The sequence below is a fragment of the Cynocephalus volans genome, chromosome 5 (genome assembly GCF_027409185.1).
Source record: "Cynocephalus volans isolate mCynVol1 chromosome 5, mCynVol1.pri, whole genome shotgun sequence".
NCBI lineage: Eukaryota > Metazoa > Chordata > Mammalia > Dermoptera > Cynocephalidae > Cynocephalus > Cynocephalus volans.
In genome coordinates this window covers 47,896,604-48,038,171 of record NC_084464.1, presented here as the reverse complement: position 1 = coordinate 48,038,171, position 141,568 = coordinate 47,896,604, and the positions used below count along the sequence as shown (strand labels likewise).

The window sequence follows — 141,568 nt, the reverse complement described above, 5'->3', positions numbered from 1 at the left end:
GTCTCTCTACCTGTCTTTCTGTTCTGCCCATGCTGCTTTCAACCAGAGCACAGCGTTCTCTTGGTCCCCTCTATATTTGCTCATGTTCTCCTTGCTCCTTGGCCATCTTCTTCCCCACCTTCTTGTATGGCAAAATTCTACTTCAGGACTCAACCTGTAATTTCTGGACTCCCCTGTTAGTATATTTTTAAGCTACAAAATAAATTGAAATTTAGATCCAAGCAATGTAGAGGTGTATAGAGTAAAAAAGTAAGAGCCACCCCTTTCCTGAAAACACTATCAATAGTTTGTTGGCTGACCATCCATTTCTTTTCTATGTACATATAAACATCTTTGTTTTATATTTAACAAAAATAGGATCATATGATCATACTGTATTTGTTTTTTTCTGTAATTTACTTTTCGTTCACTAATGTGAGAGAACTTCAAAAAGTTCATGGAAAAATGGAATTAAAAGATAAAACTGAAAGATACAAACTTTTTCTCAACATAAGTTCTGTCAAGTTCAAGACACTTGTAAGCAATAATACCAGCCATTTAATCCATCCCTAAAGAACTGAGGGTCCTGAGAATTTAACCATGCCAATGCAGTCTTTTTTACATTATTAACTGAAAAATGGGTGCCCTTTGAAGATTTAAGGCTAAGAAACAAAAAGTCAGAAGAAGCCAAATCAGGACTGTAAAGTGGACGCCTAATGATTTGCCATCAAAACTCTCACGAAATTGCCCTTGTTTGATGAGAGGAATGAGCAGGAACGTTGTCCTGGTGGAGTTGAACTCTCTGGTGAAGCTTTGCTGGGTGTTTTTCTGTTAAAGCTTTGGTTAACTTTCTCAAAACACTGTCACAATAAACAGATGTTATCGTTCTTTGGCCCTCCAGAAAGTAACCAGGAAAATGCCTCAACATCCCAAAACACTACTTGTAAAGCTAGGGCTCACAGACCCCTTGAGCCCGTTGTCCAGACTGGGTCATAAAACCCTCCACATGCAGGTCTACGAGCTAGGTAATAGGAAAAGGTCCTGGGAGCCATAGGTGAAAAATTGATAGGCTTTATTCAGAGCTAGGAGCAGCCACCCTAATGGCTTCCCGGAATGTCTCAAGATGGCCATCTAGCAGAGCCGTTAGTCCTTTATACTTAAGTCCATAACCCAAAACACTTGGGTTCACATGCGCAATCACATTAGACAATAACAAGGAACACCTGGGCACACGTGCATATTTACATCAGATGTTGGGCAAGATTCTGAACATCTGTGGGGCCCTGATCATTTTTTTATATTTTCCCAACTCTACTGCCATGACCTCTGACTCGTTTGCTTTTGCTTTGATTCGGCGACTTCTACTTGGTAGTGTGGGCCAAAATTAAGGCTGAGGCAGAAATAATTTCATGAAGGTTTATTGAGAACCAAATGTAAGGATTGACCTGGGAAACACAAACCAACAAAGTTGAGAAGTGCTCCAAAGTCTATTACAAGCTGAAAGATTTTATGGGAAAATTTCGAAAAGGGAGGGGGACTCCCCACACCAGAGTTGTCCCATATTCATTGGTGGGTAAAATACAGAATTACAACCATTAGTTACAGATTACAGCACATTAAGCAAAATGTGTCTATGTGCAGGATGATGCTTCAGCTAATCTTAAAGATAACTTTGCTGTTTACTCAGAATTAGCATACTATACATTCATTGGTACATCAACAATTGTAAGAACTTACATGAACTCTTTAAGAACAATGTCTCACCCAAGTCATGAGGCCCCCTTCAAGGCAATTGATATTGTTTTGAGAACTGCTAGTGTAGCTGAGTCAGCTGCAAGTCATCAGTAGCCACTGCCTCGATTGTGCTTTGTCTTCAGGATCGTACTGGTAAAGCCATGTTTCATCTCCTGTTACAGTTATTTGGAGAAATGCTTCAGGATCTTAACTTCACTTGTTTAAAATTTCCATGGAAAGTTCTGCTTTTGTCTGCAGCTGATCTGGGTGCAACAGTCTTGGCACCCTTTGAGCAGAAATTTTGTTCAACTTTAATTTTTTAGTCAGGAATGTGTAAGCTGAACCAATTGAGGAGTCTATAGTGTTGGCTATTGTTTCTGCTGTTAACCGTCCATCCTCTTCAATTAGGGCACAAACAGGAGTAATTTTTTCCTTGCAAATTGATATGGATGATCTGCTGCTGCAGGCTTCATCTCCAACATCATCTCGTCCCTTCTTAAAACAAGTTATCCATGTGTAAACTGCTGATTTCTTTGGGGCATTGTCCCCACAAACTTTTCATAAAGCATCAGTGATTTCACCATTCTTCCACCCAAGCTTCACCAGCAATTTGATGTTTGTTCTTGCTTCAGTTTTATCAGAATTCATGTTGCTCTGATAGGGGCTCTTTTCAAACTGATGTGTTAACCTTCTTAGTGCCTCAAACTAGACCCTGTTCAGACAAGTTGTAACAAGTTACTGAGAGTTTATTTTGATGCAAAAAAATGTTTGCAATCCATGCATAGTTTTTTCCTGTACTAATCTTCCGTGAACTTTTTGAAGACTTGTCGTAGGTATTGCTCATAGTATGTATGGATGGTTCAAATTTTAGTCATTTCCTCTTTCAAGGACATGTAAATTACTTTTTTGCTGTGAAAAATACTGGAATGAACATCCTTGCACCTTGTATCCTTTGGCACTTTTTAAAAATTCCCTAGAGAATAGATACGTAGAAGTTGAAATTGATGAGGTATGCACATTTCATACTTGTGTAAGTACTTCCTGATTGTCATTCCAAGAAGTTATTTCCTGTATTTTAAAAATATACACCAGAATGTAAGCTCCATGAGGGAAAAAGCACCTAGAATAGCACCTTGCCCAGAGTAACTAACTGTTAATCTGTATTGAATGGTAGCAGTGTAAGGATGAATTGCAGGCAGAAAGGCTGTTAGAAAGCTATTTTCTAGCACATTCCACATGTAGTTATAGAGTGTTTGTTCATACTGTGCAAGGCACTGGGCTAGGCACTGAATATCCAGGTTTGTTGGGAAGATGGAATGGTTTGGTCAGGGCCCTCACCTCAGATCCAGTTGGGTGTGGTTCAGCATCCTTTGTAAGCAAATTATGTGTGTGTGTGTGTGTGTGTGTGTGTGTGTGTGTGTGTGTGTGTGTGTGTGTGTGTGTGTGTGTGTGTGTGTGTGTGTGTGTGTGTGTGTGTGTGTGTGTGTGTGTGTGTGTGTGTGTGTGTGTGTGTGTGGAGTTAGTGCGCATGTGCGCCAATGTATCTTTTTAGTTTTATTGCTATTCTTGTGTTCTTCAGAGAGAGGAGTTTTAGTGAAGTAGCCTGCCCGGTGCAGCCATGCTTTCCAACCTATGGCTCCAAGGACCTTTTGGCCTGTTACCTAGCTCATAGACCTGCGTGAAGGGGTCTGGTGACCCAGCCTGGCGTGTGAGGGCTCTGGGGACCCAGCCCGGCTTGTGAAGGGTTTGTGGCCCAGTCTGTGAACGGGCTTGAGGGGTCTGTGGGCTCCAGACCCAGCCCTAGTGCAACAATTGGCCCAGTCAGTACAGGATTACCGGCAGGTAAAAGAGCCCGACAACTAGCGTGGTCGCCTAGCTTTACAATTGTCATGAACAGGATAAGAGCTAGACAATTGGCGCTGTGAGCAGGATGCAGACATTAGCCTACGGCTCACAAGGTTATACAGAGTCGACTCAGTTTTCACATTCATTGAGCTTAAAGTCCAGGTGGGTAGTAGAATAGAGGGGAAGGCACCTGTCCTGTTTCATGCTTCTTCCTTATCCTTTAGTGGTATGAGGAGAAGAAAGCATTCATCATATTGGGTAGGTGCAAAGGTTTGAAGTAATCAGGTTTTGCCTTTTTGTACTTCCTCCCTAACACATAAACTGTACCTTTTTTAATATTAATTTTTTTTTGAATAGGTAATATATTTACAAGGATCAAAAATACAAAAGCTTAAAAAAGGTATTCATTGGACATCTTCCTGTCTCCCCTCTACCCGGTCCCTACCCCTTTGCCAGAAACTTACGTATGTGTAAATAAATATGAACTCCTGATGTTTTAATGTCTTTTTGTTTTTTAATATACAAATTAAGTGTAAGAATTTTTTTCCCATAATTTAGTGGTTGTTTATATTGGTTTCAGATGATCAGTGATTTATTTTTATATATAAGGTATTAGAATTCTGAGTTGTCCACAGTTGTTATTTAGCTTAAAAGAAATACCAGAATCCCCTGTGTGTTTTACTCAAAAGAGATAATCTGTTTATATTACTTGCATTGTGTTGTTTTCCTTTGCTGAAGATGAAATCCAGTGGTTGTCACAATTTCGTTAGTTGTAAGCTTGAAAATCAAGAGTCCTGGAGCGTTCCCATAATACTCCTGTCTGCCATGATCTTGTTCTTGACTGGAGCTGTGCTGTCCTCTTCCCCTGCAGCATGGGAATCATTGTGTTGGAGCTGTACTGGAAGCATGCTCCAAAGACCTGTAAGAACTTTGCTGAGCTGGCTCGTCGTGGTTACTACAATGGCACCAAATTCCATAGAATCATCAAAGATTTCATGATCCAGGGCGGTGACCCAACAGGGACAGGTACAGTTAAGCCAACATTGGTTTTTGAAATCTTACTCTGTCATAACTGGGTGATAAGGCAGCCAGAGCTCACTTTTTTGGTGGCTGATTGGTACAGGGATCTAAACCCATGACCCTGGTGTTTACAAGTCTGCAGTTTAATCAACTGAGCTAACCAGCCAGCAGAGCTCTTTTCCACTTACCAGGCATTGGTTGATTCTGGTGACAGCTCCTGTCTTCCCCAGACACACGTGCAAAATTGACTAGAAACCAACCTTGACTCCTGGGCTTGGTAGAGTTACTCATAACTTCCATGTATAACTCACTAAGAGTAAATAATATTTGCCTAAATTGTAGTGATGCATAGAGTAGTCTCATCAATCAGAAGTAAAGAAAAATATCATCTGCAATGTTTTGAGAAAAATAAAATACTGAGTTCTTTCACTGATTTATTCATTTAACAAATACTGAGCATCTGCTTTGTGTTGGATACTTTTCTAAGCTGTAGGGATATAACTGTAAGCAACTGCTCTCACTAAAGCAGGAAAAGGGTGTGGGGATGCAATTTTAGATGAAAGTTAGGGAAGTTATCTCTGAACACATGTTATTGGAGCAGAGGTCTGAATGAAGAGAATAAACCTTGTGACTGGTGGGACAGCATTCTAGATGGCACAGAGGCACTGAGGCAGGAGCCTGTGTTGGAGATCATGTAGTACTTAGTAGGGTATGGTAGAGACTTTGGGTTTTATTCTGAGTCAGATAGGAGCCATTGGAGAGTTTTAAGCAAAAGAGTGATGTGATCTGACCTATGCTTTAAAAAGATCACTCTAGCTGCTATTTGGAGAATAGATGTAGGGGCAAGAATGGGAGCTGGAGACCACTTAGCAGTCTGCTGTAGTCATCCAGTTGAGAAATGTGGTTGGGCCAGGCCGATAATAGAAAAGATAAGAGGTGACTGGATTCAGGTTACATTTTGATAGAGAGCCAATGGGATTTGCTGACAGATAGGATGGGTGGTATTAGAGAAAGAGATGGTCAAGGATGACTTCAAGGTTTCTGGCCTGAATTTACTGAAATGGGGAATGCTGATGGGAGAGGAGGAGGTTTGGAGGGGGAAGATCATGAATTTGGTGTTGGGCATAACATTTGAAACACTTAAAGATTTTCAAGTAGACATGTTGAATAAGTAGTTGGATATAAATGGAAGTCAAGAAAAGGTTTCACATGAAGTATTAATTTGGGAATTATTGACATTTAGATGGGATTTGCTAGTGAAACTGGTGGAACGCTTACTCGATCAAAGGTTCTTGCATCTCAGTCTGCTTTTTCTCTGCTGATTCCTGCTCTTTTGCCTTTAAACAAGCTTGGTTCTCTCTGTGGCAGTCTTTTTTCAGGTTTACTCTTTGTCATTATCCTTTATGGACAGAGCATCCAATTTTTTCAATGTATATGGACACATTTCAAAATGCAGAATATACAGAAAAGTAAAAAAAAGGGGGGGGGAATCACTCATAAGCATAGTTCCTAAAGATTTCTAACCACCATTATCTAATCTCACACTATCCCACCTCTCAGAAATGAGCAATGTTAACCTTTGGTGATGGTGACCATCACTCTAGACATCTTTCTTTTCAGATTTGTTGTTTAAAGGATGGCTGGATGGATAACTAAATAGCTAGGTGGAAGTAATTTCAGAAGGGGATATGTTATGCCTGCTATTTTTAAAACAAACGGTATTACATTTAATTTTGTATATACTTACAAAATTTGACTTCCTGCTGTGAAAGATGAGGAAATTAGTACTTAAATTTCTGCCCATTCTCATCCCCCCTCCTACTTTTTGTTGTTAGTTTTATTATTTTCTGTTTCACCCATAATTCCTTCAGCTACAGTGTGGGTTCTACATTTCAGTGGATTTAGTGCTCACCACTCTGCTTTTATCTTCACAAGTACTAGAGGGCAGATTTCTTGTCCAGTGGTTTTTATGGCAGAGGCTGGAGGGTGTTATATTTTTTAATTCATTCATGTTTGTTGGGCTTGGGCTCACACCCTTCAATCCTGTTGTACAGACTGTGTCACGGACCCCTCACGTGCCAGGCTGGGTCACAGACCCCTCACATGCAGGTCGCGAGCTAGGTAATCCTGGAAGCTGTTGGCAGAGTTGACAGGTTCATTTCAATGTGAGCTCGGTCCTCAGCTTCTTCAGCAGCAGCAGCAGCTTACAGCAGCCTCCAGCAGCAGTAGCAGTGGCATTCTGGGGGCCCTGGCAGCAACAGCCTCCAGCTGCAGTAGTGGCCCCCTCGTTCCCCAAGTAGGGGGCACCCTGGGGGCAGGGGACACTGTGGATCAGAGCCATTTGTCCATTATACTTAAGTCAGATAACCCAGGAACACCTGGGTGCATGTCAGACAACTAAAGAACACCTGAGCGCACGTGCACAATTACAGACAATAACCAAGGAATACCTGGGCACACGTGCGTAGTTATTTACATCAAACTCAGCAGGATTCCAAACAGCCGAGGGATCCTGACCATTTACCTTCACTTTCCCTACTGTGTTTAAGAATTTCTGTCCATTGCCTTTATACTTGAAAAAGACCATGATTGGGTATACTGTTCTTGGGCCATATTCATTCCCTCAGATCTTTTTACACATTCTGATTTATCACCTCCTGGTTTTAACATGGTTTTAGAGAATGCTAAGGCCAGGTTTACCCCTTCCTTCAGTTCGGGGAAAACTTTCTGATTTCCATTTCTGAATATTTTCTCTGTTATACTTACTGGATTTTCTATTTCAGCAAACTAGTCATTCTTTGTTTTATCACCTTTGCCTTTGATATCTATCACATTTCTTTTGATTGTTTGAGATGATTTTTTTTCCCTTATTTCCCTGCATTCACTGAAATAATCTCAGACCTTTACTCTGTGCATTATTCAATTTTCAGTCATGTCTATTCTGTTCTTTACTGTTCTAATTTATTTATTAGCTCTTTATTGGTGTCATTTGGGTCTCAGTTTGTTTTCTTCACTCTGCAACCCTTTCACCTTATTCTGTGATTTGTTATGTTGTCTTTGAGTTTTGTTTTATTAGAGTCTTCTTTCTGTTTTTTATTGGTGGCTGGCTGATACAGGGATTTAAACCTTTAACCTTGGTGTGTTATCAGCACCATGCTCTAACCAGCTGAGCTAACCAACCCGCCTTAGATTCTTATTTCTGTTGAATAATCTGTAGATTGAGACAGCATTGGAAAAGCCACTTCTTGGGCTTTGTTTTCTCCCAGACTGAGTTCCTGAGGTATTTTTCCTTCCTTCCCCCTCTCTTTCTGTCCTTCCATTTGTTGTGGGATGTAGTTTCTGTGCCATTTCTTTTCATCTTATCCATGCTTGATGTCAGCACCTATGTAGTCCCTACCTTTTATTTGCTCAGATATGGTGTAAGTGGATTCTCCTTGTCATTCTCCCCACCTGTGTGGAATCAGTTGCTGTCCCACTCCCAGTGCTAGGTTCCTTTCTCTCTGTTTTCTTTTAGCCTTGGGGAGGTGTGAGAGAAAACTGGAGCTCAACTGGAGCCCCTTGTGTGAGGGCTAGCTTCTGTTCTGTCTTCCTAGACACCATTCAAGCCCTGTCCCAGGGCCCCCTCTACCAGCCAGTGGTGTCCCTATACACTTCCACCCTCATTTCTGAGTAGTTCCCCACGTATGGCCCAATGCCTCCAAAGGTGTCGAGCCCTGGTTGTCTGCCTGCACTCCTGAGCCCCTGTGGTGTGTGTGGGCTTCTGCTCTCAAGGGCTTCTCCCTAAATTTTTCAGGGCTGCTCACCCCCTCCCTCTGTTGGTTTCTCAAAATTGGAGGGTATTTGTCAGTGATGACCACACTGCTGGAAACCTCCCAGGCTCCCAAGCCAGGAAGTGGGGAGGTGCCAAGGGCCTCAGCCACGCCCTGTGACGTCCACATTCAGCCCTGTGACAACTGAACCACTACCATCAGAAAGTCCCCAGGCTCCCCAGCAGGGGTTGGGATAGCCTTAGCCATGCTTCCCGCCAGCCCCTCCACAACCAGGCCAGTGAAGGAGCCAGCCCTGCCCCCCAGCTCCACCTCCATCCCCCTCCCCCCTCCCACTGCTCTGCAACATCTTTGAATGTAAAAAAATAATAATAATAAATAAATTTTAAAAAATTAATTATGAGACTGTTAGGCTGAGACAGCTCAAGTGCCTTGGGCTCCTATGTAAATAAACAAATCAGAATTAAGTAACTTCTGACTAGCGACTTTCCACTTTAACCAATCAAATATTCAGAGAATAGCTTACAAAAGTTTTCCCTACCTTCCCCTCAGGGGAGCCCAAATTGCTTGTAGTTTGGTGCTGCCCAGTTCGTAAATCACAGTCAGCTCAAATAAACCCCTTAAAATTAAAAAAAAGAAAAAGAAAAGAAAAATTGTAGAGTATTTGTGAGAATTCTCAGCATGACGCTCCTTTCCTGACTACTACCTTCAGGGATTGCAGGCAGGAGAATCTTCTACTTCTTTCCTTGACCAATTCTTTTTGGAATTTTTAGAAAGCTTGTTTTCTTTTCTTATTTGGTTGATGCTGGTGAATTTTTGGCTTTTTCAATTTTAATTTTTTTGTGTTCACTTCATTGGGTATTGGGGTGAAGCCGAATCTAATCCTGCTTCATTCCACTTTCTTTATCTGAAAATGTTCTGCAAATACTTTGATGTAATTCGTTCAGGTCTTCTTCCTCTTATTGTCGTTATGAAATAAATTTTAATTCATAACACGAGTGAATTGAGAGAGTCCATGATTAGTGTGAAAGAATTGGAAGTGACTCAGATGTGAGTAGCTCATTCTAGAACTTCCTTATAGGAAGGTTCACAATCCTTTATAATGTCACATTTCCATGATATAATTTTCATGAGGTTGAATCACTCAATAGATTTTTCAAATAGCTGCATCTAGCCTCAAGTATAATGAATGATTGAGCAGCCTGCTAGCAGGTCTGTGGTGGAAGGCAAACAGGAGTTGTGGTGGGTTGCTAGTTCACGTCTGCTAGCTGATTAGATAACGATGTTTTTTGCCAAACATCTCAGGTGGGCAGCATGTGATGTCCTGGGCTCTTCAGCAAGTTGATGTGCAGTTCCATTCCCAACTGTCCCTCAGTCTAATTACTCTGGAACAACTCTTTCCGTGGCCTTCCCTTGATATGTCTTTGCCAGATGCTTTCTTAATTCAAATACCCTTTGACTTCCTGCTTCTTTTCATTTTTTTAAACCATTTTTCTACCTTCAAATTTCCCATGTTATGATAACTCTATGCTATTTCTTTCTTTAGCCTTCTGGATGTTTTTAAAATCTGTTTGTACTGCCCTCATCCCCTCCTCCCTATAAGACACGACATCCTATCGAGTTCTTCCTTTGGCTCTTGCTGCTCTGCACTTGGCCTCACAGTTCTCAGCAGCTGCCCTGATTGCTGTGATTAATTATATGCTGATTAGCCTATGCAGCACCCTCACTCTGATTTCATCTCTCTTCTTGGTAGCCCCAGGAACATCTGAAATTTAACATGTTGAACAGCAAGCTCATTGTTAATTTTATTCATTTGATGAATATTTGCTAAGAGTCTGCTGCGTATCCTGCGCTATTCTAAGGCCTGTGAGGAGTACTTAAGCATTGGAAGCCAGGGCACTTTTCTTCCTTGCAGCTCCCAGCCCTGCCAGGAAACAAGTTATTCATTATAAGAAACAACTAGAAAGTAATAATATAAATATGCAAATGTATATTGATATGATTTGGATTATGTATATAATATAGGTTGGAATAATTCATAATAAAGGAAAAAGTACAGTGGAGTGGGATTAGAATGGGAAGAGGGCGTATTGTGAAGTGGGTCTTGAAGGAAATGTAGAATTTTAATTCTTGGGAAGTAGAGGGAAGGGCATTTTGGATTTAAGAAGAGTGAGTACAGAGCAGAGGCAGGAGTGATGGATGTGAACCCACCTTACACACTGGACTGGTTCTGTGGCATAACCCAGGGGGACAGCCACCTCTCCATGCCTAGGACAATGCATAATATGACATTCTAAGCCCCCTATAAAATTTGTGAATCTCTGAACTGCATGTTTAGGGGACAGTAAAGGAGCTGTTTGGGCAGAGTGCACAGAGTTGTAGGAGATAACATGGAGGGGGTAAGATGGGGCCAGTTAATGGAGGACCCCTCACCACCACCACCACTAACAGAAGAGTTCAGATTTGATCTGGCATGATTCGGGGACCATTTGGGATTCTTGAGTCTGGAATAAGAAAAATGCGTGAGGAAATTTCATCCCACTGTGGTATACGGCAAGGTAGTGTGGTGTGGGAGTGAAGAACAGTGATGTGGAGCCCGGTAGACTTGGGCTTGAGTCCTGGCTTTACGTGAACATATATTACACTAGACAAGTTATGTAACCGTGTTGAGCCTTTTTATCTATAAATGGGAGTGTGGTTATACACACTTCCTAGGGCTGTGAGTAGTAAATGGGCTGATGTTTGTAAAATGGTTAGCACAGGCTTGAAACGAAATAGGAGCTCAGAAAAGTGTGGTTATTCATTTTGGTTGTTAATTCATTTAGCGAGTGTCTGTTGGAGTCTTTCTGTAGGCCAGGGCGTTCTGAGAACTGGAGGTGCAACAGTGAATAAGAAAGCCTTCATAGTGCTCTCATTCTAGTGGGAGAGACAGAAAATGAACAAATGAGTGCATAATATACTGTCAGGTCATGACAAATGATATGAAATATGTACTGTCAGGAGATACAGCAGGGTTTCTCAACCTTGGCAACTATTGGCATTTGGGGCTGGATAATTCTTTGTTGTGGGGGCTGTCCTGTGCATTGTAGGATGTTTAGCTGCATGTCTGGCCTCTACCCACTAGAGGCCAATAGAACCTCTCAGCTGTGACAATCAAAATTGTCTCTAGACATTGCCCAATGTCCCCAGGGGTCAAAATCACCCCTGGTTGAGAACCACTGGCCTAGAGGGTGAAAGAACTGCTGTTTTGGATAGTGTGATGGGGAAGGCCTGTTTGACAAGGCAGCATTTAAGCAGAGCTCTGAATAAATGAAGTAGTGAGCCAAGAGACTTGGGGACAAGGACAGTCCAAAGAGAACAGCAATCAGAGGCCCTAGGCCAGAGTGTGTTTGGCAAGAAACCACGTAGCCAGCGTGGCTGGAGCAGGTGAGTGCAGGGAGAGTAGCAGAGCATCTAATCATGGAGAGTCCTGTAAGCCGTGGGGATGACTGTGGATTTTGTTCTGTGTGATGAAATGTTGATGGAGGATTTCAAGCAGGGGGTTGCCATGATCAGACTTGTTTTAAAAGGATCCCCCTGGCTGCCATGTGAAGAATAGACCGGTGGAGAAAGGCAGAGGCAAGGCTGGAAGCAGGGAGACCCGTGGGAGACTTTTGTTATTGTCAAAAGTAGAGATTGTTGTAGTTTGGACTAGGGTGATAGTGGCTGTGTTAATTCTGGTCCTCTGGGAAGCAGACACCAAGGCAGAGTTAGAGGTTTGAGAAATTTATTGGGGAAAGATAAAGGGGCAACGGAGCCAGAGTTGGAAGGGGAAGTCTCTACTCATACAGGCCTGACACCTGTGAAAGGAAAGGGGAAGAGGAAAAGAGGCCAGCAGAGGAAAAGGAGGAGCTGCCATGACAACACCATGGTAGGAGGAACACCATGACGATGCAGAGTCGTGGAGACCTAGTGAAGACAGTGTTTCAAGAAGAGTGACATCAACTGTCAATGCTGCTGTGAATCAAGTAGGGTGAGGCCTGAGGATTGACCACTGGATTTAACAACATGGTGCTTGCTGGAGACCTTCATAAGAGCAGTTTCAGTGGAATGGTGAGGTAGAAGTCTGAATGGAGAGTGTTTAAGAGAGAATAGGAGGAGGGGAAGTGGAGACAATGGGTGTTAACACCTTTTTAAGGAGTTTTTCTGTGAAGGGATGCAGAGAAATGGGATACTTGGAGACAGAGTTTTTGTTGTTTTGTTTTAAGGTAGGAAATATTAATAACATGTTTAAATGCTGATAGGAATGACCCATTATAAAGAGAAGAATTGATACAGGAGAGGGGGAAATTGTAGTTGCAAAGTTCTTTAAAGGTGAATGGGATTAGGTACGTGGTGGTGGGATAGTCATGTGAACAATTTATTCGTACAGTGTATTAATAACAGAGGAAGGAAGGAAGGTCAGCCGGGATGTACGGAGGGAAGTGGATTTGGTAGTGAGAGCATGTGAAAGTTTTCTTGTGAATAGTTCCTTTTTCTTAGTACAGTAAGAAGCATGGAGAAGCGAGGGAGTGGTGGAGGTTTGAGGACAGAGGAACTAGAATAAACCCAGGCAGACTGTCTCCCAAGCTAGCACTGTTAATCATGACCTACAGCTGCCTGTCATGGAAAATGCCCAGGTTACCTCAGTTGGAGGTGCCTCATCATAACTGATACTACTGTGCGCTTACTTCATGTTATATGTTATATGGTTTCCATGCATTATCTCACTTAATTCTTATAACAAGCCTATGACATAGATACTACTGTTATTACCGTTTTGTAGATGAGGAAACTGAGGCTTAGAGACATTTAGTATCTTGCTTTACAGTTAAACAGATAGTAAGTGGTGGAGTCAGAGCTGGAATCCAGATGTCTCTGACTCCAAAGGCAAGTGAGGAAGAGAAGACTCCATGTTAAGAACTGTAAAGCCTCTTGGAGAACTGTGGTATTGTTTCCCATGGTAGATCTGGTATCTGGCATTTGCCTTGATGATCCAGCAACAGCTCCAGTAGTCAGTTCCCCCTTCCTACTCTGTTGCTAACAAAGTTATTGTCTCAGTTAGCAGTGCTTTCGCCTACCGGTAATCGAAAACTCAACCATAATGGCTGTTTTGTTTTTCTCACATAAGGAAACATCTGGAAGTACACAGTTATCATCGACTCAGCTGCCCAGCAGAGTTGTCAGGGAGCCAGGTTTGCTGTGTCTTTCCACTCCACCGTTCTTAGTGTGTTGGTCTTTGGTCTCAAACTTGTCATCTTATTGTTGCAAGATGGTTGATGCTGCTCCTGACATCACCCTGTTTTCTTTTTTCGTTGTTTTCGTTGTTGTTTTTCCTTGTTACCCTGCTTTCAAAGAAGGAAGATGGGGAAGGAGCTATGAATGAAAGATAGAAGAGTGTGTTTGTTCTCTTTTTTACCAGGAAAGCTTTCTCAGAAGCTCTACTCAGCAGACTGTTTATATCAGTAAGTCAGAACTGGGTCATCTGGCATTCCTGGCTGCAAAAAAGACTGGTTGCTACCTGCCTTCCTTGCTCTGAAATTGAGGCAGGCCATGAAGAAGGAGTTTGGGAAGCTCAGGGACAACTGCCCTACAGTGCCTGTTGGAGGTACTCTTGCCAAAAGAGAGGCTTTGATTGCCCTCTCTCACATGGGTCTCCTAATGGTCATTACTCACCTGTCGCTGCTTTGGGGCTGGACATTAATCCATGGTTCCATCAGCTGTTGCATGGGATGTTGCTTTGCCTCCCACGGATTTGTCACCTCTTTCCCCCTGGGTGACAGAACCACCAAAGATCACTCAAAGCCCATCTCTTTTGAGCAGTGGGAAGCCCCAGAAAGGGGTTAATATCCCAGGACTTCCTCAAGCACGAGGCATTTCATCCATTTGGGAAATTAACCGCAAATTGGGGTTCTCTTCCTGCATTTATTCTCCAGACCAAGAAGTTACAGGAAGAGACATAGGTGGGGTTTTGCTAAGTAGAGTTTAAAAAGTTTTTACAATAGAAGCTGGTAACATTCAGTAAAAACAAGTCAGATGACATTCTGTTAGGCAATTAAGTGATCCACTAACAAAGGCTTGATTTATTTTATTTATTTTTTTTTTTTTAAATTTTCTAAACAGCTTTATTGAGGTATAATTGACATATAATAAACTATGTGTTTAAAGTGTACAAATTAACGTTTTGATGTTTGTATACACCCATGAAACATCACTATAATCAACATAGTGAACAAACTCCTTACGTCCAAAAGTTTCCCTTTTGTTCTTTTCAAAAATTATGATTAAATTTACATAACATAAAATTTACCATCTTAACCATTTAAGTTTATAGTTCAGTGACATTAAGTACATTCCCATTGTTTTGCAACCACTTCCACCATGTATCTCGAAAACTTTTTCATCTTCCAAAACTGAATCTGTACCCATTAAACAATAACTCCTCATTCCCCCTCCCCCAGTCCCTGGCAAACACCATTCTACTTTCTATGAATTTGATTAGTTTAGGTTCCTTATATACATGGAATCATACAGTATCTGTCCTTTTGTGACTAGCTTATTTCACTTAACATAATGTCCTCAAGATTTATTCATGTTGTAGCATGTGTTAAAATTCCCTTTGCAAGACTGAATAACATTCCATTGTATGTATATGTCACATTTTGTTTATTCATTCACTTGTCGATGGACACATGGGCTTCTTCAACCTTTTGGCTACGGTGAATTATGCTGCTCTGAACATGGGTGTACAAATATCTGAGTCCCTGCTTTCAGTTCTTTGGGGTGTATGAGTATACCCAGACATGGAATTGCTGGATCAGATGATAATTTAATTCTTTGAGGAACTCTTTCTTTGTCCTTTCAAAATCCCAGCCTTCAGCTCCTCACTTCCATTCCCAGGCAACCACTGATCAAAGGCTTGATTTAGCCAACATTCCTTTTCCCTCCAGCAGCTTTTTAGTAACTTTACATATCAGTTAGTAACTTGTCTGTCTTTGAGCCAGCAACCTTGCTGTGTTACAATTCTGATCTTGCAACAGAGACTCAATAGCCTGGGGAAATTTTCCTGTCCTTTGCAAGGTCAGTATTTGAAACTACAAGGCTTTGGAAAACCAGGCCCTATGAAGTACATTTGCTTTATGAATCCTCTACAATGGAAGGGGTAGAGACAAGTAGCACTAAGTATGGTCATCTTTGTGTGAGAGACCACTCTGCATGTCTTATGTCTTAGACATCTCTCCAGTTCATCTTGGGAGGGTTCCTCAGTCGGTGACTGAGAGAAGGAACAAGAGACATCAGAAGAGTCTTGGGGATAAGAAAAGGTTTTTTTGTTTTTAAGAAACAGCACAGATCATAAAGAAAAAGATTAAGGAATTTCAGCTGCAAAAACTGCATCAGAAAATCCCATTAAGGGCCAGCCTGTGGCTCACTTGGGAGAATGTGGTGCTGATAACACCAAGGCCACAGGTTCGGATCCTATATAGGGATGGCCGGTTCACTCACTGGCTGAGCGTGGTGCTAACAACACCAAGCCAAGGGTTAAGATCCCCTCACCGGTTATCAAAGGAAGAAAATCCCATTAAAAGGGAAAAAAGTCAAGCGGGAGAAGATATTTGCAAAACATTAACTGACAAAGGATTCGTATCCATTATTTATATATCTATATATATAATTTAAAATGTTAAACCACTCAGTAGAAAAGTGGTATTTTGCAGAGGAGGAAAGCTAAATAGCCAGTAAACGTGAAATTTTGCCCAACTTCAGGGCAACACAAATTAAAACACCACAAGAGATCTCACACCTCTCAGACTAACAGATGTTAAAAAGTCTGACAAAAGGACCTCAAGCAGTAAGAGAGAGAGCACAGTGGGTAGGGTGTGTGTTAGTTCTTCCTCTTTGACAACACATTTAGGAAAATGTGAGAGCTCTTGCAGTTGTGTTTGGGCGACAATATAAGGATGATTATTAACAGTGTGGTTGACAATAGCAAAAACATTGGAAAGATCCTCAGTATCCATCAACATGTTAACCACAAGGTCCGGGGTTCAATCCCTATACTGCCCAGCTGCCAAAAAATAAATAGAAAATCCATCAACACAAGAAAAGATAAGACATAGTGTTATAATCATACAGTGGGATGAATACTACAGAAAACTACACAGAACAGAATGGATGAATCTCACAAACGAACGAAAAAGCTAATTGCAGAAAAATACATAGAGTATCATACATAAATGATATATAATATCATTTATATAAACTTAAAGACATGCAAAACAGCAATACTATTTTTTTAGGGATATGTACAAGGGTACTTCAAACAGTTCATGGAAAAAATAGAATTAAAACATAATATGAATCTTTCCATGAACTGTTTGAAGTACCCTTGTATATGTGCAGTAAAAAAGATATGTGACACAGAGTCACATATCCATGTTTGTCATGGAAATGACAAACTCCTGGTCAGAATGCTGGTTACCTGAGAGGAAAATGTGATTATCTGAGGCAGTCGTTAGCTCTTGGGAGAGTGAGGGGTAGAGAGGGATGCACCATGTGTACATGGGCTCTTAGCTGGATTTGCTATACTTTATTCTTGGGGGAGGCGGGTATGTGTGGCCAGGTCATAGTTTGTCATATTATTCTTTGTATTTTGTATATCTGAAATACATACATTGGATAAATGTTTAAAAGAGAGGACAGAAGAGGCACAGAACCTTGAAGTACAGAGCTTAGAAAACAGGTCTATGCCTGTCTCCGTAGTGTCTTTGCTAGACCAGACTCAGCCTGCAAAGCTTCTAAATTGTTCGCTTTCCAGCTGATCATTGATATCTGTGTAGCAAGCTCTGCACCAGAGAACTCTTTAATCACTCCCTGTCCCTCACCACCTTGCCTCTATTCCACATGCCGAAAGGAATGTTTAGATTAGACTTATTTGTCTTTCTGACATTTTGCTGCAAACACTACTGAGTTGAAATAGGTTATGAAAAGATAACATATTATGAGTAGATGGTGCTGTAGAGGTCCAAACTAGTTGCAGTTGGTCAAACTATGCCTAGTGAGTGAAAAGGGGCCTCCATACTCTTCTTATCTCCTTCTGATTGCTTAAAACCACCCGCTTCGTCTGTGACTCTTGACTGGCCTGTCCCTTAATCCTCTTCTTGTTTTGGTGATGTTTCTATGATGGTTTTCAGTTCCAAGAGGGCAAAGGCCTGGAGGCTTTGTTCTGGCAGCCGTTTGCTTGTAGGGATCACACTTTCAAGGCTCAGCCTGCAGATAGTACAGTACCGAACAGAGTCCTCAGCTAGCTCACTCAAGCCCTGCACGCAATGCCTGGCCTCAGTTTGGCCCCACAGCCCTTTCCCTCTTCTCTCATCAGCCCAAGCCCTGCCAGTAACCCCAGGCAGGAACTCTAACTTAACTCTGGTGGTTGCCAAAGGCAGAATAAAGGGAAGGATCAAGTCAGAGGGAATATATTGGTTACATAATTGCTGTTTGGAAGTATGCCTGCAGGTTGGAACTTTTTAAATGAATTTTTACATAGTTTGGTATACTTCATTAATTTTCCAGAAGCATAGGTAGCCTCAGTCAGGTGAGAGGTTTCCCTTAGTCTGTTAGGATTCACCCCATTCTTCTTTGCATGAGAGCAGTGTTTTCTTCCAGAAATGGAAGCTGTGACAGGCTCCCTGTGGTGGAGCAGTCTAAAAATTAAAGCAAAAGATTTTACCATGGAAACACCTTAGCCATGCCCGGGGCCTTGAGGTAGACATGGTGCTTTACACGCTACTTTTATAACAGGCTGTAGACAGAGGTGAGCTCCCTAGTCTGGGCTGTTTTCTAGCTGTCAGTTAAGCAAATTATGCTGATAAATTCAGTGTTCACTTTGTTCCAGGCGGTTTCATCTTGGATGGTCAACTTGGAAAGACTAATGTAGTTCAACAAAGTGTATTGTTGACAATATAATTGATTAATATTGTTTGGGAAAGTTGATTCCTATTATGACATGTTTTCCTATGGGAAAGCCATATTTAACTTATACCCTTTTGCTCTAAGAACAAAACCTACCTGAACTTAGGGTATCCAGCACAGCACCATGCTTTTATGGAAGCCAGTTCTTTGTGACCCTCACCCCTACCCAGTGGCTTAATGGCAAACACACCATATTAATATAAATAACATTTGGTGGTGATGTTGCTAGCAAATCATTCCCAGTCCCATGTGTCTTCGTTTTCTCTTTGCGATATACTACCTCTCCCTCAGTGGACTCTGCCTGCTGTAATGTTATTCCTTTCTGCCACATTGCCACTTACCCACTGTCCCTGTTTCTCCTTAAGCTGGATAGCTTTGACTTAAATGAATTTTGTTTCCCATCACCTAGGTTAAGGGTGGCAAATAGGTTTCAATTCTTGTGCCATCTCTGATCCATTAATAATGGCTGCCTGGAGTTCTGAGTTGGTAAAGATTCAGAGGTAAATCTGAGCTCAGCAAGGAAGAATGCTGATTGATTAGCAGTGTCTGTGATGGGCACAGGGTTAGGGCTTGGAGAATTCCTATCTAAAATACTCATAAAAATATTAAAAATAAAAAAACCTGATAACACATCAGATTATGAATGGTGATTGTGTATAGATTGTTATAGATTACAGGGGACTTTAATGTTCTTTTCATAATGTTCTATGTTTTCTACATTTTTGACAGTGAACATGTATTACTTTAATAAGCAGGAATAAACACTCAGTGTTATTTTGAAAAGAAATGTCTTACCTGAATGAAACCAGTGATTTGAATATGCTGTGTTGGTGCTTGATTCTGTAGTTACAACATACCTAGCAGGGGGCTAGGAGCACTCACTGTCTTTTCCTTTGATGTATTCTGAAAAATTCTTTGACGCTGGGCCATTGCTTTTGCTGTGAGGTAGAATGTGGGACTGGCTCGTTCATGTCTCGTCTATTAATTGGGCAGGTCGAGGTGGCGCTTCCATCTATGGCAAACAGTTTGAAGATGAACTTCATCCAGACTTGAAATTCACTGGTAAGTTTGTAATCTGGCTGGACTGGGTACGAAGGGGGAGTGGATTTTAAAAGCTTGCTCTTTTGGCTGTGATTCAAGGTGAATGCCTGACACCCTGGCATGGTGCCAGATAGCTGCCCGGCCATGGCGCCACAAAGAGCCCTGGCAGATTAGAGAAAGTGGCACCTCTCACAGAGTCCTGAGCGATTCAGTGTACTTGTTGAATTTCATAAACTTTAGAGTATCAAAAGCTTCCCCCAAAGAAACAGGAGACTTTGCTTGGTTTTTTGAGGGGAGTCAGGAAGATGGTCCAGCAGATAGCAGGGATCATCAGCGGTTGAGGCTAGGGAGCAGATGAGGACAGGAAAGATGAGGTCATCAGGGCATTGCAGTGATGGCCTTTGTGAAGAGCAGAGAGACTGCCCTGAGGGGGAGGTTGTCTGGGTCTGGGCACTTAGTGACAAAGGACAGAACAAAGTCCTGGCTTCTTTTCATCCCTAGGAAGGGTAGCAACTCTACACTGGAGCTGCGGGGGTTATTCATGCTCTCTCTTCTCTTCCTTTTTTCCACCAGGGGCTGGAATTCTCGCAATGGCCAATGCAGGGCCAGACACCAATGGAAGCCAGTTCTTTATGACCCTTGCCCCTACCCAGTGGCTCGATGGCAAACACACCATTTTTGGCCGAGTGTGCCAGGGTATAGGAATGGTGAACCGCGTGGGAATGGTGGAAACAAACTCCCAGGACCGCCCGGTAGACGATGTGAAGATCATTAAGGCATACCCTTCTGGGTAGACTTGCTGCCCTCTTGGACACACCCAGGTCTTCTGAGATGGTCCCAATGAACCAGCTTCCAGGTGACCTAGAACTTCATTCTAGGTCAACATAACTCTAAACTTCATTTTGGCCTTGTAAATCATGGAGCTAATAGGGAAACCTGGGGTCTTGGGTGAGTTAGAGATGGAAGTATATTTGAGTAGTATGCTTCTTTGCTCTTCCCCCAGTGCCTAGGTTGACAGCATTTGCAGAAATGCTTATGCATGTTTATTCACAGGCTACTGTTCACTGCACATGACCCATACTGCTCCTTCTTGTGTGTGTCAGCTCTGATACACTTAGAACAAAATGAAGACTGTCATTTCACAGTGCCTAACCAAACTTCTTCCTGGGGAGATTTATATTTTGGCCTATTCTGCAGTCTAGGTTGGGTGACGTCAACAGAATTCAAAACCAAGTGGTGTCTATCAGCCTTCTTAACTCTATACACACTCTATTTCAGTCTCCTACATTTGTTCTTCCAGGGAATGTATGCATCTCTCTCTAATTTTCCTTCTCAAAACCAGAGAACATCAACACCGCTGTTTCTGACACTTAGACATCCCACGCAAAGCCACATTGAATTTTTGCCAAATGAAAAATGCATCCAACAATCAAGTTTCTAAGAAGGTGTCAAGTGGGGAATGATAATGTGTAATGATTGAGAAATGAATTTATTAAAAGGAAGCAGAAGCATTGACCACTTTTTTTCCCCAGGAAGGAGTAAGTAGAAATCTGCAGCGAGCACAAGGACATACCGAATTCTGCTTTAAAAGCTGTATTATCGTAAAGGAGAAGCACCACTTAAGTTTTTTTAACCTAAGACTTTAGAGAAATTAGTAAGAGATTTTTATAAAGTTTTTTTTTAATCTTTCTAAATTTTGGGAAGAGGGGGAGGGGTTAGAGGAAGGAAGTTGATACCTGTGTAATACATAGAAACTTACAAAATAAAATGCCATTGATGGTTGAAATCACTGCAGTGGTCTGATTTTAAATATTGCATGAGGTTCTAACAGCCATTTTAATCTCAACCATCTCACGTAGTATTGCAGAGCTCATACCTTCAAGATTTCACATCATTTTAGGTTTATGAATCTCAAGTGGACTTCAATTCAAGAGCAGTTCTTTTGAGGGGGGAGCAGCTGGCCAGTACGGGGATCCAAACCCTTGACCTTGGTGTTATCAATACTGTGCCAACCAACTGAGCTAACTGGCCAGCCCTCAGGAACAGTTCTGATTTTAAAAAGGCAGAACCAAAAAAAGAAGTTAAGTGATATCAATTGGCATTTTTGAGTGAGGGGAACTACCTGTAGGTAAACCAGGTCAATGTGCTGAGAGACCTGAACCAGCCCTCAAACTTGCAAGAGAACTACCTGCTCATTGTTATGGGACCATAGGCAGTATGTATTGTGGTTGCTTTCTTAAACTGGTAGCTCCTTGAAAAGGGAATTATAACTCCAATGTTTCTTTTCACTCTATAAATTTTGGAAAAGGTGATTTACTTTATGCAATGGCCAAACAAGGTTCTGCTCCCCAAGCCTTCCCCACCTTCAGCCTCTTTCTCCATCTTTCCATCTCCTATTTCTCAAGAACAAAAAAGCAAAACCTAACAACAAACTATGTAATTGACTTTGTGACTTCTCAGAGATGGTTTTGGTGTACAAAGTCATGTTCTACACTCTGGGAAAATAGAAACATTTTTTTTTCAGCCTGGACTGGGTGAATAAAATTGGATCTGCCTCTAAGAGAAAGGAATAAAACACCTGTCCACTACTCTCCCAGAATTATAATCCTGCAAATTCCCACTTCCTCCGGGGCATGGGGGTGATAGAAACATACCGTCACTACTTTGAAGTAAAGAAGGTTCTGTGTATACTTAGGAAGAGAGCAGTACAGCACAGTTCCCTGTTTCTGGAAAGGTACACCAAATATATGCTGCAGTGATCACACATGAGGGCATGTGCCAGTTTTGATAAAGGATGTGACCTCAAAGAGTGCAACTTGAATTGTTTCACAATTTTTGGTAATTCTGACAGCCAGCGATGTAGAAGTTCCTGTTTCTGTGTAAAGGGAGCTTGTTTGAGAAGAATCCTGCTTAATTCTTCTGTTGTATGAGTGTCCATGCCCTCTCAGTATAAGTACTGTTAGGACAAGTCTCATAAAAGTGGGGTGTGCTAGTAGTGCACAGATAGCTCATTTCAGTCATATCTGAAATAGATTGAGGTGAGGGTAGCTTATCAGGAAAGGCAAGGATGAGTTTATAACTTAGATGGAGACTAATGAAGATAGGTGTGAGACTGCTGGAGGCTAATCAAGGGGCAGGAGAGATGCAGCTTTGGTGGGAAGGAAAGGAGATTCTAGACCTTTTGGAGAAGGGTTGATGTTGGGAGCAGAAAAGCCATTGAAAAAGGCCTTCAAACAAGTGCCCCTGGGATGGCTGAGAGAAGTTTGGCACCCAGACTATTAAGTGTATGGTCCCCAAGGGCCCTCGCCCAGGGCTTCTCGCACTTTACCATGCATAGGAGTCACTAAGAGAATCTATTAGAAGGCCACTTCTTTTTTTTTTTTTTTTTTTTTTTAAAAGATGACCGGTAAGGGGATCTTAACCCTTGACTTGGTGTGGTCAGCACCACGCTCACCCAGTGAGTGAACCGGCCATCCGTATATGGGATCCGAACCCGGGGCCTTGGTGTTATTAGCACCGCACTCTCCCGAGTGAGCCACGGGCCGGCCCAGAAGGCCACTTCTGATTCAGCATTCAGCCAGAGACTCTGTATTTCTAACCAGTTCCCAGGAGATGGTGACTGCTGGTCCAAGACAATACACTGAGTGGTAGGTCCCAGAGGTCACATTCATTTGTCCAACATGAAACTGAGTAAAGGGATTTTCCTAGGAGCAAGGGGCAGTGAGGACCATAACCTGATCTTCTGCCTCTTAGACCAGTGTTCTCTGCTTCATCCTGGTGGCCTTCGACGAGTGAAGAGATTCAAAGCACAGGATAAGCTTTAGTGTCTCCTGGCTTTGACTGCTATGACTGAGCTTTATGAGCCATTGTCCTTCTGTTCCCACTTCAGTGCACTGTGGACATCAGATGGTGTGTGGCACTGATATCCCCTGTGTGGGCACTAGAATGAGTAAGATGGTATGGTCAGTAGACATCACAGAAAGTGAAGGGAAAATGGCATCAGCAATTATGACATTGAAGGAAAAGGGCTCTGGGACCAGACTGTTGGGATTCATATCCCAGCTCCACCACTTATCACCAGTGTGCACTTGAGCAAGTTTCTTAATTGCTCTGTGCTTTAGTTTGCTCAGCTATAAAATGGGGGTAATGGTCCTAGCCTCCCGGGGCTATTGTGAAGATTAAATGAGCTAGAACAAGTATTAACAGCAGGAACTGGCATTTAGAAAACACTTTGAATATGCCAGCTATTATTATTACTGGTGGTCCTGAAGCTGCCAGACACCTCTCCTGCCTCTTCATCCCAAAGTGTCAGTACCACGACCTTGCACAGCCTCTTCCTCCTGCTGAGCTGATCTCTGAGAGCAAAGACTTTGTCTTATTCCCCTCTGTGAGTCTTCTCAGCACTTGTGCAATGCTTTGAGGTTATTGCTGAATGGATCAAATAAAAAAAAGTTCTCCATCACAGAAAGATTGATATCCATTTGCAGAAATAGCGGTACTCCAAGTCTCCAAATCTAGGCTTCAGCTGGTATGGCAGCAAAGCTTTTCCACTAAGCCCTCTGGAACTCCTCAGCTTGATTTATTTTGGGATTGTGTCTCCAGAATATGTCAAAATAGCTTTCCTGGCACAAGGCAAATGATTCCTACCCCCAGATCCTTGAGCCAATCTGAGCCGTCACTGGGGCTCCTCTTGGCACCACATTCTTGCAATGTGTGGAGGAGGAAGCATTGAAAAGCACATTTGTTAAAGTGGTGGAGTTTACTGCCTACAAAGCACTTTATGGCCTCAGAGCCTTGTTGTCTGTGGAGTGGGTTGCTACTGTTTAGGATAGGGGATCTTACAGATGAGAGAGAAGCAAAGTGCAGGGGAGAAAAGCATGTTAGGGTCTCGCTCTAAGGATGACTTGGTCTGATTTAGAAACTGGGTTCCTGTTTGTTCTTCCAAAGGGGTAATTCAAGATCCCTAACTGCATCTGAAACCACAGGTGATCAGTTGTAGACAAGGTTTGTGGGATGTGAGGCCTTTGTGTGACCTTGGGCGAGTCACTTTACCTCTAGAACTTAGTGTTCTCATTCATCAAAGATTTGAACTAGGCCCCTTTTTGCCCCTAAGTTTCTGAATCTAGGTCATTCTGAGAAAATTCCTTCAGCTACCAAGTTTCCATTTAGTATGCTATTTTGGAAGTTTGCCACTAGAGGCCACTGTGAGTGCAGTTTAGCCTTGCAGCAGCTTTAAAAGGTAGAAACCTGCCAACGCCTTTCATGATTTTACTAAGCCATGCCTGCCACCCCTTGGATGTGGAAAACCAGCAACTGCTCAGATTGTGAGAGGCTAGAATTACGATGTCATCCTGGCACAGAATGAGCCTATGAAGGTGCTCTGTTGGCACAGGCTGATCAGCCCTCTTTTCTGTCTACTGGGCTGGATGAAGGAGAAGCGCTTGATGCGTGGTAAGGTTGGACTGGATGAGTCCTTGTGACCAAGGCCTGGTTCCATAGCGTGCCTTATGAAGAGCCAGTTGCCTCTTGGCTGCTTAATATTCCACTTTACGGTTGAATTCATTCGTTCAACAAGTAATTCGGGGGTCCCCCTCTTTTATGCCCAGCTCCAGCAAATATTGTCATAGAATCAGAGAAAGTCAGCCAGAAGGAACCTTAGAAGAGAACAAAGTTATTGTTGCCTCTTCTGTGTTTCATAGTCTGTGGATCGCTCTTGTATATATTTTTCTCTTAAATTCCCAAAACCATCCTCTGAGGTTAGCATTATTATGCCCATTTCTGGATGAGTAAACTCAGAACCAAAGGGAAGTAGCACAAAGTCTTGTACAGAGCGAATGAATGGATAGAATAAAGGGCCCCAGGTTGCATGGCTAGTAAAAAGCAGGGCTAGGACTTGAACTTGACTCATGATCCCAAGTGCAGCTCTTTCCCTGTTATTTTCACCTTTGGCAAACAGAAGAGGAAGATGAAGTTTCATAGAAAAAGAATAATCTGGCAGCAGGCCAGGGTTAGAAGCTGAATCTTCTGCCTTACAGGCTGAGATGTCCAATCTGACTGCTCCATCCTAGAGCATCCCCAGACCAAGCTGGCTGGGAGGCCCCAGCCTCTGCTGTCTCCAAGCTCCTTCCAAGCAGAGGCTGAACCAGGCTTGCAGAGGCACAGCAGGAGGGAGAGTGCAAGTGACCCTAATCAGTGTGTTTATTGGATCACACTGTATTAGCCTCACCAATCAGCTGATCTCATAGAAATCATTTTTCTGTCCATGAGGATCTGACCATAGCTCCATTAAGAGCTGCTGCCCCACATACCTATGAGGAAGCTCTTGTACAGCAGAAGCTTGTGTACAAGGCAGGGGAGGAGGAAGATGTAATATTTCTACTTCCTCATTACCCTGATAGGGAAAATGGCCATTTTACATTCACTGTATAAGAAAAGCCCCCAAAGGAAAGGGAATCCAAAGTTCAAAATTGTCTTTTTGGCAACATTCTGTTCTGAAGGGAAATGTTCCCTTGTGCCTCCCTTTTTGGAAGCATTTGTGATGCTGTTTAAGATTAAACAAGAGAAGGGAAGGAACTTGTGTTTGGGGAGCTTAGGAGGTGCCAGGTGCACACATTATTCCACTTAATCCTCCCCCAAGAGCTATGAACAAGGCATCACAATGCCGATGGCATTCATGAAGGTTCCACATCTACTGGCTGGGCCTCGGCAGAGCTGAGCTTCAAGCTCGGGGTCTGCTCTCCCTCTGTTACACTATAAATTCTCATAGGGACAGTTTCCTTACTATCCTTTGCTCCCACCTCCCTCCAGCTCAAAAAATATGGAAACTGGTTTTCAAGCCAGGACTGGTCACTGTATGACCTTGGTAACTTCCTTCTCCAAGCCTTAGTTTTTCTATCTGTAGAATGAGAGGCCCAGGCTCTGGTCTAACTGCTATGATTTTATGATGGTATTTTTTTTCCAGGGGGCTCCCAGCACTTCCTCATCTAACTGGAATCCCGTACCAACTCTGGAGGGGATGACGGTATGGGCATATTGTTATCTCCATTTTTAAGCTGAGGGAATTTGAGAAGCAGAGATACGATGAGAGAATGGAGAGAAGCTGACACTCTGCCCCCCAGGCCGGCTAGCAGCCTCTGAAGGGCTGTCAGCAGTAGCTCCCGAAGCCTGACACCTGAGCCTTGCCCAGGCTCCTGATAGAATTATCAGAGAACTGGGTAACAAATACTTCCCGTAATCGGGGCAACTGTTCTTAGCCAGAGGTGAAGGAGGTGTGTCTGATGAGCTCCTCTCCCAGTGCGCGGCCAGAGCTCAGAAAACCTGGAGAAATCATGCAGGCTGCTGGAGATGCAAGCTGGTGAGCTCTAGGGGCAGGGCCACCGGGACTTAAACTTCTGCACAAAGCCAGGCTCGTGTGCATGTTTCAGTTACCTTCAGTAGCCAAGCAGGTGAATACAGGCAACTTGGCATGAAAATGAATTTAGAGCTTAGAAAAAAAAAAGAGTGTTTTACCCTCAGTGGCTTCTCAGGCTGCTCCAGTACAGGACAGCCAGGGGAGATGCCCAGGAGCAGCAGTGACAGGAAATTTAAGGGCTGCAGTGAAATGACAGCCCACATGCACCCATTAGCCTGAAGGAGGGAAGGACAGAGTCCTGCAGCCTAGGCAGACCCTCAGGGCAACTGGGGCAGGGGAGAAATGGGAGGGGGTTCAAGGAACAGAATCTGTCCAGAGGCTGTTGCATCCCTTGCCCTGGCCTGAGCATGACAATCAGGAAGGCGTCAAGTCTGTTAGTGGGAGGCTGAGACTTCAGGGAAGGATCTACTTTGCTTTTAAGCTTCTGAAGAAATGTGAAGACTCATTCTTCATTTCCCAAGATGCTCAAACAAGAGGAAATGGGCTTATATTGAGTGGAGAGAGAGTTCAGGAGGCCTAAGAGCAGACTGGCTGGCTGGGCGGTGATATGTTCAAATGAAATTAAATCTAGCAAAAAGAAAGGGAGGCAGGCTGAGGCTGGAAAGGCCAGGCTGTGGAGGACCAAGGTAAGAAGGCCCAGTCCCTGCCTTCGGGGCATACCCCCCACCAAGGGGGAAAGGAGAAAAAAAATTCTACCTAAGAGAAACTTTTTTAAAAAAAAGATGACTGGTAAGGGGATCTTAATCCTTGACTTGATGTTGTCAACACCACACTCTCCCAAGTGAGCTAACCGGCCATCCCTGTATAGGGATCCGAACCCATGGCCTTGGTGTTATCAGTACCACACTCTCCCAAGTGAGCCACGGGCCGGCCCTAGAGAAATGTTTTGATATGCCATGAAAGGAGAAACTCGATCAGATTAAGGGAATCCAGGCTGGCTTCTTGGAAGAGAGGATATCTGAAAGATGGGTAGGATTTGGTCTGGGCAGAGTGGGAAGGCCCAGAAGCAACCAACAGGGCTGGTTCTGGTTGGTTTGAAGGCTTGGTGGTGGGAGTGGGGAGATGGAAGGTCACTTTGGCCTTTACTGTGGAAAGCCCAGAGATGGCACATTTGTGTTTATCAGTCAATAGAAAGTCAAAGCGACCCATCCTTCCTTGAAGGCACAGAGATGAAAGAAAGATCCAGGAGTCTCTGGTTCTAGTGAGAGTGCCTTAACTTTTGTCTCTAATAGCAGCTTATTGGCAAATAACCTAGGGCAAATTTCTTTCCCACTCTAGGCCTCAGTTTCCAGATCTATAAAATCTAGGTGAGTTGGATTATCTTTGAAGTCCAATCCCATAATTAACAACACCAAACTAAATACTGAATTAACTGTGTGTATGTGTGTGTGTTGGGTGGGGAGGGGCTCACAGGAGGTAACAGGCTGTGCTGTCTACACTTGGGTATAGCAAAAAATGGAAAGGTCAAGGCCCTGAGCACAGATCCCACTGTGTTGGACTAAGCCCTGCAGATTTGTGGAGTGCCAGGGCCTAGGCCATGTTGGCAGAGATTGAGGCTCCTGGACAGAGTCCTGAGTGAGGCCGGGGAAGCAGAGGCATTGCTCTGAGGACTGGAAGGAAGCTGCATGGTGTCGGCAAATACAGAGGCGCTTTGGACCCACATAGTTCCAGGTTTGCATCCTGTCTCTGCCACTTTACCTGTGTGAGCTTGGGCAAATTACTGAGCTACTTCAGACCTTAGTTTTGTTATCTGAAAAAAAATGGAGCAAATAATGCCCATTATTCTCCTACAGATTTCGCAGAACATAAACTCAAAATGAGTGCTCTAACTCCACCGACCTGAGATCCTTTATTTATTTATTTATTTATTTATTTTGCACAAGTAGGATTTATTAGTGGATGTGAGTAAGGAGGGTGCACAGCACAGTGGAAGCCCTCATGAGTGCAGGGCCCAGCACTTGTCCAAGGGGCCACGGTTGGGGATGTATTTAATGCCTCGACCATCCAGGATGAGCCGCTTCTCAGCCACCAGGTCTCCATATTCATCTGCATTAAACTTGGTAAAGCCCCACTTCTTTGAGATGTGGATCTTCTGGCGGCCAGGGGACTTGAACAATCACATGTTGCTTGTGCTGAGTCTTGGTGCGGATGGACATGATAACTTGACCAATGTGAACCGTGGTTACTGTGCCCTGTGGCTTTCTGAAAGCATACTTGTCTGGAGCCTAGGTTGGGGACAGCACTGGGTCAGAGACATGAACATCCATTGGAAACCCATACATGCAACAGGCTGTGCACACTACCAAGGAGGCTGCTGTTTGCAGCCATTGCACACTAGGCCCCCACAAAAAAAAAAAAGGAGCACAGTCAGCTCTGGATTGAGCTTCTAAAGAGACTGCCTCTCCCTCATCTCTCTATCTCTAGTGAAGAACTAAGACAGAACATGGCTCAGAGGAGTACAGGTTTGTTAAGTGGCACAATAGCATCATGGGGTTATTGTGAGGATTAAATGAGTGACAATGTTAAATTCTTAACTGCTATGGTTGTTGCATGGCCGGTTCTCAGTAAATAAAATAAGTACACAAGAATCCTTTCCCTTCTCTGTGGTACTGGCCACAGAGAATCTCAATCTGGTAGTTGTCAAACAACAATTCAACAGCTGAATTCACAATAGGTGCTTAATAAATGTTTGCTGGATGGAGGATAGATGAGATGGGTCTGGTGGGAAGACCCAGGCCCTGTCTGGGAGAGGTGTGGATACCAAGGGTCCTCATGAAAGATTCAATGTTTCCAAGGACAAGGGAGGGCTTTTAATTTAGTCATTTGACAAATGGACACCTACTATATGCCAGGCATTGTCCTAGGGGCTGGGGATGCAACAGTGAACAAGACAAAGACCTTGCCTGCATAAAGCTTGTATCCTAGTGGGGGAAATAGACAAGGCTCATGCTATGAAGAAAAATAAAGGAGGGAGAGGGAAAGATACTGTGTTAGGTAGTGTGGCCAGGAGAGCCTCCACGAGGAACGGGAATTTAGGCAGAGACTAGAGGGATCTGAGAGACCTGGGGGAGAGTGTTCCAGGCTGAGGGAATGGCTGGTACAAAGGCTCTGAGACAGGAGCCTGCAGGGCCAGTAAGGAGGCCAGCATGGCTCGAATGGAGTCAGTGAGGGGGAGAGAGAGGAGATGGAGTCAGAGAGCTCATGGGGAGGGTTGGGGAGCAGAGCCCATAGCCCAGTAAGTCCTTCTGCAGAGTGAGATGGGGGCCAAGGGAGGGCCTTAAGCAGAGTAGTGACACTCTTTTAGGTGGATCCCCTGGTTGTTGTGAAGGTTCCAGTCTCTAGACAGTAAGGGGAGGGAGGCCTCCCTCACTTGGAAAAGCATGAGAGGCTGGAAGGAAAAGGAGGGCAAGAGAAGTGAGAGAGGGAGCCAGTGCCCACCGGGCTGCAGACAGATGCCAGGGCAGGCTGAAGGGTGGATCCTAGGAGCAGGAAAGGCTGCAGGGCTGCAAGCAGGAAGACCCTGGGGCTTCCCTTTGCCCAGGTGAAACATGGACTAAGCTAGCTGGTGCTGTGATGTGGGGAGAGGCAGAAGGGAAGGGCAGCATGGGGTGTCATTGTGATGGGGGAGGCTGCCACCCTTCCAGGAGGAATGAGGGGCTGCAGGACTGGAGAGTCCCATGGCTGGCATCTTGCCTCTTCCTCTACCCCAACAGAACGGAGCTTCTCACCACATCTTTTGAGGCACATCCTCACTGCTCCTGGGTACCTGACCTCGCTGTTATTAAGTGGACTTTCTTGTCAAGGGAAGAGTCAGGCAACCTTGAATCCATCACTCCCTATCTCTAAGCTTTTCATTAAAAGAAGAGGTTTAGCCTAGATGGTCTCCAACCCCTTCTAGTATTTCTATTAATGGATGAATCAGACACTACATCGCCCCTGCCTCTTTACAGCCATGGTGGTTTCAAGTTCCCGTCATGCCCTCTGTCTTTCCTTCTCTCCTTGGGTCAGCCACGTACAGTGGTGCAGGGCATCTGTTGCACCCAGCTGAGGGGGTAAGTGGGGGCTCAAGTCTAGCCCACACTCTGCCCAACCTGGCTCAAGGTTGTATTTACCCAGAGTAAAGAACTCCTTTTTCTGGTTTGTTCTAAGGTGCAGTATGGGCAATCCCCACTTCCCTGTGCCGTGCACACTCCACTTCCACTCTTCTATGTCCCTTTTCTCCTACCATCTCCAGCCTCAAACAGGGCAGATAGGAGGGCGGCATTTGCACAAAGTGCCTAGGGAGGGGAGGGGGGACCGCAGCTGCCTTTTCTGTGAGGAGCTGTGCCTCCTAAGCCCTTGGTGCTTTTCCTCTCCTTATCAATGCTGTGAGTTGCCTCTCGAAATTGCTCTGCCATCATTAACACCACGGATTAGGTCAAATGAGAGCATGTTTGTGGTCTTGGATGGCAAAGGCAAAACGCTGATGCTGATTATTCCAGATCTTCTGGGCATGGCCCATTTCGTGCTTGCAGTTCCTAAGCAGAGGGACGAGCGGCAGTTACGTGGCAGTGGACTGGGGCCATGCTTGGTTCTAATCTTGCTGCCAGGCCCAGACAGCACGTCTGCAGCATGTGCTGGCTTGCCTGACATCACAGGTGACCACGGTTAGTCAGCACTATCATGTCTCTCAAAGGAGAAATAACCCATCCAATGGCCACGTCCATGGGGCTGCTTTTGAACCATCAGCAGTTCAGTTGAGCAAGGACTGGAGCATTTTTCCCTGAGCCTGATCAGCAAGTTTTATGTTCTGAGGCTCACTGGTTGTCTTTGCAGTTGGGGTGTGTCTGTTAGACCACCCCTCCTTTAGTGTCCCCTTCTGAAAAGCCTCTGTGCCCGGAGGCAGCCGTGACCTTGCATCTTGGCCCCTCACTTGCAGGCCTCACATTCTACCTCCACCAACCCCCACCCTGTGCTCCAGCCACACTAGCATCCCTAGTCACAGATCTCTGGCCTTTAATCATAACTGGTCCCTGCTAGGAAAGCCTGCTCAGCCTAGTCCTCCAGGCAGAAGCTCATCATCTGTACAGCTGCTGCCCTGTCAGTGCCCCACTCCATCCCCTCACCACAACCAGTTTGGTGTGTTCCAGCCCCACATCCAGCTGCCAATACCTGCAATTCTTTGCCTGCAGCTTTCTCTGGCTTCTGGAACCTGTACTGCCACTCACTGCCGATCAGGCCCGAAATGCCAGGAAATTAACACCCTCATGAAGCGGCCCTCAGCCACTGAGACATTGACTGGCAGAAGTTGGTGTATACATGCCCCGGCCCCCTCACCCCTCTGCCAAGCTAAGTTAGAGGCATGTTCAACAGCCTCCCAAAGTTCCTCAGTGGGAAGGAGCCCTGGTTGCCCACAGTGATAAGTGGCTTGATAAAGCACCTTTTATTGGCTGCCTTTCTTTCCCTGTCTCACTTCCACACTCCACATTCAGCAATCCCTTAACCTTCCAAATAAACTACTTACATTCAAGTCTTTGTCTCAGGATCTGCTTCTGGGGAAACCAAACTGAGACAGGATCCTCAACGTCCATGTCAATATCAGCTCCTTTTTGCAGTTTCCCCTGACCCTCCGTTGTTCCCACTCTGCAGCAGAGCTGTTGGTCACTATTCTCTGCTCCCAGGGCCCTTTATACCCTCCTCAACAACACTCCTCACAATGCACTGTGGTTTATCTGTCTGCATGCCCTCGGTCTCCCACTAGCCTGGGAACTCTTTCGGAATGGAAGCTATGTCCTTTTTGCCTTTTTATTCTCTGAGCCTAGGACAGCACCTGGCACAAGCAGGTGTCCAATGCAGTGTTTTTATTTGGTTTTTTGTTTGTTTGTTTGTTTGCCACAGAACCAGCAGTGGCAATACCTTGACTAAGAGGGAACAGAGTGACACAGACAAGTACCTACATCATTCTAGAGAGAGACCCTGGGGCTGTTACTCCAAATACAGTCACTTTATAAGGTTACTTGGGAGAACTTCAGTCTCACCACTCATCTGTTCAACAACCTGAAATGGCTCCCTATTGTGGCTCTCTCATTGCACGAATGGCTTTTAACACTTTCCATCATCCTGTCCTCATCCTAAGAGGCAGTCAAGCCTCTTGCTCAGAGTCAGTCTTTGGTTTCAGTTGCATGGGTTCAAGTCCTCACTCTGCCAGTTCTCAGCTGGATGATCATGGGCAAGTTATTTAGCTTCTCTGGGCATTAATTTCCTTATTCATTAAATGTGGATAATAATACCTCATGCCTATAATTATTGTGAGAATTTAAAATCATGCATGGTCCTTGTGAATATACTACAAACTACTCAATTGTACTCTTTAAAATGGTGATTTTATGGTACGTCAATAATAATATGTTAAAAAAAAAATTTAAGCATGGTGTCTGGCTCAGTTCTTTGAAAATAAAATGGTAGTAATTACTGTTATCAATAAACTTTCCCAAGTGTCCCTAGCACCGGGCCAGGCACACAGCAGGTTCTCAGTAAATACTCATGGAATGAATGGAGGACATATTCCACAGTACGTTTTTAGCATTGTCTATGCCAGTTATGTTGGGGGTGGGGGCGGGCATAGAGATTACAAGTCCAGTTTTGCATCCCTCAGGAAAGGAAGCCTAAATTCTTTCCTTGGAGGGAGGGCTTCAGGCCCAAACTGGCAAGTGGCACCTCCTGATCCAGCTGCTCCCTGCTGCCAAGGGAATTCCAGTCTCTGTCCCTTGCTACCTGTGCCAGGTAGCAGAACTGAACTGATCCTGAGCCATGGGTAAAGGGAAAACACTTGTCCCAGTCCGAGGAATGTGTTCTCACATTTATGACTCTGGCTGTATCTGATGTTCTGAGAATTAACTTCAAACAGAATCTGGATGCCCTTCTTATGGCCCGACTGCCAAAGGCAAGGCCCAGAGGGCACGACTCTTCTCAGTCAGCCCTAGGCTCTTGGCCTCCCCGGCCTGGAGGCACATCTGGCTTCAGATTCAATGTGCCTGAAGGTGGGTGCGGAAGTGGAGGCTCCATCTCAGCAAAGCTTAAACTGAGGCTCAGGAGGAGCCGCGGGTGGATTTTCTGGAGACAAGTCTATGTGCGCCTTGGTAGACGCCTCAGCGATGCAACCCTGGGCCTGGGATTGCGAGGCTAGGGCGGGGTGGGGGCTGCTAGAGGCTTGGCTCAGAAGGGGCCTTCTGAGAGGTGTCTCAACTCTCCCCTCTCTCCCCAGGGCAGGGCCTGGAGCACCGCACACAGCAGGTGCCTACTGGGTGCTGGTTGTAGAGAAGCCCGAGGAGCTCGGACCGTCCTTCCAGTCTGGTGGCAGAACCTTCTAGACCCAAAGCTGGCTCAGTCTTGTGGTCACGATGGGCTGGGCACTGTGCGCAGGGCGCTGGCGCGTGGTTTAGGTGGTCCCTGGCCGGCGAGAACCAGAGGCGGGATGGGAGAAGTGCCCATGCACCGACCCTATTTGGGCCAGACTGCCCTCACTGGGAAACCGAGGCCGCCCCTGCCGGCGTTGGGGTCGCCCCCACATACCTCCCCCGGAGATGTAGAGCCTGTTTCTGGACTGAAATCAGCCCCCGTGTGGAGCGCACGCTCAGCAGAGACCCTCCTCCCCAAGCTTCTTGGGGGGTCTTTTTTGCATACGTCCGTCCTCCCGCCTGCACAGACCCTTCTCAGACAGGCACCCCTTAGTTCACAAAGTCCCCTCCTTCCCCCAGTGTGGAGACCCCTGATGTGGGGTGAGGGAGTGGGGCGCGGGCGCAGACGAAGACGCGCGCGACTGGGACCATCTCTGGCTGTCACTCCCATATCCCCAGCGTCTGTAGCCGCATCTCCACGCCCGCCACGCACACACACACACACACACATAGACACACGCTCACACACTCGCACCGCGTGCAGACCCCGCCCGCGGCCCCGCCCCAGCCCCTGCGGGCGCCCCCTCTGGCGCTCCCGGACCCCGCACGCAGCCCGCCCCGGGTGGCGGGAGGCGGTGGCTTCGGGCAGATTTGATTTTCCCGCAGCCGGAGCGGCCCGGAGCCGGAGCCCAAGCCGAGGAGGTGGCGCTCGCAGCCTCATCTCAGCCCCGCCGCCGCCCGCGCCAAGACCCAGCGAGAGGCGGCTCGGCTCGGGCGCTCCGGGCTCCGCGCTGCCAGCGCCGCCACCTCCGCCGCCCGCTCCCCACCCGGCGCCTCCGGCCCCCGCCGCCCCTCTCCGCCCGCCCACAGCCGCACACCCCTCTCCCTGTGCCCCCCTCCACGACTCCACGCGTCCCTCCCGGTGCCCTCTCCCCGCTGCGTCCTAGCCCCCCGGGCTCCCTGTCCCTCTCCGCCGGGCTCCCAGCCTGTTAGCGGCGCCCCCCGCGCCCCCTCCTCTGCCCGCGGCCCCCGCTCCCCCGCCACCCTCCCTCTCTCACTTCCCACGCCCCCTCTTCACGCTTCTCTCTCCTCCCCTTGCCGGCTCCGTAGTTGGGGGAGAGCCCAGGGCTCCAGTCGCTCCGGAGGAGGCGTGAATCGCGCAGGGACTGACTAATTTGGGGTGGGGGTGCGGTGGGCGATGGAACAGCCCGAGGACATGGCGTCGCTGAGCGAGTTCGACTGCTTGGCGGGCAGCATCCCGGCCACCAAGGTGGAGATCACCGTGTCCTGCAGGTGAGCCTCCCACTGACCGGGTCCCCCTGCCCTGCTCCTGGACCCCGGAGCCCCGGGGTCCCTGCCGCTTCGACCCTCTACCTCCGTGCGCCCCCTTCCCAGACTGTCCTGGCTTCCAGGATGCGCCCCTGCCGGTTGGCCAAGAGCCCCTGCCCAGCTTCGGGTGGCGACGGCGGCATGGCAAGCCAGGCTGGGGTCATATCCCGGAAAGTTTGCACTCCGGGCTGTTGCTGCGAGGAGATATGAAGACACAGGAACAGGGATCCGGGCATCTGAGTGGGGAGAGGGAGGAGGTGAAAGGCTATACCAGGGTCTCCACTCAGAATATCTCTGATCTACCCTTCCCCAAATAGAGAAGTGAGCGATTTGCCCCCATCCCTCCCAGGCGTGTCCAGGCTCTGTCTTCTGTGCCCTGCTTTCTTCTCTCCTTCCTCCTTCTTTGCCCCAGCATCCCGGTCCCCTCCTCCTCCTCCACCCACCCACCGCCCTAGACCCCAGGATTCTGAAGTCTTCGTTCACCACCGACAACAATATCGACTCTTGCAAAAGGATCAGATTGACTCATTCATACTGAGATGTGGATAACTGATAACAACTTAAAGTGGCATCATTAGAGGACAATAACTTGGGTCCAAAATCTTAAGCCAAAGGAATAGAACATTGTGAAAATTTAGAGTCGAGTGGAGGAGGAGGAGCATTTTTGTGGGCTACCACCCCCAAATCCCCAATCATGTCACACAGGGCTTGGGGGTCTCCCCCAGGTTCTGCTTCCCCAGGCAGTAAGAGTGTATGGGTGAAGAAGAGGGGATTTTTGTCCTAGTGCAGTCACTCTGTGTCTGGCCTGGGGTTACTGCTGGGACTGCAAGCCCACCTTGAAGTTCCCCCGGAAATGTCATTCCCCCTACCCCAGATAACCAACAGCATTTCTGGAGCCCTGGCTGTGCGCTCCCTCCAAATCGCCCACCCCATTCTCTTCCAGGTCCCTCCTTGGTCAGAGCCTTTATCGACCCTCATGGCCCCCCAGCCCTATATTACAAAGTTGTGGTTTGGGGGAGGTGTAGCTAGAGCCAGAGAGGCTGGGCTAGGGCATGAAAGAGGGAGGGAGTCAGGGGGACTTTCTCCTGAACACTTGGGGATGAGTGGGAGTGAGGGCTGCTGAGTCTGAACATAGCTGCTCCCTCGTCCCCCCCCCCCCACCCCAACCGAGCCAGGCACTCCAGGGGCTTCTGTGATAGCTTCCAACTGTCTCCCCCATGGTCCCACACACAGTGCTGTCAGGATAATCTCCAATGCCATTTGTATCTTGCCATTACTCTGCTGGGAGATTCCTGATGGCCCATTAGCTCCAATCTCACCTCCTCAGCCATCAGCAGCTGCCACAGCCCGCCCTCCCTTCTCCTGCATGCACACCCTGCACCTGACACTCCCTGCCAGTGTTCAATCATGCCTGTCGTCTTCAGAGTCTTCTCGGGATCTTTCCCACCTCCGAGCCTCTGAACAGCCCATTCCCTGTCCAGGTTTCATTCCTCCTTTGTCTTTGCCAGTTCATGTGCCCCCATCGTGAAAGGCCTGGCCCCATGCTCCACACTTTTAGGCATCCTCTCACCCAGGAACCACTCTGCTCAAATTTCTGTCTTCTGTGACCCGTGGGCCCTGAGTACTCAGCCTGGACCATGGCGTCCCTAACATACTGAGGATTAACTCTCTTAAGGCTTCTCAGGTGTGTAGACTTCATCCCTCCTCCCTCAAAGCAACCGTGTAAGCATTTGAGGTCAGAGATTTCCACCCTGACTTGTACCCACAAGTCCCATATTCCAGTGGAGAGGAAAGGAGATGGAGGGCAGAAGGTCTTGTGGCTTTGGAGTCAGATGCAATCCCTGCTTCAACACAGTTACAAACAATGAGCCACATGTACTCATGGAGAAACCTTGTTCACCAAGGTAGCTGACGTGCTTAGAACAATGCCTGGCATATAGCAGGCACTCAACAAATACTGATGGAGGAATCAACTTGCAGGAATAGAGGAACATGAAGCACTGAGCCCACTACTTTGCACTTGTTTGGCACACAGTAGATGCTCAATAAGTAGCTACAATGATTACCCTAAGATAACAGCACTTGGTCCTTCCTAGAAGCGAAGATGTCCAAAGGACTGAAACCTCTTGCATAAGAGATGCCTGAGAATGCATCTGGGTTCCTGAGGGATGTGTTCTGGTGTTGACCCCCGCATCCATCCACTCTACGGGGACACAATCCAGCAGCCTGAGGAGGGTCTGACCTGCTCCTGCTCTCCAGAAAGCCAGAGGGTGGGGAAGTGGGTTTTGGTGGGGAGGGATGAGGAGGGAAGAGTCATTTGGAACAGAGGGAATGAGAAAACAGTTTGGGTGGACTTGACATTGTAGATCCATCTCTTTGCCTCCATTGGATCCAACTATCCAAGTTCTAGAACAGAGAGTGAGAGAGAAGAAAAAAAAGGAGGGGGAGAAGATGAGGGAGGAGTGAGAGATGCACAGAGTGGCTTTCTCCAGCCTATTCTTCACTCCATAGTGACCAGTTAAAGAGAGTCAAGTCCCTCTCCCCTGGACCCTGTGGGCAAGGCTGACTGGGTCCCAGGAGAGGAGGCTATGGATGCCCTTGCCTTGAGCATTGAGGTGAAACCTGCTGGTGGGCAGGGAACAGCAGGGCAGGCAGAGGGACTGGTGGGGTGAGAACTCAAGGGGGTTTCAGGATGGGCAGCTGGAGTGGAGGGAGCCACTGTTTCAGGGAAGATCATTAGTTGCCATCTCTGGCTCCCTAGTTTCCAAGTTCCCTTTCCCTTTGCTCCTTACAAAGGCTCCTACCACCCCCTGTATCCCCAAGACCTTTCAGCTCTGTGCTTAGGGCAGGACCCAACCACCTGCCATGCCTATCCTAGTGCACTCCTAGCTGAGCAAAGCTGCCTGATGCAAGGGCACGTCTGAGCTGGAGCACAGGGCAACCATGGGGGCCCAGTCAAGTCTCTGCTGAAGGCAGATGACACTGTGGGATGGACATGTTCAAGCCCCTGCTTCAGGTCAAGTATGTCGTGGGCTAATCTATAGTCCACTCCCAAGCAATTATTTTTACCAACTTTGGTAAACTAAGGGTGGAAGATGAGAAAGGTTTTGGTTGTTTGCAATCAATGGTTAAGAATGTGAGCTCTGGCATCTGTCTACCTGGGTTCAAATTCCAGCTCTGTTCCTATGACCCTGGGTAAGCTATTTAACCTGTCTGCCCCTCAGTTTCCTCTTCTGTAAAGGAAACATAATAATCCTTACCAATTTTGAGTATTAAGCCTATTAATCCATGAATAGTGATTTATATGTGTTATTTGACACCTGGAAGTAAATAAAGATCTGTCTCTATAGTTGAGTCCCAGGATTTGTGTGGGCCCTGGAGATCTGATCGATCTAGAGATTCTTAGAGGTTGTTTTGGGAGAGGGTAGGTCAGATGACATAGTAGAAAATATAACTTTAAAGACCATTCTCCCTTGAGCCAAAAGCTCTTTCTTCCTTTGATAATCTGTTCCAGAACTTTCCTAACTTTGTTAGGCATCCTGCAGATCCAATCAAAACTTACCTGTCAGGTGTCCCATCCACAAAGGCCCCAAGGTTTTTCGGGTCTCTATGCATCTGTTGTCTGATGTAGGAATCTGGACCAGCATGCTGGTTAAGAAAAATGATTTGCATTTTTTATGTAACAGGAAACCTTTGCACTTGGGCAGGGTCCTGCTAGAGAAGCAATGCACAGTTCCACATAGTGGGCTCCTGAGACAAAGGGAAGGCAGGGAGGGGAGAGTTCAGAGGCAACCTGGTCGCTTAGCCCTGCTGGAATCTCTCAAACAGCTGCCCTCTCCCTGCCAGCAGGTATGGGGCTGGTGGGCAGCTGTTGCCTCTGCCCCAGAGTTATTGTTTTCTGTTGTCTGTTCAGGTTGGCTTTTTGTTGCCCTGGGGCCCGAGAGGCAGCCCAGCTCAGGAGCTGTGCCCTGGGCCTCTCAGGATAGTGTGAATCTGCTCTGAGTGCTTTCTTCTGACAGGCAGGGGAGGGAAGGACCTGGGGGCAGCGTGGCAGCTGTCAAAGCCAGTGCTAGGAAAAAGAGGTCCATTTAACTATTGAATACACAAAGTACTCAGTTTAAAGGAGTCAGGGGAATGATAACTGTGGCATTCATTGAGTGCTTCCCATGTGTTAGGCATTTTTCATCTGTATTAGGCTGACATATGCGATTGCCTGTAATCGGCTGTTCTGACCTATTCAAATAGCACTTTGATACGGTTCAAACTAAGATCATTATATTAGTTTTCAATTGCTGCGTAACAAATAACCACAAACCTAGCAGCTTCAAACAACAGCCATTTGTTGTCTCCCAGTTTCTGCAGGTCAGAAGTCTAGGTACTGCACAATGGGCTTCTCTGCTCAGGGTCTCACTAGGCTGGAATCAAGGTGTCGGCAGGACTACGATCTCATCTAAGACTCAGGGTTCTCTGCCAAGCTTACTCGTTGTTGGCAGAATTCAGTTTGCTTGCTGGTTGTTGGACCAGCATGACTCTTGGCTCCGAGAGGCCAACCTCAGATCCAAGCCACATGGCCCTCATACAATATGGCAGCTTATTTCTTCAAAGCCAGTGAGAGAATCTCCCTCTAGTCTGCTATGACAGAGTCTTACATAAAGTAACTAATCCCAGGAGTGAGTGTCTGATCACCTTTGCCATATATCATAACCTAATCACATGAGTGACTATTATCCCACCTTGTTCCCAGGTCCTGCCCACACTCAAGGGGATTATACAGCCGTGTACACCAGGGAGCAGGAATCTTGGGGCCAGCTTACATTTCTGCCTACCACAATTACTGTATCTTTTAAACCTCACAACAGTTCTATGAGATAGGTAGTAGTATTTTCTCTTTTTGCTGATTAGGAAATAGAGGCTCAGAGACGTTAAGGGATCTGTCCAAGGTTACACAGCTAGTACGTTTTGCAGAAGGGGATCCAAATCCAGTTCCCTCAGACTTCAAAGCCTTGAGGGCTTCTTGAGGTTGGGGGTTGCAGGTCTCCATGGGGATCATGGTAGAGGCCTGGGTACCAACTATGAAGGTGTGATGAAGAGGAAGACGCTCTCTCCTCAGGGGTGGGAGAGGCCTTCCTTGCTCAGGAATGCCTCTGGCTCTGAGAGGCAAACCCAGACCTGGGGGAATCTCCAGGGAGCAGAGACCAGAGAGTCACAGGACATGTCAGCCTTCCATGGTATCCAGACCACATGGTGGTAGCTTACCGTCTCTCCTCTCCCAGCTCACAGTTCTCCTTGCTCAGACTCAAGGCCATTGCTGGAAATGGCCTACCCTTGGGAAGAAAGGGTAGGGAGGAGGTCAGGGAATGAGGCTGGAAAGCTCTTGGGCAAAGAAGAATAAGGTTTAATTAGGAATGCTTCAGCTGTGAGTAACGGAAAATCTGACTGATGGTGCCTTAAACCGGAAATACATTTATTTTTCTCTCTCTCTTTTTTTTTTTTTTACATTTATTTTCACTGTTTGTCTGGAGGTAGGTTATCTCAGGGCTGGTTTCTTGGCTGTCTTTGCCATCGAGGACCCAGCTATCTTTCTACTCTGTGCCTCATTGTGACGAAATGGTTGCCTCTGCTTCACATGTCACAACCACATCCAAAGACAGGAAGCAAGCTGTAGGGCCAAGAGCCTCTTTTTGACAAGTTCTGAAGCACAGTCTCTCCCAAAATCTGTCAGCAGACTTCCCTTTCTATTTCAGTGGCCCAAACTGGGTCCTGTGTTTACCCCTAGACTAGGGATGGGGGCCTACCTTCCCTGACTTCAGGGGGTCTCTATCAGGTCTGAACAAATGTGGATTCTGTTAGCAGCAGGAAGAGACTAGGGAATGCTTGCTTGATAGGCAACTGTGACATCTGCCTCAGGAGGCTCTCCAAATGGCCCTGCAGGCTACCTGAGCTCCCTGGGGCTAGAAGGGACCTAGAGTTTGGCATCCTCTGAGGACTGGCTCCTCGGATTTTCCTACATTCACCGGCCAGCCAGTGATATGCAACTGGGGACTGAGTCTCCAACTACAGCTTGCCTGGACCCCTGACTATCTCTCTTCCTGTTAGTTCACCAGGCAAGAAAAAAAGCCTCAGTGTGATTTCAGAACACTGCAAGGTACCTGTCCTCTACCATCTCTTCTGCTGGCCCAGCACAGCACCTGACGGTCCCAATAGGAGAGCTTTATGCCTTTGGGTATTGATGAATCCTGGGCAGGACACTGAAAGTCAGTTCCTGGCTTACCATCTCTGAGGCCTTGACCAGGTCATTTAAGTCCTCCAACCTCAGTCTCTTCAACTGTAAAATGGTGGAAAATACTGGCCCTGTCCACATCCTCTAGGATTGTTATAAAGACAAAAAGATTAAGTCTGTGAAGTTCTATATAAACTGCAATGTGCTAAATAAGCTTAATAATGGTAATAGGTACCAATAACTGAACACTACTGACACATTCATTTACGTGATAATTGATATTGATCTTAATTTCCTATTAAGAGTCTTTTTCATGCCATGCACAGTTCTAAGTGCTGTGGATATAGTAGTGAATAAGACAAACTCTCTTCCCTCATAGAACTCACATGGGGGTGGAGGTGGAATATAAACAAATATACAAATTTCTCATTAAGCGAATAATGTCTGATAGCGATAAGTGCTCTGCAAGTAAGTTCGTGGCTTTTGGGGATGCTTTAGACAGGACAAGCTGGTGACATTTGAGCTGAGATCTAAAGGGAGGATCTAGATGAAGGGTGATTCAGGTAGGGAGAACAGCAAGTGCAAAGGCCCTGTGGCAGAAAAGACCTTGGTGTGCTTGCAGAACTGCAGGGAGACTAGTGTTGCTTGAGCAGTGTGAGGATGAGGTCAGAGAGGAAACGGGTGCAGATCACAGCCTTGTGGGCCACGATAAGGAGTTTGACTTATTATTCTAACAGCAGTTGCGGGGTGGTGGGGGATGTTAAACAGGAGTTCTGATTGACCTTTAAAAACAAATTCTCTGGTTGCTGTGAAGAGAATGGACTGGAGAGGGCTAGGGAAAGGCAGGGATTGAAGCACGTGCTAGGCAGGAGGCCACTGCAGCCTCCAAGTGAGAGATGACGGTGACAGTGGCACAGGGAAGACTGGACAGAGTTGGGATGTTTTTTGAAGTAGAAACCTTTAAGATGTGACGAATGGGACAGCAGGGGGAACAAGGGAAAGAGAGAATGGAGCGTGTTTCCTACATTTCTGCTGTAAGCTACTGGCTTCACAACAACTCCACAAGGCAGGTATGTGACCCACGCACAGATGAGGAAACTGAGGTAAAGTAGCTTGTCCAGACTTACTTTGTGACTGTGTGGGGGTTCCAGCTTGGTTGCATCTGAGGCCAGGGTTCATGCTCTCTCCCCTTGGTCATGCAGCATGGGAGGGACAATTATTACAATAATTAATAGTAATAAAAATGCAAGTAGCTCCAGGAAGGAGAGCTCTTTAAGGCATATCAAAATTGCTTTTTAGACCTTGGTGGGGTTGCTTGGCAGGGAGACAGTGCACATGGGCGAGGAACGGAATCTGAAAGGGGAGATGGGCGAGTGCCAGGGGCTGGGTGCCAAGGTCCCTCTCCTCCCCAGCTCTCTCCCTGCTTTCCTCGGATTACTTCTGCCTGTTAGAGCAGGGCAGGAGGAGATGGGAAACTCTCCACTTCTCTTCAGTCATTGGTTTCTTAGCAGATCCAGTGGGGCTGGGGGCAGTAAACAGGGCAATGAGGCTCTGAGGGGGCACTACTGGCCCAGATGGGGCTTTGGGAGACCCTGGGTTTTGGTAGTGCTCCCCGTGACACCTCCAGATGAGCTCGAGCTTCAGAGTTCAAATCTTAGCATGGTCCCCGACAAGCCAGGTGGCACCTCCTAGCCTCAGCTGCCTTGCCTGAAGAACGGGAGCAGCACCCACCACCTGGCATTGATGAGTAGGGCGTCACAGGTTAAGTACCCAACAAAGGACTTGGCACAGATTTATGTCATCCCTCTCTCACCCCATTTACCAGATATTTGGTGTTGAATTGCTCCATAGAGAAATGGGGTGATGCTGGTGGGCCCCTGAATTCAAGGGGTCTCTATGGGACCATCAGGACTCCTGTTTCTGCCTGACATTGGCTCACCTGTCCCTAGTCTGCTGTCCCCAAGGAAGGCTGTACAGCCAGATGGGCATGTGGGTGCTTTGGTCCTGCTCCAGCTAGGCTTTAGGGAGCATCAAGGGGAGAATGCCATGATCCCTAAAAGCCATCTTCATCCTCCACAGGCCTTTATTGAGCACTTATTGTATGCCAGGCACTGAATTGCAAATTATTATGTGCCAGACACTGTTCCAACTGCTTTGCATATATAATTGTATTAATCTCAGAAAACTCCTGGGAGGGTGGAACTATTATTACCTCTTCCTTACAGATGGGGATACCGAAGCCCAGAGATGTTAAGTGATGTGCCTGAGGTCAGACAGCTAGTAATGGGCAGAGCTGGGTGTTGGACCCAGCAATGAAGCTCCAAGTCTATGCTCTCAGTGCTCCACCTGTCCGCCTGGGTTGGAGGGATGCTTACGGTGGGTTGTTGGGAAGACCATAAGCCATCTTTTCTTAACTCTTTTAGCCTTGTGAATCTCTTTGGGAATCTGATGAAAACTCCTTGGTACAATGCATCCATATACATGTACCAATATGCCAAATTTTTACATTTTCAGGGGGCCCATGGCCTCCATTAAGGACCCCTGGTTTAGGAAAAGCTGAGCGCATGAGCTCTTCATGTGCTGCTTTCTGTGTTGCAGCCAGAGGCCTTGTCAGTGTGCTGATGCACCATTTATGGGCTTTGTGAAGAGACGACCAGGGATGTGCAATGGCCAGTTCACCCAGCATCTCAGCCCAAGAGCAAATGTGTGTTCTCCAAGACTGGGGATCCCTGAGGACAGCGTTGTATCTCCCCTCAGACTGGGGCTCCCTGAGGACAGGGCTGTGTCTCCCTCAGACTGGGGGTCTCTGAGGGAGGGCTGTGTCCCCCAACCTCTGGAGCACCCCAACCTCTACCCCACCTCTTAGGTGCAGGTGTCACCCCCCTTTAGCACTCCTAAAGGCCCCTCTTTTAGCACCCTCCAGGGGCTCTCATTTTGTCTTTCCTGGGGCCTGGGAGGCTTCTGACTGTTTTCTTGCTGCTGCTAAATTGGAAATGATTCCTTGAGGGTGAGTGGGGAGGAAAGGGGCCCTCAGCTTTGCCTCCCTGGCCTTGATTTAAGGAACAAAAGAAGCCAAGCTCCAGGCAGCCGTATGGACAGCTGAAGGGTTTTATGCTCTTTTGGGGAAAAACTACATTGTGTCTGTTGGAAAAAATTTCCTTTTGAGCTCTCCAAAGACAGAAAGTGAAGAAAAAGCACTTGTGGTCTGGTCTGTCTGTGCCCTCGTGGCTTGGGCCCTGCTTCGGGGTGGGGGAAGACCTGGTTTCCTTACCTGGCTTCTTGCTGGCTGTGTGTCTGTGGGCCGATCACTCACTGTCTCTGAGCCTGGGAGTCCTCATGGGTCAGGGTGAGGGTCATGGAGAAGGTGCTTTACTTTGAAGAGCCTTCAAGTGCTGCACATGTGTATGCTGTTGTCCTTGACATCTGCAGCGGAGGAAGCTGAGGCCCTAAGATGCAGTGTCTCCGTGTCCCACCATGTGGTGCTGTATTTAGACTACTGCCATCAGAAATACAGTGGGTGTAGAGGTGGGGGGCAGACAGGGGGCATTTGTTTAAACATGGCTTCTGGGGCCCTGCTCCAAATCTACAGAACCAGACTCTGGGAATGGGACCCATGAGTCTGCCTTTTTACACCGGGGGGCAGGGGTGAGTCCCAGGAAATGTGAGGCTCATTTTTCATGTGGTGAAGCCACCATCTCAAGACCAAGAGAGGAGGCTCAGCGGGCCCTGAGGTTTCTGTCAGGACAGGCATTTGGGGTGAGGGATGGATGGGGCAAGCATGGACGAGGTGAGGGATCAGAGGGTGTAGAGTGCAGGGATCTAGGTGAGGGGGCAAAGGGTCCTCAAGGCTGAGATGGGGGAAAGAAGGGGGGCTGAGGAGGAGCTGAGGCTGGGGGGGAGGGGCTGCTCTCAGCCAAGGGGAGGGATTCAACACATACTCAAGCCGGGCTCTGGGAGTGTGTGTTAGGGAGGCTTCCTTGAGCCAGCGAGGGTGGAGGTGGCTTGGGCCAAGGAAGCCTGAGCATCCACAGGAGAGTGACGGCTCTGCTCAGCACCAGACCAATGATGACTGACCCATCTGATGAGCCTCACTGGGTCCCAGCTGCTCTACATATCTGATCTCCCCAGCAGTGAATTATTTTTAGCCCCACTCTGCAGATGAGGGAACTGAGGCACAAGGAAGGCAGGTCACCTATCCAGGGCTGGGATGGTTGTGACTTGTGTGACTACACAGCCCATGCACTTAACCATTACACTTTAGCCAAGAGCAAGTACACAGGACTGTCCCTGAGAGTGACTGTGCACCATCCAGGCCAGGAGACGAGAGCTTTGCTCACACATCTGACTGTTCTTCTTGGTCTTTCTTCATCTATCCAACTTGCCAGGCTCCTACTCTGAGGTGCTGGTTGGCCTGTGGCAGAGGCGGGGGCCCCTGCCCTAGAGAAGCTCACAACCAGCGTGAGAGACAGATGCACCCATGATTTTGCAGCCTGGGGTGTGCTGCTTATGGTAATGGGGTCCTCTGAGCCAAAAGGTTGCATGCTACAGGCCAGAATGCTCGGAGAGGAAAGAGGAAATTGTTGTTGGTCAGTTCTAGGAGAGACAAAATCTAGGAGGAAGGATAGCAATGAGACTGGAAGGATTTTAGGGATAACTTCAGCAGAGTGGAGTAGAGAGGGTTTGCATTATGCTTGGGTGCTCATTGCCAGAGTGACCAGTGCCCCAGGACTCAGTAAGAGTCCTGAGGTCACTGGGCAGGGAGCCATGGAAGCCAGGTGGCTGGATTCTATTTTTAGTCTAGTATGTGCCTCTGGCTCAGCTGGGAGAGTGAGTAGGACCAAGAAAAGCCGGTCTACTCTACTTGTCTTCGAAGATAAAAGCCCACCCCTCTCTCTCTCTCTCTCTCTCTCTCTCTCTCTCTCTCTCTCTCTCTCTAACACACACACACACACACACACACCCCAGGCTGAAATCCAGGGTCTCACTCTCTTTCTTACTAGCCTAGACATGACTAAACCTGAGTTCCAGACCCAAAGTTGGAGGAGACCCAGACCTTACAGGAGTCAATTGCCATGTCTCTGAGTCTCACATTCCTGATTCATACAGGAGTTGGAAAAAGTGACCTCTGAGGTCCCTTCCAGCTTGAACATTCTAGGATTTTATGTAATTACAGAATTTCATTATAGAATTCAAAGATAAACCGCAGTGCTTTCCTTAGTAGAGAAGTCCCCAACCCCACCCCTCGTTATTACTTTCTGGCTCCACACTGTGCCTCAGGTTCTACCGCTGTAGTCATCTGTGGTGGGAAGGTATTTAACTTACAGTGTTAAGGCATTTTGTTTTTTCTTTAAATCCAGACAGATGTCCCTGCCCCCAAACCTAGCACACTTCAGGGTGAGAAAGTCAGCCCGGGTATGTCAGCCTACCCTGGTGTGAATGATTATACATAAAAGTGGGGTCTTACTTGTAGCCCCTGCTGCCTACTTTTCAGAGCTGTCTGGTGTATCATTTCATCGGATGCTCGCTGCAGTGGGCTGGGAGGTTTATTAGATGGTTTCCAAGTGACAGCTGGCTGTAACAGGTCTGGTCTGGTGGAGGGGATGGTGGGGCCGGCAGAGGGTTGGTACGCTTGTAGGGTCAGGAGTGCTAGCTGGTGGTGGCTGCCTTTTGGGAGAAGTCCCTGAATGAAGAGACTGTAGTAGGGGATGTGGGCGAGAGTTCTCCAGGGGCTGGTTTCCCACAAGCCATCTAGGGATCCTTCTCTTGGGGACATCACTGAGAATCTGCTCAGGGACTAGAGCTGGGTGATTCATGAGCATGAAATGGGGCCTCCCCAGGCATCAGAAGATGTCATGTGTTGGCACCAGGCTGCTGGTGCGTCTGTCTGTCTGTTGGTTGGTCTTTGACTCCCACCTCAGGGTGAGGGAAATGGATGGTGGGGTTGACTATGTGGTTAAGTTGCCTGACAGACTGTCACTGCTGATGGCTGTTGGTGACATTGACTCAGGTTAAGGCCTCCTTCTAGATCTTTCTGGCCCTACCACTGCTTGCTGTGGGACATGGATGCTCCCTGCCCCTTGCTGGGCCTCTGTCTCCCCGTCATTAAGGAGAAGGTGGAACAGATGATCCCGAGGTCCCTACCCAGCTCTGACATTTGGAGGTGGCTGTCAGGAAGCAACACAGACCAGTGTTGTTTTTCTTCCCTGGGAAAAGCTGGTCAAGGGGCCCAGGGACCTGTGGGGGGTTGTGGGAGTGAAGCGGAAAGATGACAAGACCCCTTGGGACATCTGGAAGGGAGGTGGGACAAGGCTGAGATGGTTGGGAAGAGAACCAGGACTTTAGGGCAGTATAGGCAGGAGTCAGTAGCTGCCACACAAGCAGGAAGGACTCACAGGCAGTTCCTTCAGGGAGCAGGGAAGACTGAATCAACACAGGATGTGTTAAGGAGCAGGTCTTCTGGTGGGCCCTTGGGAGGCTGTGTAGAGCATGCCTCAGAGGGGACACTTCCCCCTGTCCTGCAGGGGAGTGCAGAAGCTGGGTATTTATCTCCCGGCTCCTGCCCATCCTTGGCTGGGTGCTGCCCCTGGGAGCATAAACATTCTGGCACTTGCAGTCTGGTCTGCCAGAGAAAGCCCCAGGAGAGAAGCAGATGCAGGAGGAAACCACGGGTGTGCACAGGGACTATGAAGGCTGCAGAGATATGGACAGGACATCAATAGCCTTCAAGGCTGCTACCACTGTCTCCATTGTACAGATGTGGAAACAGAGGCTCAGAAAGATTGAATCGTTTCCCAACCAGAGACTGAGTTTCCACTGGGCTGTGTAACTACCTAACGGCTCAGGTCACTGTGGAATGAGGGATACCCGATGTGTAGGCCACAGCCTGCCCAGTCTTCCCAAGCTTCCGCTTCCACGTCTGTAAGATGGGATGTGAAACCTACCCAGTACCAGCCTTGCAGGGCAGCGTGAGCGGGGGGGCTAGTATTTGCAAAACACTTAGCGCTCAGCCGGACCCATCACTGAAGTTCAGTGAATGGGTGCCGTTATCGCAGGGAGGCAGGGCAGGAGGGGCTTAGCACCTGTTCAAAGACGTTTCTGTCCCCAAATGTTGTGTCCATCATCTTGCTTTAGTGCCTTCCAGTCTGATTATCGGGCCCATGTGTTAGCTCTGGCCTTGAGCATGGAAGGATCCAGTTTAAATGTCTGTGTCCCCTGGGAGGTGTAATTCATTAATACATCAGCACACATGAAATGATCCAATAAACTGGCTATAAGTTGAGCCCTGAGAGAATGGGAGACTGGATGGATATGTTTTGATGGCTTGATTTTTTAAAAATTTTTTAATAGACAGAGAAGTGATAAAAGGAGAGTTTCTAGAAAGGGCTAAGACAATGGGCATATTGGGATTTGGTCCAAGAGTGAGAGCCTGTGGGATCCAGGGCACCAGTTGATCTACTCAGAGCATGTGTGGCAATGGTGGAGGGGGCAGGTGGGGAGCGCTGCACGCCTTAGGCAGGTGCAGCTGAAAAGCCTCCCTCAGGGCCCACCCAGCGCCCGACTTTTAATGAAGCTTACTAAACCTTTGCTGAAGGAGCCACCTTCTCCTCCTGTTGTACCTGCAGCCAGGCCAGGGGCAGCCTCCGGGTCTCAGTAACAGCCTGAAGCCCCTAGATTGCTTCCTCTCCTCTGGCCCTCTGTGCTAACGCCTCTTCTCTCCCCCTCTTTCAGGAACCTCTTGGACAAAGACATGTTTTCCAAGTCTGACCCATGTAAGTCCTGCTCTGACAGTAATAACGGTAACAATAACAGCAATCACGAACATTAGGACTAATTACAGCGGTGAACACTTGAGCCCTTACTGAGTGGAAACTATATGCCAGGCACTGTTTCGATGTTTCATGGATAGGGTTGGAGAAAGAGAACTGGGGGGCTTGACCTTTCCCAGCCCCCACACTTGTGAAGCCTCAATGCAACAGAGCAGGTTGGGGCGATTAGGGTGTCTGGAGCCAGAGGCTCTCAGTCCCAGGGAAACCAGTACGGTTAAGAGTTCTGATTGGCTGTGGTCTGGTGGGACGAGCACTGATTTTGGAGTCCAGGGTTCTAGCCCTGAGCAATGCCACCCAAGCGTGTGACCTCAGACAGGTCTTTGGCCTCATCTGAGCCTCAGTTTTCCTATAAGTAAAGTGGGGCTATTGAAAATAATAGGCCTCATGAGACTGGTTTGGGCTCTAAAGGGACAACATGGGCTTCAGATGCTCTCCCCCACCACACCTCTGCCACCCAGGCCTCCATCATGCTCACATGTCTACCTGTCTCATACCTCAGACCCTTGCTGTGGCCTAGAAGCACATGGACCCTGACCCCCCACCCACAGGGTGCCCCTTCCAGACACACATATGTCATAGGCCCCCCTCTCCAAGCCAACCCTGTGAATTGGTGCATCCAGAACCCTTGTGGTCCAGGCTTGGGGACCAGACTCTTAAGACCCCAGCCACCTCAGGAAATACCCTCCACACCCTCCCTAGACCCAACAGTGCTATCCAGGCGGGAGTCCCCTGAGGTGCCTGCCCATCTAGAGCCCTCCGCATCTAAGTCCCCACATTTCTTTTGGCATGGGGTGTTAACCCATTTTTTTCTCCTCTCCCCCTAGTGTGTGTCATGTATACTCAAGGCATGGAGAACAAGCAGTGGCGGGAGGTAGGTACAGCCCCTTTCCCCACCCCCCAGAAACACCAGCATCTCCTTGATTGCCTGTCTGCCTGCTGTCTCTACCTCTGGAGAAATCCCACCTGATGTGTTTCTACCTGCACCACTGAAGCCTGTCTGAAGGCTGGCGAGGCACGCAAAGGCTGAAGCTCATCCCTGCAGTTGCAGGACTAGGCCAAAAATGGAGCAATGATTCCTGCCCTCAGGGAGCCCCAGTCTGAGGGAGACACAGCCCTGTCCTCAGGGAGGCCCTGGTCTGAGGGGAAGGCAGAGGGAGTCCAGGCCCATAGTGCCCACCTTGTCTGGTGGTCAGAGGCACTTGTACAGCATCTAGCTCCTTGTCTTGTCCAGAGCAGACTTCCTTCCCATGGTTTCTGACAAAATGAGCATGGCTTCAGTCAGGTGATTGACTGGCTTCTGCTTTGAATCAAGTCCCACCTCCTTAGCCTGGCTTCTAAGCCCCACCCCAATTCAGAATGATCTACTTTTGCAGCCTTGTCTCATTTCCATTGCCCTGACCCCACTCCATGTGCCTGTGTCCCTTGTGATAGGGCATATGAGGGGAGGGCTGCCTTGAAGGACCCACTTTCAACCATCACAGAGATGTTGGGAGGTGGATGGGTCTCCTAGAAACCTGCAGTCTATTCCCCACCCCTCAGCCAGAGGGATCCTGTTAAAATCCAAGTCTAATTCTGTCCCTCCTCTGCTCAGAGCCCTCCGGTGGCTCCCATCTTACAGAACCATGGTCCCTGCGATGGCCCCAGGCCCCACATGACCTGGCTTTCTTTCCCGGCTTGCCCCTCCATCCTCCACACCAGCCCCCTCTGGCCTCAGGGCTTTTCACTTGCTGTTCCTTCTTCCTGGGATGCTCTTCCCCACATGTCCATGTGGCCCCTCCATACTTCTCTCAGATCTTGATTCAGATGTCACCCTGTGGCGGACTTCCCTGGCCACCAGTCTAACATTTCAACCTCTCCAACACTTCTAATTCCCTTAACCACCTTTTGTTCCTCCCTGTCACTTTTCACCGTCTGCCGTACTCTGGTTGACTTGTTTTTCTTGGTTGCCATGTGCCAGCTCCGTGACGGCAGAGACTTTTATCTGCTTTACTCACTGCTACATTTTGAGCAGCTAGAACAGTGCCCAGCACACAGTAGGTGCATAATAAGTGGTTGTTAGAGGAGTGAATGGCTTGGGAAAGGGAGCTGGGCCTGCAGAGGCTGACAATGACGTGGCGGCTGTCATCTCATTCCCATCTCTGCCTCAGTCCTCCCTCGCTGAGCTCCCATGGGAGATTGTTTTCAGGTGCAGAGATGGGGAGCTGGGTCAGGAGCAGGGGTGCTGGTAGTCCCTGGCTCCTGTCCCTCCTTTCTCTTAGAGAAGAGGGTCTGGCCAAGCAAAGACAAGGTTGAGGTGAGAGGTGGAGGAAAAAATGTTGTTTCCTTCTGGTGGATGAGCTTACTGAGCCTCACAATCAAAGTGATTTCCTATGGTCATCACAGCTGCCTGAGGGGTCGGAAATTGAGCTTGCTCTCTCTGGTGATCAGAAGAGGCACAGGCATGGGACAAGAGGGGATCTGACCAGAGCTGAGACCCCTTGGCCTTGGCAGCCCCACCCCATGCCCATCTCCACCCACACCTGAGAGGGAGGCCCATGGGCTCCGGAGAGAGGCTCTGCTTGGGGCCTCCAAGAAGGAAGCACCAGTGGCTAAGGGGACAGAAGCAGCTGTGCAGGGCAGGACACAGGCTCAGTCCCCATGGAAAGGGGAAGGAAGGGGAACGGTGCACAAAGCGACCAATGCTAAGAGCCGACGGGCAGGGAGGCCCTCCCAGATGACATGAGGAGAATAGCCAGTAAAGTTTCAGTGACTCAGACTTGCTTATCAGCCTTTCCCTGCCTCGTTGGTGGGCTGGCCAGAGCATCACCTGCCTTGCTCGACCCCCAAATTCCCAGACTTGGCGGGAACAGGTGGCTAAAGGGGGACATTTTATCCATTAAAACATACGGGAAATATTTCCACAGGGGCTAGGCTAAAGTTTACTTTTTTACCCTAAGAGTCTAAACCAATTAAAGTGTAAACCAGATTGCTAGGAAACGTTTAGCCTACTTAAGTGAACTAATTACTTTTGAGGCCTTTTGGCCAAGCTTCATAGAAACTGGGAATGTGCTAATGTCTTAGTGATTCATTAAAGAAAATCTGGAAAGGCCTCTTCAGAAGGGCACTGCTTGGCAAGCCGTTAATTACATTCTGTAATTGAGACTTGTCTTCATTTGGTTCAGGGTCCCCTATTGTCCAAGTTGCATCTTGTTACCACATGCACCTGCAGGGTGGAGTGGAGGGAAGGTGGGTGGCCTTGGTGTTGAATACACCTGTGCTTCACTCCTGACCCCAGCTCTTTCTGGAGGTGGGACCAAGAGTAAGTTGCCTGACTTCTCTGTGCCTCAGTTTCCACATAAGTGACAGGGGGATAACACCCACTTTATAGGCCTGTAGTGAGGGCAAAACAAGGTGATGGAGGTAAAGTACCTGGTGCATAGTCAGTGCTCAGTAAATACCAGTCATTGCACAACATCATCCAAAGTGCCTGGAGCCTGGCTGGCCACTCCTCCATGTCAGTCAATATTTGCCACACTAAGCTTTTATGAGGTGCCAGCAACGTACCAGGGACTGAGAAAAGAGGGATGCTGGTTAAAAGAATAGAGCTTCACCGAAAGTGTGAGCCAGAACTAGGGTGTTCGCAGCCTGCAAGGGGAGACGCATGTGCGGGAATAATCCTAACAGGAAATGGCGAGAAGGATGTATAGATGGAATAAAATGAGTTAGGGGGAAGGAAAGTTACAGCAGGAATGCTGCACTCAGCTAAAGCATTTTGACAGGTCATTTGGAATTTTTTAAATGGAATTTGAACCCAAACATAAGCCATCTGGCTAAGGGGTACATGACATGGAGCAGAGGAGAATGTGGGGCAGAAGGAACTTTACAATCATCTGGCTCAACCTCTTTGTCCTATAGAGAGGGTGGGAATGGCTCAGGTTTTGGAATCCAGGGGCCAGACCCCAGTGCAGTAGGAGTGACCCTTGGAGGAGCTGAGTTGAGCTGGGTTTCACTGAAGCTGGGAGACTTAGCAAAAGGGCACAGTAACACAAAGGCACAGAGGGAAGCCAGAATGAGCAGGTCAGCCCAGGTCCTGCATAGTTGGGGGATGTAATAAGAGGGTAGGTGGGGCTTAAGGAAACCAGTGAGGGATGGTGAATCCCAGGAGTGGCAATAGTGGGGAGCCATTACTACTCAGTTGAGAGGAGGAGTGGTTTCTGGACCCTCAAGTGGGCTCTGGGCAGGAGCTGGGGCTCTCAGTGGAACCTCATTCTCTTCCCACCCTCTGATCTGCCGGTGCCTCCCACTGGTGGAACCTCACTAGAAGACCTAGGGCCAGGGGACCACTGATGCAGTCCACTCAGGTCAGCCTCCCAGGCACAGAGCAGTGAGGAGAAAGGCTGAGAGTGGAACCAGAGGGGCAGAAGGAGACCATGCAGTATGGACAGTGAGCGGATAAGCGTGACCAGCATTCAGAGTGTGAGGCTGGCAAGATACAGGAAGAGTCAACTAAAGGGAGTCCGTGGATGTCAGGGTGAGGACAGATGGAGGCATAGGGTCAGAATGTCAGAGCAGGAGGGTCCCTAGAGAGCAGAGAGGCTGACCCTGTTTACAAGAAGCAATCAGGACCGGCGCCCAGATTCCAGGGGTGAAGGTGGCAGAGCTTAGCCTGGGGCACAGGTTTCAAGCTATTTCTGGAGAAGGGAAGATGCACTTAAACTTACTGGGGATGCGAGGGGGCCCTATTTCCTTGTCTGATTCTCTGTGTGACCCACAGAGGAAAGTATTAGGAATAGAGACTTTGAAGAAAAATTCAGTTCCATCTCTATGTAACTGCCCCTGGGGTGGAAGACTGCCCTTGGGAGTAAACAGGAGCCAGTTCCCACCACTCCACCAGCTAGTTCATTGTCCCTCGGGAGCAGGCTGCCTCTTTGTCACCAGAATCTTGGCTGAGAGATAATAATCCTGTGGCCAGAGGGAGTCAAGTGCAGGCACAGCAGTTTCTCCAGGCAGGGCCCAGGCCTGGGGTTTGTACAAGGCTGCAGATGAGCCAAGCCTGGGAAGGATGAAAGCCGCTCTCGTGGCCTCTGGCTGCCAGTTTTCAGCTGATTTTAACTGTTTGGGTCATTTTTATGCCTTCTGAGAAAGCTCCATCTTCCCAGCACCTAAATCTGTCACCACATTTTATGAAAATTGACTCAAGATGTAATTTTAGCCCAGAAAATCGAGCACTATTTGCATCAAGGCCTGCCAGGGCCTTCTGCATGTCCTGGGGAAGGCAGGATGGCCAGGTGGGAAGAATCCCAGACACACGCCTGCTGGGAAGAGGGACATAATACGGAGCTCCTCTTCGTTCAGCATTTGAAAAGTGGTGGCGCCTTCTCCTCCCTCACCAGGAAACTGTCCTGCCTGAGGGCCCCTTGGAAAGGAGGAGGTGAGAATCATGGAATCTTAGGGTGTCCTGCTGATCACGACGCATGTGGACCCAGCCACCACGCCCACGCATCTGTGCCAGAGAGCTCTCAGTCTATTTTTGAGCAACCGCAGCTTGTTTAACACTTTAACAACAGCTGGGAATGATAATTCATTTCTAAACATTAGGAAGGACCTTCCTCGGGGCAACTTGATGTGTGTTTCTGTGTGACCTTGATTCAATGAGCGTGTGTTGGGTATTGTCTTAGACTGTACAGGCTGCTATAACAAAAATCTCATAAACTGGATAGCTTGTAAACAACAGAGATTTATTTCTCATAGTTCTAGACTCTGGGAAGTCCATCAAGGTGCCAGCAGATTCAATGTCTGATGAGGGCCCATTTCTTCTTGCGGTGTCCTCACACATGGTGGAAGGGACGAACGAGTTCCCTCAGGCCTCTTTTATAAGACTGCTAATCCCATTCACAGGCCCTGACCTCATGCCTAATCACCTCCCAAAGGCCCCACCTATAAATACCATCACACTGGGGATTAGGGTTTCAATGTATGAATTGGGGGGGAGAAGTGGGCACAAACAACAAACATTCAGACCATAGCAGGTACCTGCTGTGTTCCAGGGGGTGAATGCTGGGGGTGCAGAGGGGGACCAGACACTGTCTGCTACCCGAGGAGCTCACTTTCAACTCAGGGAGGTGATCATAAGAACAATAATAACAATAATAATAGTAATAGCAAACACTTATGTAACAGTAATGTGCCAGACACTGTTCTTTTTTATTTTATTCTTCTTTTTTTATTTTTGCTTTTTATTTCTTTTTAATTTTTTTCCCCAGGCACCGTTCTAAGTACATGTATTAACTCATTTAATCCTCACAACAACCCTATGAAGGGGATATTATTATTATTGTTGCCCCATTTTGCAGGGGAAGAAACTGAGGCTGTTTGTGTCATTATTTCCCATCCCTCTACCAACCCGGGCACTGCCCCTGGAGCACATATGTGTTCATTTGTCAAAGTTCTTCCTCGTGAAAGAGGAACAGGTAAAGGATCATGAAAATCAACTACAATGTATATCAAGAAGTTAAAATAAAATTTTAAAAAATTCACGTAAAAAAAAAAAAATTAAGGAAAAAGAAAGAAACAAAGTTCTTCCCCGAGTGTGTGTCCGGCACTCTGCACTGCTGCAGCCCAGGGCTGCTCCCTGTTCACAGGAGCTAGAACTAGACCATCATGTTCCTCCCTTCGTCTCTGCGTTCTGTGTGTCTGAGGATTATAGGTTATACATCTATCCACGCTCTCTAGTATCCCACTGACCTTTGTGGCAGGTGGTGTTTACTTACTTCATATTGACTTTGGGGACTTCTGTATCTTTCTCACATGAGTTGCCGTCTACACAGGATTCCCCCAGCTCAGACTTGGCAGTGAGTTTTTGACCCTAAATGTGTGATTTTACGCTTATTCCCATTATGTGTCATTTGTTGGATTCAGTCTGTTGTTATGGTTTATGAAGATCTTGTTGGATTACAATTGTGTACTCAGCATCTTGGTTCTGCTTCCTGGTCCTGGGTCAGCTGCAGTCACCCACACAGGAGACAAGGAGTCAGATGAGAAGCCACCACCAGCGACCTTTTCTCGGATTGATCTCAGTTCTCTGGCTGACCTTTGGCATAGGCTGTTCAGCCACCTATGTCCTACCTAACTTTATTACAATCTATTCCATATGTCCCCATCTGGTCCCTAAAAAACTCATGAATAAGTCAAATGCCTTGTCAGATGAGGCTCTAAACCTGATGTCTAAAACCCTGGGCTCCCATCCCAGCTCCAATATTTACTAATTCTGTGACCCAGGAGAGGTATTTCTCTTCCCTGAGTATCAGCTTATTCATCTGTAAAATAGGGTTAGGAGACGTTTGGTAGGACTAAAAGGCAGTGCTTGTGAAAATGCCTGGAAATATCAACTGCAGTGTGCCATTGCTCAGCTCTCGGTCACAATTGGACTGGCCACCATTGGAGACCCTGTGGACTAAACCAACCTTGTTCACATTGGAGTTGAGTACTGGGTGGTGCCATGAATGAGCCTGGTGGGGAGGGTGTTCCCGGTGGAGGGAACAGCAAGTGCAAAGGTCCGGAGGTGGGGACAAGCTCTGTCCATTTAAAGGACAAAAAGAAGGCTAGCGTAGTTTGAGTTGGTGTGAACGATGAAGACAGTGGGCAGTATGGTCACAGAAGCTGGCAGGGACAGATCCCGTAGGGCTTCGTAGGCCATGTAAGGAGTTTGGATACTGATCTAAGTGTGACAGGAAGCTATTTGAGAGTTTTGAGTGGTGGAATGATGCAGCCTGGTTTATTTTTTCAGAAAGATTGCTCTGGCCACTGTGTGTGAGTGCACTGCAGGGGAAAGGGCAGAAGCAGAAGGCAATTTGCAATCCTGGAATGAGATCATGATGGGCAGGGACAGAGGGGATTCAGTTTGTCCAATGCCAAGAGTTTTTTTTTTGTTTGTTTTTTTGGCAGCTGGCTACAATGCCAAGAGTTTAAATCCGAAATGAAATGGCCCTCTGCCCACCAGGCTGTGAGCCCAGTTTGGGATCTCTGATAACTAATACAGGACCTGACCCCAGTCATGCTTCATTGACCTTTATTGAACGATTTATAGGAATGAATGGACCTTTATTATTACTAAAGCACAAAGCAGGAGACAGACCTCTCTAAGAGGTGGACTCCAAAGCCAACTTTGGGTTGGCTTTCTGGACTCTCCCCGTTTTGCAGAGGAGGGTCTTCCTCTGCCAAGATAGGTCCCTCCTGAGCCTTGGATCCCTTGGAAAACCTTTAGTGGTCTTTGCTGCCATCATGCAACTGAGTTTTCAGGGCCCTGACTCCCCATCATGAGGAGGAGGCAGTCCAAGACCAAGGCTTTGCTTTGGGACCAGATAGGTCTATGGACACCTATTTAGTCTTGGGGTTAGGGCTTTAAAATCTGCTTTGGCACAATGAGGCACTGTCATGGATGTACTTTCAAATCTTAACTCACTACTTCCCTTAACCTCTCTGCACCTTAGATTTTTTCATCAGTAAAATGAAATCCTGATGCCTGTTCATTGGGTTGTGTTAACTAAATGACAGAATCACTTAGCACAATGTCTGGCTGTGCTCAATACTTGTAAATATTATTATTATTATGCAATACCATCAAACAAAGCTACGAAGAGGTTCTGTCCCCTTTCCTGCCCTCCTCAAATAAGAGGATGCCTGACATGCCTGCTCCCCTGTACAGTCTCCACATCAGCAGCACCCCCTTTTTCCCCCTTGGGTCTCATCCATGGTGAGGCTCACAGGGGTCCTTGCTTCACCCAGCAACTCAGCTAGAAAGTTACTGTGTGGTCCTTTGATCCCTGGTCCTCTCATCTGCCCAGGCCACTGATGTTCAAAGTGGTTTTATCTATCCCCAGGGTTTGGTGGTGGTGCCTCAGGGACCTCCTGTGAATGTGTGTAAGGCCCCTGCCTCCCTTGCCCCCTTCAACCAGAGATGTTCATTATTTCTGTGAAATACATTAGACATGAGCCTAAGATTTCATTTGAAGAAAGGAGTTTGCATTTCTAGTAAACCTGGTGGTTTTAGGCCAGGTCCCTTGGTGGCTGATACATCTATTTACTCTTGGCTGTTAGTGTCCAGGTGCACTTTCATAGTTGTGGCTGAGCTGTTGAGAGTGTGGGCTCCAAAGTCAAGTTCAAAAATGGGCCCACCACCTGCCCGGCTGGGGCATCTTAGGCAAGTGCTCAGGCTCACAAGCCTGCTGTGAGGATTAAATGAGCTTATTCATGTGAAGTGCCTGGCGTGCAGAAAAAGCTCAAAAATGGCTCTTCTCTCATAAGAAGCCCTAAGAAACCGGCGCTTTACCTGGAGCAAGGAACCACTGATGGTATCATTTTAGACACTGTGATGCCATTTGGTAGGAGCTATAGATACTTTGGGGTGAGCTGGGGGACAAGTGGTCCCAGGTCCCTCGGTGACGCTCCTGCTGCCTTTAGGGTGGGGCTTGTTCTCCCCATCTTCTGCTGCTAGACCCAGGGCTGGGGGGTTGTGGTGGGAACAAGGTGGCAGAGAGTGTTTTGCTGGCAGCTTGGCAGCCGGGCTCCTCAGTAAAAGGGCCATTCCCCAAGGAACTGGGATGATTTAACAGATTATCTGGAACAATAGCTAATTAGGAACTAAGCTCTTTGGCAGAAAGTGCTGCTGATGGCCTGCGGGACTAGATAGGAAACTTCTCTGTCCAGGTGTGAGAATGAGGAGGCCTTTCAAGCCTCGGGTCCCCTCACTCAGGCCCCCTTCTCCACCTCTGCCCTTCCACACCTAGAGGCCATAACAACACAGGCAGTGGTCTGGGAGGTCGCAAGTCTAAAGAAACACAAAGTGCAGATGTCGTGGCTCACTCTGTGTGACTCTAGGCAAGCCCCTTCCTCTCTCTGGGCCTGGTTTTCCTCAGTGTACAAGGAGGGGGTGGCCACAGAATTCTGGACTCCTCCAGAGAGCAAACCCGAGAGAACTTTCCAAACTGAAGATGGTGGCAGGCCTGGGATGGGACCCGGTCCTCCATGCCCCTCCCCACCCCCAGGCTCTCTTCGCCAGTGCCCAGACCTCAGGTCATTCTCCTCCGCAACCACTGGGCACCCACCCCGGCCCAGGGCCCACCTTGGAAAGCACATTCCCTTTTCCTGTTTCTCTTTGAGTCAGATAGCTTTCTGGCCTCTAATTTTAATCCTGGTGAACATGATTCATGAAGGGCCAAGGCTGGGCTCTGCAGCCAGGCTTTTAGAATCCCCAATTAAGGAGCCATCAATAATATAGAAATTATAGGGGGAGCTCTGGCTGGGGAAGGGTGAGCAGCTTGGGAGGTAAGAGTAGTCTGTCAGCTCTGGCCACCTCTGTCCCGGCTGGCTGGGCACAGTCACTGGGGTCTTCGCAGCTGTGGGGGGAGGGGGAGGGTGTCTCCGAAGCTCCAGTCAGCTGTAATCTGTAAAAAGGCAAGACCTGCCTAAATCAAGGGCCATTAGGATTGTTCAGACTTGCAGAGAGCCACCCACTCATTACTGAGGCACCGACGCCGCAGCCAACACCGTAGGACACTGTGCTTTCCTCACTCCTGGGGGCCCCAGTGCTCCCTCCCCACACCTGCTGGGGGCCAGTGGGTGGCGTGGGGGGCTTCTGCCTCCTGGAGCCCCATCCTTCATCTGTAAAATGGGGATGGTAATAATATCATCTCCACGGGGTCATTGGGGGGATTATATGAGATCGTGGGTGTGTGGAAGTGTTTTGGAGATGAGAAGTCACGATACAAAGTGGAAGGAGGAGGAGGATTTGATGGAGGAAAGAAGCTGCATTGGCACGCTCTGGGAGAACTAGGGTGCTGCTCAGGGCTGGGGCTCAGGGCTGGGGCCCGGCTGACCTGGGCCCCTGTCCCCACCACTTCCTGATCAGAAGTGTGATCTTCCTGATCAGTGTGATCTTGGTCAGAGCACCCCCTCCCCCGTTCCCCGCCTCTGTATTCTCCTTGGTCTATTGAAAGGATTTGGTTCCTTCCAGCTCTAAAATCTTAAGGTCAACTTGTCAATCAACTTTTTTTTACAGAAATCACAGGAGGGTCCAGGACTGGATGTGTGGTGTGTATGTGTTTGGGGCTGGAGGTAGGGGTGGGGGTGGGGCAGAGGCATAGGTCAGGGACACTCACCTGTACGACCTGAACTCTAGAACCACCCAGACCACAGGAAGGGTTGACAAGGTAGAAGGGACGGTAAGCGCTGAAGAAGGTAAGAGACAGTGCTGAGAGTGTTAGAGAACTGCAGGAACGAAGACTGGGTTGGACATAGTTCCAGCCTCATTCACAGTATTAACCTCTTATGGATTAGTGATTACATCAGCTCCTATTGATTTGGAGCCAGCCTGCCCAGGTTTGAATCCTGTTCCTACCACTCTCTAGCTGTGTGAACTTGAGCAAGTCCCTCACTCTCTCTGAGCCTTATGTTTACTTATCTATAAAATGGGGATAATAATAGTACTGCCTCATACGGTTGTTCTGAAGATTAAATCATTAATAAATGGAAAACATTTAGTGTGTGGCACACAGTGGGGCTGTGTGAGGTTTATTATCAGCACTGAGGACCACTCTGCAGCAGGCTCTCCGTGATGCACTTCATGCGCATTTCTTCCATCCTTCCCCTGGAGGAAGGAACGGTTTGCTCTGTTTTAGCGATGGGGAAATGCGCCCTCTGGAGGGTTACCCAGGTTGTCTCCCAAAGATAATAAGCAACAGACCCAGGCCAGTGGAGGTCCTGGGCTCATGGCCTGGCCACCCCACTACACCACCCGGGCTCGCCCCCCAGCCGTGGGTGCGTGTGGGGAGTTGGCCCAGATGTTGGAAGATACCCTCGAGGGGTCTGCTATCACTGCCCCCCAGCAGGTGGGTTGTGAGGAGGAGGAAGGGGCCCAGATTTTAGAAATCTGAAAGCAACAGAGGAAGCCTCTTCCCAGACTGCCTTTCTCTGCAGCTCCAAGTCAGCAGTCAGCTTTCTGAGCCGGGGCTGGGCGGACCGAGCCCTCCCCCACCTTCACTAAGCAGCTTCCTTGCCCAAGGGCTCCTTCTGCCTCCTCACCCCTGACAGTGGCCAGAGTGTTTTCTACCCCAGGCTCCAGGTCTCTAAGCAAACCCTACACAGTCTGCTGTCTTTTTTCTAGCTGGGGCCTGGGGCATTGGGGAGGGCCTTTGGGGACGGTAGGACCTGGCTCTCAAGCGAGTAGCTTGTTTGTATGAGCGAAGGGTCAGCCTTGCATCTCCCCACCAGCCTTACCCCAGGTGTGGAAGATGTCTGGAGAGAAACCACTCAGAGCTGGGGCTTTCAGGGGGAGCAAGCACAGGGGACCCCTTTGTATAGAGGACAGAAACCTTCTGAGGTGTGGAAGATGAGCAGGAAAGAGTAGGAGCTGAGCAGAAAATGTTTGCAGTTAGGACTGGGGGCATCTTAGAGACAAAGCTGATGGGAGACACACACACTTCCCCGGTGGCTATGCCAGGGTTTGGGATTTAGAAAGAACCAGAGTATGGAATCACTAATTTACAGAGCACATTTTATATTACAGGTGCTCCTTTAAGTATGTTATATAAATTAAATCATTTAAGACTCCAACAATGGTATAGCATGAAGATAAATTATCATTCCCATTTTACAGGGAGTTGAAGAGACTTGCCAAGGTCATAGTGATTAGCAGAGCCAAAATCTGAACCCAGGACACCTGGTACCAGACTCTGTGCTGTTGACTACTTTGCTTTACTGCTTTATATGGGAAACCCTAAGATCTGCCTTCAAAGCTGAAATCAGTGGTTCTTCAAGCTTTTTGAAGACATGCTTCTCTTTGAGAAACTGATGAAAACCATGGCTCCTCTCTCCAGAAAATGCAGACATGTATAGAAAGACATTTGCATTCAATTTCAGGGTGTCACAAACCCACTTGATACTCAGGTTAAGAGCCTTGAACCCTGACTCTGATTTAACAGTTGTTCTTCCCCACTTGGTTGGCCCTCACTCTGGCACCTGTATGGATGCGGCCAGGATGACCACTTTGTACAAAGTGAAGGAGGCTGGATGGGGGTGCTGGTCCCTGAGAGTCCCCAGGACCCTTGGGTGGCACAGCAGTGCTGAGACCCTGCATCCCAGAGGGCTGTCGGGGGATATTGGTACCTTGGCTGCATGAGCAGGAGTCAGGCACTTTCTTGGTGACGTGAATGTTACACAGGCAGAGTGTGAGCAAATGGAGTCGGGGCAGGGACTGTTCTTGGTTTATGTTCAATTGTGTTGGAAATTTTATGTGTGTGAATGTGTTTGTGGGAGAGAAGATATATCAATCAGGGTCCCAGCCGGATAGAGAATTCTACTCAGATGGTTTAACTGGAGAGATTTTAAAGAAGGGATTTCTTTTAAAAGTATGGGTGAGGTTGAGGAAATCCAAAGGGATGGTGCAGCACTGGGGGACTAGCAACAGCAAGGAGGTGTTACCACCCCAGGCTTGAAGGGACATGAGAGGAGGCTGGGCTATTGAGGTGCAGGGCCTGCCTGGAGCTGTGGTCCTGGAGGGAAGCAGCCCCTCCCAGAACCATGGTGCTAAGGCTGGGCAGGCGTGGGAAGAAACAACCCGCCGTCTCTCTCCTCCCATCTCCTGTCTGCCAGTGCCTCCTATTGGCCAAACCCAACTGGAAGCCACAGGGCAGGGAAACCAGGGTGATGCTGTTGGAAGGGACACAGTCTCCTAGAGGAAGACAGATTGGCGATGGGGTGGGGTGGGGGCAGCAGTAGGAGACCCTCCAGCCTCAACATCAGTTTAGGCCCAACTGCCAGCCCCATGCCCCCCTGCAGGTGGGTAGGCCCATGTCTTGACAGAGGCTCCCCCTCCTTTCCTCACAGTTAGATGTGGGGCAGGAAGACCTTGCTCGCTTGACCTGGGTGCTCAACCCCAGCCCTGCTCCTGCCCTCATCTGAGGGCAGTTTGGCAGGAAACTGCCCACCTGCCCCCATAAATCCCACCTCTGATGTGTAGCAGAGGCTCTGGGAGCCACTTAATTTAGTTCCCAAAGAAGTCTCAAGTCTGCCTCCCCTTTGAGGAGCTGATGATATGTAATTAATGCTGCTTAATTGATATTCTTGAGCCTTAGTCATAGACGTTTTAGGAGCCCTTGGGAGCATCTTTTGTGGTATGTCAGAAGCTTTTTCCATGGGATTTTATTGCCAGAGACAAGGAGTGAGCCTTTCAGAGGGTAAATATCCTAATTTCCAGGCCTCCTTCTCATTTGTACTTTCTTGTGTTTTCTCCCCACAGTAGGAGGCTGACCCAGTTCCTGGGGTCAGGGAGGTCCCCTGTCACCTCCATGGTCACTCAGCCTCCTCTCCAGTTTTCACACCACAGCCTACTCAATCCACACTTGCCACCTTCTCTAGAATTCTCTGGGGTTCTCTGCGTCAGATTCTGCATGCGAATTTCTGGGCTTCCTTTAGCTTTTGTTAATCAGAATTTCTGTGCTTACCGATGTTTGGTGGCCTGTGCCCCAGACTATAGCAACATGAGGACACCCCCTGCCCCCATTCTCAGAGCTTGAAGTGTGGACATAGTCGTTCAGAATGGACTGGAAGGATGGACCGACACTTTTGGGGAGCTGGCAGAGTGAGCAGGCCTGGCTGGGCTCTGGATTACTGGTAGTGAGGGGTTAACCCACCCTCCTCTTCTTCCCCAAGCAGGGTTTGCTGCACAGCATGCCTTCATGTGGTTCCTACTGCTCAGAGCTGATATCTCATCTCTCCAAGTCTCTTGCGGCTTGAAAACTCTATAATTCTATGTAGAATGAAATAGAGCAGCCAAACTGATTTTCTTTTTTTAATACATCAGTTGTATTTCTGCCATCATGAATAGGGATGTAAATTGGGCCTGACAGGGACCTGGTGGCTTCTCAGATTTCTAAAATCCAAGTTTTAGAGTGTTTTTCCCTTTGTTATTAGTCCAAGTAAAGAAAGCTATAAAACGTTTTTGGGAAGTCCCTGGATTGTAGATTTTGCAGTTGTTTGTGACATGCATATGTTAATTACCTCTGAGTCCTACTAATTCATCACTGCTAAGCCCAGCTCACTTGCCCTCTTTCCTGCTCTAGGAGATATTCTGGGGCCCTTGGAGTCCCCCTCCCTGTCCTGTTTCCAGGGGAACTTCATTTTCTTCTCAGTCAGAGATCAATCTCTAGGGAATTCCCATCTATTGAAGCTTCAAGTGCTGTTTTAGAAGCAGCATTGTCGTCATCTTCCCTAATGGGTGTTTTCCTCGGAGTCTAAGCTGAGAGTGGTATCGGGAGGGAGACTGCATAAAGGAACGCTGCTCCTTCTGGGCTGGGGTTTATCTAAAATCCTGCAAGAGGGATTTTGGGGATTTTTGAGGAGGAGGGCAGTACATTGAGGAGAGGTAGGTTTCTTGGAATATTCTGCAAGAAAGACATTAGGAGAAATTTTTTTGTCCGAAGACAGGCAGTATTAAGAATGCCGGTTAGTTCAATTGGTTAGAGCATGGTGCTGATAACACCGAGGTCGAGGTCAAGGGTTTGATCCCTGTTACCAGCCAGCTGCCAAAAAAAAAAATAAGAAGAAGAAGAAAAAGCAGGAGAGGAGAATGCAGGAACTCTTTCAGAACAAGGGTTAAATGTACATTGTAAGATTGTTACTGAATTAGGGGGTGGGATGGGAATCAGTCTTATTCAACTTGATGTCCTCCCCATGGCCTTGCACACAGTGGGCCTTCTATAAATGCGTATGAAGTAAACCTCATCTTTATTTAATTTCCATAATGCTTGATGACCCCTTGCAGTTTGATGAAGTAAAAATATAATGGACTTTGGAGTTCGATGTACCTGGGTTTAGATCCCAGCTCTGCCTACCTGTGTGACCTTGGGCTAGTTCATTAACCTCTCTGAGTCTCAGTTTCTCCATTTGTAAAATGGGTAATAACTCATACAGCATTATTGTAAGAATCAAATGAGATAATTCAGTGATCCACCTGATCTATTGAGCATTCAGTAGGGGCTCAGTACATGTCAGTTTTCTTCCTTCCTCCCGCTGTATTTTCATTCATTAGTAGTTCTCAACTCCATCTGCACGTTAGAATCACCTAGGGAACTTTTAAAAAGCATGGTTGTTTAGGCCCCACCCACTGAGATTCTGATTTAATTGGTTTGTAGAGAAGCATGGGTATTTTTAAAAAGCACCTGTTAAAGGATATATATATTGGGGTTTTTTTTGGTTTTTTTTAAAGATGACCGGTAGGGGGATCTTAACCCTTGACTTGGTGTTGTCAGCACCACGCTCTCCAAAGTGAGCCACAGGCTGCCCCAGTATATATTTTTTAAAAAGGTAAAATCATGACTCCCATACAAATATAAAATGAACACAGGACAAAGATTTATTTAACTTGTTAATTAATGAGGAAACCAGTAAGATGTTACAACCAGTTCAGATAATTCAGACAATGTATACATAGAGACAATCAGGAATGCTGAAATGAATTTACAAATGGATGCAAAATTGGTCAATATCCACAGGGTAATAACCAATTGCATTTCACTTATAAAGTTCATTTGTATTTCTATGTACAAGAATCATTTGCTTTACTCTGTGCTTTGTACATTTTATATAGTTGTAAAGTAGCTCAAAGATAAAGGTGCAGACCCCTGTGGATACCTGAATCAGTATGGTAAACAGGGCGCCCTGTAATCTGCTTTTTCTGTCCATTCCAGTGTCTTTCACACTTCCCCGGGGATTCTAAGGTGCAGTTAGGAGTGGGGACCCTGCCACAGACCTTTGTATGTAGCTCTGTTATCACTATTATCACACTGTACTGTGGTTGTTTGTTTATGAGTTGTCCCACCTATGACAGAGTATTCTTTAAGTACAGGGTTCCTATTGTATTAATTTTTGTAGCTCAGTACCAAGCACACTGCCTGGCCTACAATAAGTGCGTAAATACTGTTGAGTTAATAATTGAATTGAATGGTAACTTAGGAAGTAAGTAGGACTAGTAGTATTATCCTGCACCTTCTGATGAGGAAACTGTGGCTCTGAAAGGCTCTGATCAAATCACACAATTAGCTTGTGATGAAGTTGAGACTCAAACCCATTCATCCATTTCCTTTTTTAACCTTAATTCATTCAACAACTCATGAGTACCTACTGTGTAGCAATCGCTGGTGGCGGTGAGCAGAAGTAACAGGCAGTCCTTGCCCTCCCAACCTTACATGTAATGCAACATGGCCTAGAGGCTGTGGGCCCATGCCAGGGTTCTGCCTCAAAGTCAGCAATTATTAGTTGTGTGACCTTGTACAAATTACTTAGCTTTTCGGTACTGCCATTTTGTCATCTATAAAATGGGGAAGGCTACCACAAAAGCATTGCATAGTAGCATGGCGTAAAATTTTTAAAACGGTTCCTGCTGCATTGTATGTGCTCAATAAACATTAGCTATTATTATCTGTGGCTATGAGCTCATGACTCTGTGTTAAACACTGTGTCAGGTCCTGGGCTGCAAAGATGAGAACTTGGATTCTCCTGCTGCTTACAAAGCTCATAGTCTAGTGGTCTAGAAAGAGACTCAGCACTGTGATTCGCTATCAGGCAACGTGGTACACACAGCATTAGAGATGCTGCGAAGAGGATCATGGATGCACAGGGGAGTGTTGGGGAGCTGAGGCTTCAATAGTGGCCCATATGGGGGCCGTTAGGAGGCTGCCACTGTAGCTAAGATGAGAGAGTGGGGAGGCCTGACCAGGGCCACTGCAGAGGAGGCAAGGACAGGAGAGACAGTTAACAGATGGGACTGACTGGAAGGGGAGGTTGATTCGATGAGGGGGTGAGGGGGTGAGGGACAAGAAGGCACCAAATCTAGTGCTCCTCAGAGGACCCCACACTGCCCAGAGAGGGGAGCTCCCTTTGCAGGTTTCTATCTTAATTCCGGGTAGAAGGAGACACTCAGGATAAGTCCCAGGTAACCCAGGGTGTTGGCCGCAACATGTGCTGGCAATTTCCTGGACTGCAGAGCCTCATCAAGGAAGATTCATACTCAGGATTTTTTTTTTTTTTTAAATTTTAGCAATTACTTTCTAAGTCAAAAAAGCATGATAATGTATTAAAAAACATTAACAATCTATTTAAAATATTTCATCTTGCACCTACCTGTCTTATTTACTTTGAGACTCTGGGGAACATTATCACGAATAGCGCCCCTGCCTTCATGGAATATACGGTGCAGTAGCTTTTTTTGTTGTTGTTTTCTAGTTGTGGTTAAAAAAAAAAAAGCACGTAACATAAAATTTAGCATCATAATCATTTTTAAGTTTAGTAGTGTTAAGTGTATTTGCATCGTTGTGAATCAGGTCTCTGAACTTTTTAATCTTGCAAATCTGAAACTCTATGCCCATTAAACAACTCCCCTTCTCTCCCTCCACCCAGCCCCTGGTAACCACAATCCTACCTTCTGTTTCTATGAATTTGGCTGCTTTAGATACCTCATATAAGTGGAATCATAAATTATCTGACCTTTTGTGACTGGCTTATTAGGTTAGTCCATGTTGTAGCATGTGACAGGATTTCCTTCCTTCTTAAGGCTGAATGCTATTCCATTGTAAGTGCAGTGGTTTTATACTTTACCTTTTAGCTCTATAGAACTTTTTTGAAAAAAAATCTTGCCCAAAATGTCCAGTATATTGAGCAGATGTAAAGGAGATCTGCTTTGATGGAATGGTTGGCCTGGAATTATACCCATGCTGGCCTCCTCCATGGCATGGGGAGCCACCAAGGAACTCAGAGCTCAGTGGACCACAGTCCAGTCCAGTGATTCTCAAAGTGGGGTCCCCAGACCAGAAGCATCAGGAGCACATGAGGACTATAAAATGCCAATTCTCAGGCCCTACTCTAGACCTACTGAAACAGAACCTCTGGGGGTGAGGCCACAATCTGTATGTTAACAAATCCTCTAGGTGATTCTGATGCCCAGAGATGGGGAGTGACTTGCCTAAAGTCATTCGGAAGTTTAATGGGATTCAATTACTGAGTATCTTTCGTGCATAAAATTCTAGAGTATCTGCTGCAAGGGAAACCAAGAAAATTAAGTCTCTATATTAGTTATCTATTGCTGAGTAACAGGTTACCTCAGAACTTAGTGGTTTAAACGAGGAATCTGGGTGCAGCTTTGCTGGGTCCTGTGGCTCAGGGTCTCTCACAAGGCTGCAGTGCAGATGTTGGCAATGGCCTCAATCATCTCAAGATTCAATTGGACAGGATTTGTTTCCAAGCTCTCTCAGTGGTTGTTGGCAGGATGTAATATCTTGTAGGTGGGTGCACTGACAGCTGCGATTCCTCACGGGCTGTTGGCCCAAGGCCTCCCTCATTTCCTTGCCATCCTCTCCATGGGGCAGCTTGCAACATGGCAGCTGGCTTTATTAAAGTGAGCAAGCAAGACAGAGCAAGAGGGCACCCGAGATGGAAGTCAGTCATTTATAACATACTCTCGAAAGTGACATCCTACGACTTGTGCAATATTCTGTGTATTGGAAGTGTGTCACTGGGTGCAGCTTGCATTCAAGAGTAGGGGATTTTATACAAGGTCATGAATACCAAGAGGTGGGAATCTTTTAGGAGGCTGCCTCCCACAGTCCATGTTTCTGCCCTTGTGTTTATACTTGGGATATCAAATAAGTACACACCAATGGTGGAATCCATCAGAGAAGAATGGTGGCCATAGGGGTAGGCACAAGTTCAGCAGAGGTTCAGAGAAGTAAAACTCAATGGTTGAGGAATCAGGAGGGTTTCCTGGAGGAAGCAGCATTAGCAACAGACCTTGACGGAATGGAGCACATGCCACTGGCAGAGAAGAGGAGGCCAGGTGAAGGGCATAGCATAGGCAAAGGCAGTGAGGTAGGAAGGTTAAGGGCCTGCTCAGGGATAAGAGCATCCAACTGGGGTGGAGCATAGACAAAAGGAGAATAAAGCTGACATGTAGATTGGAGCCATAACATGGATGGTTTCCATTGTTAGATGGAGGAGCTCATGACTTGATGGGAGGGGATGGGGGCAGGAGCCTGGAGAGCCAGGACTGAGGGGCTCTGAGCCCAGTGCTGTCCCCTGCCCCACCGCCTGGCCCTGAGGTCCACACCCCATCTTCTCTTGCAGTTCGGGCGCACCGAGGTCATCGACAACACTCTCAATCCTGACTTTGTGCGCAAGTTCATTGTGGATTACTTCTTCGAGGAGAAGCAGAACCTCCGTTTTGACCTGTAAGTGGAAGATGGGGCTGGGGGAGGAACCAGTACTGGAAAGTGGGGCTACAGGACTCACCAGGGAAGGTGGGAGGAGCTGTGACATTAGGGCAGCCCAGGTTGGCTTGGGAGAAGAGTGACAATTAGCTCAAGTCCATCCCCGCCCTTACCAGAAGATGGAAAGGGGATCGGGGAGAAGGAACAAAGGCACCCCCCCAATTTGTCTCAGTTAAGTAGGGGAGGGCATTGGGCCGGCTGGGGAATGTCCAAGGAGGAGAGATCTTGAGGGCAACTCTAGGCTCTACCTCTGGGAGCCCTTTTCTCCCTGGCAACTGGGAGGTATCCAGTGACCTCTCTTCTGTCAAAGTGTGTTCTGGAGGAGAGTCCCCTCCAGTGTCCCCCTCCCACAGAGGTAACCTGACTGGTGGGGCTCAAGGCATCTGCGTGTTCATCAGAAAGTGGAGAGTTCCCTTCTCTCTCCTGATGTTAAACATCAGGGTGGGGTTTCAATCTTGGTGACCAGGCACAGGGGAATTTGTGGTGTTGCTTTCATGGGGTATGGGGTGGTTAGAAAAGTCTGAGTCCCAGAGACAGAGTGGAAAAGAAGGGGGTTTGGGGCCTAAGGGAGCAAAGGAAAAAATGCAGTAGAAGGAAATGACTGTGGACAGAGTGATGGGAGGAACGGAGGTTGAGGAGCATCAGCACAGTTCACTGTGGAGAAGCCACCTGGTGACATTTTGGAGAGGGCAAGTGTTCAAGGCCACGGGCTGGTAAGAGAATGACTGCCCCTCAGCAGGAGTCGTCTGGACCTAGAATGGCTGTTTGGCTGCAGAAGTGGTGGGGGGGATGCTGGAGGAAGAGCTGCAGGTGAGGCTCCAGGTGAGCAGGCTCCAGGTGAGGGGAGGAGCCCAGCTGGCAGGCTGGGCAGGCCTAGGTAAGGTGAAGCAATAAGGGAAGGTCAAAGGCGAAGTCCTGCGCAACATGAGCAGCCAAGAATGGCTGGGAGGATGGGGAGCGGGGAGTGAAGGGAACGTGGCTCAGACAGCTATGAACCAGCCGGCAGCAGAGCTCATTTATTTGATTTTTTCCATTTTTATTATTTATTTATTTATTCGCAGCTGGCTGGTACAGGGATCAGAACCCATGATCTTGGTGTTATAAGGCTGTGTTCTAACCAACTGAACTCACAAGCCAGCCAAAATCTGATCTCTTTTCGTTTTGTTTTGTTTTTGGCGGCTGGCTGGTTAGGGGATCTGCTCCCTCGACGTTGGTGTTACAGGCTGGCGCTTTAACCAACTGAGCTAACTGGTCAGCCCCTAACACGTAATATGTATACAGTGAAGTACACAAATCTTGAGTCCACCCCATGATACATTTCTACATCTGGTTACACCCAGGTAACCACCTCCCAGATCAAGAGACAGAACATGTCCAGCACCTAGAGGGCTCCCTTTCCTGCCTTCCAACCATTATTCCTAGAAATACCCACTGCAGTGGGCCCTGTTTTTTTTGGGGGGGGGGGAGTGGCAGGGGCCCTGACTCAACTCAAGGACCCATGTAGGGTTGGGCAGGATGCCCCCAGCTGCCCTCACCATTTCTCTGTGTTCCCTGCAGATACGATGTTGACTCCAAGAGCCCTGATTTATCCAAACACGTGAGTTCTGCCAGTCACTGCCTAGAGATTCCATAAGGTTTCTTAAATGCCATACTCTGGGTTGGCCTTGGGCCTCACTGTGACAGAGTGTGTCTGATGCTGTGTCCTGTCATTTCACAGCCCTCATACTTCCACAGGCTGGGTGATGGGAGAGGTGGGATAGCTGTGAGCAGAGTGGGTGATACTGGTCATTTCTGTCCCCTTGATACACAGGATTTTCTGGGCCAGGCCTTCTGCACCCTTGGAGAGATTGTGGGGTCCCCTGGGAGCCGCCTGGAGAAGCCCCTCACGTAAGTGTAGAAGGGGGTACAGCTTGGCTGGGTTGCTTCCCCCGTGATGGGTCAACTCCCTGCCCACCCTGCTAAGGGCTGGCTCAGGGTGGGGGCAGAGCAGTCACCCAGTCACGATAGGTGTTTGCAGGGTGATTAGGAACAAGGAGACCCCCTGGGCTCTGCCCTCGCAGGGCTTCTAACCCAGTTATCTTGGAGGGACCCAGACTGGATTATGAGAACCCCATACTCCTGGGAAGGCCCGAGGCACTGCCTAGTTCATTCCCACCCCCACCCTGCTATCATTGTATGTGGGAAGAAACTGAATCCTAGAGAGGGGAGGTGACTTGCTCAAGGCCACGCAGGTAGGAAGTGGGCAAGCTGGGACTTGAACCAGGGCTCTACTCACATAGCATATTCCTCAGGTTGTTCACAGCTTTTTGTAGATCAGAGCTGGGTACAGTGAGGCCCTTCCCATCCCACGCTGACCCCACAGTCTGCATATAGGTCCTTAAGGTGTTTTGGGGAGAAAGTTATTATTCTGAGCAGCCTCTGGGATGAGGACGCCCAAGGTGTCTCACAGTGGAGCCTGAGGGTGGCTTCAGGGACCAACCAGTGCCGGTCAGCTGGTGGGGGTGACCTCTCTTGTCCCTATTTCTCAGGAAGCCCCAGGGGCAGGGCCCAGGCAAGAGAGGCCTGCAGCAGGGGACAAGCATCCAGGTCACCGGGCAGGGCAGGCAGAAAAGGGGGATCAGGCAGAGCTGGACATCAGCCTGTGCTTGCTCCTGCCAAGTTCACAGTGGACTCTGTCCCCTCACCGTGATCAGTAACTGCAATGTGTGTGTGTGTGTGTGTGTGTGTGTGTGTGTGTGTGTGTGTGTGTGTGTGTGTGAAACTGCATGCACACGTGGAGTCTCTCTCCAAGGTCCTTGTCTGTGACCTCCAGTGTGGTAACTACTTCAGGGCTCCCAGAAAGCTCTCCTTGCCCCCAAAATGGTCTCATCTCTGGGTTCCCAGAAAATAATGATAATAGCTATTATTTATTGAAAACAGAGAGAAAACCCCACATTTGGGGGGCTCTGAAGCTTATAGGATTTGGGGACCTTTTCAAAAAAGTGCACAAAATTTCCATTCAGATTTGCTAGAGGCACCCCCTTGCACATGTCCCTAACAACTTTTATTTGTAATTTTATTTTCTCTCTCTGCCTTGGAAGGGGCTCGCGAGAGTGGAGCGAGGGGCTCAGGAACATCTGCCCCACTCGCCTGTCCCAGTGGTAACCCCATGCTAAGGATTACACATCCATTAGCACTGGACCTTTATAGCAGCCCCTCCTGTCTCCACCCCACCACCCCACCTCCACCGTGGCTCCCCTGGATTGCCAGGTTGGAGAGGCCCCAGGAGTGTGTCTGTACTTCTCATTGCCCACCTGCCTGGGTCAAAAGCCCACTAGTTATTTGGGTCTGTTTCCTGCCTACTATTGCGTGACTCACCTTTGGTGGAGGGGTATACCTTCTGGGGGGGATTGAGGAAGACTTCCTATAGATGGCTTGAGAGCTGAGCCTTAAAGGACAGCAAGATCTAAAATATAGAGGTTGATGGAAATGTTGGTGGAGGAGACGGACATTTTACCCCCCAGCAAAGGTTTCATGTGTCTCAGTTTAGTTGTCTTCTTGTCTAAACCACATGAACAGCTGTTTACTTGGCATCTATTCTGGGCAGACATGAGGGTCAATGTTTTGCTTATGAAATCCGTCTTAATTTGCTAGGGCTGTTGTAGCAAATACCACAGACTGAGTGGCTTAAATACAGAAATTTATTTTCTCACAATTCTGGAGGCTAGAAGTCTGAGATCAAGATGTCTTCAGGGTTAATTTCTTTTTTTCTTTTTTTTTTTTTCTTTTTTTAAAGATGACCGGTAAGGGGATCTTAACCCTTGACTTGGTGTTGTCAGCACCACGCTCACCCAGTGACCTAACCGGCCATCCCTACATAGGGATCCGAACCCGTGGCCTTGGTGTTATCAGCACCGCACTCTCTTAAGTGAGCCATGGGCTGGCCCTTCAGGGTTAATTTCTTTGGAGGCTTCTCTCCTTGGCTTCTAGATGGCTGTCTACATTCTCTTCCTTTTGTCTTCTCATGCCCATCCCTCCGCATGTCTGTGTCCTCATCTCCTCTTCTTGTAAAGACACCAGTCATATTGGATTAGGGCCCACCTTCATAACCTCACTTTACCTTAATTAGCTCTTTAAAGACCCTCTCTCCAAATACAGTCACGTTCTGGGTACTGGGGGCTCAGTTAAAGCACAGGTTGCTAGGCTCCAACCCCAGAGTTTCTGATCCTGTAGGTATGGGGTGGGGCCTGAGAATGTACATTTCTAACACATTCCCCAGGGATGCTGATGCTGCTGGTCCAGAGACACCACTTTGAGAACCTCTGAGACAGAGTAACTTGTCCAGGGCTTCACAACAAGGTCTGGGAGCAAGACCTCTCCTTCCCCTGGCCTATGGCCTTCCTGTTTTAAGGATCTCCAGAAAAGAAACCTGTCTCCAAGAATCTGGGTGCCAAGTGCTCTGGCCTCTCTGGACGGGATACTTGGCTCATGGTGTGCTCTCTCTCCCTCTCTCTCCACAGGATAGGAGCATTCAGCCTGAATTCCAGGACAGGCAAACCCATGCCAGCTGTGTCCAACGGGTAGGTCACCAGACATCTCTGGCCCTAGAGTTCTCAGACATTCAGCCAGCTCTGAAAAGGGGGTCTTGGAGCCCAGTTTCTGATGCTATGACTGTGAATTCATCCCTGGTCAAGGAGACAGAGAGGGTCCCTCCTCAGGGACCCAGGCACTTTGGGCCCTGCACAGAGGCCCCCGCTCTGTGGCTGGCTGGCCTCTCCTCTCCCCCCACCCCCCAGGCTAGAGCTTGGGCATCCTGAGCCCCAGGGGCTCATGGGACTTCAAGGAGCAGGGTGGAGCTCAGAGGTAGAGGCTGCTTCCAGGAATCAGCAGGGCTGGGCCCCTCCGTTCCCTCGTTCCCTCGTTTCTGCCCCCTCCCAGCCCTCTCTCTCCCTCTCTTACCCTCCCTTCGCTTCATTCCCTCACCCCTCTTCCCCGCCATTGTTTTCACTGCTGGATGCCAGCCTCTTCCTCACCACAGAGTAGATTCAGCTGAATCCCCACTTTTCACATTTGCTCACCAGCTGTGGTGGCCCATCCTCTCTCCCCCAGCCCCACCCTGACCATCTGCTTTTGGCTGGCCTCATGCAAAGGTGGGCATGCAGACCCTCCCCCTCCTTCCCTCCCCTTCTCTTCTGGGTGGATAGTCCCCACCCTGGCTGCTGGGGGGAGGGGCAGGGCAGCGAGCATGGGAGGTGAGGAGAGGTGCCTCCTGCAGAAGGGCATTCCAGCAGGGTAAGCAGAGCTCCCCTGGCCTGCTCCCAGTTGGATCGTAGCAGCTGGATTGGCCACCAGACCAGCTGCCTGTGGGGAAGGGGCTTTCAGAGGACCTAAGGAAGCTCGAATTTGCAAGAAGAGTAGATAAGCAGCAATCAGGGAAGGTGCAGGAGTCAGAGAAAGAGAGAGAGAGACAGACATAGGGAGAGAAAGAAAAACCAGAGAGAGGGAGGGAGGAAGAGAGAGAGAAAGGAAGGCCAAGCAGGTGGGAGCAGGTTGGGGCTGGAGAGGAGAGAAAGAAAGATCGGAAATAGAAGAAGGACTCAAGAGGCAAAGAGAGGAACAGATGGGGAAGCATGGGGCGGAGGAGGCTGGTGTGGAGGAGCCTATCTCCCTGGGCAAACAAATCATGTCTCTACTACCCTGGAGGACCAGACCAGGGGGTGGGGAGGGACTTAGGGGCACTCAGCTCAGCTGCTCAAGTCTAAGGGCTCAAGCTGGCAGGTACTGCCACCTGCCTGTGTCAGGGGAGGCTCCAGATGTGGCTCCTGCTCTGCTCACCTGATTTGGAGAGATCTGGGCTGTCTTGTCCGCCCCCGGAGCCCCACCCCTGGGGCCGGCTCATCTTCCTCCCCTGCCTCCTCCGTTTGAGAGCCTCTCCCTCCAAGAGCTGGCACTGGGAAGAGCTCCATCAGTGGTTCTCAAAGTGTGTTCCACAGACAGCATGCTGGTGGCCCTGGGGCTGGCCTAAGGCATGGGGCTGGATTTTACCAGCTTTACACAATTGTGAAGTAAAGGGTGCAGGGAGGGACATGATGCTCATTGAGGGCGTTGTCTGTGCCAGGCACTGTGTGTGCATATTACTTAGTAAAGTGGATGCTACAATAACACTCATTTTATGGGAGAGGAAACTAGGCACAGAGAGGTGCAATAATGAACCCAAAGTCAGTCCCACAGCTGGCCAACCTGATATTTTCCTCTCCCAGGGACCCCTGGCTGCACTGAGACACCCCTGGCTTAGTCCCAAACATCAGAGTAGGATGGACTGGTGCCTGGGGGAGGGAGTCTCACCTGACCAGGGGAAGAGGTGGTGCAGGTCCCCTGGGTAGAGCCTCACCCTGGGAACTTGCCCTCCTGGAGAGGATTCCCTGGGGTGGACCGACCTCACGGACCTTGTCCTGGTTGCCCATCTTACTGAGGAGGTGCACAGTTGGCTCGGATCTCTCAGCCCCAGGGAGACCCCAGCCAAGGAATTCAAGGAGAGGCAGCAAAGGGAGAAAAGCTGGGCAAGCTGCTGCCAAGAGTGCACCAGCCCTCCTGCCGTTCTCCCTCTTGCTGCTCTCCCTCCCCTGAGGAATCAGAGCGGCTCAGAGCTGCAATGCTCCGGGATTCTGGGGGTCAGCTGGGTGCAGGGTGGGGTGGCTAGCCCACGAGGTCTTTTGCCCACAGAAGTGGTCTTTGGATGGAAAGTTTGAGAACCACTGGTCTGGAAGCCTCCGGGTGAGTCTAGATGCTTTTCCGATTCTAGGACTTTCACTGCAGACACTGCCCTTTCTGGTGGGCTCTCAGGGAGCAGGGGGTGGGGCAGGTCTAGGCCCGGCGGCCTGGCCCCGGGAAGCAGTGCACGAGGCCACACTGCCATAGCATTGCAGGAGACTCTGTCTTCTCAGGGGCTGGGGGCAGATCTGCTGAATGGTAGGGGGAGGGCATGGCTGGAGAGGGGCTGATTCAGAGAGGATTCAGTTTGTGTCTCTGTCTTTGTCTGGCTTTCCATTCTTTCATCTTCTCCTCTCCCAGTGGTGTCCCAGGGAAGAAATGTGGCACCATCATCCTGTCCGCTGAGGAGCTCAGCAACTGTAGGGTGAGTGGCAGAGGGACTCCAGGACAAGACCTGGTGGGGGTGGGGCAGTGATGAGGGCAGGTGGCCTCCCTGTGACCAAGTACCATTTATATCCCTGGAGGGAACCAAGGGTAGGCCGGGCTCCTGATTCTGACCTGGCTGTCACAGAATCAGAGCAAGAAGGTGTCTTCCCTTTTTACAGCGGAGCAGACTGAGGCCCAGGGAGGAGAAGGAACTCGCCCACAATCAGCGGCAGAGCTGAGCTGGGCACCCTGGTCCCCTGGCTCCCATGCCAGGGCTCCTTCCACCCCCATCACAGTTGCCACTCACGTGTCCTTGAGCCAAGACTGCCTTGGCACCGACACTGGCAGCAGAGGGGCCTTTTCAGTCTTGATGGGAGCCTGGGCGCTTGACATTTAGTTGTCATTTTTCATTTTTATCTCTGGAGTAGGGTGACACCCTGCGTGGGGTTGAGGGAGTGAGTGAGCGTGTGTGTGTGCACGCATGTGTGCTGGGAAGCCAGCGTCTGCAATCCCAGGCAGCCCTTGGTTTTGCTGCTTCTGTAGGGCTGTGCAAAAGCAGAAGGTGGGGACAGCTGAAGAGGTGGCTGAGCACACCAAGAAGGGACCCGGGGACCTGATGGCTAATAATAACAATAAAATATCTAATAGTAGTAGTAATTATTTGTCAAGTTTGACATAACTTATCAGTGCTCCACAATCATCTTAAGAGATAGGTACTAAAGTGTTACTCCCATTTTATGGATGGGGAAATTGAGGCTCAGAGAGGCTGTCATCTGTTCAAGGACAATAAACAGCAGTCGTGGTTTTAATCCAGGGCAGCCTGATTCTAAGATCTGGGCTCACCCCACGAACAACCCCAGTTTGAGGGCCTCATAAGTCAATTAGGAGCCACAGGTGGGAGAGTGGTGGGTCCTGGAGAGGAGAGCAGGAGGCAGAGACAGAGGCAGGGAGGGGCAGAGCTTGAACACAAGATGAAGCCTAGGGCTGGGAGGAATGAGGAAGAGAGACAAGATTTTCTGACCTTCCTGGGAAGTCAGTGCAACTATTGTAGCTATCTATCAATATTTACCACATTAGAAATTAAAACAGAAAACTTAAAAAGTGTATATTAATTCACTTAAAAAGAGCAATAGTTGAACTCATTACAGTTAACATAAATAACACATTTTTGAAAAATAACTATATTTTCCAATATAAAAATCATTTAGTGAGAAGAGTGGCCGTGTTTTACATTTTTGCAAATCCCTTTAATGTCTGGCTTTATAGAAGACGGCTGGATTCTCATATCTGCGTCTGCAGTCAATCTGTTGTGATATCACTGTGAGGTAACCTCTGGAAAATTCTTCATCTTAGCATTGTTGTGAAAATAGCTTTGACTTCATGGACCCCCTGGGTTCCTGGCCTATACTTTGAGAACTGCTAGTGTAGAGGTATAATCGTGTCAGCTAACATTAATTGAGCAATTATCCTGGGCCACACACTGCTAAGTAGTTTACATGAATTGACCTATTATATATCTCATGTGTTGTATTATGTAGTGTGATGTATTATGGTCCTCATCTTAATGATGAGGAAACTGAAGCACAGAAAGGTTAAGTGACCTGTCCTGGTCACACAGCCACTGAGTAAAAGAGATTTAACCCCAGGCAGTTCTGGTTCTAGAGCCAAAGTCGTTAACCACCAGGCTGTGTGTGGTGTCACAAACTCTGCTTCCAGGGGCTTCTAGTTAGAGAATAAGACACGGGGCAATGGAATTGATAGTACAGGGCAGTGTCGAGGTGACCAAAGGAACTCACGTGCAGCTGCCCATTCTGGTTGCTTTGCTCTTCTGTTTCCCTCAGAGGTTCCAAACCTCACCCACTGCATACACTGAGCACAGGGCTTGGTGCAAGTAGGTGTTCACTGAGGGTCTGTCATAAATACGGGACCGATGAATAGGAAGCATGGACCGAGTGTTTAGTTGCAGGTAATGATAAAAACTCCTACACCTGTGTTCGCTGAGAATCTGGAGCTGAGACAAGGGAGAGAATCCCGTTGACATCTAGAACAGAGCTTCTGTTTAAGCTCCCAGAGCCTCAGTTTTTCACCCGTAAACTGGGCTGATAGGGTTGTTGTGAGGATTAAAGGAGATCACAAAGGTGACTGTGCCTAACAAGGACCTAGGAAAGATTGAGTCTGAGTTCCTTGAAGCCTGCATTCAGTTTTTCCCCAGGCTTCTAGCCCAGCTGGTGACTCCCTCCCTAGTTTATAATCAAATAAGGTAATATAAGTGAAAGTGCTTTGGAAATCCTGAAGCTCTAGACAATGCTGATTGCTGTTACTCGTCTAGCGTCCAGGGGTTGGTAAACAGTCTTCGTTTATTGTCTGTTAGGCCCCTCCCTCCTTCCCCACTCCTCTCTTCTTCAGCCAGGGATGGCAGCAGTTTTCTTGATTTCAGCTGTTCCAGCGCTGGGGAGCTGGGCTGGGAGGTGAGGGGGCCCGGGGGGCGGAGGTTCCCTCCCTTCCTCCTGAGATTGTCAGCTCCTTTTCTTCTGGGGCATCTTTGGCTGAGTTCTGTCTTTCCCTAGAATACTTGCAAGGAAAAGAGACTAATTCCCAGCATCTGGCTGAATTAAAATAATTACATCTGAACGGCTTAGCTTCTGTCTTTCGAGCTCAGCATTCAGTGGGAGGATCAAAGGAAGAGGGTGGAGTCTGAGAGATGGTTTTTCACCAGAGCCTGGCTTCCTGCTCAAATGAATACATTCTGCAGAAGTAGGCAAACCTTCCCTTCATCCATGGGGATGGCGTAGGCGTGTGGGGACCAGCAAAGAATTAGCGTGGACTCCAGCCTGTAACCAGCATACTTTGATAGGTGATAGAAAAGCCTCGCTCATTTGGAATTTAAATGCCATGAAAGTTCCCACAATCAGAATTTGATCCAAATAACTATTTGGTGGTACCTGACATTGACAATGATAACGTGAGGCTCCTGGAGGGCCTTCTCAATTGCTGAGGATTTAATTATGCTCAGCGTAAAACCATTGTTACTGCGTATAATGCTGACCAACATTTGCATTGTCCTTGGTTTACTAAGACTCTTGATTACAGTCTTATTTGATTCGCAACACAGGGCTGGGGGCTGGGTAGGTGTGAGCAACCCCGTTTTACAGATGCAGAAAAGTTAAGTGGTATGCCTATGATTGCTGGGATTCTAGCTCAGGCCCTAGACTCCTGCTCCTCAGGGAGACTTTCCCTCACCCATGGGTCCGTGTGCCTTCATGGGACATGGAACAGTTCTGGGCCTTGTGGTCTTTGTGAGGCTAAATAGCCTTCAGCAGAAAGGAGGGCTGTGAACAGTGATGGCTCACATGATGGTTCTGGAGAGATGTGGAGGTTGTCGATGCAGAGAGTGGGCAGCTCCTTGCTCTCCCCTTCCCAGACCCTTGGCTCCCCCAGACCTGCCTCGCTTTGGAGTTGGGACTTCCTGACTCAGTGTAGTACGTCCTCATGGCCTCCCAGTCAGGTCCCTCCACACACTGGCCAGCCCAGCACGGGTGCGTGGAGGGTGTGCCTCACCTCTCACAAGCCAAGGGGGTTGAAGCTTCACACTGCAGCTGCCTCTGCAGACCTCCCCGCCCCTTAGGTATCACCAGCCTGCTCATGTATTCATTCATTTTAGATCAGCAAATACACTTTAACTCAGTCTCTGCCCTCCTGGAGTTTCTAATTTAATGTGAGAGAAGGAAATGACAACCAGCAATCACAGTACAGTAGTGGTCCTCAGCCTTGTCAGACCCATTGCCTCTTCTTATAAAAAATATTTTACAACACTCTTTATTATCCTGATGGAAAATTCATGGACACTATATAATATGCCAATACATATACAGGTGAGAGAATGAGCCCTGGTGGAGACCCACGCAGGCAGAAAGAACAGCCTGTGCAAAGGCCCTGGGGTTGGGGAAGTGATGGATGATGAGTCGGAGAGGTGAAGGTGGAGGTGGAGGTGGAGGTGGTGGGAATAGGGGCCAGATTGTGTGGGACCTTGTAGAAGGGGAGCTCAGCAGCCTTGAATCCTGACAAAGTAAAAACTTTCATTGTTATAAAGAGAAGCTTCAGGGAGAGCCCAGTTTCTCCACGAGAGACTAGGGAAGGGGGAAGAGCCATGGGGTGGGGTGAGAAGGAGATGAAAAGGAAGAGGTAAAGTGAAGTGGGTGGAGGTGGTGAAGATTTTCTGAGACTCACAAGCATGCAGGTTGGTGTTTAGCAAAGATGGGTGTTGTGGCTGGGACAGATAGGAACAGATGCATGATGAATAACCAGCATTCAAACATCACCTTTTTAAAGGTTACTTTGTAATTTTTTGGTCTTAGAAATAATTTCTCTGATTAAACAAACACACACACAAGAAAACAGAAAACAAAGCAAAAAATTTTTTTCTGATGCTAATAAAATAACATTGATTAGGAACAAGTTGGAAAATACAGAAAAATATAAAGAATAGAAAAATCACGTAGAGATAATCGTTGTAGACATTTTGATGTGTTTCCTCCAAGGCTTTTTTTCTGAATATACATGCACATAATTTTTTCTTATAACTGGTATATTACGGTATCCAGGTTTATAGCTTGCATTTTCCTATGTCAGACATTCTTTAAAAAAACATGTACCTAATAGCTACAAATTCCTCTGTTGTATGGATTGGCCATAATTTATTGGCCTATTTTTTTATAGGAAACAATGTAAACAATACAGCAGTGAACATCCTCATATCCAGATTGTTACGTTTTGCTTTTGAGCTTTAGTTGATGGATTTTGGTTAGCATCCCGAACGCACAGTCTCAATGAGTGGCAGGGAAAATGGTCCCTCTGGGGTTTTCAGCCTGTGAATGACCAAATCAACAGATGTACAACTGATTGGATTGTTTGGGAAGTCGGTCATTAAGACAACAAAGAAAAGCTAGCTTGACCTCAGCATGGTAGTTACAGTCAATGCATAGAGACAAGCCCAGTCTCCCAGACCAACTTCTATGCCCACCATCTGTGTTTGAATAATCTCTAGCCTGTGGGGTCTTCGCTGATGTCCCCAGATCTCCTGCTTCTGCAGTCTTATTCCCACGAGCCCAGGCTCTGCGCTCTTCTTCCCAGAGGTCCCTACTCCCAGAATCGTCTCCAGCTCCAGGTTGTGTTCCCTCCTGCTGGAGTGCTGAAATTCAGAGTTGTGGCTAGTGATTCCTTTTCTTTTTAACTGGTAACTCTTTTTTCCTGACTAAAAAAGACAATGTACTAACTCTAAGAAATTTGGAAAATCCAGCAAATTTTGAAGAGAAGACAATAAATGTCACCATGGTCCCACCTTCTATTTAAAAGTGCTTCTCAGGGTACAGCGTGTGAGTGGTAGGGCACTGTGGTTAAGAACTTGGGCTCTGGATACAGACCAAACATTATTGCATACCAGCTGTGTTACCCTGGGTGAGTTATTGACTTCTCTGTGCCTCTGTTGCCTCATTTGTAAAGTGTCTTCGTTTAAATTTATGATATTTTGTTTATCATGGATTTTTGCATTGATCTCAATTTTTATAAATATCGCATTCAAATACTTATTTTGATTTGGGGTTACCCTTAAGTTTTGTACTCACTGCATGCTTATTCTGACCCTCAGAGCTGCCAGCAAGAACCAAGTCAGCGCAACCCTCTGTTCTCCCCTCTGGGTGCCATTACCCTGTCCCAGGCCTTCAGCCTACCTGCTGACCTCTGGACATAACCTCTGACCTCCACAGCCTCTTCTGGGGCAGGGTGGGCTAAGGTGCTGGAGCAGGCCAGGCCACCCTGGAGAGAAAGGCTGTTTGCTGTAGTCTCCCAAGCAGCTCGTTTAACATGTGGAGAGATGCAAATTGAGGCAATCCTGCTGTTTTAGAAGAATTTAATATGTTTTTTAAAAAGATAGGGTGAAAGGCAGAAATTGCAGGAAATTATATATTGCAGGAGCGGCTTTATCTTCTCTGCAGTTGATTCCAGCAATGCTTCTCGTTTTGGAACAGCATTTTATGTGCTCAGAGAACCCCATTCTCAGACTAAGGCTGTCAAATAGCCGAACCTCTGACCCTCAGCCAGAATTTGCTGCTCTGTTCTCCTGCTGGTCCAGCATGTCTTATTGCCACTTTCCCCAGCTGCTTCATGGTTTCCCATGTATATCGAGGGGTTGATTATTCACTAACCCACATCTGAGGGGGAGCAGTGGAAGCCATGTTCATATGACTATTGACATTAACTCCGAACCTGATCGAGAGCATAGGTCCCAGACAATTACGTTCCTTGTGTCAAGGACTTGCCTACGGGGTGGGTGCCATCAGGGAGGAGGCTTGCCTTGGTTACAGCCCAGAAAACTCTCTGAAGCTCTTATCTACAGTGGCACAACAATACAGATTATCACAGTGGGCTTTTGGTGAATGTTCCTGGGTCTATGAATGAGGGCAGGTAGGCTGAGCAACGAAATAAGCCCCCAGCCCCTGGCAGCATCTCACTTATCTGCCATCAGTGGGGAGTGAGGTGTAGCACACTGGTGGATTTTTCCAGTTAGCTGAATTTCAGAGACGGTCTCTCTGGTTTTTTTTTAAATTTTAACTAGTTTGCACGGAGGCCTTTCTAAAATGGATTTCACACTTCTCTGGCTTCTCATACTGAGGCTACGGAACATAATTAAACTTATCTTGATGATTCGGGGTTATCATTTGGAATCTCAGTTGTCAATCTTTGGAGCCAGACTGTCTTGTTCCAATCCCAGCTCTTACTAGCTGTGTGGCTTTGAGCAAGGGTGTTAACCTCTCTGTACCTCAGTGTCCTCATCTTTAACATGGGAATAATAACCGTACCTACCTGATAGGGTTGCTAGAGGGTTAAATGAATTAAGATATAAAAATAGTACCTGGCACATAAAAGGTAGAACCATATATTGTCATTTCCATAGACAAATGGCAGTTTATTATTGGCAGTTTCCTATGGTTCAACCCAGTAGTAGGTGGCACTCCACAGGTGCTGGCTCCTATTCTTATACGCTAGGCTCTGTGCTAGACACTGTGGACCAGAATTTACCATATGCCATGGCTTTGAGTCTTCCTAACACTCCTGCAGGGGCATTAAATGATCTCATTTTACCAAGCCTGAGAGAGGTTGAATGGCTTGCCTCAGGCTGCTCAGCTGGTAGGTGGCAGAGCTGGGATTCCAGCCAGGTGGCCCTTGGCTGCCTTGTGTTTCTCTCTCAGCCAGGTGCTGGGCTGGGACAGTGGCCCTCTCAGTGGGGCACTGAATAGCCCTGGAAATTATGGTCTATCAAGTTCTTGCATTTGTTTTTTTTTTTTTTTCTAATATTTCTACCCCCTTCTTGATCTTGCAGAGCACTGAGGGGTTCTCCTAGGAGGCAAAAATAAGAGCCTCTGCTCCAGGATTTTGTGGCATCTGTTTTGGTGGTTTCAAATGTATGTATTTTATAGTTTGAGCATGTCATGGGCAGCTCACTTGTGCTCATTCGGGTGAGAGTGCCATACAGGTGACCTCTGGGTATGTGAAGCCACTATGATAACAACCAAACCATGTCTAGGGAGGCTGAAGGGACCCTGGATTTCCGGACTGTCCCCTCAGTGCCAGCCCTCCCCACGAGGACTGGCTTTTCTGGTGTTCCCCACCTGCTGTCCTGCTCCAGGATTCTCCATGTGGCATCAACACAAAATCCTACACTGTCCAGCTTAAAAGAACTGTGGTGGTCATCCCATCCAGCATGTCACTTCACCGGTGAGGAAACCAAGGCTCAGAGAGCTTGCGTAACTTGCCCAAGGCTGTACAGAGCAAGGACTGGAATTCAGAGCTCTGACTCCTTGCTGGGGCTGTTCCCTTCACTCTCCTGAGCAGAGTCTGGCCTTCTCTCAGTGGTTTCTGGTGCCTCTGCAGGTTGCCCCTGTGGGAAGGAGCCAGGGCCAGCTCATGGGCATGCGACCTCTGCAGTCACACAGGGGCCCTGCACACTTGGTTTAATGCTCTGCTATCACTATCTTGAAATTTCTTAATTCTTTTTGAACAGAGGGTCTCACATTTTCCTTTTGCACTGGGCCCTGAAATTTATATAGCCAGTCCTGGGAGGAGCCCACCAGGTCCTAGTCCTCTTCCTTTTCCAGGCCATGGCACGGGGCTCCTTAGGGAGGCATTTAAAGTGTTCCTTCCATCCGCCATGGGATGAGATTGGAACTGTCTCCTGGGGCGAGTGTGCCTGCCCTAATACCTTAGGAGCCTAGGGATTTTTCTGGACAGCTAAGAGTGAAAATTCTGAAGTCTGACTGCCTGGGTTACTAACTGTGTGACTTTGGACACATGACTTAATCTCTGAAAGCCTCAGTTTCCTCATCTGTAAAATGGGGAAACTAGAGGAGTTACTCCATATGATTGTATGAGGTATGGAGGCTTAACACAGTGCCAGGATCTAGTAAGTGCTTAGTAAGGCAGCCATTCTCTTATTGCAGGCCTGAAGCCCTAGAGTTCTCTGGAGGCTCTAGGATTCTTGGCATTTCTAGGGCTTTGGGAGCCCCCAGTCCAGCTTCCTTCTCCTTCTCTCATGGGCAATGATGAGAGACATAATAAAAGCCATCATCACCTGGGCACGTCCTTGTGCCTGTCCTCAGAACCTCCTGTTAAGTAGACACTTCCATCCCAGGTAACCAGAGCGCAGCTCCTTCCTGCCCATACAAGCTCAGAGTCTAAAGAAATCAGCCAGTTCTAAAGAAAACAGGGAAGTGGGTGTGGTGAAATGTAATTCACTGTCTCGCAGGGAGGTAGAGTGGTGTGCTGGAAGAGGCAGGACTTTGAAATCAGTTTTTATGTGTTTGAATTTCTGCTCTGCCACTTCGCAACTGGTGATCTTGGGCAGGTTACCTAACTTCTCTGACCCCAGCTTTCTTTCTTTCTTTCTTTTTTTTTTTTAAAGATGACTGGTAAGGGTATCTTAACCCTTGACTTGGTGTTGTCAGCACCAAGCTCACCCAGTGAGCTAACCGGCCATCCCTATATGGGATCCGAACTCGGGGCCTTGGTGTTATCAGGACCGCACTCTCCTGAGTGAGCCACGGGCCGGCCCCCCAGCTTTCTCATTTGTAAGAAGTGACAAAGGATTATTTTGGGGGCTAAATATGGTAAGGGATGTATGCTGCTGAGCTCGGTGACTGGCCCACACAGATGGTATCTAATAAATGACTGTTGAATGAATGAGTGAGGGAACGGATGGAGGGATGCTGGGCTTGTTGTCATCAGATGTCCTTGAGGGAACGTATGTGAGGTGGTGCAGGTGGGGGTGGGGCAGGGACACAGGCCACACATACGTGTATAGGGGAGGGGAGAAGTGTTCAAATCATCATCCTCATCATAGTTCACATGCGCACGGCACTCAGTGTGTGCCTACACCGTTCACAGTCCTGTGCTCCTATTAACTCACTTTATCCGCACAAGCCTGTGAGGTTGGCACTGCCATCACCCCTGTTTTGCAGGTGACGAAACTGAGCACAGAGGGTGTGAGTAACTCGCTCTAGGTCACATAGCTAGTGAGGGATCGGGCTGAAGTGACCATATTCTTAACTGTTTTACCACCATAACCACTACCCGACCTTTTGACTGTGTCCTTCAGCCTCATGGGAGGTGGCATCTTTATCTCTGCCATCATTTTCGTCCTCCCTGGGCTGTGGGTCACTGATCTCAAGACCCCCACACACAGTAAGAGGAAGGGGCGGTGTGGGGATGCTGAGAGACTTCCCCACAGGCCCTGGCCCTCGAGAGCAGGCCAGGCCCCACGGTCTCTAAGACAGAGCCCCGAGCTCTGGCCAGTTTGAAGCTGATTTGTCAGGACACAGAGTTTTCAATTTGCAGAGGCCACATGGGGGATGAGTGAAGAGGAGGACATGGGGCCTCTCTGTTGGCCAGTGCCCTGTTGGCGATAGTGAACTCAGGGACTGGAGGCCATGAGAGGGCGGGGGGTCTGGCAATCCTCACCAGGGCCTGGACACCTGCTTTGCAGTCTTGGAGTATGTGTTGGGTCAGCTGGAGCAGTGAACTGGTCTGGAGAGTCAGAAACTGGGCTCTGCTTTGTCATGAACTTGAGGAAATCACTCTCTACTCTGAGCCTTTGGCTTCTTAGCTATAAAACGCGCCATGGTCCCTGCTGTGTCTACCTCAGAGCATGGGGTGGGCCTCTCGTGAGTGAGCGGGTGTGAAGGAGGTGCTTCAGCAGGGGCTTTCTCTAGGAACCGCGACTTGGGGTTAGTGGACCCAAGCTCAGAGTGGCCTTGGTTGGTCATTTCACCTTTCTGAGCCACTCGGCCAACGACTAATGAAATCATGTGTGTTAGCATTCTTCAAGGGGTTGCCACGTGCCTGCACTGTGCTGAGCACTTCACACCCCTCGTCTAGTTTAGTCCTCGTCTAGTTTAGTCCTGTGAATCACAGCTGAGGCTGCGAGAGGGAGAGGTTGCCTACCTCGCCCGAGTCACACAGCTGGAAAGTGGCTGAGCTAGGATTCAAACAGAGGCAGCTCCAGAATCCACCTGCTTCACCACCCAGCTGACCCTCTGGGCCCACTGGGTGGGGCTGTTTGAGGACAAAAGTCTAAAGTGTTAGCCCAGGGCCGGCACTCGGTGCTGGGCAGGTGTAAGATGCTGCCCTTTCTGACCAAGTTGGTACCTGGAGTCCTCATGTTTGCCAGGTCCTGGGGCTATTTTTCCCCTCTTCTCCTGCCTCACGTCCCCTGTTCTCCTTCCTTCTCCCAGGATGTCGCCACAATGCAGTTCTGTGCCAACAAGCTGGACAAGAAGGATTTCTTTGGGAAGTCTGATCCCTTCTTGGTGTTCTACAGAAGCAATGAGGATGGAACGTGAGTTTGCTGGCGCCGCTCGCACTCTGTGCTTTCTCAGTCCCTTCTGAGGCCAGGGATGGGTGGGTTGTGGTGATTTGCCAGGCAGGGTGGTCCAGCTCCTTCTGCTGCCTCCCTGGAGGGGGCGGGGTGGAAGTCTGGGGTTCCAGGGTAGTGCCCTGACCACGTAGACAGGGCTGGTGGGGTTTGGGAGCAGACTCTGAGCTGGCAGTGCCATTCTGAGGGTCTTAGCAATGGTGGGTGCTAGGTATGTCGAGGGTTGGGGGAATGAGGGCCCAGTCTCCCACAGGACCATTCTGAGAGTCCCTTCATTCTCCTGTACAAATCAGTCTATCTCCAAGCCCAGTCCCCTCTGTCCACAGCCCTCTGAACACCCCGTCATGTCCGCCACTACTGCACACTCATCATGGCAAATCTGGACCCTTTCCCCCACCTGGCCCCACACTCTGCCATAGGCTTTACTCAAAACTCCAGACATCTTTGAAGCCCCTATTTCCTGCTGTCCTCTTCCCACTGTAGAAGCCACCCGCAATATGATGGGAGCATATGCAACACGCTGGCAAATGTAGGTCAGCAATAAACACAGAGAAGGATTCTGGGTTAAGGGTCTGGGGACCTAGGTTCTCCCCTCCAACCTGCTGTGTGAACCTGGGCAAGTTATGCCTCCTCTCTGGGCCTGTTTTCTTATCTGTAAAATGAACCAACTGGATTAGGTAGTCTCCACGGTCTCTTTAAGCACAGCAGTTCTGGGAGGCTGTGGCCACTTATGGCTGGGATTCTGCAGAATGAGGAAATGATGGGGCCAGGGAGGTTAATTAGAAAAACGCTGCTGGAGAAGGAGAACTTGGAAGCAGGATTTGAAGGAGAGGAAGAAAATGGGTCCATGGGGTGGGGCTGGGGGAACAGGGAAGAATAACAGGCCAGAGAAGGGACTTCTCTGAAAGCCCCTTGATTCTGAAATTCTGGGTGTGTGTGTATGTGTGTGTCTTGGAGGCAGGGGAGCAGTGGGGAGGAGGCGTGTTTCAGTTCAAGGGAAAACTGATTTTTAAACCTGAACATGCAAAACAAGGGAAATTAGGTATGATCATTTGCATAACAAAAGGAGTCTTAGTCTCACCAAAGGACTCTCAGCAGCATAGCATTCTTTAAATAATTCTTGTTGACTTTGCTTTGACTTGAGGTGGGGGAGGAAAAGGTCTGAGTGTTGTTCGGGTGTCCACACCAGTTCCCTGCAGAGAGACAGAGCCAGGGGCACACCGGCCTTGTCCCGCTGGCCAGGAGGGTGGGGGTGGATTTCGGAGCAGGAGATGGGTGCATTGCAAAGGGTGTTTGCGAATGGTTGTTCTAGCAGGGTGATGTGTAGGATGGATGGGGAGGGGGCAGGGAGAGGGAGAGCCTCGTGACTGACACGGTGAGCAGGTGGGAGGTGCTGCCAGCGCCCAGAGCTCGAGCCCTGCAGTGGAAATGCTGGGGGAAGGGAGCATGGGGGCAAAAGGACAGCACGGAGACCTCACTAGGCAGAGTTTGGATAGGGACTGTCCACTAGCCCCATCCCTGATAGTGAACCCCAGGAACGCAGAGTGTTGGAAATGGTGAAGGAGCTGGTCAGATGGCAGAGGCAACAGGAGTCTATTTGGGGGCAAGTTTTACTTGAAGTGGGGGCTGGAGCTCTCTGGGGGGCAGGACACTGATCCCCTAGGGGAGATCCCATGGGACACTGGAAAAACTGATCCGGAGGCCCACCACTTGGCAGCTGTGAAGGGACAGAAGCCGAACTGGTGAGAACAGGGTGGTCACCAAGGGTTTGAGGAGAGAAGAGTGGAAGGTCAGGAGACACCCCCGTCAGGAGGAGGATGGAAGGAAGGTCAGTGTGGGAAGCAGGAGAGTGAACTGTTGTGCCCACCACGGAGGAGGGACAGGAAAGGAAGTGTCCACGGAGCACCTGCCGTGCTCCTGGAGCTGCATCGACCTTGTCTTGTCTAATGCAGGTAATTCATCTGGGAGTCAGAATGTGGCGGTGAAGTGGCTCGGCCAGGCCGCCCGCCAGGTCCTGGCCTGGCACTGCCAGTTATTAGCTGAGTAACTCAGGCAAGTCTCCAACCCAGTAGCACTTTCTGGGATGATGGAAATGTTCTGTGTCTTGCTACCCAGTGTGGTAGCCACTACCCACATGTGGCTGTTGAACACTGAAATGGGGCTAGTGCGACTGAGGAACTGAGTTTTTCATTTCATTTTATTTTAATTAAGCTTAACTAACCACATGTGGCCAGTAGCTACCATTTTGGCCAGTGCAGCTGTGACGTCTTTGCAGCCCAGTGTCCTTGTGTGTACAGTGGAGGTGATTGCAGCACCTCTCTTGCAGGGTCACTGCAATGATTAAGTGAGTTAATATGTGTAATTAGAACAGGACCTGCCAGCATTAGCTACTGTTCTTATCTCCATTTTACAATGAGAGGAAAGCTCAGAGAGGGAAAGTCACTTGCCCAGGGATGCACAGCTAGTAAGTAGTGACCCTGGGACTAGAACCCACATGTCTGACTGCGTTGGGTAACGTCTCCTGCACCATGCCCTGAATATGTGTCAAAATGAGTTGAGCACTGAGATGACCACAGGGACTATTTCCACACGAGGGCTTGGCCCCTCCACCATGGCAAGTGCAGCAGAGGAGTCAAGGGGCCTGTGGTCATGGGAGGCTTGGGGGAGCTTAAGGAAAGCAGCTCCAGGCAAGAGTCTGCAGAAATCAGACTGCACAGGGTCCAGGAAGGAACAAGCAGGGGGGAAATTGGGCTAATAGCTTAGAAGACCTGGTCAGGAAGTTTGGCTGTCAAAGGAGAAGGGGAGGCTGGGGAGGGTCCCACAGGTCTGTGTGACCATTCCAGGGCAGGAGGTCCTTGGAGCCCAGAAAGGCTTCTGTGCAATGTGATCCTCCCTCCCTTCACCACCCAGTCGCTGCGCCTTGTTATCCCTCGGGCCCCCCACACTCACCCCCAGCCTCCTGCTGCCCTGCCAGCCTGCCCCAGCCAGGGGCAGCTGCGGCCCCTCATGCCCCCTTCCCCTTCCTGTCCTCACCACCAGCTCCGGGGTGTGTGGTGAGGTCTCCCACATGTATCTCCACACTCCAGTGGGTGGGTGAGAAAGAGCAGAGGAGAGAAACGCTGAGCCACAGTGACAGGAATGACATTTTGACTTGAAAACTGCCAGAGAAGAAATGGCACAGGCTGTGTGGGCGTGGGCGGAGCCGAGGCACTTCCTGGGTGACCTTTCCAAGCCGGAATGTCGCTGGGGCAGATGCTGGGAGATCTTGGAGAGAGGCCCCTGCTGCAGCCCAGCTCTGTTCCGGGCTGCCCATGCATGTGGCAGGGCTGGCTTCCAGGATGGGGCAGCCAGGTGTGGTGTGGGGAGTGGGCAGGGACAGTGGACTGGGGCCCAGCTGGGACAAGCCAATTCTGCACTTTTAGTTCACAAAGCAGGTTCATGGATTCAGACTGGAAAAGCTGAAAGGGTCTTAGAGATCATCTAAGTCAGGGCTTGAGTTTCATTAGGTTGAAATGACAGTGAAAGCTAAGGAAACTCTCCCCTGGAAAATACATTTATTCATTGATTCATTTTTAAAAAATTATTGAATACCTGCTAAGTGCTAGACACTGTTCCAGGCTCTAGGGATATACCAGTGATCAAAAAAGACAAAAATCTTTGATCTTATAGAGCATATGTTTTAGAACAGATCATAAACAGAACAAATAAGGAAGAAAAAAAAAAAGGCTGTGTCCAAATGTCAAATGGTGACAAATGAAATTTTATTTTATTTCATTTTATTTTATTTTTAAAGATGACTGGTAAGGGAATCTTAGCCCTTGACTTGGTGTTAGCACCACACTCTCCCAAGTGAGCTAACCGGCCATCCCTATATAGGGATCTGAACCCGTGGCCATGGTGTTATCAGCACCGCACTCTCCCGAGCGAGCCATGAGCCGGCCCCGCAAATGAAATTTTTTAAAAGGGGTGGAAGGACACTAGGGGATGTCAGAGTCAGGGGACCAGGGGATTGTAAGTTTTAGATATGGTAGTCAGGGAGGTTTCACAGAAATGACATTCGACCTGAAGGTAGTGAGGGCGTGGCCCTTGAAGATGGAAATGGGGAAGAGAATGTTCCAGGCACGGGGAGCAGCAGGCATACGTAACTCATACACCCAAATTCACCTGCAATTTCAGGGGTTCACAGACCCCTATAGTCCATCCACACATCCTTCCATGGATCTCGGATGAAGAATCTTTGACAGAGGCCAACTCCCTGGGTTTACAGGGAAGGAAATGGAGGCCCAGAGAGGGAAGGGTTGGCTCAAGGTCACACAGTGAGTTAGCCCCAGAGCAGGGGCCAGAACTGAGATCTCCTGACACTTACTCCAGGACTTGTGCCCTCAGTCCAGGTCCCCACCTGGTGCAGGAACCCTCCCCGCAGCATCACCAGGAAATGCCTTCCTAGTTTCAGCCTGGCTGCTGCTAAGCGGGAGGCAGCTCCTCACCTTTTGAAGCCACAGTTTCCAGTGTCTGGCAACTGGAGATGTCAACCAGCTGGCTCCTATGTTGACCTGGCTTCTGCCTTCCTTGGGTCCAGGTCTGACAGTCTTTCCCTCTCTTCTTCACCAGGTTCACCATTTGCCACAAGACTGAGGTCATGAAAAACACCCTAAACCCAGTTTGGCAAACGTTCTCCATTCCTGTGAGAGCCCTCTGCAACGGGGACTATGATCGGTGAGATAAGAAAACGTCCCTTCTTTTTTCCTCCCGTACCTGTGACCTCGCCAAGTTCATATCAATGTGGTCAGTCCCACTGGTACAAATGGGGCCTTCTGGACGTATGCAGTGGGTGCTCCGCACAGCGTGGGACCTGAAGAGCCTCCCTGCTCCTTCCCTATCTCCCTGTCATGGCCTCACACGCTCCTGTCCCCACCCTGCTCCACCTCGTCCTTCCCTGTCTGGCATCCACAATGCTAGGAAACTCCCAAGGCTTTGGGGCTGGGGGGTGGCTGGGATTCCAGGGAAACCCAGATGGGTGTCCCAGGTGCCCAGGCCTGGAGCTCAGCAGCTTGCCTTTTCATTGTTCCCAGTGCAGGGGCAGGTGGCGGTGGGGGCAGCACGGGGGGCCTACATGCAGGCAGAGGCAGCTAGTCCCCACCAGACCCAACTGCCGACCAGTGGACTGTGGGGAGTCAGAATCCCAGGGATGCTCCCTGCCAGCCTCACTGCCATAAATAGGGGGTGAGGGGATGGGGTGCAAAGAACTTGTGGGGTTCTTTGTTTCAACATAGCCTACTCATATGACTACTTGTCAGCTGTCGTTGTCATCATCATCATCATTTGAGTGTAGATTGTTGGGTGTAGATACCAGATACCTGGTTTCTAATCCTGACTCTGTGACTAAAAAGCATTGTCAACCTGGGTGAGCTTTGACCTGTGAGACCTTCAGTTTCCTTATCTGTGGAATGGGTATTAAATGTCTGCCTGCCGCATAGGGCTGCTTTGAAGCTCCCATGACACAGCCTTCACAAGGAGGCTCTGGTGCACAGAAAATGCCAAAGTCAGCATCTTGTCCTCAAATGTTGATTGAACCCTGTCGTGGGCCAGGAAGCGCTCCAGATGCTGGGAGATCAGCAGGGAACAAACACGCAGTCTTCAACCTTCACCCCACCTCGTGCAGTTTACATGCTGGTGGCGCACAGACATTAATCCAGTAATCACACCAAAAAAAACACATAATTACAAATTGTGGTACGTGCCGGGAGAGAGTGAGGGGCCACATCAGATGGGAGCTGTAGGATCATATTTGACGAGGTGAAGTTACAAGAACCCACCCCGGTTTCCTGGCGACTGCTGCAGCTCAGGTGGGTGAGCAGGCAGGGGGCTTGCAGGCTGCCCGGGCAGCCTTGGGGAAGCTGGGCCTCTGCCGGCCACTCTGACAGGAACGCTGGGGCTTGAGAACAGACACCTTGGGGGTGCCCGGGAACCTGCTCACAGTGGCCACTGTCAGGGTATGTGTGCTGGTTGTGGGGGGGAGTCACCTCTAGGCACCTCTGTTTCCCTCCAAGAAAACCTTCAGGCTACTGATCTGATACATAAGGTGGCTTCTTTTCCTGCCTCTTTGCTGGGACAGGAAAGCCACAGTCTGTTCCACAGGTGGTCACTGAGTCCCTCCCATGTACCCAGCACGTGCCTCTAGCCATGCTGCATTCAGGGAATGTAGCCACATTTCCATCTTCAGGGAGCTTGTAGTCTGACCACAGAGAGTGCAGATGTGCACATGTATTTTAAATAGCTAAATAATTGTGCAAAACAAGACTGGGGACAGAAATGAGCATTCCAGTTAAACAAACCCCTGGTACACGTCCAACTGGGTCCTGGGGTCTGGAGCGGGCGAGGGATGGGAGGACAGTCTGGTTGGAGGCTCAGGGAAGGCTGGCAGGTCAGGAGAGGGGGGTCCTGAGGGCAGGGGGGTGGGAAGAATGGTTGGGATGGAGAGAGATGGAGAGGAAGTGAGGGGAAATTCAAGGTAGGGGGATGGGGAGCGTGCAGTTAAAGTCTCACAGGGTGGAAGGAATTGGGGGTCCCAGCACAATTGCCCTGAGGTTGTTTGGGGCCCAGCTGTCCCCCACAACCCTGCATCTCTAGGGAGGGGCTCAGAGGCCCGGCCTCACCGGGGGCCATTGGAGGAGGTGAGTGCTTGGTGGGAGGGAGAGCCCAGGCAGGGGGCTGAGTGTCTGCCTCATCTCCCTCCGGGATGGCCAGCAGCTCGGCCGTTCTCTGTGCCCAGGGACACATGATTTGACTGACAGTGGCGTTAATCGAGGAGGGTAGGTGTGTCTTGCTGGCTCGGGAGCAAGCAGGACTTCCCCACTCCCAGCCCTGGTGTAACCCACGTACCCAACTGCCACTCAGGAGGTACCGGCACTGGGAGCCCTCCAGGGCTGGAGAGGGAGGGCCTTGTGCAGGAAAACGAGACACTGTCGCTCTCCTTCCGAGGCACCTCTGGGAACCTCACAGAACATACTCAGTTTAATCCCGCAGCCACCATCTTCCAAGCCAACCAGACGCTGGGCACTATGTTGGGTGCTGTGGGGGCAGATGGAGCTATCACACCCAAGCCTCCCTCTCAGGCTGCCCTCAGGCCAGTGGGGAGACAGATCATAATAATAACAAAGGCTTCTGCAGCACTGAACCATGGGCCAGGCTCTGCTCCAAGTGCTTTATGTACATGAGCTAATTTAATCCTCCCAGCAATTGCACCTCCTCAGAAGGAGGTACTAATACTATCTACATCTCACAGGTAAGGAAACTGAGGCCCAGAGAGATTAAGTCATTTGCCCAGCATCTTACCAGCAGCTGGTGGTAGAACCAGGATTTAGACCGAGGCAGGCTGGCTCTAGAATCTGTGTTCTTAACCCCTGTGTGCTGTTTCCAGGTAGCCAAGACACGGTGTGACAGAGCTGTGATGGGGATGCATTTGGAGGTGGCTCTGTAATGAGCACCTTGCCCAGGGCTTAGGGGCAGGTCTGCGTTGGGATTGGAGGTGGGAGACTACTTGGAGTTGGTTTTAATCCTGAAAGCATTAACAGTCCTTCTGGCAAATGATTCAGAGAGGAGAGGAGAGAGGAACAGCAGGAAAGAAGACTCAAAAGACCTTGATATCTGCCTGGATATGAAAGTAAAAGAGACGTAAAGACCATGGTCTGGAGCTTGGGGGATGGAAGAAGGTGGTGGCTCCAACAGAAATAGCACGTGTAACTGGGAGCCAGATTCTTTTTTTCTTTCTTTTTTTTTTTTTAAAGATGACTGGTAAGGGGATCTTAACCCTTGACTTGGTGTTGTCAGCACCATACTCTCCCAAGTGAGCTAACCAACCATCCCTATATAGGGATCCGAACCCGGGGCCTTGGTGTTATCAGCACCACACTCTCCCGAGTGAGCCCCGGGCCGGCCCCAGGGAGCCAGATTCTTACGTCCACAGATTTGTGCTGAGCAGCTTTCTTTCACAGCCTATGTGTAACCCATTTTTAAAAGATTATCCTTAAATTATAATTACTATGTTTGTTTTGAAAATGAGGTGCTGCTGTTGAGAGGGTTGGGAAAAGAAGAGGTAAACATGGTTTGTGGGTCAGGCACAGCTAAAGGAGGAAGACAGAGGTCTGGGAGTCCCCAGGATGGGGATGGGCAGTGGTCAGGGACCCGAGGCCCTGTGGGGGATGCCACAGGTCAGGAGTGAGAAGGCAGAGGAGATGATCAGAGACATAGCAGGGGACATAGAGGAGGGCAGCCACGGCCAGGGATCTGAGAGAGACTTCAAACAGGAGAGTCGACTCCTATTGTGGGAAAGAGAGATGCGAGAGGATGAGAGCCAGTGATCTGCTGAGAAAGGGCAGTTTCATTGAAACAAGGAAGGTAGAAACCTGTTAATATTACTAAAATTACTGAGTATTTAGGACACAGGCCAAGTTAGTTCTAACCAGTTTAAATGCATTGTGTTACTTTGTGAATTTAAATTTCACGATAACCGTAGAAGATAGGTTCTAGTGATGTGCCCATTTTACAGATGGGGAAACAGAGGACTAGGACTGTGTAACTTGCAAGAGTAAGGAGAAAGTACATTTCCCTTCTGCAGAAGTCACCTCTGGGCTGGTCCTATGGTTTGAGGTACCCCTGCCTTTGCTGTGTCTCCAGTCCACACAAGGCCAACTCTGCGTGGCCCAGCTGACAGAGCTGGAGTCAGAGGAAAAGGCATCAGGGTCACAGCTAGTCCAGTCCTCCAGTGGGTTAAAGTGGAGTGATGGCAAGAAGTATTTGCCCTGCCTTCCCAGAATTTGCCCTTCTCTTTTCTTGAACATTCTGTGACTTGAGGTTTTGTCCCTGTTACATCAGATTCGTCTGGGTCGGGCTGTTGTCACCCCCTCACACCTTAATGTTGAGTGAGTTGATTTTAATAGGGTGTTAAGGGTACGGAGTCTTCATCTGGAGAGGGTTGGGGGCTCTCACAGGGCCGCAGCTTCACACTTCCATCTGTCAGCCCCATGAACGAGTTGCTTCTACTTTGTATCCTACCACACATGGAGCCCAGAGGGTACCAGGCACTTCCCACGTATGACCTCTGTGAGGAGTGTCTTATCATTCCCGGTTTGCACGTGCAGAAGCTGGGGCTCATACGGGAGATAAAGTCGCTGCAGGACAGCTCAAGGTTGCATAGTGCAAGCTGGAGGCTGGGATTTTAGCCCTGTGCCCAGGATGCCAGTCTCACTGCTGCCCCATGTGAGGCCCTGATGCTTCTCTTCCTCCCTGAAGCCTCTGGGAGTGTTGGACTGATTCAGTCAATTTAGGGCAAACCCCTCAGGGCCTGTCAGACCTTGGGACTTGAAAGCATCGGGAAGTGTACCTTCTCCTTGCCTGGGAGAGGCTCATTAGGAGGAAGACCTTGCAGCTCAGGGCTTGGAGGAAACTATAGATAGAGCTGGTCAGTGCGCAGGGAGGGAGGCCTGGCGCCTTTGCCAGCATCCCTCATCCCTGCCAAAGCTCACACACACCTGTCTCTGTCATTTTGGCCCTAGGTGACCAGAGGCCCAGTACATTGGCTCCTGGCATCACTACTGACCAGCTGTATGATGCAGGGAAAGCCACATACTCTGGGCCTTTTTATGTGATTTTGTGGAAGGAGGGTATTGTTACCTGCATATCCCATTTCACAATGGAGAATCTCAGTCAGGAGATCTCAGTCAGGCAACAAATATTTAGGGAGTGCCTAATACTGTATATGGTAGGCACTGTTCTAGAAGCTGAAGATCAGCAGTAAACAAAATCCCTGGCCTCATGGAGCTGACATCTTCACGGTGAATAGGAATTGTTTGGGAGACAGGAGCTTGGGGAAAAGGGTTGCATGTTTTAGACAGGAGCAGAATAACGTGTCAAATGCTGGCCATGTGAATGATGTCGTTACTTCCACAGCAACTCCAGAGTTGGTGCGATTATCCCATTCTACGGAGGACTAGAGGCTCTGAGGGTTAAGCCAGTTGCTCAGGGCCACACACCTAGTACCTGGAAGAGCTGGGACTGCCACCAGGGCTGCTCGCCCCAGAGCCTGACATCTTCCCTGTCTACCTTGCTGCTTCCCAGATTGGGGCTCCGTGTTCTAAGCCTTTTTATGCCAAATAAGATGATCATTTGTTGGGCTGCAGGGCCTGTTTCATTGTCCCATGCCCAGGAGCCCATTCTCATGGGTGCTGTCCCCAGAAGTCAGTCAGCCTGACATACGCCTTCATTGGGCCTGTGCTATGAGGTCGGGAGCCCAGGCCTGCAGTCTATAAGTGGCACTTGTGATGACCTGAGGCAGCACAGCCAGAGCTGGACAGAAACAGACTGTAAATAGAGTAGCCAAAGCTCTGTCTGGCTTCTCTCCACTGCCTTCCCCTGTCTCTGGACATCATTTCCCCTCTTTTTCCTTCAAGGCTGGAGGTTGCAGCCGCTGACCTAATCTGACCTCTAGACTGTAGCCATCCTTGGAGCCCGATTCAGGCCAAGCTGAGTTTGCACAGGAATTGCACACTCAGTGGTCTCAACTTCGGCTGCAAGTTCAGATCCATTGGGGAGCTTTTTTTTTTTTTTTTTTTTTACAGATGACCGGTAAAGGGATCTCAACCCTTGGCTTGGTGTTGTCAGCACCACGCTCAGCCAGTGAGCCAACAGGCCATCCCTATATAGGATCCGAACCCGTGGCCTTGGTGTTATCAGCACCACACTCTCCCGAGTGAGCCACAGGCCGGCCCCACTGGGGAGCTATTAACAGTCCCCATACCAGGCTGTACCCTGGACCAGTTGATTCTGAATCTCTGCACGTTAAGATCAGTGGGGAACTTTTCAAAACGACCCATGCCTGAGTTCTATCCAAACCAATTAAAGCACGCCCTCTGGTGGTGGGATTAAAAAAAACCTCCCAACTGATTTTGTGGCTATCCAGGGCTGTCACCACGACTGGGGTCCTCCTAAGCCTCTGAGCTTGGTTGTCACTCATCTAGTCACCCAAGGGGCTGGTGTTGGTGGATGGAGGAGAGGCACCCCTTGCTGGAGTCTTTGAAGACTTCTGCAGAATTGGGGGGCTCTGGGGAAGGACTGAGGCAGCTATGTGGGGACAGGGAGACTTCAGCCTTGTGGAGCTGTGGCCGGAGCGCTGGACTGGGAGTAAGGGCCTTGGTTTTGTCCTGGCTCAGATCCTCATCATCTGTGTGACTCTGGGCAAGTCCTGGGGGCCCTGGGGACACAGTTTCTCCATGTGAAAATATGGAGGGTAAAATCCTCACTCCAGAACATGCACAGCACGGTCACTAAGGAGGCCTTTAAAACATTCCTGGGCCTGCCCCAGATCTGTGAGGACCAGGCCTGGCAGTCTGTGTGTCTGCAAAGCTTCCTGGTGATTCTGCCAGGTAGTGAGGCTTAGATGCCACTAGGATCACTTCCAGCATTGTTACTCCAGGATTCAGAAGTTGCAGAGCCCAGGTTCCCAGGCTCAAGTGGCCCCTAATTTAAGTAAATTTTATATGAAAAACTATCTGAGTACAGCCAAAGGATAAAGTGGGGTGAAGGAGGTATTTTTTGAGATTCTCCCATGTGGCAGGTGAGTTTTACCAACTTGTCTTTGTAGCTATTCTGCAAGGCTGATATTATCCCTACTTTCAAATGATAGTTTGTGGCTCAGAGAGATTAAGCGACTTCTCCAGGTCCCACAGTGAGAGGTCCAGCGTCCAAGCCTAGGGCCATCCAACTCACGTCCTAGCCCCTTCCCACTCTTCCCAGCTTACCAACCCATCTTCAGGAGCTTAGGGTTTTTTTGCCACAATAATATATCTCAGAGAAACAGTTTTTGTTTTTCACAAGAATTTAAAGAATTCCTTCAAGTGGGTGGGCTTCTATGCCCATTTTACACGAGTTCTGGTTTACAAAAATGCAGTCTGCACTACCTACCGGTCATTCCTTCATTCCAGAACAGTTTCTGCCCTGATGCAGGAGAATCTGTCCCAAGGAGGCTCATCTGAAGGGAGACTGCTTCCTGGGGACACAGAACCCAGAGGCCAACTCCTGGAAACCCAAGGAGATGGGTCACGATGAAGGGATATTAAAAGAAGACAGGCCCAGGCAGCTGCCTCTTTGAACCCTGTTTAGAACTGAGGGTTGGAGACCCCAGCTCCCTAGGCCTCTCTCACCTCCACAGACCCTGACCCTGCTGTGGGACCCCGGCAGCTCTGTTGTCCCTGGGCATCCCCGGGACCAGCTGGCACCAAGGGTTAACCCGGCAGCTTTCCACCTCCCTCTTCTCCGCTCTGGTCTGCTAGCCTGTTGCCATGGGAACGTGGCTAAAAATAAAATAGGCTCTCAAAGCCCAACCCCATGCATAGGAGTCAAAACAAACTAATTAAAGCAGTGAGGCTAAAATGTGAAGATAATTACACCCTCACTCAGGAGCCAGTCGTGGGGATGGAAAATCTCAGCAGGCCATCCCCAAGGCAGGGCCTGGGGCCCATCCCTGATGTGCAGGGCCGGTTTCTCCCCACTCCAACTCCTAGGGCCAGGGGCCCACCAAGCAGTCCTATTCCCTCTCCCCAGAGGAACCCACCCTGCTTAGGCCTGAGACCCAGGGGTCGCCATACTCCCACCGCCCATAGCCCCACCCCTGATAAATCCACAGCACAGCGTCACGCTGGGGCTTATGCTCCAGCTGGGGTGGCCAAGAAGAAGGTGGAATGAACTGAAGTCTGAGGTTGTTTTCTCCACATCCTCCTTGAAATTCTGGGAAGTCCCTACACAGCTCTGGGGCTGCCTCTGTACCTAACTTTGCTCAAAGGCCTCGAGATAGCTTCTTTGTCTCTCGGGCTGCTACCCTGCCTCCCAGGGTCCTGGAGCCTAGAGGGTGTCTTTGTATCCCCTTCTGGTCCAGGAGGATGAGGCAGACCCTGTCTTCAGGACATTCAGGTGTGGGGTGAGGTTCATCCCACCAAGGGCTCTTTGTCTTACAGGACCATCAAGGTGGAGGTGTATGACTGGGATCGAGATGGCAGGTAAGCAGGCATGAGAGCAAGAGGTGAGAAGGTGAGTGGGGGAGGGGACGGCCACAGGGGAGGAAGGCGGGGGTTGGGTCCTACCCTCATGGGGAGAGCTTTTCCCAGGCCCCTACCCATGGCAGGCAGCTCTGGGGGTGAGGGGCCTGGGTTTTTTTGTGGGAGGGGTCTGCTGCTGTGGTAGCTGAGTCCCACTGAGGCATCAGAGGACCACTGTCATGGAGGATTTGGTGCAAGGGGCCCCACATAGCCGCCTAGTGGTCAGCCAGAGCCTACAATCTCCCCACATTTGGCAGGATTTAGAATTTCCTGAAGTGTGCATGTTCTAGGGTACAGAGACCAGTGACCCCCTGAGCATTCATGGACACGGTCTCTGTGTGGGGCCTCGGTTAGCCTAAGAACTGTGGGTGGCCAAGGTGCAGAAAATGAGCTCAGCCCTCAGAGACTCCTTGCAATCTAGTGGGGAGGCCAATCGCGCATGTCCATCCCTTGCTCATCAGAGGTTGTTTGCAGACAGCGAAGATCGAGGGAAGGGGCTGTGGGAAGGCTGAGCCTTGATGTACATGTGGACTCAGGAACCCTGAGCCAGTGCCTGAGCAGGGCTGTGCCTGGCCAGTGGGAGGGTAATTCCCACGCAGGGTCTTTGGAGGGCCAGTTCCTTCCCCTTCCGCCCCCAAGGAGTCAGTATTGCTGGGATTTCATAGGTGAGGACAAGAGCAGCTTCTTGAAGCTTTAGTCCAGAACCGTCCTGGCTTCTACTGGTCTGCTGGGCCAAATCCAAATATGTCATCCTGACTTGTGTGACCTCTCCATTCTGTGGCACTACCAAGGAGTCACTTAGGGGGACTTCAAAGTCCCATAATCTCCATTGGTACCTCCCAAGTCTGTGATGTGGACAGGGATATTATGTCGTCTTATATAATGTACTGTGCAAATGCAGCTCAAATTAGGCCCAAGCCCCTCCAAAGAACTCGCTTCTCCTGAGGCCGTCCCATAAGAAACTCCAGTGCCAACATTGCCTTGCTGACTCCCTCTCTCCTCTCCTCTTTAACCACCTCGCAACCAGACAAGTCTTCATGTTTCCACCCACGATTTGCCTTGTCTTACCCTGGCATTCTTCATACTTCTCCTTTACCTAGAATATTCTCCTCTTCCATGTCAGCTGGTGACAGCCACCAGGTGCCATCGGGTCCCACCATCAAGCTGTTCAGAGTCAGAAGGCTGAGAGTTGTAAATATGTAGTCAATACAGTGTGAACTCACAGCAGGGCCTGGCCCCTGGGACACCTCCTGGCATCACTTTCCAGCTGGACACCCCCAGCCAGCACACTGACCACTGCCCTCTAGCAGGGACAGGGAGAGTTACAGGGAGCCAAGCACAGGGTCAATGGGAGTTCTGCTTTGTATAGGTTTTTGCTGCACTTAACATGAACTCAATACACATGCTCCAGAAGATGTGGGCACTGCAGAAAAGAGCCCCCGCTGCCTGGCTGGACATAACTCTAATGGTCTTTTTAAACAGTGTAATTGGAGAAGAGTTTAATGAACACCTTTAAGCCCATCACCTAAAGTTAACAACTGTCAAATTTATATCATATTTGCTTTATCTATGTTTCGCCAATGTAGTTTAAAGTAAATTACAAACATCATGGCATTTTACCTCTATTTCATTGGGAATGTCTACAAAATACGAGCATTTTCCCACATAACTACAAATGCCATTATCACACTTGACACATTGAACAATAATTCTTGAATACCATCCAGTATTCATTTCTTATTCAGATTTCCTCAAATACCTTTTATTGCTGGTTTGTTCACACAAGAATCCAAGTAGAAGTGCGTCCTGTTCCTGCAAGGCCCTGCCGGTGGCTAGGTGACTGTTGAGTCTCTTGTTCCATGGTGATACTGGGCTCTCCTCCCAGGGACCCAACCTCTCTGCTGGCGTGTTCCCCTGGAGCAGAGAGCCCTGGGCAGGCTTGGGAGCCCAGGGAACGGATGTGTGGGAGGCAGGGGTGGGCAGAGGCGGAACACAGCCTGGGCCTAGTGGTCTGAGCAGTGGTCTTCTCTTGCAGCCATGACTTCATTGGGGAGTTCACCACCAGCTACCGGGAGCTGGCCCGCGGGCAGAGCCAGTTCAACATCTATGAGGTGAGGCGGGTCTGCTCTGATGACATATGGCTCCCAGTCATTGAGGACTATGGCGAGCTATGCACTGGGCTGGGGGCTTGTGTGTTTTCCTGTGAGGTAGGAGTTATTGTCCCATTCTACAGTTAAGGAGACTGAGTCTCAGAAAAGTGTGAGGACTTGGCCAAAGTCACGTGGTTCAGTAAGTGGCAGAATCAAGAGGTAAACAACGCAGACTTGTCTAACTCCAAATAACTGAGTTATAGGGTCCCCCTGAAGGGCACTTCCAGCAAGGGGGTGGGGCTGTAAGAGTGGAGGTGGGGTAGGTGAAGTACAGTGTGAGAAGGTTCTGGGCTTGAGACCTGAGGTCTTGAGTTCAAGGTAGCCCTCTGCCTTCAGTCAGAATAGTTTCAAGGCCTGCTGAATGTCTTATCTTTTCCAGAAGGAGAGTCAGGAAAAGAGTCAAGACACCTTCCTAGGTCTAGACCTGGAGCTGATCTCTCTGGAGAGGTGGCATTTGCCCTCAAAGGGCAGTTTCTGTACTGAGCCCTTGCTAGCATGTGTACTCCCTTCTGGAGTGTCCTCCCCACCTTCCAAAGCTAGCTCAGCCCCTGCCCCTCTGAGAGGCCTTCCTAGCCTCTGGCCTCTGGTGCTTTCTCTCTCTCCTGAACTTTCATGGATGTCACAGATCATGCCAAGCCCACTTAATGGCAGATACTTATAACCCTAGTAACTGTTTGGGTTCATATCCTGACTCTACCACTGACTAGCTGTGTGACCTTGGCTAAGTCCCTGAACCACTCTGTGCCATGCAAACTGAGAATTAAATAAGTTAATGGAACAGCACCTGGTCTAGAGGTCAGCGCTGTCTTCTGTTGGCATCTGCTGAGCGCCTGTGTGCCAGGAGAGTCACTTTTCACAACCATCCTACCGTACCGGCGCTACCGTTCTGCTAGCAGCCACTCAGCTAGTGAGGCCGGAGAGCTGGCCTTGAGTCCCGTCACTGAATCTGAATCCCTCGATGCTTCCACTCCTTCACGCTCTCTCTCTGTTCAGAGTGGGCAGGTCTTGTGTTCCAACTAGACCTCTCAAGGGCAGGCGAGGTGACAGCCATTTCTGTTGGCCCCACTCACTGGCCAGAGCACTGCTAGTGGGCACACAGTAGGTGTTTGTTATACAGTCACACTGAATTAAATTGAAAATGGTTATTGTGAAGATGGAGTGCAGATGAATTCCTTTGACAGGGCTCTGATGCTCGCAGTAAATTGCTTTGTTTTCTGCATCTACAAAGGAAGAGGCCATCTTTGCCCCCAACCCAGGCGGAGAGAAGCAGACTCCATCTTTCTCTGGCATTCCTTAAGGAGATTTGTAAGGAGGTGATGGGAAGGGGTCAGGTGTCTTGGAGTTTGGCTTCTAAAGGTGATAGACAGGCTTAGAAGAGGCCACGATGTCTCAGGCTAAAAGCAGAAAATGTTGGATTGTCTTGTTTCCTTGGTCGTTGATCTCTGCTTCTTTGCAGTCAATGAGAGAAACTGCTGCGCTGGGCAGTGGAAGTGCTGTCTTCACACATGCAAAGGCCACCGGGTGGGAAAGGAGTTCAATTCTGGCGGCCCCAGGGGCAGACCTTGGACCTTGGGGGTGTCACTGGGAACCTGGTTTGGGCTCAGGAGGGCCTTGCTGGAGTCAGATCGCCTGAACAGAGAACAGGCTTCCACTAGAAAAGTCCCACATCCCAGGCCCTTGGCATCACCCGAGTGTCAGACTTCTATGTCCAGCTGTCTGCTGGTCCCTCCTTGGACTTGGCCGTCCAAAATAAAATGCATTGGCTGAACCTCCCTCAGCCCTCCCCTCCTCATGGCCAACGGGCTCCGTCTCCTATGTTCCCATCACAGAGGCCCAAGGCACCTTATGAGTCACCCTTAACATCTCCCACCCCTCACTCCACAACTAAACACTGCCCTTCTACCACCTAAATTTTCTGACATTTGTGCCCTTCATCTCAGTCTGCCATCATCATCCTCATCATCTCCCCGTAGGGGGCTTTGTGACAGCCTCCTAATGGCCGTCCCACCTCCTTCCATCCTCCACACAGTAACCTGAGTGCTCCACCCAAATGGTAATCTGACCACATTGCTCCCGTGCTTAAAACCTGTCTGGGCATCCCACCCACCATCTCAGCCTGGTTCGCACAGGGGAAGTGGGACGGGATTCCGAAATATTCCCGTACCCCAGCTGAGATCCACTAACCTACTGGGTAAAGTCCAAGCTCCTTTTTTTTTTTTTTTTTTTTTTTAAGATGACCGGTAAGGGGATCTTAACCCTTGACTTGGTGTTGTCAGCACCACGCTCAGCCAGTGAGCGAACCGGCCATCCGTATATGGGATCCGAACCCGGGGCCTTGGTGTTATTAGCACCGCACTCTCCCGAGTGAGCCACGGGCCAGCCCCCCAAGCTCCTTTGTATCGATATTACGCCCCTGCCAGCCACCTGCAATCTTTGTATGTAAGCAGAGGCCCCTAGCAGCTGGCCCCTGCCCCTCTCTTCTGCCTGTCTCCCACTTGCAGCCACATCCTGCTCTCTGCAGCTTTCAGAGAGCTGTGTCAGCCTCTGTGGCCTGGTTCATGCTGGTGCTTTCACCTGGGGTGGGCCATGAGGTCCTCAAGGGTGGGGGCAGTGTCTCCCTCACTGCTGCATCCCCAGGGCCAGCACAGCTCCTGTCTCCTAGGAGCCACTCAGTGCCCCTGTACACAGAAGGGCAGACCCCGGACCTGTCCTGGGGGTGCTGGGAGAGGAAAAGGAGGATGCTTAGTGGAGTGGGGAGGTTCCCAGGACGGCCCCTAGGAGGCGCCGGTCCCCTATGTGGAACTTCCCCTTGGCAGCCACTTAGGGCTGGAGAAGCTGGTTCCTGGGGGAGGGGTGTGCTGTGGGGAGCACATGAAACCTCAGGGTAAACAGGGAACTTCTTCAGTGCCCACTTCGCACGAAGATCTGAGAACAAAACATTGCTTTAACATTAAAACAGTTATATTAGAGAGTGGAAATGTGGATACAGGCTAATTTAAAGATAACACAGAAAGCTTCAAAGAAATATGGTTGTGGCTAGGTCTTTGGGCTACACCCAGAGCCCAGGAGTCTATCCATGTTCATTCTCCTCAGCTGGGAGGGCTACTTTGGAGCAAAAGTTGGAGATGCACTTGGTTCTAATAGTTCAGCACCCTCATGGGATGGATGGGAAACTGAGGTACAGTGCAGCATTGGGGCTACGATTTTGCCCTCATCTGAACAGCTTACTTAGGGAGCTATTTTCCCATGATGTGTCTGTGAGCACCCTGTCATCTGGACATCACACATGCCTGGGGAGGGGCATCTTCCAGTGCTAAAGAGGGAGCCCCGAGCTGGTTCTGGGCTTCCCTCCCCAGGCTCACTCAGCATCTCACCCAGACCCTCCCACCTGTGCCCCAAATCCAGCTCCTCCTTCCTTCTGTGTCTACCCGGTCACTCCTGACCCCACACACACCTCTACAACCACCCCCAGGGCCTGAGATACATGGTCACTTCTTGACAGTGCTGTTTGCCGTAGTTCAGCACCTGTCCCAACGCCCCCCAGGTCCTCATTACCTCTCACCTTGAGTAGTGGTGGCAGCAGTAGTAGTAACAGTAATACAAAAATAATAGCAGCTACACTTCTGTGGTACTGAATACATTCCAGACCCTGTTGTAAGCACTTTATTTGTATTGACCCATTTAATCCATGTGCATTTCTGTGAGGTAGGCACTTTGTATTCCCATTTTATGGATGGGGAAACTGAGGCACATTGAGGTTAAGTAACTTGCCTAAGGTCACACAGCCATCAGGTGGCAGAACCAGGCAAACATTCCCTGGATATACCTCCTCCTCCCCTTGTTCTCACCTCCACCAGGTCCCAGCATCCCAGAGCCTGCTCTGATCTTGTCACCTACCAGTTTAGAGGTCACCAGAATTCCCTGCTGGCTGCTGGGTAACATTCAGACATTTCGCTTGGCATTCTAGGCTCTCTCCCAGCCAGCCCAACTTACTCTTCTGCCCTGTGGTTTTGCAATCAAACTGGACCCAGTTTTGTGCTTCTCCCCCCACAGCCTCTCCTCTGACATCCATCTCTCCGTGCCCAAAGCCTTCCTGTCCCTCAAAGTCTGCATTCAATACTGCCTGCTCCAGGGAGCCTCTGTTGATGCTCCCGCCTGGAATGGCCTTTCCTTCTTCCAGTTCCCCTGACATTTCTCTGACCCCCCTTCTTTTGTTGCCCTCGTCACATCACCCTTTGGACTATCTTCTTACTCCAACAAGAGTGACAATTTTAGGGGAGAGAATGGTACCCCCATCCTACCCCATAAATATGTGTTGAAGGGATGTTTTTGTATTTGTTATCAAGGTGGCACCAGTGTATGTGCTATTGGCTTGGGGTTAGGAAACCTGGTGTCCAATCCTATCACTACCTAGATGGCTGTGTGGCCTTAGGCAAATTCCTTGGTGTCTCTGTGCCTTAGTTTCCTTATCTCCAGAAGGGGATTTCAATACTCTTTCAGACAGAAGAGATCACAGCTAAAGGTGCCGCTGATGGCTCCTCGGCCCCTTCAGGATGAACAGGAGGCATGGCAGGGGGGAAGTGAGTTCACTGGAAACCAGCAGGCGGCAGAGCGGGTGTGAAAATTGCCTTGCTTTGTGTGATGGGACATCAGGTTGTGCCTAGGTTGACCATGCTGAAAAAAACAAACACCCAACTGGTGAGACACAGCGAGAGTACGTGTGCAGTAAGTGGGAAAGTCCCTCAGATGAGGGTGCGCGCAAGGAGCCCACAGGGCAAGGTGGCCATCCTCACTTGGCCCAGGGTTTCTCGGCCTCGGCATTAATGACATTTGGGACTGGGTCATTCTTTGTAAGGGCTGTCCTGTGCATTGTGGGATGTCTCACAGCATTCCTGGCCTCTACCCCCTCCCTTAGCCGTGACAACCAATCTCTCCAGACATTACCAGATGTCTGCTGCGGGACAAAACCACCCCCAGTTGAGACCACTGAGTCATTCCACCAACAAGTCTTTTTTGAGCACCTGTTCTGTCCCTAGCCTTGTGATTTATTATGTGAGGACCGGTCTAGTTTGGAAGTTAAAGCTTAAATGTGAAGCCCAGTTAAGGAGGTTCTTACTGCCATGTAAGGGCAGTGGTGACCCAGAGAGGAGTCTCCGAGGCCCCGGGGCAGCCCTTGGGCTGGAGGGAGGGAGGATTGGAATTGGTGAGGGAAGGGAGGAGGGCATCTTGGGTGAGGGGGGCAGCTTGAGCCTACACAAGTAACAGGCACAGACGCGATCGCTTTACCCTTTGGCTGCACAAGGTGGGGGGTGCGTTTGGGGAGCGGTGGGAAAGAAGGTGAAATAAATATTCCTGGTATGTTTGAGCGTGGAAGGCTGGGTCTGATTGGGGAGCCCAGTTGTGTAACTAAATGCCAGTGTCCCACAAACCCTTCCTAAACCCCACTCCCCTGGCCCCTGTGGTCTTCACACCCCACACTCTGCTGGGGCTGGGGCCACACCCAGGGGGAGGTGGAAGCCCTAGGGGCCCAGCCCTGACTGCATGGAAACATTTCTTACCTGGTAACTGGTTTTTCCCACAGGTGGTAAATCCGAAAAAGAAAATGAAGAAAAAGAAATACGTGAATTCTGGCACGGTGAGTAGCCGCCCCCTCCCTGTAGCTAGGTGTAAACATTTTGAGCCCCAAGCTAGGTCTGGTGTCAGGGAGTCACATGCGTCTGTGTGTGTGTCCGTGTGTCTCTGTGTGTGTACATGCAGAGGGTGGGGTCAGACCTGGGGGAGGCGGAGGGGGCAGATGGTGCAGACCATGCAACAGGCACTGTGCACAGAATGAGAACTCGGCAGAGACAACCGCCCATGGGACTTCCTGCAGGAAGCAGGAAGAAAAGGATTGCATTTGTTGAGCCCTCCTCTGAGGAATTCCCCATTTAGGTGCTTTTCACAGGTCGTTTCCCTGAGAAGCAGATGTTATCATCCCTTTGTCATAAATGAGGAAACCAAAATTGCAGGCAGGGAAGTGACTCAACCAAGGTCACACAAGGAGCTAGAAAGTGGCAGAGGTAGGAGTCAATACTACATTTGACTCCAGAGCTGGCAGCTGCTAGCAGGCACTGCCTCTGCTTAACAGTGACCACCCTGGGGTGACACACCGGCCCAGAGGCTCCTGGGGGCCGGTCTTCAGGACATTCATGCATTTATTCAACAAATATTTACTGAGTAGCAACCACATGCCAGACACTGTTCTTGGTGCAGGGGACAGAGCTGGGAATGACAGACCCAAATCCCTGGTGCTTATGTTCTAGTGGGGAGAGACAGAGAACAAATATATATATACATATGAACAAATATATATATACATATGAACAAATATATATATACGTATATACAAATATATATATACTATATATATATGTATGTATGTATGTATGTATACACACATGCAAACCTTGTGTGTGTCAGGTGGTTATGAGTGCTATGGAAAAAGTAGAATAAATAGGATAAAGGTATAGGGAATGAGGGATAAAATAAACAAGGTAAAGGGATAGGGAATATTCCTCAATAGGGGATATTGGGGAAAGGGAATTCCAGCTGTCGGGAACCGCACCTCTGAGGACAAGACAGGACAAGTCACTGTCTGCGGTGCAGACAGACCCAAGTTTCATCCTGTTTGTGCTCCCTCCCCACTCTAGGAGTCCATGGCCCCATAAGCTAATGCAGCCCAAGCTTAGTCACTGGAGTCAGGCAGACTGCAACTCCAGACCCAGAAGAAATCTTAGGGTGATTTGGGGTTCCTTTGAAGAAACTTACCTTCTCCATTTATGAAATGAGGCTAATAAGTCATCCCTTCCCCGCCTACTGCAAAGGGTGGCTGTGACAGACATGGGGGAGATGCAAGGAGAGGCAGGTTTGTGAACTGTACTCTGCTCACTCTAAGAGGATTGACCACCACTTCTCTGATGGTAACTGCTTCGTAGACTGGGGCTTGCAGTTATATTTCCTTTGTCCAAAGCTATGGTGTTTCTCAGTAGGAAAGCTGTCAGTGTTTGGGCAGGGTAATTAATTTTTCATCTCAGAGGACTTCCCTCATATATTGTGGGATGTTTGGCATTCCTGGCCTCTGCCCCTAAATAACCAGTAGAGCTCCAGTCCTAATGAGAACTCCCAAAATTCTCCCATACATTCCCAAATGCCCCTAGGGGAGGCAGCACCCTTCCCAGCTGGGAACTTTTGGATATACTGCTGAAAATAAAAAGATTTGAAAACTACTGATCTTGTCCAGCCTCTTACTTTAGAGATGAAGAAACTGTGGCCCAGAGATGGGATGTGATTTGTCCCAGGTCACATAGTGGGGTAAGGACTAGGCCCAGTTATCCTGACTTTCTTTGCTTTAGTATTTCCCAATCTTTATCATAAAAAATCACTTAGGAGCTAGGATGCTTGTTAAAATACAGATGCCTGGGCCAGTTCCCTGGGGTTCCATTCTAGTAGGCCCAGGCCGTGGCCCAGGAATCTGTGTTTAGTGCTTCTCAGATCTTACTTACTGGACTACTCTTTGACTAGCAAGTCCCTGGGTGAATCCAGATGGTCTGGCGTGTTAGAGATTGCTTCATCCCAGGGCCTGGGGTGGGGTGGGGGGTCAACCTGAGCTGCAGGTTAGACTCACATGAGGAGCTGAAAAAGACTTCTGAGACTCTGATGTAGCCGTAGAAACGCTTATGTAATTGGTCTGGGGTCCCCACCCAGGCTGTCAGACTTTTAAACGTTCCGCAGGGAATCTGATGATTGCCAGGCACGGTTAAAGCCACTGCTACAGTCCACTGCTAATGAATCTGAGCTGCCACACTTGGAAGGAAGCTTTGTTCATCCAGGCGTCGAACACTGTAACCATAGGGGGTTGGGGTCTCCAAGGCCCAGCTTGGCACTCACAGACCCTCCCATTATTCAGGCTAATGGCTCATCAGCTTTGTTAGGCCAAGGCCCTGCCTCGCCCACCCCATAAAGGCTGAATCTGCACCAGAAGGAGGCTCCCAAACTGCTAGAGAAGAGTTAGTTCTCCCATGTAGATAAAAAGTCCTCTGCTCCAATCTTGCTTCATTTAACTGGTTTAGGATGCCAGGCTTTCGCTTGTTTCCATGATCTGAAATCGTTATTGTAATGAGATGCCAGATAGCTGCCTGTCTTGGCAAAGCCAATGCCAAAGCCGCCAGGGGGTGTAGGTCAAGAGACCTCTGCTTGGGCAAGAGGGCCCCGGGTGGTCAGTTACCTCCGGGGAAAGGACAGGCTGCTTATGAGGTCTTGGGTCTGAGAGGGCAGAGGTCGAGGGACATCAGAGGGGTGAGATGAGATGAGGAAGGGTGTGCACAGAGGCACGTTTCAGGATTGCAGTTAATGGCACGTGGAAGCACGGGGCTTGTTGGCATTGCTGGGTTGTTAGGCCTGTGTCATGAGGAACCCTTCGCCCTCCACACCCCACCCCAGGGCCCTGGTGGGAGAGCCAGTGCCCACTTAGAGGAAACTCCTGCCCTTGGCTTGGGCCCCCGTGCTCCCCTGACAGAGACGGGACTCTTCCATAGAGGTCAAGAGTGTAGGTTCTGGAGTTGGCAGACCTGGGCTCAGATCCCCATTCTGTCCTGGCAGCTGAATGTTGCGTCACCTCTTTGAGTCTCCGCTTCCTTGGTTCTAAAATGGGGATAATAGCAGTCTTTCATAGGGTTCATGCCTCCAACAATGCATGCAAACCTGGCACATGTTGAGGACTCTGTGAATGTCAGCTCTCGCGTCGTGTTGTACACCATCTCCCCCAGACCCCTGCTCCCTGCTGACCAAGCTCCCTTTTGTTTTCAAGGTCACCCTGCTTTCCTTTGCTGTGGAGTCAGAGTGTACCTTCCTTGACTACATCAAAGGAGGGTGAGCAGAGATGCAGCGGGCTTCGTCGGCCTCAGGGAGAGGGAAGGGGCCCCCCACGCTTCGACGTGACCAGCTCTGGCCCCACTAAGGCCCTGGCTGAAGCCTGTGATGCTCGGCTCTGAGCAAACCTGATGTGTCTGGGCTGAGACAACTTGTCCAGAGCCCTGCACACCCCTGGATCCTGAACAGCTGCAGAGGGAGCTCCTGAGCCAAGGAGGCTGGCCTGGGTCACATCAGGTCCCCATGCAGACATGGGACTCGGAGGTGGTAGGACCCTATGATGAAGAGGGCCAAGGGCTTGGGGAGGTGTAAAGAGCCCTGGATTAAGAGTCAGGAGGCCCAGGCTCTAGGTCCCTCTTTGCCCTGAGTTTGCTGGGTTACTATGGGCAAGTCATTTTCCCTCCCTGGGTATCAGTTTCTTGCTCTGTACACAAAGGGATTGAAATTGGTGAATTCTGTGTCTCCTTCCAGCTCTCAGAGTCTGATACCTCTGATGGGGGTGGGGGTGCCAGTGATTAACCTGCTCACTGTTATCAAGGACCTATAAGGGGCAGTAAAATTGGGGGAAGAGCCAGGGGTAGTCCCCCGGCCAGCAGGGGATCAACGGGAGTTTAAGGAGCAGAAAGAACCTGAGGAGACTGTGTCCAGGCCAAGACAGGCAGGGAAGCCAGGAGGCTCCAGCCAACAGCTTATGAAAGAGCCTGACTCCAAGGTGAGGGCCTGCCTGACATGCTCCCTGCCAGGACAGGTGCCAGGTCAGGGCGTGGGCAGCTGAGAGCCCACAGGTGCAGGCAGGTGAGTGACTGCACCTGTCTGGAAAGGAGACAGGCAGGGGCAGCTGCCAAAGGCTCATCCCAGCCAGGCGGGCACTTGGCTGCATGGTTCTCCAGGGCAGAGGAGAAGTAAGGCCCTGGGAAGCCACACTCACTTTCCCATGACACCGCTCCCTGCTGCCTTGAACTTGCATAGTCTCCTGCATGGTTGCAGGCTCTCCTGCCCACTGAGCACACCGAGCACACAACCTCCCGCCGATCACCCGGGGGCTCCTCTGTCCCTCCTCTGAGCCGAGTCACTCCCTGCCCTTGCTCCCTTCTCTATCTCATTAAGCAACCACCCCTTACATCCCTTAGCACCTGTAATTTCCAAAGGATTCTCACCCTGTTTATCCTCCTCATTTGCATAGAGCCCCCTACTTATAGAACACAGTGGGCAGGGTTGAGACGGTTATCTCTATTTTACTAACTCGCCCCACAGCCACACGCCCAGGTGATGGCAGGGCGCCTTCTATCACAACATGCTGCCTTTCCTTCCACAGTAATTAATAATCCCGGCCCTGCCTGCCTCACAACTACCAGGTGGGGTGTGGTGAAGACGGAGACTGATGAATTAAAGGGCTGGATGTTGTGAGGCCTCACTGAGAAGGAGCCCTCAGCAGCTGGGCTACTGGCAAAGCTGGCGCCACCTGTACTGGGCAGGTTAGCACCCCAGAGCCAGCCTTCCCCGCACCTCTCTTTAAACTCTCTGGAGAACCTGAGTGAGAGAGCTGGTTCCAGGGAGGGAGAGCCAGCCTGCATGTCCAGGCAGGAAGCTGAAGGAGGCATTTGTCTAGGGATCCTCCCCTCCCTGGCCTCCCCACCCACCTCCCCAGGGGTCTGGGCAGCCTCACCTCCCTGTCAGAGGAGGAGCTGGCTGCTCAACAGTCTGCCCTTAGGCAGGAGAGACCAGGCTGCAGGAGTAACTTTCCAACAAAAAAGTACCTGCTGTCCAGGTGCTCCCTTCCTGGGGTTTTTCAGAACCCAGAGAAGAGGAGGACTAATTAAAGGAGTAAGGCCTGCCTCTCCCCTCACTCTGTATTTGAAGAGCGAGCTGGACAGTGTCCCTCAGCTATAGTCCTGCAGGCCAGAGCCACGCTCCCAATGTTGGCCTCGGGAACAGGGCTCTTACCCTCCAAATGTCTCCTTTCCTCCGAGAAAGACACACTGTATTCCACACTGAGAGATGACAACAAAGAGCAGATGAAGAGGGTAGGTCAACTGTTATAGCAAATAATTCTCCAACCACAAGGCTTAATACAAATGAAGGTTTATTTTCCATCCATAGGATGGAGGGTTGGGTGGGGAGACAATCCGCACAGTCATTCAGAGACGGAGGTTTTTGCCATCTTGTGGCTCCTTCTCCCATAGAGAGTCCACTGCATACTCTGCCCCAGCCAGCAGAAGAGAAGAATGTGGGCAGGACTGTCTCTGGCCAGCAGACCTTGTCTTGGGTCTCTTGCTAACCATGTCCTTAACCTTTCCCTAAGGGCAAGGGTCCCATGAGTGGCAGCTCAGCTGTGATCAGGTGGAGAGATAGCTGTGGTTTCTGCTAGGGACCTTCTGCTAAATGTAGGTGAGATGAGGCCTGCCTCCTCTTACATCATCCATATCCCGAACTCAGAACCACCAGAACAGAGTTTCCCCAAGTGTTATTCCAGAGCCCCCTCCTCAGAAGCCCTGGATGAGGGCAGGGGATGTTTCTTAACGAATCAGAGTCTGGGGCCCCAAACCAGACTAACTGAATTGGCATCTCTGGGGTGGGGCCCTGGAATCCTCTTTTTAGATAAGCTCCCCTGGCGATTCTATGCTCAGCACAGTGTGAGAACCACAAGACTAGGCTTTATCAGAGTCTCATGTCTTGGTCAACTTTGTTCTGTCTGCACCTGGCACAGAACCTAGAACAGCCAAGCCCTCAGAGATTCAACCCTGAATCTGAATCCTCAAAACCTAATTTTTTATTATGGAAAATTTCAAACACATGCAAAAGTAGACAGAAGGTATAATGAGCCCCCAAATACCCTTTACCCAGCCTCGGCCTCACCCACTCCCAGCCAGTCTTGTTCCCTGCGCTCTCCTCCTTACCCGGTTATTGCAGCCTATCCCAGCCGTCATACTTCATCCTAGCATACTTGGGGATGTATCTCTAAAATATAAGGACTCTCTCTTCATAAAACATAAAACATAACCACAATATTGTAATCACACCTAAGAAACGAATAGTTCCTTAATACCAAATATCCATCAGTGTTCAAATTTCCCTAATTGCTTATAAAGTTTTTTAATTGGTTTGTTTGAATCAGAAATCCAGGCAAGGTCCATATATTCTGATTGGTGGACTTATCTCTTAATTCTCTCTTTATGTATTGGTTCTCCCAAACACACGAACACCTTGCCTAAGCAGATTGCTGTGTGCACGCGCACGCGCACGCGCACACACACCCCCCAGGAGATACTGATTCGGTAGGTCTAGAGGGGCCTGAGATGCCCAAGTTCCCGGGTGCTGCTGATGCTGCTGGTCCGTGGGCAACTCTTCTTTTTATTTTTTTAATTTATTTTTTGCATTGAAACAAAATTGATTATACATATTTATGGGCTACAGAGGTGACTATCAGTGTTTGTGTACAGTGTGTGATGATCCAATCAATATTATTAGCATGTTCATCATTACCAATCATAATTATTCCTTGTGTTCCTTACCCAATTACTCCTTAATCCCCATCCTCCTCCCCCTCCCCCTTTCCCACTTCTAGTAACTATAGGTCTGTTCTCTCTTTCTGAAAGCTTAACGTTTTATTGTGGTCTTTCTTTTTTTTCTTTTTTTCTTTCTTAGCTTCCACTTATGAGTGAGGACATGCGGTATTTCTCTTTCTGTGCCTGGCTTATTTTACTTAACATAATTTTCTCCAAGCTCATCTATGTTGCTGTGAATGGCAGAATTTCATTCTTTGTTATGGCTCAGTGTTATTCCACTGTGTGTATACACCACATTTTCCTTATCTGGTCGTTCATTGATGGACATTTATGTTGGTTCCATATCTTGGCTATTGTAAATAGAGCTGTGATGAACATGGGAGTGCAGGTGTCCCTTCAACATGATGATTTCCATTCCTTTGGGTATATACCCAGAAGTGGGATTGCTGGATTGTACGGTAGATCTACCTGTAGTTGTTTGAGAAAACTTCATACTGTTTTCCATAATAACTGTACTAATTTACAGTCCCACCAACAGTGTAGGAGGGTTCCCCTGTCTCCACATCATCACCAGCATTTGTTATTCTCAGTCTTTTTTGATAATAATCAGAGCAAAAATGATTTTTAAAAAAATGTCTCATGGACCATTCTTCTGATAGTGCTCCTATAGAGTTTCCCACAGGCTGGATCTTGCTGGCTGCATCCCCTGTGGTGTCATTTAACATGTCCCTCTGTCCCCTGTATTTCCTGTAAACAACTGGTAGGTAGCTCTGGAGGCTCAGCCAGATTCAGGTTCAGTTTTTTGGCAAGACAACTTCATGGGTGGTGTTTTGTTCTTCTCTCAGGAATGAGTCAATGTCTGTTTGACTCTCTTTTTTTTTTTTTTGACTCTCTTTTTTATCAAGTAAATTTTAATCCTTAATCTGACTCCAAATCTGAGCCAAATATCCAGTGAGACCCAGGCTCACCTGACCTAACTCAGGTGGGCTCAGGGGCCAAGGTTTGTGGAGAAAATAAGTAATCATAGCCATGGGCCCACACAGAACAAAATCATCTTCAAGGAGCTTTCACACTGTTGAATTCTTCCGATGCTCACAACAGTCCTTTGGAGGATGGGTGTGGCTGGTAGTACCATCCCAGTTTTCCAGAACCAGAAGATTTGTGACCTCACCAAGGCCACGTATCCGGGTGGCAGCCAGGTTTCTCACTCCCTGCCCCACACTGTCCACCCTCTGCACAACTGTGCCTCTCTCAGGTGACTCCCCTGCCGTTCCCCCTCTTCTAGGACCCAGATCAACTTCACAGTGGCCATTGATTTCACTGCCTCCAATGGTGAGTCTGGGGATGGGCAGAGGGGCAGGGAGGGGGAAGGGGGTCTTTTAAGGGCTGTGGTGATTGACCTTGGCTGGGAGCCAGGTCCCTCATACTCTTTGGCCTCTTCCTCATGAAAGAGGACATGCCTAGGTCTGGGGGACCAAAGATATGACCAAGTGGCAGAGGTATCCTGAGGTTGGACCACTGACACTAACACAAACACATCTGGGCCCTGGGGCTACATACCCTGAGCCATAGCCTTGCCCCTTGCACCCAGTCTCCCTGGCAGAACGGGACAGTGCATACTCTGGGCCCATGGAGAGCCCTGGAGAAGAGATGTTTCCTCACAGGATAAACGCCACCTCCTCTGTGTATTACCACCTGCAAGTTGGAGGGAAACTGGAGCCAAGACTGAGTTCTGTGGTCCTCAGGGAGGGCAGGAACCCAGCCCAGCAGCCTCAGACCCTACCTTTGCTGGGGCTGTCCTGGCGTCCTTCCCTTCTCTGAATTTCTCCAGTGTCAGGCTATGGCCAAGTCATCAGGAGCAATCATGATGCCAAATTTTACAATGTTGGAAATATCACAACCTAATTCGGGTCCTGGACCCCTATTAGGGGTGCTCAGTGCTCATTTCTGTGCTGGTCAGAAGATGTTAAGTCTCACACTCCTCAGGTGTATCCAAAACCCTCTTATGGCTGCAGATTCTAGCATCACAGAGGGTTGGGCTGTCAGAGCTAGGAGGGGCCTCGGTGATAACAACATTGGTGATAGTTACAATAATAATAAGTGTTTAATCCTGACAGCAGTCCTGTGAGGTGGGAACTATTATTGTCCCCATGTTACAGATGAGGAGGCTGAGGCTGAGAGGTTAAGGAGCTTATTCAAGGTCACACAGCTGGTTGGAGGCAGAGACAGGATTGGTACCTGGGCAGTCTATGCTGTACTGCCTCTCATTAATGAACAAATCAGCAAAGAATGGACTGCATTCGTAGTGACAAGGGCTTTGGGGAAAATCACGCCAGGAAAAGAGATGGGGAGTATTGGGGGAGGCTGAAACTTTCCATAGGCTGCTCAGGGAAGACCACACTGAGAAGGTGACACTTGAGCAGAGACCTGGTGAGGTGAGGGAGTGGGCCATGTGGACATCCAGGGAGAAGTGTAAAGGGAACAGTCATTGCCAGGGGCCTGAGGTAGGGATGGCGAGAGGCTGGGACTGAGTGAGTGACAGGAGGATGGTGGGAGATGAGGAGAGAGGCAGCTGGAGGCCAGATCATATGGGGCCTTGTGGGATCTTGTATTCCGGGTGAGATGGGAACACTGGAGCATTCCGAGCATAGGAGAGGCATGATCCATCTGACGGAGGTTGGACGGGCTGGCTCCTGCCAGTGCACTGAGTACGGACTGTAGGCTCAAGGGCGGAAGGAAGCAGGGTTAGGAGGCTGGTGTTCTGGAGGAGCAGGGTAGGGGGTGGGATTCTGGATCTGTTTTGAAGGTTCAGCAACCATAATTTGCTCAAAGATTGAATGTGGGGTAAGAGAGAAAGAGAGGAGTCAGGATAAATAAACGGAAGTTAGAGGTGATCTTGGATACCCCCTTCTACGTTCTGAACCCGGGGAGGCTTGGAGGCTGCAAGTGTTCCCACGTCCTGTGTTGCAGGGAACCCCTCACAGTCCACGTCCCTGCACTACATGAGCCCCTACCAGCTGAACGCCTATGCGCTGGCACTGACAGCCGTCGGGGAGATCATCCAGCACTACGACAGCGACAAGATGTTCCCTGCCCTTGGCTTCGGGGCCAAGCTGCCCCCCGACGGCAGGGTGTCCCACGAGTTTCCGCTGGTAGGAGGTCCTGGGAGAGAGGGCTGAGGGCTGACCAGGCTGAGAGTGTGGTGACAAGCCTGGGGGGTAGGATGGGGCGGGTGCATCTCCTATTCTCCGAGCCTAGGGACTTAAGGTGCACCTCCCTGGGGGAGACTGCCTGCTGTGTGTAGGGGGCTTGTATCAAGGCCTCCAGAAACCCACTCCCCTCCCTGCTCACAAATACCCCCTTTCCACGTCTGAAGCTGCCCACAGCTGTCCATGGCCTCCTTGTTTGTTCATCACAAGATGCAGGTGGAGGTGGAGGGCAGCTATGGCTGCACTAGCCCCCGGGGCCCCAGGACAGAGGGTGAGGAGGTGTGGGTTGGCTGTGGGTGATTCCAGAGTCCCCAGTCAGTGCTGAGATAGGATGAGGTGGGTTCCCCTGGGGTGGTGTGGAACGTGGCATTATCTGGGGGTCCTGGGCCCTGTGGAGACCCCTCCTCTCCCTCCCTCACTCCCATGAGCTGGGACACTCAGTCAGTGAAAGCCCCTTCCAGGCTATCGACATGCTGGGCACAGGATACATGAGGACCTTCTCGAGTTACTCAGACCCAACCATCATTTTAGGGCGTGGTGGGTTTGCCTAAGGTTTCCTGAGGGAAGCAGCCAGGGCTCTCAGGGGGCCATTCTAAGCAGGTACAGGGAATGGGGCATGGAGCAGGTTTGGACCCTGCTTGCTTGCAGAGCATGGGCTGCCCTGCAGGGTGGGCCCTGGGAGTCCCCTCCCCTGCCCCGCCGCCCAGGCCTGCTGGCCTTCTTGACCCTGGCTCTGCTCTCACAGACCACCCGCCACCCTCCTTCCTTGCTGGGCTCAGCCCTCTCACCCTCTGTGCCCCCAGAACGGCAACCAGGAGAACCCCTCGTGCTGCGGCATTGACGGCATCCTGGAGGCCTACCACCGCAGCCTGCGCACGGTGCAGCTCTACGGCCCCACCAACTTTGCCCCCGTGGTCACCCACGTGGCCAGGTGAGTGCCGGGGTCGATAGATCCCTCCCAACCACTCACCGGACCTTTGTTTCCACACCTGCTGTCTCTGGATGGTGGAAGGGGCCATCCCATAGACTCACCTTTCAGGAGCCCTGACCCTGAAGCACTGTGCTCACCAAATGTTCGGGGTCCTTGTTGGGGGGACCTGCCCACAGCCCCCCCACCCTGACAGACCTCAGCCTGTCCTGCCCCATCCAGGAATGCGGCGGCCGTGCAGGACGGCTCCCAGTACTCAGTGCTGCTCATCATCACTGACGGGGTCATCTCGGACATGGCGCAGACCAAGGAGGCCATTGTCAACGTGAGCCAGGAAGGGGGGAGCAGGGTGGAGGGGATGGCAGGAGGAGTCTCTTCCTCCCCCTTAGGGGAAACTGGGGGGCGAGCCTCCCCTCTCTGTAGGGAAACCCTGGGGGGTGACTTGGAGTGTGGCCTCTCCCGACTCCCTCGCTGGGGCCCCTGCCCTCATCCACCCCTGTCTTCTGGCTGCAGAGTCTGGTGGGACTTTTTGGGAGGGCTGAGCAATGGGATTTGGGTTTGTTGAACTCTGTACCCACCTCTTGGTCACACTGGGTGGTTCACCTCCCCCCACTAGGCGCCTGTGGCTCCCTCATTGATCCATCTCTAGAACTGCTGCCCCAGCCCCCAGCCCTGCGTGGCAGGAACGTGGCTCCCCCTACCCTGTGGTCTCGTAGAAGGGGCCCCACCTGCAGCTGCGCTGGCCCTTCCTCAGAACCATAGAAGAGGGGTCTCACATGATGGAGGCCCAGCAAGCGGCAGAAGAGGGGACGAGGGTGGCTCACAGAAGCCAGACCTGTGACCATTTTCCCCTCTGCCTCCCTCCCTCTCGACCCCCTCTTCCTCTCTGGACCCCTTTCAATTTCCCTTGGTCTTTATCTCTGGTGCCCTCTCTCCCTCTCCCTACCCCTTTTCTGTTTCTCTGTGTCTCTCTATTGCTTCCTCGCCCATTTCTTCCCTGTGCCCTGCCTCTCTTCTGTCCCTACCCACCACCTCCCTTTCTTTTAACTGGCCCCCACTGGGCCCACCCTTCCCCACCCCTGTGTGGTCTCCAGGCTGCCAAGCTCCCCATGTCCATCATCATCATTGGAGTGGGCCAGGCGGAGTTCGACGGTGAGTCCAGCTGCTGCCCTCCTCCTCTTCCTCCCTACCCCCACCCTGGGTGTTTCCCCAGAGGCTCCAGGCCCCTGGGAACCACCCTTCTTAAAACAGTGGGAGCTCACGCCTGGGTGTGTGTGACTGGCTGGGTGAGTGTGCCAGGTGTGAGGGTGCGTTTGTTTGCACAGGGAGGGGTGGGTCAGGGTGTGTGCCCACGCCCACATCCCAAGGCTATGGGGAGGAGGCCCCGAGTCATTCCTTTCTCCTCCAATCCTGGGAGCCTGGGGAGGGTGGGGAGCAGAGCACTGGGCCAGAAGTCAGAGGATCACCTGGTTGGGCCCCTCCTGTCTCCTGGCCTGAGTTTCCCCATCTCTAACATGTGGGCATGGGTTGACAGTCTCTGCCCTGGATCGGCCTGGGATTGGAGGGCAAGTCCGCCATCCTGACAGGCCCAGGTATCCACCATTAGTCCCCCCAACCCGATACCGCTCTTCCCCACACAGCCATGGTGGAGCTGGATGGTGATGACGTGCGGATCTCTTCCCGGGGGAAGCTGGCAGAGCGGGACATCGTCCAGGTGAAGCCCAGTGTCTGCCTGCTCCATGGGAAATGCAAGAGCCCCTCTAGCCAAGCTGACCTCACACCTCCTCCTGGGGTCTTCCTTGGGGCGGGGCCCTGGAGGGAGGCACTGGGAGCCCCAGAGTGGCCTGGCCACCACGGAAGGAACAGGAGTCAGTCCTTGCGTCACACTTCTCTCTGGGCCGGATCCCTCCCTGCTGTCTGAGACCCACTCCTAACATTGTTGGTGCCCTGACCCAGACGCTCTGCCAGTACCCCTGAGCCCCCAGGCCTGTGTGGCCATCCACTTTGTTGTTTCCTGCCTGGTGGCCTTCCCGGTGAGATGGCAAAGCTGTTGAAGGTGGAGGCCGTGTCTTTGCTGTTGCCGCAGACCACTCCAAGAATGGGCATTGCCTGGTTGATTGAATCAATGTCCTAACATCTCCCTGTAGGACGTGAATGTAGTAATCAGAAAGGTCTTTGTCCTTGGGGAGTTCCCATCCAGTCAGGCAAAAGAGCACACTCGTCCTCACTGAATCTTCTGCAGACTGAGTTCCTACTGCTTAGGAGATGCGGAATAAAAAACTGACATTCTCCATACCCTCTGGGTTTAAAAATTGGAGAAGAGCATCCTAGGTGTGGAGACCACAGATAAGGGGCTGAAAACCAGAGCCAGGGCAATCTGGGAGGTGGGACCAGCTCAAGCAAAGGCCTGCAGGAGTGAGCCTGAGGCACTTGGGGTGGGAGGCAGCCCTGGGAGGAAGCCAGAGGGGCCTCATTAGCCCCAGAGAGAAAAGGGAAGGAGGGCCAAAGAGACAGAGTGGGCTCACCGCAGAGGTGGGAGGAGACCAGGGAGGGCATGTGTCCCAGAAGTCAGGGGATTCATTTCCTGAGCACCTACTAAGTGCCTGTGCTTAGTGCCAGGACTTCAGGGATTAAGGAATCTTGTTCAGTGATGTATCCTGGCATGGAACAGGTGTTCAATAATGAATTGTTGAGTGAATAAAAGATACTTGAGAAAGTTCATGGAAAAATAGAATTAAAAGATAATACAAATCTTTCCATGAACTTTTTAAAGTACCATAGTAGTGACTAAGACACAGTCCCTCGAGGAACTGACCAAGGCGGGGATTGAGTGAAGTGAGCAGAAGCTGGGAGGGGGGCGGGGATATGTCCCCAGGCCTGGAGATTTCAGGGGCTGGGGTCCAGCGGGAGGCACCGCCTGACTCTACCTTCCCGCCTGCCAGTTCGTGCCCTTCCGGGACTACGTGGACCGCACAGGCAACCACGTGCTGAGCATGGCCCGCCTGGCCCGCGATGTGCTGGCAGAGATCCCCGACCAGCTGGTGTCCTATATGAAGGCGCAGGGCATCCGCCCACATCCCCCACCTGCAGCACCCACACAGTCTCCCCCACAGTCCCCAGCCCACACGCCCCCTGCCTCCCCCCTGCACACGCATATCTGAGCCTGGCCAGAAGCCAGCCGATGACCGGGGCCCAGGCAAGGCTAGTAGAGCTGTAGGGTCCCCAGATTCCCTACAGTAGGCTCTGCTCAGCCCTTGGGACATCTTTGTGCCTGGGAGGCTGGCAGGGGGCGAGGTCTCTGGAGACTCTTCCCCAATTTCCTGGCCTCAAGACTCAATCCCAGGGAGTTGGGGATACAGGTAACAGAGGGGTACAAAGGGTTTTGGGTCTGGGGTTCTGGACCCTAGCTCTTCTCCTCTTCCCCTGATACCTGGCTCTAGCCTATCCAGAAGGTGTGAACAATGGGGATGATTTGGGTCCCCCAGCCCACCCTGGGCAATCCCATCTGCTCACCTGTCACCCTGAAGCCTGATCTGGGCCTCCCTCTTCCAGTCCCACTTCTTCCTCCCATCCGCCTGTGGTGTCTACTCCTATCCTGTCCCCTATTTCCAGTGAACCCTCTGAGGCTGATGGATTTGCAGGAAAGTGTGAACGTGTGACTCCTCCTTGGGACGGTATGCAGTGGGAGCCCTGGGGACCCATGGGGGGCTATAGGGGTGAACCGTAGGCCATGTGATGGGCCAGGAAGGAAGGCTTTTCAGCACAGAGTCCTTTCCGGTGCCTCTCAAGCCCACTATGTTGCTGATTCTAGACACATAGGTCCACGGGCCTCTCCTGGGTATGGGCCTGCAGGCACCTCCACAGTTGACTCCTGGCTCCAGGCATCCCCTCCTGTGCAGGGTCCTGGGTGCCCTCTCCTTTGCTGCCCACCTGGAAGCCTGGGCAAGGGGCAGCATAGCCCCTGCACTCCCACGCTGCTCCTGCTCTTTGCCCTTCTGTCCCATGGAGATAAGAGACAGGAGTCCTGAGTTTGAGCCCTGCCTCGACCCCTACCTACTGTGGGAATCCCAGCAAGGCCTTACTACCTTCTGGGCCTTAGTTTCCACTTCTGTATGGTGAGAGGGTTGACCAGGTGTCCTGGGTTTTCCTTCAGCTCTGACATCCTGATGGTCCATTCATCCCATGCCCACCCACCCCCATCCCACTCCTCACCAATGTGACCCTCTACCCAAGGCCATCTTGGCTCTAGGGTCACCCTGTTCCATCCTGCCACCCCAAACACACCCCTGTCCTTCAGCCTTGGGCTCTGGCATCTGAGGCTGAGCTTCTGCCGCTGCTGTGGAAAAGGTGGGAGAGTGGATCTCACTCTTGGGCTGCCCAGCCCTTACCCCCTCGGGGAGCAGGTCATGCATGCTGTCCCTCCCGCCGCATGGGGCTCCGCGGCCCACTGATCTCTCAGTGCCTGGTGGAGACCAGGCCCTGCCCCATCTGCTGCCCGACTCTGCTGCCCTCCTGTCATGCATGCTGGTGGTGTTTCTGCGCTCTCTGGTCCTGTGCCCATCTCTGAGACTGTCTCTGTGTGGAATTTGCCTTAAACTGAAATAAATTTGGTTCTTTTACTAAAGGCCCTTGTTTTCCTTTCTTCTGTGAAAACAGTACAGATGTTGCTGCTCAACAGAATCCAGGTTCTCCTCTCCCTTCTTCCTTCAATTCTTTAGTTCAGTTTAGTTTTACTGAGCAATTACCCCATGCCAGCCTCCGTGCCAGGCACCAGGGATGCAACAGCGAACAAAACACCATCCACATGCAGCTTTCAACAAACACACAAACAAGACAGAGACACACAGTAAGCACATGAACAGGCAGATAAATAACATAATTTCAAATGGCGACAAGAGTTAGAGAAATAAGACAGCATAAGAGGATAGAGGGTGACAGTGGTGACTGAGTGATGGTCGAGGTGAGCCCCAAGGAAATGAGACAGGGGCCGTGCTGACATCTGGGGGAAGAGGGCTCCAAGGAGAGGGACTTGCAAGGGCAAGGGCGCTGGGGCAGGAGCGTGCTTGGTGTGCTTGAAGGAGAGCAGGGAGCCCGATGTAGTTGGAGCTGAGTTAAGGAAGGGAGAGCACAGGAGACAGGGTTGGAGAAGTGAAGTAGCCAGAATGCACAGGGCCTTGTAGTCCAGGATAGGGCCTTCGGCATTGTCAGGGACAACAAGGAAACAGGGGCTATTGAAGAGGTGAGAGAGGTAACACGATCAAATTTTTCTCTAAAGCAAATGGATCACTTTATTGCATGTGATCATTTATTCACTCATCTCTCAACAAGTATTCACCCCCACCCTCTGCTCTGGGGCACTGAGCAAGGAAATCCTACAACCCTGGGGATGCCAAGCCAGAAGGAGGGGCCGGGGTCTGTGGGCATCAAAGCGGGTTCCTAGCCCAGCCTGGGTGACTCACAGGCCATGTGCCCTTGACGAGTTACTACTCCTCTGTGCAATGGGGTCATCACTCCCCATCGCAGGATTATCACACAGTCAAACAGAGTGACAGGTAGGTATGTGCACATGATGTGCGTGACATGTGCCCAACACCTGCTGCACATTAAGTGCACAAGAAACACTTTTCCTCCTCGTTCCTCCTCATGTATAAATCTCTGTGACCATCAGGGAGCAAGGCCACAGAGAAAAGGGACTTCTCCCTTCTCCAGGCAAGGTTGTTCTTACATTAGCCCTCCAGGCAGCCATTCCCAACCTGCACGTCACAAGGAATTTAGTACTAATTATACCCAAGTTTGGGATTTGTTTACTTCTTCTGATTTTATAGTAAATTAGAGCTGATTCACAGCTGTCCCTATAATTAGATGCCCCTCTGACTTGCATTCCGATACGCTTTGAGTGGGAACGGGTGGGGTCACAGCTCAAGAGAAGGGAAGTTCCCATAACCAGTGGCCCATTTTGCCTCACCTTGGGCACCGTGGGAAAGTGTCAGGAGGAGATGCCTGCCTGGCAGGGGAGTCAAAGCTCAGCGCTGATGCCGAGACAGGAAGCCAAGAGCATCTTTGTTGTTCCCGACGTGGTAGCATCTCTCCTGGGTTCCTTCCCAAGGTGTGTGCCACAGAAAACTGGTTCCCTGGCAGGGAGTTTGGAAACTGCCCGCTCTGGGCCCCTCTCGGAGAGTCTCAAAGGCCTTTAGGGTATTCAAGGCTTTGATAAGTCCCATAACAAGGAGACCGGTTTGACTTGGGACAACCCAATGTGTCCCAAGCTTATTGGCCACGGAGGTGGTGTGTGGGAGGTGGTGTGTGTGTGTGTGTGTGTGTAGATGGTAACACTATCACCAAGCCAAACATGCTGACTTAGGAATTTCTGTAGACAACCTCCCTGTTTGCCAGGCCAACACAGAAGCTCGAGGCCTGCTCCAAGGAGGCCAGAGGGAAGGCGCAGAGATGGGAGCTTCCCCAAGGAGATGGGGTGGGAGAGAAGGGGACCTGAGTTGAGTTCTGGAAGAAGGAAAGGGCCTTGAAAGAGGCCATTGCCCCAGCCACTTCAGGAAGAAGAGAAACCACAGAGAAGAAAGGAGGATATTCAGATATTTACAGGTCCAGACTCATGGCTCCATGGTTGACTTTGTTTTTGTTCCCTTATTGGGCTAAGGGGTGTGCGGGAGCACTGGAAGGGGGTGGGCAGAGAAGGGAGAGGCAGCTGAAAGGCTCTCCTGAGCTCTGGGCCCCCATCCAGGCTGCAGCTGCCCCGGCCCACCCCCCACTCAGTCTCCTGGCCTTCAGGACCCCAGGCTGTCAGCCCCCAGATCATTTCTCTACCCACTTCTCTGCTTTGGAAGTCCCTCTACCCCCTTCTTGTCCATTCATTTAAAATGCCCCTGAATTAATAAAATAATAATAATAATAATAATTATAGTAGTAGTAATGACCAACACTCATATGGACTTACCAAGCACCATGCACTCTTCTAAGCACTTCACACGTGTTAGGTGAATTCTTCTTCATATCAACCCTGTGAAGAAGGTATTTGCATTATCTCATCTTCCAGCTGAGAAAACTGAGGCACAGAGAGGTTAAGGGCCTTGCTCGAGATCGTGCAACTAGAAAGTAGTAGAGCCTATAGGTATCTGAGCCTCGAAGCAGAATGGGAGGACGGACCTAGTTATCTAAAGATGTGAGCTCTAGCTGAGCCATTTAGCTGTGACATGACCTCTGCTAGGCTGCCGTCTTCTGAGGATCTCACTCTCCCCACGGCAAAACGGAGGAGGTGGGCTCTAATATCACTAAGATTCTCGTTGCCCTTGAATCTCAGCCCCCTGGTCAGCCTATCCTCTCAGATACCCGCCAGGCCCCATAGGCCTCCTGGGGCCCTGTCATGGCCAGGCTGGGCTCTCTCCATCACCATAGCAGCCCCTCCCACACCCCTGGGATGCCTGGCTATCGTCAGCCTGCAGAAAAGCTTCCTAAGTCCTGCCCAGAAGGGGCCGGAGAGGTAGAAGCAGAGGAGGGGGCTGACAGCACAATTGGAGTAGGCTAGGATGGTGCAGAGGCTGGAGGCCACGAAAGCCACCGGTGTGGCAGGCAGGCAGCGCATGTCCACTACGTAGCCCAGCATGGAGTGGGGCCCCCACATCAGCACGAAAATCGCCAGCAGCACAAGGATGAGCCCTGTGTTCTCCTGGTGCTCCTGGATGTTCCTCCCCCATGGGACCACGGGGCTATGTTCACAGGAGCCAGCCCACATGGCTGAAAAAGTAGCCTATGTCCAACATGAAAGGTAGGAAGGCCAGGGCTCCCAGCAGGGTGAAGGAGCAGGAGGTCTGAGCAGGGCTCAGGAACAAGCGGCAGGCCCAGGCCTCGGGGGCTCCTGAGGTTTCCTCTTCCAGTACTATCCGCTGGGACAGCCATTTGGGCAGGATGTGGTGAGTCCCCAAACCCACATGGCCCCACAGAGCAGCAGGCGGGCACTCTGGCTGACTGGGAGGGCCACATCAGGCCAGGCCACGGCAACATGGTGCAGAACATGGTGGCTGTGTTGGTGGCCTGGCTGCTGGTGCAGATGACAGGGCCCAGCCACCAGTCGTGCCGCAGGAAGCTCAGCAGCGGCACAGGCACCACGCAGGCCAGGAAGAGCAGGTCAGACAGAGTGATGTTCACCATGAGGCTGTTGGTCAGGGCGAGGAGCAGGAGGGGGGTGCCGGGGGGGCCCAGACCCACCACCAGCAGCATGAGCCCATTGGCTAACAGCCCCACCAGCAGGATGAGGCCGCAGACCCCAGCAAAGATGAGTCGGAGCTGCTCAGGTATGACCAGGAGCCCCGTAGTGAACGTGGCATTGGGCTCCATTCTCCTGTTTCAGACACACAAGGACAGCATAGAAAGCAGCCCTGAAGGCCACAGCCCCCATTCCTGTGGAGGCCCCTGCTGTCAAAGACCGCTGTGTACAGTGGGCCCAGACACGTGCCTGTGCTTGGTACATGCTGGCCCCTTCAGACCTCACAACAACCGGACGGACAAGTCCTAACTCTGCTACTCAGCAGCTGGGTGACCTTGGGAAAGTTACTTCATGTTTCTCTACTCCAGTTTCCTCAACTGTAAGAAAGTGAGGAAATAAAACAGATGTCAACAGTAGCTGTCACTAAGGGGTGAGATTAAGGTAATTTTCATTTTCTTCTTTATAATATCTTTTTTTCTAAAATTTCTTAGGGAAGGGCCGGCCCGTGGCTCACTCGGGAGAGTGTGGTGCTGATAACACCAAGGCCACGGGTTCAGATCCCATATAGGGATGACCGGTTCGCTCACTTGGGAGAGCGTGGTGCTGACAACACCAAGTCAAGGGTAAAGATCCCCTTACCAGTCATCTTTAAAAAATAATAATAATAAAACAAAATTTCTTAGGGAGTACAAATTGCTTTTATGATTTGATAAACAAATATTACATATACAGTTGGTCCTTCATATCCATGGGTTCCACATCCATGTATTTAACTAACTGCTGATAGAAAGTATTTGGGGAGAAAATAATTGCATGTGTACTGAACATGTACCGACTTTTTTTCTTGTCATTATTCCCTAAACAATAGAGTATAACAGCTATTTACTTATCATTTGCATTGTATTAGGTATTACAAGTAGTCTAGATATGATCTTAAGTGTATGCGAGGATATATGTCAGTTCTATTCAAATACCACACCATTTTATATCAGACACTTGAGAATCTGCAGATTTTGGTATAGGAGGGAGGTCCTGGAACCAATCCCCCACAAATACTAAGGGACAATTGTGTGTATATATATAAACAAAACCCTGCCCTGTAAAATGGGCAAATTTAATTTGAGGTTCAAATGAGAAAGTGGGCATGAAAGGGCCCTTACCAGTGGTTCCCAAGCTTGTCTGCACATTGGGGATCACCTGAGGCGTTCCAAAAATACTGAAGCCTGCATCCCACCCCAGAGACGTGATTTAGTTGGTCTGGGCTTTGGCATTTTTGAAAGATCCCAGGTAATTCTAAGGGGCAGACCAGGCTGAGGATTGCTGCCCTCTGGGCTGTGCTGTGCCAGTTCCCAGCCAGCATAGGAGGAAGCCCGCACCAGCTTCGTAACTTCTTTGTCACCCCCCATCCCACATGCTGAGGACGTGGGGAGCCCCTGTTGAGAGGTCTCTGTCTAGGAAGTGGGATCTAAACATTCTAGAGTTAGCCCAAGAGCTGACGCCACCATTGGCGGCCCCACAGACCAAGCCAGGTCCCCAGAGCGGGAGAGGCCTGCCTGTTAACAACTGCTTCCTGAGCATTTACTCCATGCCTGGTGCTGGGGAATCCATCAGCAAACACAACAGCCTGGGGCTGGGGGGAGGCCTGACTCGACTTTCCCCTGCTTTTCCCTTACATGGGGGGTGGGGCTGGAGAGACCATTTTCTGGCTGCCTCAAAGCCAGGCTGAGAGTCCCCTGGGCCCCTCCTACAGAGCCCCTGCCTGGGGACTTGCTTGGTGCTTGAGGCTCAGCGTACCCAAGGGCAGCTGAGGACAGACTAGAGAGGGAGGCCTCTATGAATTGTGATGCCAGCACCCTTCCTGGGTCCCAGACTCTGGTTCCAGGGACTGCAGGGGGAGCAGGAAATGAGGACCAGCCCAAATACCCCAACTGCCCTGCATGAATGCCACTTTGCTGGAACTCGTCATTGACTTCTTTCTTTTTTTTCTAATTTTACTTCATCATATACGATGTAGTTGATTTTCATGTCTCTATACCAATTTCTCCTTTCTCCCTTCCTTCCTCCCTCCCTTCCCCATCAACATCATGTCTATTGACTTGTCTTAAGTTCAAGGAATTGAGATTGCTAAGTCTTCTTCCCCCCGCCCCCACCATTTATTTGTATGTATATTTATTTATTTATTTATTTTTAGCTCCCACAAATAAGTGAGAACATGCGGTATTTCTCTTTCTGTGTCTGGCTTATTTCACTTGTCATGGACTTTTCATTTTTGCTTCCTGCTGCAGACTCACCAACAGGGAATACTACTGGAGAGGAGGTGAGGGGGTGGTGAAAGGCCTGAGGACCCTGGCCCCTGCTCAGCAAATCCTCCACAGCTCCCTAGAAGAAGCTCCATAACTCAGGGGTTAAGTTTGTGGGTACTGGAGCCTGGCTTCAAAACCCGGCCCCAGCATTTCCCAGCTATGTGACTGTGGACAAGTTACTCAGCCTCTCTCTGCACCATTTTCCTCATCTGTGAAATGGGGAGGACGACAGGCCCAGTCTCACAGGGTTGATGTGAGGATTAAATGAGGTGATAAGTGCTCAGACTGGTGCCTGGCACATGGAAGGTGCTTGGTAAATGATGGTCGTCATCCCGCCCCTGCCCACCCTCAACTCCTAAAAGCTCTCCTCCCAACAACCCTGCCCAGCCTCCATTCTGTCCCCTACCCCCTTCTCATTCCACACCGAGTCCCATCAGCCCAGTCCCACCCTCCTTTTCTTAATCAGCCTCAAGCTGAGTTGCGACCAGAGCCCCTTTATCTGACATGCCCTAAGAACTTACCACTTGCCTGGAAGTTCACTCTGAAGTCTACCTTGAGTCTCTCCTGATGCTGTCCTCACCCACCTTGTGCTTCTCTGAGGCTACTGGGTCCTGCTTGCTGACTCTTGAGCCCTGTGACCCTGGGAAAAGCTGGTGGCCCTTGCACAGCTGTGCTCTGCCCAGAAGGTAGATCCAGCCAGAGAAAGCCAAGAGAGGGTTCTGTGCAGGTGTGCAGTCTCTTTCAGCACCCCACCTCTAGGAAACCTGAGCTAGCTGCTTGAGGCCTCAGCAGAGCTGAAATGGGAGGGGCGGGCCTGGGGGCCACTCCTATACCAGGCTCCCCAAAGGACAGGGGCTCTGTCTGCTCTACTGGTTCCCCCAGGAATCACACTCTGCCTTCCTGCCTCATTAACTCCCTGGCCCACAGGACAGAGATGTTGGTGCCTGCCAGGCCCCCAGACCCCAGAGAGAGCCATTAGCAATAGCAGGACCTGTCCCCCACCCTCTGCCAGGGCTGGGCATCACTCACTCCAGCCCACACCTCTCTCCCTCTCTGAGCACACCACAGCCTAGAAACTGTTCAAAGCAGGGGCAGGCTTATGGGCTGGGGGAATGGGGCAGAGAAGGTAGAAGACATTGGGGTAAGAAAGAACCCATGAGGGACCCAGTGAGAGAAGCAGCTGAATCACGGGAGTCATCCACACAGATGGTCTGGAGGTTGAATGTGGTCTGTTAAGGGCATCTGATGCAACCTTTGGTGGCTTCTGATGCCGGAATCTTCTCTACCTCACCTCTTGCCAAGTGTCACCTGGCTTCTGTCTGTATGCCTCTGGTGGTAGAGGGCTTGCTGCTGTTGAGGCATCCCTTTCAGAATTGAGAAGAGGCTGGGGCTGGGAGCTGAGAGACTTTGATTAAACAGGTAGGAGCAAGGTTTTCCCCTCTATCTCCTGAGCTCCCTCTTTCTCCTTCATTCTCTTTCTCTGCAACTCCATCTCTTGAACTGTCTTTGCTTATCTTTCTATGAAACTGGGGCTTCTTCTGATTCAGCTGGGGAATTCTCCAGTACCCAAATGATTATGAAGTACCAAACTTAGCACCTGGCACACATTGGACATTCGGTTTGTGATGAGCATTATTGTGGTTAATGGTACAATGACAGACATTTGCAACAAACACAGATGAGAGATAGCCCAACACTGAGATATAGTCTAAGACTCCCAAAGCAAGCTCCTGAGGCACGGAAAGCCCCAGGCCCAGGTTATAAGGTACAGTCACCTTTCAGGAAGAAAATATTGCACAATTCTGGGAACTCCTGCAAAAACTCCAGAGAAGATTCCATTAGTGATTCTGAATCCAGGTTCCTGACTGCTCCCCAGGCCCCACCAGACACAACCCAGTGGCAACTCATGAATCCAGAGATTGACACCCCAGGGTAAAGGGCTGTTCCTGGGGACACCATGCATAGTGACAGGGAGCAGGAACCTCAAATGTGACCTCTTAGAGGTGGATCATAGGGAAAAGGGAGTGGGGTTGGAGCTCAGGGAGACAGGAGGACATTGGGACACATCAGGGGCTATCACTCTTCCCCATGAATTCTGCTTGGCAGAAACCCCATGCTTGCAAATAGAAACTGCAAGCCAGACGGAACAACACTCTGCCAGGCAGAACAGTGGGACTGCTTTAATAAACAGAGTGCTTTGTAATTAACAGGTTATACCAATTAGGAATCAGCACCAAAGCTCCTTGAAAAGTTTCTTTCTTCTTCCTCAATATTTTTTTTTCTGATTGTATAAGGAATACCCACATTGTAGAAAATCTGAAAACACAAATATGTATAAAAAGGAAAACAACACCCCCACACATTCACCCTATAATTTTACTACCCAGAGATGTGTGACTAATATTTTGGTGCATTTTCCTTAAATAGGTTTTCTAGACTTTTTCTTTCTTTAAAGAGTTTTACCACACCCCCAGCCCCAAGCCTTATTTACTTGGCACTTCTTTGGGGTGCAAAGAGCAGGGCTAATCCAGCCCCTGGCCTGGGTTCCAGCCTGATTTGAGGAGTATTTTCCTGAACTTCCAAGCTGATCCTCTCCGTTGTTGCGGTGTCCAGGAAGGCAGGACAGGAGCTGAAGGAAAGGAAACTCGGGGTGGTGGCCACCCTCCCAAGACAGGACAAGCAGTCAGGAGCAGCAGCCGGTTCTCTTGGGTGGCCTCTCAGGAGCCACCTCCACCAGCGAGCCCTTCAGGTGGTCTTCTTGCATCTTGAGTGACCTGTGTCATGATAACCAGGCATCAGTCCTCTCTCACCTCCCAGGGGCAGCATGCAAGGGTCCATGGGTGCAGCTGGGGGCTTGGAGGCTGGGAGACTGCACCCCCGAGCTCCCCCCGCCCATCAGCTCTGCCCTTGCCCTGCATGGGACTAGAAAAGCAGGACCACAGAGACAGTAACCTTCTGTCTGTTTTCTGGTATACTTTCAGACACACTGTGTGGCAGGCACTGTGCACAGGACTCATATGACAAAGAAGCCAACATTCCCTGTCTCAAGTAGTGAGGGAGACAGACAGGCAAAGGGCTGGTCACATCCTGGGAAAGATGCCAGATTGGGGAAACAACATGGAGGGACATACCAGGTCCTAGAGGAATTCAGGAAGGAAAGAGGTGGTGTCTGAGCTGAGACCTGAGCCACAGACAAGCAGAAGCAAGCAGAAGTGGGCAGAGGACAGCCAAGGCTCAGTGTGAGAGATAGCCTGGGGGATGGGAATTGAGAGAAATCCAAGCCTTTATACATGATGTATTTACTGTGTGCCAGATGGAAGGGCATCTGGTCCAACACTCCCCCCTTACTCAGTTTACTCACTTATTGAGCACCTGGTATGTGCCAGGCCCCAGGTGTAGGGGGAGGGGCTGAACAAAACAGACATGGCCCTACCCTCGTGGACAACGACAGGAAAACAGACAAGTGCATATATAATTACAATTTGTCAAGAAGGGCTACGAGGGACACAAACAGGGGGTTGTGATCCAGAAGAGTGGTGGTGGAATGTGGTCAGGGAGGGTCTCTTGGAGTGTCTAGAGCTTGGTGAGCGCGCGCGTGCGCGTGCGCGTGCGCGTGTGTGTGTGTTGGAGACAGTGCAGGCCATTGTGAGGCATTTGGATTTTATTCTAAATCCATGGAAGTCACTGGAAGGTTGGGAATAGGAGAGGAACATTCCCTCATCCTGTCCACTTTACAGATGAGAAAACAGGCTCAGAGAGGGAAAGAGCCTCGGGGAGTGATACCGCTAATGGGAACGGCAGAGCTGTACAGTGCAGGGCTCTCTCCCTCCCCAGACTGGTGAGCTCTGTTCTTTAACCGGGTGCTTCCAAGGCCTGTTTCCTCAGTACAAGCCTTCCCTTCCAAGAGTCAGAAGTGGGGCGATGGCTTCCCCCGAGGATTCTGGGTGGGAGGGGCAATACTCACCGGGCCAGGCTCACCATGGGCTCCAGGATATTGTGACCCAGGGCAGCGCTGCACTCCCCAAAGGAGACCCCTAGCTCCTGCAGGCCAGACAGGGAGGAGCATGGGTGCCTTGGGGGAGACTGCTAAGAGGCAGGTGCAGCCTCCGCCACCAAAGCCCTGGTCATTGAACAGGGTCCTGCTCAATACCTCCCTCAGCTGATTTCAGTGGGAGAGGCAGCACCTTCTCAGTGTGGCCCATAGTGCCCAGCTGGGCCCCTCTGCCCAGCACTCCTGCACCTGACTGGTCAAGGTGTCAAAGTTGCCACCCCAGAGACATTCCACAGCCTCTGGAGTGATGGTGGGAAACCTGCATCCCAACGTGGAAAAATGCCTCTGGGGACATTTTTAACGATTAGCTATGTTTTTTGATTTTAATACTTCACTGGGGGAAATATTGGAAGATAGAGTATAAAAAAGTATAAGTACAAAGTATAAACTACTCCCGTTAGCATTTGGGTTTATATTTCCATTCTGCTTTGTATAACTCTTTTATTGGGAGGGGGACGGACTAAATGTCATTATTCTGTTAGGTTGAACCATATGAAATTCATGTTGCTAAGACCCAGACAGTCAACTATCAGCAATTTCATATGGTTCCACCTAACCTATATCTAGATGTGCAGCTGCTTTTCTGACTTCACATTAGATTGTAAGCATTTCCTCAGCATCCTTAGATGTCCAGGACAGTATTCCTAAAAGCAAATACTAGCCTCTCATATGAACCTCCACAATTTAACCACCACCCGCTGCCAAATGTTTGTTCTTATAAATAATACTGTGAAGAACATCCTTGTATAAACACGTTTGATTATACATTCTATGTGGGTATCCATTACGTATTCCCTTAGAGACTATTACTTCTGATTCTTCCCTTAGGATAAATTGCTAGGGGAGGAATTACTATGTCAAAGGGATCAGCTACTACTTTTAAGAGAAAAAGTTCCCGCCAACCAGGAGCCACAATGATGACCTCACAATTATGAGAAATGAAAGGAGAAATGGGAAGGAAATACAATATGGAAATGCCAAGAGGGATTGTGTCAGCGGTGGGGGAGGAGTACATTTTTTTCCTTTTTTTATTACTGTCCAGATTTTCTGGAATGTGGTTAAATACTATTCATAAATAAATAGTATCCACTGTCTGGTAGTGGGGCTTTTGATGTGATCTTCTCAAGGAAGAATCTGAGTCTTAAAATAGAATAAATTAGAAGGGTGTATGTTAATTAGAGACCAGAGATAAAATTAAGATTTGATTGGGAATTTTAAGTGATGCTTTTAAAAACCTTTTTACTCTGAAGATATTTTTTAGGTAAGTTGGGACATTGTGTGAGAATCTGCTAATTCAACAGTGAAGTTTAATGTCATACCCACCATTACAGTCTCATGTTTGGGTCTAAGGCTAGTCTCCAGAGCCCAGGGTTGGTGGGAGGCAGAGGTGGCCAGGCTGTCGTCCACTGGCTGGGGCAGGGGCAGGAATGGGCAATGGGTCCTTCCTGGCTGCCTAGGCCAGCATTACCGCTATTCACTACCCTCCAGGGAGGTGTCTGCCTAGTCCAGGCTGGGAGAGGGGCCAATGCCCAGTGCTCACCTGGGCCAGTTGCTGCCCAGCTTCAGTGGGCACTTGCCGATCCTCCTCACAGTCTGTCTTGTTTCCCAGAAGAAGGATGACCACCTTGTCCGACCCTGCATCCTTCACACAGACATGTTCCCTCAGCCACAACCACTGTATGCCAGGTCCCAGGCAGATCTGGCTCTGCCCCCCTAGAAGTTGACAGCATGTGCCCCATGTGTGCCCTCTCCCTGTCACACCCACTTCACATCCTTTTTACCCGGACTCTTCCCTCCAACCCCTATCTTTAGGCAGCCTGCCCCTCTTCTCTGCCTACAAATATCTCACCTATTTTCCAAGGTCAGCCTCAAGGGCACCTCCCCCAGGAAGCCTTCCTGGATCGCCCTTGCCCATGCCCCTCTCTTCCTGCCTGTACTGAAAAATCCAGTGCTTGATCACACAGGCTGCCTTGGCACATTTCCTAGTTGTTTCATGAATAATAATAATAATAGCTTTTGATTACTGAGTGCTTGCTATATACCAGGTGCTGTGCTGAAAGCAATTTTATCAGTTAATCCTCACAACTCTCCTAGAACTCGGAAAATTGAATTTCAGAGATGTTAAGTTTCTTGTGTCCAAAGTCACAGAGCTGGGGTGGGATAGTGGGGATTCAAACCTAGTTCCTGTCAGACCTCAGAGCCCAGCTCCCCTCCTCACACATTACCTCATTCTGCTTCTTTGTATCTCTTCAATTAGATTAGAAACTTCTGGAGAGAAGACAATACATCCTCCGTCATACCGCTCTGCTGTGCTAGCACACACTGCAGAATTCCATACATATGTATCAAGTAAGTATGTGGGGGAAAGAACTAGAGATGTGTGGACAGAGGAATTATCACCTAGAATAGCACGAGAACTGCATTATCCTCAGGTGTAAGAAGACATCACAAACAGAGCTGCTATATATAGGAAAGAAATGTCCATAGGATAAAGGAAGTAGTTTGGTTTGAAGTCTGTACTATGTGGTTGTGGTCTCTTTGTACTACTGCACTCCCTGCTCATCTAGCCACATGCCATCAGTGGGTGGTGTCACCTAAATGTCTGTGGTATCATTTGTAATCCTGGGTGAAAAGGAGGAATAGGCAGGATACAAGCACCCTTTGACTCCAAAAATTAGCACCAACCCTGGCAGCCATCTGCTTACCTGGAGACAGTCCAGCCAGTAGCGCACATGGACAAAGCTCTCCTGGGAGGTGACGTCGTACATGAGCACCACCCCATCAGCCTTGCGGAGCAGTGGTCGTGTCATGCTGTGGTACCTGCCCAGAGAGTCCACGTGAAGCCACGCCAGCCATCCTAACCCTAGGCCCTGGCCACTCTGTCTGCAAAGTGGGAGAATTAACCTGTTCTGCCACTAACTAATTTCTTCCCAAACAGAGCATGCATATGCCTTCCTTCTTACAGTATAGTTATTATGACAAGGTAACAGTTCTCATGGCTCAGATTTCAAAAGGCAACCAAACAGCACCCAGTAAAAGTCTCCTTCTCCTGCCCTGTAGCCACTCAGACCCCTTCCCCAGAGGCAACCAGGGTTACCAGTGTCTTAAGTATTTTTCCAGAGGCATTTTCTGTATATACATAAATATACATAAATATGAGTATGTGCACACACACGCACTTTTCCCCCATTTTCCCCAAATACAATGTAAAATACTTGTCATACTAATATTCAGTGTCCTGTACTTTGTTTTTTTCCAGTTAGCAAGATGTCTTGAAGATATTTCCCCACCAGTACATAAAGAGAGTCCTCAGTCCTTTTTGTGCTTCATAGTGTTCTACTGTGTGGATTGATTCTACTTTATTGACCCAGTCCACTACTGATGAACATTTAGGTTGTTTTCAGTGTTTCATTACATAAACGATGCTGCTATGAAAGGTCTTGGTCCCTTTGTTATTACAATCATGTATGAATTTACCTATAGAACAGATTTCTAGAAGTAGAACTGCAGAGTCAAAGAAGATGTGCCTTTTAAGTTTTGATTCCTAAGTGGAAAGAGGAAGGCCAGTGTTTTCAGGACAGATGATTAGGAGGCTGTCCCCCGCAGGCCATGTTGGTATGGCCCTAACATATGCCCTGCTGGGCTGAGGGGCCCTGGGTCTGCTGCCCTGCCTTCTCCCACTTGGGCTTAGCTCTTGTCTCCTTCCCTGACCTACTGAGACCTTACAGGGTGGTTCCCTCATGTACACTTGGTTGCCTCTTGCCCAGGCTTCCCTCTGGCCCTCTGTACCACCAGGCTCAGCCTGGGTCCCCCACACAACTGATGTGGACAGTGCCCGTTACCTTTCCTGGCCAGCCGTGTCCCAGAGCTGCAGCGCAAAATACTTGTTGTCCACCAGCAGGTTTTTGATCCGAAAATCCACTCCTAGGACACACAGAAGGGGTTAAGGCCTGCTTTCAAGTTACCATCCAGGACTCCTGGCCAAGGCAGGCCCCAATATACACCCATCCCCAGCACCAGCCACTGTGGGATGGAGCCTTTGGTTTCTGCTCTCCAAATCCTATCTATACTCAAGGGCCCACTTCCTCCAAGAAGCCTTCCCAGGCCACCCAGGCACACCATGACGGTCGTGCCAACACAAGGCGCCTTGTCTTCCCAACTGCACAGCAATGTTTATTCTTCAGGCCACCCAGAAAACAAGTTTCATTATTTTATTTTTATAATACTCTTTATTTCATTCTCTAACTATTGCAGGCATCATCCCCCTTCAACTAGACAGCAGGGTAGAGAGGCAGCCCAGGGGGGTGGGAGGAGCGCTGGCTTCAGGGATGACCTATGGGGTCGTGGCTATACTGGTTGTGTGGCCTCGGGCAAGTCACGTCACCTCTCCGAGCCTCCCTTTCCTCATCAGCAAGGTGGCAATTTAAGGGGACCTGTGGTTTCAGCTGTCACCAGCAGGAAGCAGCAGGTGCTTATGGGGGTCACCATGACAGACATTGAGAAAGGTCTCTCCCAGCTCAGGCCTGAGCCCGACATTGCTAATGTTAGGAGAGTCACCTTTCGTGAGCTGGCCAGGCACCTGCAGTGTGCTTTGCAGCCTCAGGACTCCTTTGGGAAAAGGGAGGGGATGGGGACAAAACAGTCCCCCCATCGCAGCCCCTCCCCCACCCCACCTGGTTTTCTTGCAAAGTTGGGGTTGGCAGGAAGGTACATGCTAAAGGTTCCAAACCTCCCTGGGATTTCACTATTACCTCCATATTCCCAGGGACAGAAAGAGTTTGGAACAATGGCCACAGGGAGGGGTGAGGCCATGAAATGTAAGGGGCTGGGTTCAGGGAGATGAGAATTCACTGTGATCATAAAAATTGCCACCTCTCCAGCACTCACTGGAAACCAGGCTGAACCTAATAAGATATAAGTCATTTCATCCTCCTAACCACCTGCAATGTGGGTCTTTTTAAATTGCCACCTTGTTGATGAGGAAAAGGAGACTCAAGGGCCGAGCCCGTGGCGCACTCGGTAGAGTGCTGCGCTGGGAGCGCAGCGACGCTCCCGCCGCGGGTTCGGATCCTACATAGGAATGACCGGTGCACTCACTGGCTGAGTGCCGGTCACGAAAAAGGAAAAGGAGACTCAGAGAGGTGACGTGACTTGCCCGAGGCCACACAACCAGTATAGCCACGACCCCACAGGTCATCCCTGAAGCCAGCGCTCCTCCCACCCCCCTGGGCTGCCTCTCTACCCTGCTGTCTAGTTGAAGGGGGATGATGCCTGCAACAGTTAGAGAATGAAATAAAGAGTATTATAAAAATAAAATAATGAAACTTGTTTTCTGGGTGGCCTGAAGAATAAACATTGCTGTGCAGTTGGGAAGACAAGGCGCCTTGTGTTGGCACGACCGTCATGGTGTGGCTGGGTGGCCTTCCGCACAAGGAAGCTGGGAGAAGTGGCAGCCCCAGGAGGCCTGCCCACAGCAAAATGGCAAAAACAGAAGTTTGTTTGTGTAGCATCCACTTCTCTTTACTGCCCTCTTTCCTGAAGGTCTTGGGAAACCCAGGATCTGCAGGAACCTCTGAGGTTATCCAATCCAGCCCCTCTGTGATAACATCCAGCCTCGGCCTAAATGCTCACCATGTAATCTATTGGACAGTCTAACAATTCTTGCTTGCATTTAACATTCCTCCAGCACTCCCACCTCCCTGCCACCCCCACGCCCCCAATCCACCCAGAGTCCCCACACTTCCCTGAAACATGTTACAACTTAACCACATAAACTATTAGGAATATAATGCTTTCTCCTCAGGGAATCTGCTGTTTTCAACAAGTAGCCCCAGGGAGATGACAACGCTGAACCCAAAAAAGGATAAAACTTCTGGTGGGGGGGCCATGGGCTTTGTGGGCAGGTGGCCCTGGGTATGAATTCTTAGCTAGGTCTGCAAGTCTCTCCTTTCCTCGTCTGTAAAATGGGGATGGACATGGAAAATGCACATTCAGATATAACTTCATTGGCTCCGGTTCTCCTCCTGGCCCTGTCCTCAAAGGCAGGCAGGCTGTATTTTCTGACAGAGGGGCACTGGAATGGAGGGAGGGTGACACTGGATGGGCAAGTATGGACTGGGGAAGCCAGAACCGTCCCCTGTGATATTTAAGCTGGAATAGATGACAGCGACCAGGGCGCAATAAACTGCGGCTGAGATAGGGACAGATTTGGGTCATGCACTGGATCTCAGGTCCTCCCAGCCGGCTAGAGGTGCATGTGGACTTGACCCATCTTTTCACAGTTACGCAACCTGTTTCTCTCAACTGAGTTTTGTGGTACCTTCTTACTGTGTAATAACAGGGGAGGCTCAGTTACAAGGAAGGTTACTGTAAGGAACAGACACTAATGGAAGATGCCTGGTGCATTGTAGGTGGTCAGTAAACAGCAGCTTAGGTGATTAATGGTGGCCTTGTAGGCCCTGTGACCCTGCTCAACACCAGGCCAGGCCTGCTGTGGGTTCCCTCTTCTGGGCACTGCATTCCTAACTAGCTCCCCAGGTGAAGATTCTTGGGCAGAGAAAAGTTTGAGAACCTGTCCTCAGCCTCTCTTGTGCAAGGGCCATCGTTCATCCACTGGCCTGGCACTGGTGCCCGGTCAGCATGTGCCCTGGCCTGACACAAAGATATGTATCCCTCCATCTTAGTCCCTAAATGGGTCTCCCCTTCATTCTCTCGAGCTTGCTTTTCTGTAGCTCTAAACAGTGTTTAGGCAATATATCCTGTTACTTTTAGGGAGAGGAGGCTTTCTGCTTTGGGCCATTTCTTGCAGGAGCCACTGAGTTACACACTATCAAATATTTACCTATAATAATAATAACAATAACTAATATTTATTGAGCACTCACTACATGCCAGATATTACTCTAAGAGCTTGACATGTATTAACTCAACTAATCCTTATAAGCACTCTATGAAGTCGGCACTACTGTTGTCCCTGTTATGCAGATGAGGATTTGGGGGCTCCAAGGGGTTAAAAAATTTGCCCAAATTTATACTCCTAATAAGTGGCAGAGCTGGGATTTGAACTCAGGCACCTGGGTTCCTAACTTACCACACTCTACAAATACATTCTGTGTAAAACATTCAACTTGCCCAGGGTGACTTCCCGCCAGAGCATGGCTGACTGCCTGGGACTAGTCATGAGCACATCCAGCCTGCGTGGACACTGCAGTGGCCTGCCCACAGGCCACGTGGGTGCAGACTCGCTTGTTTTCACCAGCTAGCACTGGCACCTTAATTGCAGGGTGCTTTGTTGATATGGCACATTATAAGCTAATCAAATCAATGCAGAAAAAGCAAATTACCTGTA

At 49.6% G+C, this 141,568-nt stretch overlaps 3 protein-coding genes, 1 non-coding gene and 1 pseudogene across 5 annotated transcripts in view; 2 read left to right on the top strand and 3 right to left on the bottom strand.

Annotated features, from left to right (window-relative positions):
* Positions 1-20,983, top strand: part of PPIL1 (peptidylprolyl isomerase like 1) — a 22,283-nt gene extending 1,300 nt beyond the window's left edge. Inside the window, exons 2-4 of the mRNA XM_063097958.1 lie at positions 4,430-4,584; positions 19,323-19,391; positions 19,944-20,983. Coding sequence (XP_062954028.1) covers positions 4,430-4,584; positions 19,323-19,391; positions 19,944-20,164 — 445 coding nt within the window. The 3' untranslated portion in view covers positions 20,165-20,983. The remainder of the gene's footprint in view (positions 1-4,429; positions 4,585-19,322; positions 19,392-19,943) is intronic.
* Positions 20,984-29,029: 8,046 nt separating this feature from the next.
* On the bottom strand, positions 29,030-29,160 carry LOC134379363 (small nucleolar RNA SNORA70). Its single transcript, XR_010023762.1, has one exon. It is a non-coding gene; the product is annotated as a small nucleolar RNA SNORA70 (small nucleolar RNA).
* A 6,195-nt stretch (positions 29,161-35,355) lies between these two features.
* Positions 35,356-122,809, top strand: CPNE5 (copine 5). 2 transcript variants are annotated; one of them, XM_063097220.1, is made up of 22 exons: positions 35,356-35,450; positions 49,435-49,475; positions 50,357-50,403; positions 69,681-69,784; positions 71,381-71,420; positions 71,634-71,710; positions 74,323-74,382; positions 76,526-76,576; positions 76,874-76,937; positions 87,721-87,824; positions 92,472-92,576; positions 100,868-100,909; positions 102,984-103,059; positions 108,680-108,733; positions 111,944-112,005; positions 116,797-116,843; positions 118,482-118,663; positions 119,524-119,651; positions 119,871-119,973; positions 120,743-120,800; positions 121,289-121,362; positions 122,591-122,809. In XM_063097220.1, exons 1-22 carry the CDS (start codon positions 35,356-35,358, stop codon positions 122,807-122,809), a joined length of 1,833 nt encoding a protein of 610 aa, XP_062953290.1. The 2 variants fall into 2 exon arrangements, with proteins under 2 accessions (XP_062953290.1, XP_062953291.1); XM_063097221.1 differs by lacking the exon at positions 76,526-76,576.
* A 4,305-nt stretch (positions 122,810-127,114) lies between these two features.
* Positions 127,115-127,997, bottom strand: LOC134379020 (pyroglutamylated RF-amide peptide receptor-like; annotated as a pseudogene).
* Positions 127,998-132,852: 4,855 nt separating this feature from the next.
* The window catches only part of RAB44 (RAB44, member RAS oncogene family), a 21,374-nt gene continuing 12,658 nt past the window's right edge, over positions 132,853-141,568 (bottom strand). The window contains exons 9-13 of the mRNA XM_063096101.1: positions 138,063-138,144; positions 136,926-137,040; positions 135,761-135,862; positions 134,134-134,210; positions 132,853-132,943 (exon numbers count right to left, since the gene is read on the bottom strand). Of these exons, the coding sequence (XP_062952171.1) occupies positions 132,853-132,943; positions 134,134-134,210; positions 135,761-135,862; positions 136,926-137,040; positions 138,063-138,144 (467 nt within the window). The remainder of the gene's footprint in view (positions 132,944-134,133; positions 134,211-135,760; positions 135,863-136,925; positions 137,041-138,062; positions 138,145-141,568) is intronic.

Bases quoted from the DNA above. Each gene is read 5' to 3' on its own strand.
- CPNE5 (XM_063097220.1), top strand. From the start codon at position 35,356: ATGGAACAGCCCGAGGACATGGCGTCGCTGAGCGAGTTCGACTGCTTG. The intron at 87,825-92,471 runs GTGAGTTTGCTG...CTTCTTCACCAG, and splicing joins AGAAGCAATGAGGATGGAAC to GTTCACCATTTGCCACAAGA. The intron at 108,734-111,943 runs GTGAGTAGCCGC...TTTGTTTTCAAG, and splicing joins AATACGTGAATTCTGGCACG to GTCACCCTGCTTTCCTTTGC.